Source organism: Bombyx mandarina, chromosome 07 (genome assembly GCF_030267445.1).
Source record: "Bombyx mandarina strain Sakado chromosome 07, ASM3026744v2".
Classification (NCBI taxonomy): Eukaryota; Metazoa; Arthropoda; class Insecta; order Lepidoptera; family Bombycidae; genus Bombyx; species Bombyx mandarina.
Genome location: NC_143214.1, coordinates 7,661,697 through 7,784,343, shown reverse-complemented (window position 1 = coordinate 7,784,343; position 122,647 = coordinate 7,661,697). Strand labels below are relative to the sequence as shown.

Below are 122,647 nucleotides of genomic sequence, written 5' to 3'. Positions count from 1 at the left end.
AACATTTATAAATCAATTAATTTTTTTAATTTATAAATTAATACAAAGACGGAGAGGTGTTGATTACTTTTTTAGCCATTGCATAGATTTTATCGCGGGCCTTGAGCGCGGCGACCGAATCATGAATTTCCGTAACGAAAAAAACCTTACACCCCTCACTCCGCCTACCATGTAGCTCGCGCTCAACACATTCACACGTTGCGCTTGTGTAGTGTTTGTGAATAAGCGCGTGGCGTGCCGTCACACTGCATGCGCATCATGAAAAGTCTGCCCATCTCTCTCTCGCGTGGTCTAGCTTATGAGTGTGAAGGGGACAGTTAAGGTTTTGCTTTTATTAATTTTTAATATAGCGTGGTCTTGTTTTATTATTGTTTTAATATTAAATTATCATTGTCTAATTATAATTGCATAAGTTGATAAAAAATACTATGCAATAGCTTTACCGCGGCAGTTCCCGAGTGCCACACGTTATTTTTTCTTTTTCTTTATCATGCAATCAGTCGCGTAGACCATAGGCAGATGAAATGTAGGTGAGATTTGAAATGGTTGTTATAGGGTGTTAGGAAACTCCCACTCACCACTCAGGAACCCACTCTTATTTTTATGTAGTGACCCAGCCAGGATGACTATTCTTATCAATCATTTACTTAATATAAATGTACATGAAAGATGATGCTTTATGTAGTGAATACTCGTAGTTCGAGATAAGATATATTGTTTGCGAACGAAGCGAAGGCATAAAAATTGTCTATATGTATATGCTATGGGTAATTATAATACGTTGGAACATAAGTGGCTTAAGCGAAACTATTTTAATAGTATACTCTTACTGCGGCTTTAACTTTGATTTTATCTTGGCTCTCTTCATTCATACAATATATTTATATGTACATACTAGGGTATGTGAGTTTAAAGGATGGGGCAGACGTGATAAAAACAGTTGAAGCTTCGACCTCATGCCTCAAGGTGGGTGGTACTCACGATGTGATATCCATGGGCTGCGTAGCCACTTAACAGCAAGCGGGCCGTGAGCTAGTTCACCCATCAATCGAATAAAATACTAGTAAATAAATGATAACTTTCACAAATGGAATGTGTTGGTCTGATGAGTTTAAAAAAAACAATTCTTCACTTATTCGTCCATTATAGGGGCAATAAAAATAGCGATGTGCCTCATTCGCGACTCGGCTACAGGTTTTTCTCTAAACCAGTATAGGCAGACTGATTTAGTGCGAATCCTGCACAAATCACTCGCGCGAACCAGGGCTGTCAAATCTTTATATATATACTAGTTGACCCGGCAGACTTCGTAGTGCCTCAATCGATAGATAAAAGACCTAAGCTTTTGAGGGACACATTAAAGGAAAAACAAAATTGTTATTTTTATTTAATTCCGAGAATTTTCATATTTTTTTACCTTTTAAACCTTCTCTGGACTTCCACAAATAATTCAAGATCAAAATTAGCCAAATCGGTCCAGCCGTTCTCGAGTTTTAGCGAGACTAACGAACAGCAATTCATTTTTATATATAGAGATTTCTTCTATGCGTGTGTTTGTCACTGAACTCTTTCTAAACGGCTGGACCGATTTTAATGAAATTTTCTGTGTATCTTCAGGTAGATTTGAGAACGGTTTAAATTTATAAATCAGATGGTACTGCAGTCGGTATCTAGGTTATTTATCTTTCCTAGAAATAATTTATATGGCGAAACAATGCTTGCCGGGCCAGCTAGTAATATTATAATACACTAGTGAAAAATGGGCACGTTCGCTGTGAGTTACAAAAAAAAAAAAAGAACTCAACAACTACTTACTCATCCACCTATTTGTACATTGATGGAACAATGAAAAAAAGATGTGTGGTGTCGTGGGACACCGGACAGGAACGAAGTTCCATATATAAAAAAAAAAAGAATTACGAGAAAAAATCGCGCGGTGAAATATCGCTGTGCGGAAAACAAGGCCTTATTCCACGGACTTTTTCTTACGGTTTTTACTATCACATTTTTTCAGTTCGGTCGCGCAGCAAAATCCCTATCTCCTCCAAGCCTGTCGTAAGGAACTTCATTCCAAAAAACTTTTCCTAAGCTCCCAAAAATAACTGTTAATAGTTCATAAATTAGCAAATTTATAAACCATTTACAGTTTTATTATTATATTAGTTATGTAGTATTATTAAATTAGTAAATGGTATTAACAATAATAAGAGATATGTAGTTTGTTTCTAGAAACCATAACATAATAGAAAATGTCAATTTGGGCTCTAGTCATGATTAAAATGACGCGTTTAAGAAATGCTTTGTTTTATTTAAAATATTTTACTTAAATACTGAGGATGGAGGAGGTGAATATGACTAATTTAAGAAATCAGAATTTTTTTATAATATAATTCAAATTTTTTTTTTTTATGATTGAGAGATTACTGGTGGCCCGAAGGCCTTTCCAGTTTCACCAGTACAGGTGGGCGAGCAAAGGCTCAGGGGCGGGATTTGCTAACAGCTGCCCGAGCGCCTCCAAAGGAGACCTAACATCTCAAGAGCAATTGCTTCGCGAATGAATCTACTACCGGATCGGAATCGTGACCTGCTGAGAAGATCCGGCGAAAAACTCAGCGGGCTGATGCATGGGTTAGGTTGCACGTCGACCTCTTTGTCGAGTTCGACGAGTACGGTTACCGGAATCCCTAAGCCTGCTCCTAGTGTTAGAGCTGAAGGCGTCTAATGCAAAGGTTATTGGATCGGATGGATCCGTAAGGACGTGGATTTTCTTCTCTTTCTGTTTGTTCGGTATCACTAAACGGAATTTCATGTATTTTGTTATGCCTTTTATAAACAGGACGAGAACACGACCCGAGTAGTTTTGAAGTCGTCGTGGCCTAAGGGATAAAGACGTCCGGTGCATTCGTGTTGAGCGATGCACCGGTGTTCGAATCCCGCAGGCGGGTACCAATTTTTCTAATGAATTACGTACTCAACAAATGTTCACGATTGAGTTCCACGGTGAAGGAATAGCATCGTGTAATACAAATGAAACCCGCAAAATTATAATTTGCGTAATTACTGGTGGTAGGACATCTTGTGAGTCCGCGCGGGTAGGTACCACCGCCTTGCCTATTTCTGCCGTGAAGCAGTAATGCGTTTCGGTTTGAAGGGTCGGGCAGCCGTTGTAAGTATACTGAGATCTTAGAACTTATATCTCAAGGTGGGTGGCGCATTTACGTTGTAGATGTCCATGGGCTCCAGTAACCAATAAACATCAGGTGAGCTGTGAGCTCTTCCGCCCATCTAAGAAAAAAAAAAGAAAAAACTACGTGATGGTCAATGGTTACCGTTCCCCATGGACGTCGGTAATGCCAGGGGCATAGTCAAATTGCTACCTATCGCTAAGTAATCTCCACAAGCCTCGTTTGAAGAAGGACATGTCATAGCGCTCGAGAAACACCGTGGAAGGAAGTTCATTAAATAGCCGATTTCTGCGTGGCAAAAAAGATCTCTGGAAACGCATTGTCGATGAACGCAGCGGTTCCAGGTAATATGTATGAACTCTGCTCTGATGGCAGGAGGTGCAATGATAGAAAAGAGATGCAGGTGTAATCTTAGTCACTTTTCGCCCTTTTTTATTTCACACGTAATTTGGCGTTGTTTCATTAAAATGGGAAATTGCGAAGGAAAAAGTTACGTAATTACGTGCTTTTTGTATAATAATTTTGTAATACTTTTGTAATACTTTTATATTAGTTCTTCGGACTTTTCAGGTCGTAGACATAATTAAAATTTTATACGTCACGGATAACTAATATATATAGCGGTAACGTGTTAAGAATATAATGTCAACAAATAACATCCTAAAAGTAGTTTTAATTACCATTACTGTTATATTGTTAAATGTTAGAATTTACATAAAAAAGTAATTCCATTTGTCTTTTACGTTTTCACGCCCACATGTGAATCGATTTCAACATTGAATTCAGTACAGAAATAGTTTGAACCCTGGAAAAGGTACATTCTATGCCGTCAGTGAGCATGGTTCTTCACCTACGCGATGTAAAGTGTACTACTTCGCATTGTCGAAACTGCGGGCGAAAAGTACTCGTACAGCAATATATGATACGTGAACCAGTCAAAGGCCACCCGATGTTAAGTGGTTACCGGTCAAGTCTCGAGTATGGCCGTTCCAATTATAGAAACGCATGGCTGACTGACAAACGTAAGCGATAGATAAGAAATCTGCAAGAGATTTAAATTTCTAAAAAATTGTTACCGTGAAGGGCCAGCCCTGAACAAGTATGTTTAATAGCAAAAACAATTACATAACCACATATACTTCACATTGACGGATGTCTGTTTGTTTTATTTCATTGTCGGCAGCAAGTTCTTTATACGAGTAACTTTCAATAAGTCGATTAATGGAACCTGTTTTAATTCATCAGAGAAATGTTTATGAATTTAAAATAGATTGTTTTTGTGGGGGTTTTGTCATTCGATCGATTCACGGCTCTGCTACGTTCGGGTTCGATAACCACTTTTGCTTTTTTTTTTTTTTTAAAGTTATAACTGCAATTGTCTAAATTATTGGAAATAATTGCGTTTTAATAGTAGCCATATTAGAAATCGCTTTTTAAAAGTAGCTGAATAAGTAAGTAAGAATAAGTAGTTTAAATTAATCTATCTTCTATCTATATACATATATAAAAATGAATTGCTGTTCGTTAGTCTCGCTAAAACTCAAGAACGGCTGGACCGATTTTTGGCTAATTTTGGTCTTGAATTATTTGTGGGAGTCCAGAGAATGTTTAAAAGGTAAATAAATATGAAAATGCTCGGATTTAAATAAAAATAACAATTTTGTTTTTCCTTTGATGTGCCTTTTGTTCGTTTTAAGTTTATTTTATACAAAAGTTTAGGTCTTTTATTTATCGATTGAGGCACTACGAAGTCTGCCGGGTCAGCTAGAAGTAGCTAAATAAATGAGTGTCCCTTAAACGTGATTTTAGTTTCGTGAGTAATTATGATGTGACTTATGATGATAACACTACATACTGTAGTAGGTATTTGATGGGGGTACGGTCTCCGTAACCACGTGATGTTAAGGTACACAATTGTATTCTAAAACGATTGTCTCGGTCTTCAAATTGCTTGCGTGATTTGCGTTTACGTCGTAGGTGTCTATGGGCTCAGGTAAGCACTTAGCACCAGGTGGGCCGTGAGTTCGACGACCAACAAAAGGAATACAAAAAAAAAAACGCAAGTAAATATTTTTGCTTGTGACCTTCATCGTAGATATCATTCGTGAACGTGAATACGTATTTCATTAGAAAAATTGGTACCTGTATCCGGAATTCGAATACTGGCCACCGGGCACAAGTTTACCAGGCATCTTCTCGACTTCAAAATGGTTTTGCTTGTTATTGAATTGATAGACTTTATTAAACTACTAGCGACCCGCCCTCGCTTCGCTTCGGAAACATTAAAACACACATGAAACCAAAAAAAAAAAAAAAAAAAGTAGCCTATGTTCATCAGGGACAATGTCGGCTTCTAATGGAAAAATAATTTTTCAAATCGGTCCAGTAGTTTCGGAGCCTATTCGAAACAAACAAACAAACAAATCTTTCCTCTTTATAATATTAGTATAGATATAGATATAGATATAGATTATGGAAACTTAAGTATTTATTCAACGATAATTTTACAGTTTAATTTTGTTTATACAGTACCGTATTCATTTTACTATGCGACTAATTGGATACTTGACAGATATCATAGCCTCCAAGTATAACAATACTACGAGTAATCACAACTATTTTTTATGTTTAAAACTCGCTATAACCTAATATCGCTGGCGTTTGAATATAATATTATAATGAATCAAGTTTCACGTTTGCCGGCTTCCTTTAACGCTTTCATAAGCAGACCGGTGCGCAAATCTTTTCGCAAAACAAGCTAATCGGATTTGACTTACGGTTTCCGGAAGGCTGGCTGGTTTCTAAGAAATCAAACGAGAGTTAAACAGTTCAATGACCTACTGTCCGGAGGTTAGGATATTTCTGAACAGCTTAAAATGTTTTTTTTTTTTATATATTATAAATACATTTTTTTTTGGACTATGCATGTTTCGGTTTGTAGGATACCCGTTTTTCTAATGCAATTCGGTCGTATAAATCTTTTAAAATAGTCGACATTGTTCTTTTATTATTCTCTATGGTTATGTGTTGCCGCTTAATTTGTCCGGCCATCTTGACTGCCATTTTTATTACGAGACATTTAAAACAAAAAGAAACTAATTTCTTATTTATGTTCCCTCGAATATTAAGCCGTATTCAGAGGATAAAATTTTAGTAGTAAATTAACATTAAATGTTTAAATATTAGTCGATTGTGCTCTTTAATTTTCTGAAGCTTGAACCAATAATCACGGGAGTGTTCGTATGATTTTATCGACAGTATAACAATATTTTGTACTGCTTAATTAAAATTTGTAGTAAAAAGTTTTGCTATTACATTAATAATTAAGCAAGTACGTTCAAAATTATTTTTTTGCAATTCTTTATAATCACCTAAGAGTGCCTCTCGTAAATCTAAGAGCCCGGTAGACATGTTAAGCATTGCGTCCGTTACTAGTTGTCCCTAATTAGAGAAATCTTTTTCTGAGTATACAGTTAGTCCGTCCAGGCTCTCTCCCATACATGGATACATGTCTCTTCGGGAATGCATCAATACGGTTCCGCCTTAGCTACGGTCAAAGAACGAGGAGTAAATGAACTAAGCTTGCTAAACAATTTTAAACTTTAATGGTACGTGTTAGGAAGAGTTAAAATGCCTTGTTGCAGAGAAATCGACCTGAAATCGTTTGTATTGAAAATTTTATCTTACATTGTGGAGTTATGGTGTTTATTTGTAAGATGGTTTTCGTATCTGTGTAGTACAAGTCACGCTCATTGATGCCAAACGTTTACCGGTTACCAGTTTTTGTTTGACAGTTCGTGAATTGGCGCACTAAATTTTATTATTACATTCTTTTTGGAAACGTAAAAAAAAAGAACGTATTCAATCTCCGCTACCGCTTTTTTTCTATTCAATGGATAGGTAGGTATATAATAAATGTGGTGACGGCTTCACAAAAAATATATATTGAAACACTAAATTGTACTTTTTTCTGGTTTCGATGGGCTGACGATCACACAGACTATCCGGCGAGAAAATATAGCCAATATATAAAAAAAAGGTAATGTTTTTACTATCAGGAACCCAGCTTGAGACATGAGGTCGTGTGGAATTGATGATGTCATTTCTACGAATGACTGTTTCGTGTTTAGTAGCAGAAATATGCAAGATAGTGGTACGTATTAATGCACACTCCGAATACGATTTATCCAGCGAAATTTAATATTTAGTTACAAATTAAATAAGAATAGCTTCCTAAAAAAAATGCGTCCGCATTCCAAGATTACTGCAGACTTTGCAGAACACTGTAGAGCAATTTTTCCACCATATAGCCTAGTTCTCATATATTTTCTAAGGTAGCTATTCCATATCGGATAACTGTAGTGAACCGCAAATCTGAGCGTTCAAGCCTCGCAGATCTCATGGTGAACTGTCTCTTTACCGGTAATGATGTGTAACTCGACTCGCGAGTCGTCACGTACACACCGACGTATGCCCTATAAGACAAGTTGTCCACGTGCGGACGATTTCGTTGCGGCCCAATAGCGATAATATCGTTAATTTTAATCTTTTTTATTGTACATCAATCGCCAAGGGTCCGTTGATGTTTAACGTGAGTCGATTAATGGAAAACATTATCAATATCTCCAGGTAGGTTTTCTATTACATATAATACACGTGTCACGATGTTAATAAAGATGTTTGTCCGGAATAAACTCCGAAACTAACCCTCCGATTTTAACGTGTTTTTTTTCAAAACGTGTGATTTGTTCTAACTTGAGAGATAGGATAGTTTTTATCTCTATTTATAGTCACAATAATTTTTATAGCAAGCTATTTGTTTAACATATGATTTCGACTGATGATACTTTTGTCGGGTCGGGTAAGTTTCTGATAGAATGGCGTGCAGGATATATCAGTCTTGACGGTCCGCAGATGATGAGAGCTGACCGCGGACCCATGGTTGTTTTGAGGACATAACTCTACTACTCTCCCTATTTTCACGTTCCGCCGTCTCCTTCTGCCAGATGCTGGACTGGGGCCACCCGAACCTAAGTGCTCGTCGTCCCTCGTAAATATTTATTAGTATTTAATTTTAGATTTCGGTCCAAATGTGTTTGACAGTTAGTTATATTGAAAGTTACTGTATATATTAATTGTCTATTTATGATATTACTAGCCGTACTCGTCCGCTTCGCTGGGCATTTAAAATTAACATTATTATTTATTGTCATTATTATTAGGGAGTCTAACACTCATATAAATATTAGTCTATCCTTTAAGTAGGTACATGTATTTTTTACATGGATACCAAGTTTCAAGTCAATGGGATGCATGGTTCAGTAGTTATAACGGAACAGCCGTACAGACCACTGTAGATTTATGTATGTATTAGTATAGATTAATCAATGTGCATGATATTAATCGGCGTTTTACAAAACGGTTTTGGTTATTTCGATAAGTCTATTCTAATTGATTTTTCTTTGATAATCTTAAGAAGTTTAGCATTTGATCGAATGTTCATTTAAAATAATACAAACAATACATTTTATAGCAACAGTATGACAGTAAAATTTCTTTGTAGTGCTCATTATTTCTTGTAAGTGGATCAATACAGATATGTTCAGAACGAAATCGTTTCTGTTCGCTCAAGAGGACAGGTGGCAATGCTGATGAAAGTAGACACGATATAATTGATGATTACAAAATTGTAATTGTAATTAACGAATGTTTTCAAACTAGATGCAATGGACATAATTTAGTCGGCGCGCTGTGTCAATGATCGGTCGCGAAGCGGATATATGATGTTTACCAGCTACCTTCACTTGAGATTGGGTGTCAACAAAAGATGCAGGTCGATTGCCACACTTGAAAATCCATTAAGCTATCTGATGTTTGAAAAGTCAACTCTAGCTTCGTGTATTCACGACAAATGTATGTGGAAATGATACTTTATAGTTTCATTGCAATAAAACGAGATTAGAGGCAGTCAGTTGGCCATTACGCGCACCGAGAAAATAATGTGCCATCATGAGAACCAGCGAATCGTCAGATTCAAGTAAATCTTTGTGCTTGTTGTTTTATATTGAATGTGATAATTATTGGGAACAAGACGAATATGTAAGAATCTAAATCTGATGCCAAAATATTTCCTTTACGGACTTATTCTTGATTCTGTTAAACTTCTAAAAGCTATCCTCAAAACCAATTTTTACGGTTTAATCTCGTGTTTGCGTGGTCACGAAAATTGTCAACTGTCTCAAACGTCGGGAATATATCACAATAAAAAATGCGAGATCTTAACCGATAACCCTAAAAGTAGATGTAATTGTGTCTACCACTCGAGAAAACCGAAGAATTTATTGAAAACTGTTTGTTACCTAACGATGTTAATTGTACATGTTCCAGTTGATTACAATAGGGTATCTAAAATTGACGTAAGATTTGAATTTGCCGCCATGCTTGCATTAAATTGTTGGTAGCTTTGAAAAAAGAACAATTTAAGAGCTCAGAGTTTAGGGTTAGTAAAAATCATAGATAACATTAAACGATTTAACAACGTGTTCTCATTACTGAACGATATTTCAAAAATAATAAAAGTTTCAGGCAAAATCTCTTAAGCAATGAACATGTTACCTCGAGGGCTTTGTTAATCGCCAAAATAGACGTGTTTGGTATTTGGAGAGCCCATATTACATTATTATTTAGAAGTGCTTTTGCGCGTTTGGATAATTAGAACAAAGCGCGTGATCGAAGAATTCGACTTTGTTGAGTAAGAAGCAAGTCCTGATGTTTAATTATAAAGTTTGCGTACTTACTAAGATTAGAGGCCACACTAAGTATATTTCTGTATATAAAAAAAAAACAATTATGTGAATAATTCAATCACGCCAAACAAATATATATAACCTCTTATGTCCACACATAAGTACAGACTAGTTTTTATTTTCTTCATTACTACAATTTCTATCTTGTAAACGAGGCGACAAGGCTCAGTTTTGGTTGCATTACTTGTTTCTTCATCATCATCTCATTAGTCTATATTGCTAATGAATTTGAAAACCGCTGCCGACACTACTTGATAAGCATGTCTTTCGTCTATTACATAATTATGTGATTTGACATTTCAATTGCTTCCCCTTCAAACTCGGTTATTACTTTGGGCATTACATTCGACAGCTTGGAAGGTGTCAATCAAATTTCTACTCTCTTTCCGTTTGGTGAAAGTCTAATAGCTATTTCTTTTATCATGTACCTAACTGATTATGCTAACAATAAAAAAAGACTAGTTATAAGTACTTACTCCCTCAATTGCCTTACTGTATTCATCGCAGTTTCGTAAAAATAGGGAAGCAATTTACTGATTTACATTCGTAATGTTGTACGTTAATTTTTACTTAATTTCGCCTATTTCCTATTAAAATCGGTTAAATAGGCCGGATAATAAGAAAAATGGTCGCACGGACAGTGTATGTCCTTTGATTAATTTTTTTTCCTACCTATGCTGATAGCCTTGAGAGGCTATTTCAGCTTCGCCCTAACGTGTAGGTGAGCTCACGGGGCTCAAACCGGAGTGTTGCTAATACTGGCCCTAGCAAGAGCAGTGCTTCGCAGAATCTACCTCCGGATCGGAAACGCGACCCACTGAAAATATTCGGCAAGAAACTCAGTGGGCTGTCTGTGGGTTAAAACTTTGATATGGACTTATGTTTTCCAAGGAATATGTTTTCTCGTTTATTTACGAATGATTATTATTGAAAAATAAATCATAATTTTTATATTGGTTTCATTGCATTCTCTTGACAATAACTTCTCTTACTTCAACAATAAATCAGGGCATCTAGTACCTACTGGTTGTGAGCCCGCACGGGTAGGTACCACCACCCCGCCTAATTCTCCCGCAAAGCAATAATGCGTTCTGGTTAGAACAATGAATCAGCAGTTACACCTTCTAATTCCCTCTGTTGAGAAAACACTTTCAACTTATTTTCTAAATTGACTTTGTCGCTGAACCGTCTCCTTTCACAGTATTTTCTGAGCGCTATAACGTGTCTAATTTCAAACGAAATTAGTGAATGTTTCTGAGCGATATTCAGCGACATTGCATTGGTATCCATGAGCGAGGTCACTCACCTTCAAGTCGGCCGTATGCTCGTTTGTGGTCGAAGGTAATAAAGGTAATAGATACGCTTGTTATTGCCAAAGAAGGTTGTCACCCGCTGGTTTTGATACTGTAAGTGAAACAAAGACATGGAAATATATTTTGACGATAGTGGAATGAGGAGAATAAAGGCTCAGAATTATTTGGGGTCTTAAAGGGTGTAAGGAGCCTGGTGTATCGCTTTAAGCAACGTGAGTGTCCGTAATGTACGACTGCAAGAGTTGACACCAACATTCTACATATTTCTGCAGTGGACTAGTCATACAGTACAATTAAAACTTTGACTTGAAGTATTAAGGTTTATGATTCCTTGCCGAAAAAGTCTCGAAGGCCAAGGGGTGTCTTGAAGGTTGAAGCTGCGTTACCAGCCCTCTGCCGTGGAGTGATCTTAAAGTTATCAAAAGAGCAATCGGTTGGCATTGTATCGCGTCCCGACACGGAAGGTAAGGCCCTAAATTCTATCTCTTGGGTCCGCGGTCCACTACCGACATCTGCAGTCCCACATACCCCGCGTGCTTCCTAGGCGCGAGGATGTTGTAGGAGATTCAGCCGCGGGCTGAAAAAAATGAAATTACTTTGTGATTACCGATGGCCACGTGATACCAAGTAACCCGTGATCTCGTCTGCATATTTTGTTCGAAGTCGACTAAGGCTTAAATATATCTGTACTAATATATAAATCTATAGTGTTTTTTACGGATGTTCCGTTATAACTACTGAACCGTGCATCCGATTGACTTGAAACTTGGTATCCATGTAGAAAATACATGTACTTAATAGATAGGCTAATATTTATATGAGTGTTGGAATCCCTACACCAGTTGGGGGGGCGTTGATTATGAGAATCTTTGTAGGGGTGAGAAATAATAATGTTAATTTTAAATGCCCAGCGAAGCGGACGGGTACAGCTAGTTAAACTATAATGTAATGCCATCGACAGGTCTAGTAATAAACGTATCCGGACTGAATAGAAACTGTCGGCGCTTTGTTATTTAAATTAAGTTCGAACGGAAAGCTTATGAAATTAGGGCGATAATAACTGTAAAACGTAATTTTAGAATTACGTTTGATAAGTTGATAGTTTATTTGCGTTTTGTTTAATGTCGTTATTCTTTTACTGAATGTAATTAAAGACATGACATGAATTGATGACATGTCCTTCTTCAAACGGCTTGTGGAGAGTATTAAACGGTAGGCAGCGGCTTGGCTCTGCCCCTGGCATTGCTGACGTCCCTGAGCGACGGAAACCACTCACCATCAGGTGGGCCGTATGCTCGTCTGATTGAAAAAAAAAAAGATTATTACCATTTGCGAGGTCAAAGACGACTGCCGTGATATTCGTCAACATTTGAATATCGTGATAACTACCGTCTAATTTTGTATAAAAAATAATTAATGTTTAAAAAAAACGTTATTAACATACTAATCTCGATTAGTTTTTTAAGCCCGAATAAAAGTCGATTAAGGTTATCGAGTCGGAAAATATTAGTAAGAGTAGTAGTTAACTCTTTTAACCATTGGTTAACGAGTGGTTAACCACTTCAAAACCATACTTGTTCGGTAGCCTTTAAAATGTACTTTTAGATATGTGGCTTAAAGAATTTGGGTTTAAGAATTGCGTGCTAAAACATACTACCTACCTTCATTGAAATTGTGCAACCCGTCGAATTGTCGACCGAAAACTATGATCAATTGCCCATTTTAGGGCAGTCAAATTTCAAAGTCTTTATCTAGTTAAAAGAACATTCAAACAATATGGGTGACCTAGTTTATTTAATAGACCCTACTGTCATTCAATCACCTCATTTTGTATTGTGTAATCAAACCTTAGTTTTGTCAAAAGTATATTTACTCGGACAGACGGCTCGATAGTAAAGTTATATCAAATAATTGTATTTTTTTCTCTTTAAACGTTGGGAGCTCTGGTAGAAAAAACGAAATAAATAATAATAATAATAAAATGCACCGGACGTCTTATCCTTTAGGCCAAGACGATTTCAAATATTCTTATAATACTTCAATATACTCTTGTGAGTCTGCATGAGTAGGCACCTTGCCTTTTTCTGCCGTGAAGCTGCAATGCGTTTCGGTTTGAAGGGTGGGGCAGCCGTCGTAACTATACTTGAGACCTTAGAACTTATATCTCAAGCATTTACGTCGTAGACGTCTATGGGCTCCAGTAACCACTTAACGCCAGGTGGGCTGTGAGCTTGTCCAACCATCTAAGCAAAAATTTTTTTTTTATGCAATATAATATATGTATGTATGTATTTTTTGCACCGACTTGGATTTGCCACTGATATTTTTAATGTCGACGAGCAAAATGATCATTCAGTCAGTCTGTGTGGACATAAAAGCAATAAAAACCTCTGCCATAAATTATTTAACAAAACACACTTAAAACTATTAAATAAGCTTCTTAATATTCAGGATACCAGTTCGTGTATTCTGAACATAATATGTGTGTTGTAAATTATAATTATCTCCGAATACGAGGCCTAACATCAATAACGTGTGATTAAAATTCTGCTCACGTATATGTTATTCTTACGGACGGTTTTTCTTGTTGTGTTTAATGAGTATCGTTGATTTTTAAGGCTAAATTGATTTTTATTGTTCTAAACAAGTGTGATGTTATTGTTGTGACAAGACTACCTCGCAACCAATACGGTTTTTATCGCCACCGGGGACCATAGACTTCGTAATGCCAACGTAATTATGTCGAAGTCTCAATTGTATTATAAGTATAACTCTGTTTGTCTGTCTGGTGTCTACCTCTTCAAACAGAAACGTATGATTACTTAGCGGCAGAAATAGGCAGCAGCATGGTGGAATTAGCTCAAGCGAGCTCACAATAATGCCCTAAATACTGTTTTCAAAATAATTATAAATCTGGAAATTGGATTTTGTTGTTTTGTTATTCCTTCGTCGTGAAAATCGTTGATGAATACGTGTTAAGTACGTATTTCTTTAGATGAATTAGTACTTGCTTGTGGTATTTGAATACGGCATATGGGCATGATATGAGTAGGTACATTGATATCTTATAGGGTCTATAGTGTCGGCCACGAAAATTTCTGAAATATTTATTAAGTGCTTGTGAGTATATTATTACGATTACATACGCAAATGTGGCAGTAAGCACAAAATGCACGTAAGCGTTCAAAGATATAGTTTTTTTGGTTACATCACATCTCGTTATTGACTGCTAAAAGGTATATTTTATGGACCTATAATGTGTTTAGTTATTCCGGCTACGTTTCAACAGCTAATTGATATGCTGTTGAAACCAAAAGCTGTTAAGTTCCGTCGGTATTTTTAACTATAGATTTTTGCTTTTGGCAAATTTTGCTTTGCCAAAATAATAAGCGGTTTATAGTTATGTGTTTATGCTTGCTTCTTATATTTTCGCAAATTGTCTTCACGGATATGTATTCGAAAATTCCCGTAGGTAAACTAAGAAAGGCTGTGCTGCCTTTTTTTTCCTACCTATGCTGATAGCCTTGAGAGGCTATATCAGCTTCTCCTTGAAGTGTAGCTCACGGTGCTCAAACCGGGTGTGTTGCTAACACTGGCTCTAGCAAGAGCAGTGCTTCGCAGAATCTACCACCGGATCGGAAACGCGACCAACTGAGAAGATCCGCCGAGAAACTCAGTGGGCTGTGTCTATGAGTTAATTCCCTCGTCGAGCCCTTCGTCGGAAGCGACGGGTTCGACGAGGACGGTGACCGGTGCTTGTAGTACCTAAAAGCACCGTTAATAGATCAGGAGGATACGTAATGACACCTTTAGGGTGACGTCGACTGTTTACCATTCTTTCTACAGGATCGGGTATGCTGTGCTGGCGATTTTCTTAACAAAACAGCACTAAAAATACTCTGCTACCGATCCGCGCGTTGCTGGAATAGCCCCTTTGATTACCAGCGAATAGGTAGGGAAAATATATTATACAATTGCTTATTGTATAGCACGCAATGGAGCACAAATAAAAATCAACGACGCGTGGTTTCAGTGGCCTGTAGTGAGCGCGGACGTCGGCTGACAACTATCTTCGCGTTACATTGCCTGTTCACGGCTTACGAATTTACTAAAATGACAATTCTAGTTTAGTAAACAAGGTACTTAAGTAGGATTTCTTTTTTTGTTAACTGGAAGAAGTTTGTATTAGAATAAACAGTGAATACGGAGATGAACCAACTATGACTTTGTGCATTCAGTTAATTAAAATACGTATAACAAATAAATGAACAAATCTTTGCGGTTTTCTTTTTATTAGTAATAATTAGTAAGCACGTTTTTGTTACAGCAATAACAGTTCTCTGTCTGAAAGTATTATTAATATCGTTTTTAAAACGGACTTTTTTGATGTTTAGAAATTATTTAAATTTCTATTAGTCTCTTATAGTTAACGGTCACAAACATTCTTCGACAATGATGTTGGATTTATTTAAAAGCGATCGGATCACACGTTAAACTATTCAATTTGCAGTTTAGGTTGTAAACCGTCACGAGGTCGTTAAAGAAATTGGATGTCCAGTAACAACCGGCTATCGTGGGCGTCATTCAGTATAGATGTGAGTCTTATAAGCCATCCTAAATCAAAAACTAAATCGTATCGGTAAGCCCCGACAGACGCAATCGAATATCTGACAAATCAAAAAACTTCTAAAGTTTATACTGTTATTATTAAATTGGATGTAAATTTTAAATTGGTAACATTCTTACGGGCTGTCAGAATTGTTACGTAATAGGCGCCGTTAGATGGCGCCACGCCGGACGCGGTGACGAATCTTTTAGATTAACAGTGTTAAGCAAATATTTATTAAAATTTTATAGCGAAAGTTTTGGTAGATCACGGTAATAGAATGCACATATTTTTATATTATTTATTTTATATCTATTATCTTTTAAATTATTATCGGCAGTGACTTGGCTGCGCACTAATATTTCTGATGCTCTTAGGCGAGGGTGACCCGTTACCATTAGTTGGGCTGTATGCCTGCCTGCCTTTGAATGAAATAAAATGTATCGCGCGGCCACTGGTGAGCTTGTTTCTGGTTTTTTTTTTACGGCAAACACATTCTGCGACATTACTACATAATTATATTTTAAATTGTTTAGTTTGGGGAGGATTAGACGACAAAGGGAAGATCTTCCACCGAGCGGATGATATTGCTCGGTAGACCGACGGTCCGAACGTTGTTGTTCGGAACTTGTATATATGCGCTTTATCTTGAAAATGTCGTAAGCGAGATTCAGGCATCTGTCAATTATCTTGCATTGTATGATGGCTACCCGCCACAGTTATGCAGTGACTTGGCTGTGCTCATGATATTGCTGACCCCCACGAGCGACGGTAAACACTTACCATCAGATGGGCCTTATGCTCGTTTGCCTCCGCAGGCAATAAAAGAAAATACTAAATATACTTCCTAATAATGAGTAAGCTTTGCACTTACAGATGTAAGCTAAAGATAATCAAATCTACAGTACAAAACATTAACATTTATATTTATTATACGAGTATTACATAATATAAATAGTATTTTTCCATAAATAATTATTTAAATCAAAACTACTATTACGGTTTAATCTTCCATCTTAAAAGGTCACAATTTTCATAGTCAAATCCGTTTAATGTATTATTTATTCGTCAACATTAGAATATTGTGCAGTTGACACATTATTTAGTACAAAAAGTAAATGATAATAATAAGCCTTAGCCCACTAAGTTTCCCGCCGGATCTACTCAGTGGGTCGCGTTTCCGATCCGGTGGTAGATTCCGCGAAGCACTGCTCTTGCTAGGGCCAGTGTTAGCAACACTCCCGGTTTGAGCCCCGTGAGCTCACCTACACGTCAAGGAGAAGCTGAAATACTTAGTGCCTACTTAGTGCCCTAAGTTCGCCAATGTAAATTTTACATGAAGTGTAATAAATGTATAACAGTTCAAACTGGTGGTAGGACCTCTTGTGGGTCCGCGCGGGTAGGTATCACCACCCTGCCTATTTCTGCCGTGAAGCAGTAATGCGTTTCGGTTTGAAGGGTAAGGCTGCCGTTGTAACTATACTTGAGAGCTTAGAGCTTATATCTCAAGGTGGGTGGCGCATTTACGTTTTAGATGTCTATGGGCTTCTTCCTAGTCGGTATTGTTCTTGACAGAGTGATCGTGGTCATCACTTCGGGGGTTGGTGGCAAGTTCCACAACACGTTACCACACCTCTTTGCCGCCCTCTTCGTGTGTAATGATGATGAGCAATTTACTGCCGCTTTTATCTAGTCAGTCCACTGTATTAAGTACTGTAAGGTATTAAGCGGTAGGCAGCGGCTTGGCTCTGCCCCTGGCATTGCTGACGTCCACGAGCGACGGTAACCACTTACCATCAGGTGGGCCGTACGCTCGTCTGCCTGCTCGGGCAATAAAAATGTTATGTCCACGAGTCGCGAAAACTGAAAGAATTGAAAATGTGGTTTATATATAGTTGTAGGTCTTAGTAGATAGAAAACTGCCGGAAATCATGGTATACACAAAAAGCTCGCAAGCACATTGAACAATGACGTTGATTATTTCAAAAGAAATAACTCGTGCGTATTATTCTAAGCTAACCTTGATTCTCGATAGAAGCTAAGAGTCTCAACTACGAACAATAAATGCTAAGAACACAATAATTTGTTTTTTTTTAATTTCATTCTTGGTTTTGTTTTTAAAACAACACTGTTGTTTACTAGTTTTGTAATAGAGTTCAACCTTAAACTCATGGTCGCTGTGTTCACTTCCCTTTGAAGTAAGAAATCAAGTAATTACAACACGATACAATCAAAACAAATCGTTGAAGCTATTATTTAATTGCAAAAGCACGAACGAACACCAACGTTTATTGTTTAAATTATATACACATATGTATGGTTAAAAAAATCTTAATATACCTATATAACTGACTTTAAAAAAAAATCTCCATTCTACTTTATTTTCATTATGTTGCCTTAGAAGTTTTTTCTAAATGTACCGAAATTAGTGGTTCTTTTGTATTCGGAAGCTGGTGCTTCTGATTTGGTCTCATTTAAATTTTATCAAGATCCTGGGCAGATCTTGGTGTAGTCTACGAGTTATCCTTAATAATGCATATTCATATTGACTTCGACCATTTGATGATAATCTCATATTATTTTGTTGAAGGCGGCTGTCATTTATTTTTCCTTTTTTTTAATAAAAATAAAAATAATTGGAAACAAATCACGCATGGTGATTCGGGCCCTAATTTAGGGTTCTAGAGACTGATATACATACTTATATACGTTTAAATATATACTATATTTAAAATATTGACAAAAAATGTTTTCTCGATGTGGGAAGTGAACCCACAGCCCTTGGCGCAAGAGTCAGGGGCGCTAACTATTGCACCACCGAGTCAGTGCATTCTAAAAACGAGTTTGAGTTTGTAATAAATATGTCAAATAAAAAATGTAATAAATTTGAATTAAAAATAGTTTAAGAAAAAATGATTTTATTGTAAAAAAGTACCATTTGAAAAAAGTTTCACTCTAAAATCTCAAACCATGAAGGTTCTATGTCGATTCGAAGTACCTATTACAATGAAACGACAATTTCATACGTTAATCTCTATTATTATAATGAAGACGTGAATAATCTTTAAAAAAAAAATATTAAAGTATTAATACAGAAAACGTTTGATGATTAAGATTATTGTCCGATTAGATCGTCAATATTAACATGTCAACACTCAGCAGGGCGACAACAATGCGGCGTGCGGAATGCGGCGTACACCTACGAAGGCTTCCAACAATAAAAATATGCCCCGGGCTTCAAGAAGCGAAGTGAAACTAAGCCAAAACCGGTATCATTTGAACTCTCGGCGAGGTGCTAGGTATTTTAAAAAGCTTGTTTTGCAACTCAACTACATGTTTGCCAACTGTATTTCCTGGGATTTTATGATAAATTTCTAAGCAAGGTCGAAATGTGTTTTTTATTTTTTATTTTTTTTATGACTTAGATGGGTGGACGAGCTCACAGCCCATCTGGTGTTCTCTACAACGTAAATGTGCCACCCACCTTGAGATATAAGTTCTAAGGTCTCAATATAGTTACAACGGCTGCCCCAGCCTTCAAACCGAAACGCATTACTGCTTCACGGCATAAAATAGGCAGGGCGGTGGTACCTACCCGTGCGAACTCACAAGAGGTCCTACCACCAGTAATTACGCAAATTATAATTTTGCGGGTTTGATTTTTATTACACGATTTTATTCCTTCACCGTGGAAGACAATCGTGAACATTTGTTAAGTACGTATGTCATTATATTGTGTTAACTAACTGAAAGCATTTTGTTGGGTCTCATTTCTGCATAGTAATTCAAATTGCGGCGCACTTTCTAGATCTCAGTACTCGTCCAACACGTTTTAATGTTAATATTGTAATTTATTAAACTGTATTATGTAAATGATTTATTTATTCAATAATTATAAACATAGCTTTGTGTAACTACAGGGAACTGACAATCAACGGGCAGAAACGAACGACATACGAAAAAAATAAATATAGCAAAAGAATATATAATTACTGACGAATTCCTTCCTTATTCCGTATTGTTTTAAAGCAAATATAGGAATACATTTTTACTGGCATTAATATAATTAATAAAATTAAAAAAAGAATTACCTTGAGACTAATTTAGAGTTGGATTTATATCCAACAGGTAGGTATATAATACAGGCGAAAATCACAGGGTACCTGATTTTGGGGTGGATTGTTTTAGACTAAAGTATTTCAAGCGTTGAAAACGTCTTTGAGATTGACAAACCATAGACAAAAGTAGACGAAAGGATTTAAACACAGGATATGAGTACACGTCATATGGGATTTTGTTCCATATTACTCTAGCTCTCGCAAATACTTTTTATTTGATTTTTTTATTTTATTGCTTAGATGGGCTGGACGAGCTCACAGCCCACCTGGTGTTAAGTGGTTACTGGAGCCCAGAGACATCTACAACGTAAATGCACCACCCACCTTGAGATATAAGTTCTAAGGTCTCAAGTATAGTTAAAGGAAATAGTGTAATGTTATAAGATATGATAAATCTGAATTTTAGCTTTTCAAGTGTGTGTTGGCTCAATCAATCAATGTAGTTCAACTTATACTGGTGCGGTTGGGTAGAAAGTGCAGAGCTTACCATATTCAGTAAGCTGTTGTCGATATAATATAGACTTTCTTAGAATAATCGCTCGCAAAGCTGTTTTCATTCATAAGTCATGTTCATTATCGACCTTTCTAAATTTAAATTTGAACTCGGCCATTTTGTCGTTCGTTTTGATGTCGAAATTTGAATACGGAATCTATATATTAATACGTGAAGCAAAAACTTTGTATCCCTTTTTACGAAAATTGCGCGAACGGAGGAGTATGAAGTTTTCCACACTTATAGAGTATATAGAGAAGAAGTGCACAATGCTAATATTTTTTTAAAAGAATGTATAAAAGAGACATTAAATCAATAAAGAAAACATTACACATTACCATGTATATTTGACACACACACGCATGCATACTACTACTACTACTACTACTACTTGTTTATTGTCAAACTTTTCTTTGCAATGTGTCAGTTATAGTCTGTCAAATTGAGAATATATTAAATATTGTTTTATCTTTATTAATATTTGTCTAAAGTGTAGACGTGACGAAATCTGTGATTAAAGAAGTATACTAGTCCTTGACAATAGAATCATAATAGTGTACAAACTTATAATTTCCATTAGTTATAGTCGAATTTCGACTACTGCGGGACCTCTAGTAGAAGTAAAGATGAAACCCAATACATAATACAGATGGTTTTTATCATAAACATTTAATTACGTTGTGAAAATTATGTTGACAAGTTATTGATTGTCGTCTAAATAATAAATTGTTTCAATTATTTTTTTAATATCTACGAGAACTAAACTTATTACTTAGTTTGTACCTTCTTCCTCCTTGCGTCAATAATCCTCAATCCTAATGTCGTGGCCTCCTTTAACAAGTTTCTCCTGAATTATCCTGCGCCAGCCCTGCCTATCCTCGGCTCTGCAGAAGGCACCGTGCACTGAAGTATTGAGAGTAGATTTGGTATATGTCGCTTGTTTAGCTTCAGTTCTAATATTCTAGTATAAGTGATAAGAAGTGTTTCATAACAGTGAATGATTCGATGAATGAGTTAGCCAATGCTATTTTTATTATATTTTTATAAAACATTTTTTTTTTATTGCAAATTGTTGCCCACCTGATGGTGAGTGGTTACCGTCGCCCATGGACTTCAGCAATGCCAGGGGCAGAGCCAAGCCGCTGCCTGCATAGATAATGTTATTTTATAAATGCAATGAGTACTAATGAAGAATGTGGTTCGGTAAGCACAGTATCGCGTTTCCTGTTTACTCTAATCGCCATTATGATATTCGTTGAATCGCCGTTTTTTCCATTGACATTCCTTTGATTATATTATTCAAACGTGTTGGATATCGTCTTTGTAATTATAAAGGGAAGAGAATATCTGTTTGCATCACATCACATTCCGTAAGTACTAGATTATCTTTAAGAGTAACCTCATTTTGCTGGCTTATGCTGATTACTGGTGGTAGGACCTCTTATGAGTCTGCACGGGTAGGTACCACCGCCCTTCCAATTCTGCCGTGAAGCAGTAATGCGTTTCGGTTTGAAGGGTAGGACAGTCGTTATGCAATACAACTGAGATTTCGGCCTCATATCGCAATGTATGTGGCCTCGACGTTGAGATGTCTATGGGCTCTAATAACTATTCAACAATGAAGGCTACAGCTATAATAGCTACTTATAAAAATTGTATATGAAACCAATTTAACTTACACTATAGTGTACACGTATTATAGTTTTAGTCTGATCGGCTCGTGGCCACTAATTACTCCTGCGGTAATAAGAAGCAAGTGTAATGTGCTCGACGATAAATATTGAACGTCGACTTTTAGAAAGAGACAATAGTCTAAATTCGGCTTCGATTAGTCCTATCTCTATTACGGTCTATCTGTTAGGACCGAACACTAAAGCACTTGAGCAGCATTGACAAAAGTCAGATGGGTAGTGTGCGACAGAGATAATGCTTTACGAAGCCGAAATAAGCCGATTGTCTCTTTCCAATAGTCGATGTGCAATATTTATCGCCGGGCACTGTAGAGCGTTGATATTATGTTTGTTTAAGAAATTTAAAGGGCCTGCTGGTTTTTTATTGCTTCCTGACTATTTGATGTTCAGTAACAATGTTTTATTTATAAATCTAGTAGTAATATACTAATATCTTAATTAATTTATTAAAACGGTAGTCGTTTTTGTTGTAGATTATTGAGATGGACCGCGATTTATGATGACTCATCTGTGACGTGTCCCTTTTGAGGACGAGTCTTATTTAATATTCTATGATCGAAGTTTGTTAATAGATAAAACTCTTGCGAATTATGCTTAGCAAAGCAGAAGTTAGCTGGTAAAGTTGTACTTCTATAAAGGAGAGTGCGATAAGTGTATACCGTTACCGTTTCTACACAGAAAATACTCAAAAATATATGGTAACAATTAAAATAGTGTAATTATTAAATTATAAAATAATAATAACAATACATGATTATATAGTAAGTTGTAAAATATAAAATAAAGTCTAAATATTACAATGAAAATGATGTGAGTATTTAATGACAACTGATTGTATATTAACAAGAATTTATACGTAATTGAGCAATAAAATATAGTGTATATTTTTGTAACTAACTAAAGCAAAATGGGGGGTATGTTGGTAATATATTATAGATATTATATAAAAAAAAAAAAAAAAAATTTTTATTTTTTATTGCCTATGTGTGTGGACGAGCTCACAGCCCACCTGGTGTTAAGTGGTTACTGGAACCCATAGACATCTACAATGTAAATACGCCACACACCTTGAGATATAAGTTCTAAGGTCTTAGTATAGTTACAACGGCTGCCCCAACCTTCAAACCGAAACGCATTACTGCTTCACGGCAGAAATAGGCGGGGCGGTGGTACTTACCCGTGCGGACTCACAAGAGGTCCTACCACCAGTATAAAGATTGCGTAAAATCATTGTAATTTGATTGTATAACATAATCCAATAATAATAAAATTCTACGTTTACCATCCCTAATAACACTGAATACATAATCAGAAACTATTTGAAGACTAACTGTCCTAAATCAATTTCTTGAAGTACATACTTACCGACTCGAAATATTTTCAAATGCCCAACATATATAATTATTACGGTCATTGGCGTTTGAGCGAATGAACGTCGTGGCGATTCTGACTAGCGCTTGTTTTCAACGGCTCCCGAGGTCCCAAGTTTCTTCTTTTTTTTATTGCTTAGATGGGTGGACGAGCTCACAGCCCACCTGGTGGTGTTAAGCGGTTACTGCAGCCCATAGATACCTACAACGTAAATGCGCCACCCACCTTGAGATATAAGTTCTAAGGTCTCAAGTATATTAACAACGGCTGCCCCACCCTTCAAACCGAAACGCATTACTGCTTCACGGCAGAAATAGGCAGGGTGGTGGAACCTACTCGCGCGGACTCACAAGACGTCCTACCACCAGAAAAGGCTCGAAATTAAATTTATTTTCAATTTTCATATCACATGGTAATATTTGTAATTGTAAATATTCACTTTGTTGACTTTTATATTATCTTGCCTCTGTTTGTATTGTAATAATTTATTTTCTCGTAGAGTAAACACATTTAATTACAATTTTAATCAAGTTCTTAGCATATAAATTAATTATTAACAATTTTGTAGAGCGTAATATTTTTATCGCCTGTGTTATTATATACTTACTCAGATTTAATTTGAAACATCTATACTAATATCATAAAGAGGAAAGATTTGTTTGTTTATATTGAATAGGCTCCGAAACTACTGAACCGATTTAAAAAATTCTTTCACTGTTGGAAAGCTACGCTATCTCCGGGTGACATAGGCTATGTTTATTATATTTTCAAAAAAATTAGGGATCGTCACTGAAACTCCAATAATGTAACCCAATGTGTAAAAAAATTACCTAAAATTCTTTACATCGCATGCGCTACTTCCCAGGCGAAGCCGGGGCGGGCCGCTAGTTGTCACATAAAGAAAACGCGACGTTTTTTAGCACTCTTGTCAAATGCTCCTAATAGATTAGGCATGCAAAGTGAAAGCAGTCATTACGTGTAGATTGAATTTATTCAAATAAAAATAGTAATTTGATTACACACAGTGCGTGTAATGAAAGTTCCGTGTAATGGGCCCTTCCCAGATAATTTTTGTTTTAATAGTTGCTTTGGGTAATAAAGTTGTATTAAATTTATATCATTTTTGGGTGTATTCGGAATGTTTTTGCGTGTCATTATATTTCCCGTTCAAAGTTAAAATAAATTATCGTTTTTATAAATATGTGTTTACATAAATTAATATTTTAAATTGGCGGGCTGGATTTTGGGAAATGTTTGAAAGAAGAACTGTGAGTTTATAGTTTACTAGCGACCCGTCCTCGCTTCGCTTCGGAAACTGTAATTTATTATTGATTTCTCCACTATTTAATGGATGTTATTATACATATAAACCTTCCTCTTCAATCACTCCATCTATTAAAAAAACCGCATCAAAATCCTTTGCGTAGTTTTAAAGATTTAAGCATACATAGGGACAGACAGATATAGGGACAGAGAAAGCGACTTTGTTTTATACTATGTTGTGAAGTTTATGGTACAACGGCTGCCAGACCCTTCAAATCGAAACGCATTACTGCTTCACCGCAGAAATAGACAGGGTGATGGTTTCTACTCGTGCGGGCTCACGAGAGACCCTAATAATAATGAGTGTGCCATACTTTAATTCAAAAATTTTTTATCACCTTAATATCGCTCTTTTATATAATTTAATAGTTTCTTCGGTTACCATATTCATTTATTTATTTATTCATTTGGAACAGTACGTACTATATCGATAGTGGTTAGACGAAGAGCTCTCGTTAGGATTGAACAAAATCCCGTCATGATACAACTGCGTATTCAATTTACTAATTTTATCAACAAAAATTAGGTTATGTTGATAATAATGACCCGTGACAGCGTCAAGTTTATCTAGTGATTTTTTTAAATTAACATATTTTTTCTTTAACGTAAATAGCTACAGTTTATGGCTCATCGGATCTGAAGGTGGTAGATCCCGAATGCTGTCACTCACTTAGAGATAGGTCGAAATCCCAGTTTCTATGGATTAACCCCCAGTTCAGATCGATAAACCTGATTGCTTCGCTGGTGAAACGGGTCGGTAGTACCAACTTGTACAAAATTTATAACCTACCATAGACTAAAAAAATATTTATACTCATTTTTTTTATGAATGTAACAATTTTAGCATTATATACATAATATGTATGTACCTATTCGCTTTTAGTTATTTCGACTTTGGATCTCCGTATTAATTTATTCATCGTTCGTATATACCTCATTACCATATATTTGTTTTAATAAATATATCTGGAACAAAATAGAACTAAAATATTTGTAAGTGAAAATAAGCCGGCAAGTACGTGCCCTTGTAGTATATTCTTAGGGCCACGCCCAGTAATGAAGTCCCAAAGTTGGGGCAAGCAATCACGGTTAAACTTTAAACTCAATATAAATTCAATAGTCGCTTTTATCGCTTAGCTTTTGACAGCATCGTCTCGAAAATATCCGATCTTAAAAACTAACTGTCTAATGTCTTTTTATCGTTGACAGTTCAGTGTCTTTAGTGCGAGTTTTTTAACGTTCTCGATGGCGTAAAAGTTAACTTAAATTTGTATGGAGTTGGAACAACGCCCCTACGTTTGCCGTTAGGGGCGCTGCTGCTGATACACAAAGCACACAGATTCTCAATACTGTGCGAATAAAGTTATATGTATAGCTTTTTTCTTTTTTTTTCGGGCTGGAACCGAATCTCCTACGAGGTCCCCGGGCCTAGGGGGCGTGTGGGGTATGTGGGACTTGACGATCTGCAGGTGTTGAGAGCAGATAGCGGGCCGCAGGAATTTTAGGGCCCTACCTCACTAAACGACTCCCCTGTCCTCTTATACCCGACGTCCGATCTCCGTCCGGGTACAGAACCCGGTCAGCGTAAGGTTATAAAGACTTGACTGAATTTGAATAATTTCAGAATATCACTCATTAATTTTACATATTGTTTTTGTATTTGGGAGATTAACTTTTACTATAATTATATAATCTATGATTGTTTGAATTTATATCTTAAATATTCTAAAGGTTATTTATGTCAAGGCGAGTGACTACGATCACGCATCGAAGCCACAAACCCATCTCGATAGTTACGAATATTATTTGCATGATTAACCATATTTATACAAACGTGTGCAATAATAATATTTATTGTTTTCCACGTTATTAAAAATACAAGGCTACTCGAATGTTTCTACAAGAAATTTTTGATTCATTTATTTCTTACACAAAGCTAAATTGTTGATTTTATTGAAGCTAAAATGTTAATAATTCTATTGAATATCAAGAAAAACAAAATGCTGTTTTTAATATTACGTAATGTTCATTTTATTAGCTTGTTATATCACCCTCGCAGTGTCGCGTTATATCTCTAATAAATAAAAAATACCGGACCCATCATCTATTTTGTAGAAATAAAGTCTCTTACATGTTTTAAATATTACAATAAAATTGTTTTTTTGTTCTGCTTTTTGTGTAGTGCTTTTTTTATTGCTTATATGGTTGGACGAGCTCACAGCTCACCTGGTGTTAAGTGGTTACCGGAGCATATAGACATCTAAAACGTAAATGCGCCACACACCTTGAGATATAAGTTCTAAGTTCTCAGTATAGTTACAACGGCTGCCCCAACCTTCAAACCGAAACGCATTACTGCTTCACGGCAGAAAATAGGCGGGGTGGTGGTACCTACCCGTGCGGACTCACAAGAGGTCCTACCACCAGTTGTGCTGTAGTTTTGTTGTGTGTAGTTGTAGTAACAACGTTACATTTAACATAACTAAAAAGCATCAGTTAAAATATTTTTGTAAACTCTCATTTTACACCAAAGATTTTACAGCTCACACAATAAATCGTCTATGAAGACAGTTTGATCCCATAGTCTACATTATTATTTTAAAACAAACCAACAACGTGCGTCAGCCTTAGATTATGATTATCAAAATGAGATCATTGTTTGTGAACTGTTTCTGCTGCTCACGATATCGTTAATGTTAAATGAATAAACAACATCAGCTATATGTCTACAAATCGGATTTTATATGTGTCTCAATGTCTCTTTATTCTTCATCTGGCTTTTGTCTGTCTTTAAACTTTCTATATTGTATTTCTTCTTCTTCTTCCGGTGCCTCTTCAATTCTGAAGGTTGGCCGTTAGCTTCCTATATTCATTTTTATCAGCAGCCAGCCGGAACAGCTGTTCGACGGAGGCAATACCGGTCCACTCCCGGATATTCCGGAGCCATGACTTCTTTCTTCGCCCAGCACGTCTCTTTCCGTCCACTTTGCCCATCATTATCAACTGCAGCATTTATTATTATATTGTATTTAGAGTAGTTTTTTTAATGCCATTGTAGGTAGGTAGGTGAGCATACGGCTAATCTGATAGTGAGTGATTAGCGTCGCCCATGGACGTCAGCAATGCCAGGGGTATAACCAAGCCGCTGCCTATCGCTGAATAATCTCCTGAGATTGTTCGTCTGAATAAAGAATCTTCTAGCGCCTATTAAACATTGTTCAATCCGAAGATTTCATACTGGCAACGTATTGTTTTAGCATGAGCGTCTGTAGCGGCAACCACAGAAAGGGGAACATAAGTCATATTATTTAGAATATGGTACTTCGTACTACGGAACGAAAAGTATCTTCGCATTTTTTAAGAAAATTCACAACATTTTTTAATATAGTTTATTTACATATTACATTTTATCCGTAATAGGGCGGCCAGAGCGACGTGCATTTTTGACATCAAAATTTCCGGATTGAAAACGCTTAAACCAAATTTGTGCTACTCTCATAGACACTGCACTAGGTCCATAAACATCGCAAATTTTTGTCGCGGCTTGCGTTGCATTTTTACCTTTTTTGTAGTAAAATTTTAAAATGTATCGAATTTCTTCATCAGATTCACATCATATTCATCTTGATAGTACGAAAAATAAATAAAAATCACACATTTTCCTATTTTGAATTTGGAATTATCTTCTTTAAAATTTAAACTTTTAATGATACCAAAACCAGCCAGATACAAATGTATAGCCAAAGAGATTTTAATACAAGTTCATACATACTATAATGCGAAAAGACTTTTTCCCCGATCTTAATTTTTTTCTTAATTAAAATTATTTATCCTGATTGACTGATTCTTCAAGGCAAAGCTTTAGCCGCTGGCGCTACAAACTTGACATGTTGGCAGTTGATGCCTCTTACGTGATAAACAGCCACTAAGTACTCAAGATTTTTTTGAAAATTATACTCTTAACGTTAAGATAAGAAACAAAAATTTGAATGAACGTCCATCAGTTTCAAAGTAAGAAGTAAATTTTATATACCTGGTCATATATCAGGTTACAAATAAAAGTACAGATATATCGGAGTTTAAAAATCATTCTCGTAAAGCATTTGATATAAAATTTAGGAAACATATTACCTACAAGCAGTACATGTATAATTATTATAATGTATTGAACTTTCAGCACAATGCTCTGATTCACCTCTGCTAAGCCGAAAGTTGGGAGTCCACACGCTTGGATAATAGCGGGCTTCTTATTTCTACTTCTTCTTCTATTATAGAGTAAATACGACAGCGACTGTACCAACGCTGTTGAGATTTCAATCTCAAAAACTTGCGATAATTTACTTATGGTAGAAAGTCTTATGAGCCCGCTCGAGTAAATACCTTGCCTATTTCATCCGTAAAGCAGTAATGCGTTTTAGTTTGAAAGGTGAAGCAGCCGTTGTACTGTAAAATTTTGATGTAAAACTCATGTCTCAAGATGGATGGTGGCTTTTACGTTGTTCGTAACTATTTGTTTCTGTAACCACTTAACACTAGATTGGTTAGCTTGTTCGATCTAAGACCTTAAAAAAATGCAGTTACTTTCATGCTGTGGTGTGCGGGCTATTTATTTATATCGTTTACTTCAGATATTACATTAAAAATAACACTTCACATAGAATACTAAAATAGTAATTTTTACAACAAAACTACCTTAGCCTATAGGCTGGTTTGGACCCAGAGTACTCAAAAAAAGAACAAAAATTGTTACAAAATGCATTACAAAATTAAATTAATTAAAAATGCTTACTTTTAAACATGTAGAGCAATTGTCAATGTAAACTGTATTTCACCTTACAGCTCACTCGTTTAAGCTCGCAGGTATTTAAGTCCGCTGAAAGACTTGAATGGTAATTGAATGAATAAACATTGTGGCAAAAAGTTATCTTCTGAATTGCCTATTTAGGTATTGGTGTTGCAACCGGCTTTGGGTATGTATGTCTCAATTTGTTAAAACGGGTCTCCTACACGATAGGACTATAGGGCTGCACGTGTACTCTCCAGTGACTTTAACGGAAATTTCTTCAGATACATCGCGTGATTTATCTAATTTATTTCTATTATCTTGATTTAGATCTATTTGGCGATCAAGTGTAAATTGAATAATAAACAATGATTGTAGTGATTGCGTTTGAGTAATGAATCATACTTACTGCACAATGACTATTCAATGATTGTGCCCAACTATCAATTTGCACATAGCTTTACGCAATGTATTAACGAGGACTTTATCTCAGTAGAATATATTTTAAGACGTGGTAATGAAATAATATTGTATTCGGAAAATTAATTTAACTTTTAACTTTTACATTAACTTTAAATTAGTTTTATTAACACGTAAATACTCGACATTTATTTTAAAAATTGAAAACTCTTCATGTTCATTAGCGCGTTTATGGACTAATCCATTGCGCGAGTGATTAAAATTGACGCAGTGGTTATTGAATTAGAGAGAAGTATTAATTAAAATAATTTTGAAAACAGATAATAAAATATGTTTTTAAATACACTACCGTTAACTATACCATATTTAAAAAAAATATATATATTGATTTTTATGATTTTAATGTGTTATGCCTTTTATTGTCATAAAATATAGACATCCAAATGTTGATACGGCCTATCTGGTGACCTTCAGCATCTTAGCTCTGATAACGGGTTAAAATAATCACATTTAATAAATTTAATTTTAGAGACTTCCTGTAATCTACCAAGCTCTTAATATTAGATAGACTACTTTTAATAGACTACTATTGTTTATGATCGTGTATCAGTGAGAAGATAATTTCAGAGAAGAATAGATAGAACGAGAAAAGAGCCAGAGCTATGCGCTATGATTACGATTATACCGCAGTGAGAAGAGAATTTCAGAGAAGAATAGATATAACGAGAAAAGAGCCAGAGCTATGCGCTATGATTATGATTATACCGCAGTGAGAAGAGAATTTCAGAGAAGAATAGATATAACGATAAAAGAGCCAGAGCTATGCGCTATGATTATGATTATACCGCAGTGAGAAGAGAATTTCAGAGAAGAATAGATAGAACGAGAAAAGAGCCAGAGCTATGCGCTATGATTATGATTATACCGCAGTGAGAAGAGAATTTCAGAGAAGAATAGATAGAACGAGAAAAGAGCCAGAGCTATGCGCTATGATTATGATTGTATCTCAGTGAGAAGAGAATTTCAGAGAAGAATAGATAGAACGAGAAAAGAGCCAGAGCCATGCGCTATGATTATGATTGTATCTCAGTGAGAAGAGAATTTCAGAGAAGAATAGATAGAACGAGAAAAGAGCCAGAGCCATGCGCTATGATTATGGTTATATCGCAGTGAGAAGAGAATTTCAGAGAAGAATAGATAGGACGAGAAAAGAGCCAGAGCCATGCGCTATGATTATGATTGTATCTCAGTGAGAAGAGAATTTCAGAGAAGAATAGATAGAACGAGAAAAGAGCCAGAGCCATGCGCTATGATTATGATTATGATTATACCGCAGTGAGAAGAGAATTTCAGAGAAGAATAGATAGGACGAGAAAAGAGCCAGAGCTATGCGCTATGACTATGATTATATCGCAGTGAGACGAGAATTTCAGAGAAGAATAGATAGAACGAGAAAAGAGCCAGAGCTATGCGCTATGATTATGATTATATCGCAGTGAGAAGAGAATTTCAGAGGAGAATAGATATAACGAGAAAAGAGCCAGAGCTATGCGCTATGATTATGATTATATCGCAGTGAGAAGAGAATTTCAGAGAAGAATAGATATAACGAGAAAAGAGCCAGAGCTATGCGCTATGATTATGATTATATCGCAGTGAGAAGAGAATTTCAGAGAAGAATAGATATAACGAGAAAAGAGCCAGAGCTATGGGCTATGATTATGATTATATCGCAGTGAGAAGAGAATTTCAGAGAAGAATAGATAGAACGAGAAAAGAGCCAGAGCTATGCGCTATGATTATGATTATATCGCAGTGAGAAGAGAATTTCAGAGAAGAATAGATAGAACGAGAAAAGAGCCAGAGCTATGCGCTAGATGCTAGTTCAGTCGTTAGTGAAAAGAAGAAATTCAGTTTGTTGGCAGCCCTAGAGATAAATCCAAGAAGTCGTAAAGATGCACAATCATTAACATACGGTATTCGACAGTTGGAACTCGTATTCGTTTTTGGGATGTTGAAAGTGGGTATTTTTCATTTTTATGAATTTACGTGTCGAAAATACGAATTCTATATATATATATATGTATACGTATTTTTGTTTTGTCAAAAATATTTTCGCTTTTATTAATCGTAGTCAGTGATAAAATGTAGTATTGTTTTTATTTTATTTTATTTGAAACCGTCATCTGCTGCTTTTTGTGGCAAAAGTGTTGTCGTACAAGCGCGTTCAAGCAGCTTGCACATCAAAGCTCGCAAGTTTGGTTAAGTTAAATTGAGCTAATGATAGCTTCATTTAATTAATTTATTATTTATTATTGAAGCTTTTAGAGTTTTGATCTAATTATTATGTACTATACAGGTTGTTTACCGTAGCAATACCTTTTTTATTTACCTATATAGCGTAAATTTATATGAATGCTACATTACAAAAATATTGCTCTAGAAGTTTGAGCCAGTAAACGGCCCATTTGATGGTAAGGGGTTAAAGAGAGATATCACAATGTGAATCCCGCCACCACTTCATATTATGTCACGTGATCAACACAAAACATAATTATAATTTTTTAATTAAATTCATTATGGAAATGACTCGTTTAAAATGATGATCATATTTTACAAGCACACGATTTTATTACGACTCTGACATAAAAAAAATTTAGTGTAGATTCGAAATTTTCAAATTGTCGTTGTGAAAGCAAAATCGATATAACCCGTGTGGGTTTTATAGGTCATCGTATCGAAATTTAATATGATATTGTTGATCAAGCAAACCTTAACGCGCAATCTTAAATGTTTATTTGATATTTTCATTGTGTCTTTAAATAATAAATAAATATAAATAAATATTTACTAACAATCACGCCACGTTAACTGGTCCCGTGATAAGTTCGTAAAGAACTTGTGTTACAGGTACCAGATAACGGATATAAATGTAAGATTTTTGTTATACACATACATATATTTTAATATACATCCATAACCCTGGAAAATATATTTATATTTATCATACAAATATCTTCCCTTGGCGGGATTCGAACCCGCGACCCCCTTGTGTAGTGACCATGTCACTTACCACTACACCAGACGGCCGTTAATTGAATGTGCATTATATTACCTTAAATTGTTTTACCAAACAAATTGAAGGATGGTGGTTTGTAAATTTGTTATGGCTTGGTCGTTAGACGAGCTCGCTGATGGTAAGCGGATAATGGAGTTCATCAACATCACATAATACCGTCACATATATTGAGACATGACTGGCTCAAAGACTCACTGAATGTCGGTCGTATTTTTCAAAATGCAAACTCGTTCATGGCAGAAATCTATCGCAAGTTTGTTTGACTTTGATTAAACAATGTTATTGGTTTTAACGAGGAAAGTCCTTCATCAACACGTGTTAGGTTAGGTTAGGTTAAACTGATTGAGGGATTTGAACACTGGTTTTTTTTTATTGCTTAGATGGGTGGACGAGCTCACAGCCCACCAGTGTTAAGAGATTACCAGAGCCCGTAGATATCTATAACGGCTGCCCCACCCCTCAAATCGAAACGCATTACTGCTTCACGACAGAAATAAGCAGGGTGGTTGGTTCCTACCCGTGCGGATTCACAAGAGGTTCTAGCACCAGTAAAACACCACCAGGTGTAATTGTATTGCTCGATATGTGTACGGTGTCTTATTTATTTGACTAGAAGGAATTAAAATAAAGTTATGCGCATAACTTGAAATTTGTTCAATATAGTAGGTACTAATGGTGGGCAGATGTTAGCATCGTATTTACGTGGTCAAGTGCATAGGTAGAGGATGCCTTTGAATCGGTAGCCCTGTCCTGGTGAAACTGGAAAGGCCAGTAATCCTTCAATCATAAAAAAAAGAATCGGTAGTCAGATTACGTCGATGAAAAACGACGCGGGAGAACAGTTCGCGAAATTTAATTACATAATGTTATTAGCAACAAAACGGTTTTGTGGTCCACAAATGCCATTTATGGGCATCGTTTGAATTCGCGTAGGTTGAAGAAGAATTTTATCTATTGTATTAACTTCCGGTTGCACACGTACCGTAGTATTATTGATGTAGCCTGGCATTATAATATTGGAGTTTTGTTCTTGTATTTATGTTTGTTCACGAGAGAGAACGTTTTGGTCGTCAACCCTTCGACGACTTCTTACAGCGCCCCTAGCGGTAAACTTATCTGGAGCCGCTGCGTTCATCGACAGTGCGTTTCCACAAGTCTTTTTTGCAACGTACCATCCGGCTATGAGCTTCCCTCCACGGTATTTCCTGAGTGCTATAGCATGTCCTTCTTCAAACGAGGCTTGTGGAGAGTATTAAGCAGTAGGCAGCGGCTTGGCTCTGCCTCTGGCATTGCTGAAGTCCATGGGCGACGGTAACCACTCACCATCAGGTGGGCCGTATGCTCGTCTGCCTACAAGGGCAAAAAAAAAATGTTTACTTTAAATTACTTATAAACTCACCAAGGAGTTTTAAGCTATTTGAGTTTTGTAAAATTTTGATGAACACAATATGGGAAGTATTGATTGGTGAAATTAAATTGAAGTTGATCTTCAATTGAAAGTTTCTAACAAAATAAATGTGTATCGTGCTGACTTCAATTCGCCATAAAATTAGAATTGGCGCCCCTAATCTGGTTTTTCTGGTTTGAGCTCACAATAGTTTGGGAGCTAAACAAAAAAAGCTCCAAAAGTGTTACCATACCTCATAAAATAACATAGCATATTACCTTTTTTTTTTTTTCCACAGGAGAAAATCGCCGGATCCCCACCCGCGCCGCAGGTGGGGTATGTGGGAGTTGAACCCACTAAAAACTCCTGCCGCTCACAACCGGCGCCCTACCTCGGACCGGGCCGGAGCCCAGTCGGGGCTATTGAAACGGCGGGACAGGGTTGACGCAGAGCACATTACATCCATCCCACCGTCCCACGGACGCCGGACCGGTGGCCGCCAGCGACACGACCACCGGTTCCCTCGTTCAGCGGGCCGAGAAGCATATTACCTAAGAATTTTTTGACATATTCTGTTCAAAAGGCAACGGTTTTTACAGGGACGATTTCTAAAGTTACTCATTTAAAGTAAAAACGTTTTAAAAACCCATTAAATAATAGGATTTATAAAATAAGTTCTTTAGATTAAAAAATAACAACCTGCTCATTTTTAAATTACGAAAAGTCTGCAATTTGAACGTGGAAACACGCGGATACTTTAGGCATTCCCCTCTTGGCTGAGCTCGTGCTCGCCCACCTGTCTTGATAAAATTGGAGAGGCCTCCAGACCAGCAGTAATACATCGCAGAAATATGCTGTGTCTTTAAGTTCTTTAAATTTTATTGCTATTTGGGAATTCTTGTAAGCTACTAATAGATCTAGAGCTATAATATTTTACGGTATTTGTTACGATTTAAATAGTCATATTGCAATTTGGGTTAAGTGATTTAAACACTACACTTTTTACATATAAGATTTATAACCTAGTAAAGAAACAAATGACAGCAATAAAACCTTTGCTTTTTCGAATATTTTTGAAGTCTGGCAATCCTATGTAAATGTAGAGAGCCGTCCATTAAATCACGACCACACGACCAAGGCCACAGACAACGATGCATTACGAATTTGTATCGAATTACTTACCTAGGTACCTACCTATCTTATCTGGCCAACTGATGCGGACGTTGTCACTAGTTTTTGTCTATGTTTCTATTTATAATATTGTAATATAAGACGAATGAAACGGATGTCCAATCTTGTGAAATAATAATTTTAATTTAAAACATTATACACATAAAAAGAGGCTGCTTAAAAATAAATAGTATTTCCGTTTATAATAGAAGGTCACTATATTTCAATGAGATGTACATGGATGTAATACTTTGTGGAGTTGTTTCTCTATTCTTTCGATTTTATGAATCGAACGAGATACTTATCTTTGAGGCATAGTCGTGGTTTGAAGAAAAACTTACGATAGATAAGTAGGTCAGGCCGTGTAATGTCGACCACATCGCATATAAGAATATTAAGGGAATCGATCACTGGAGAATGGGCAGCTTTGTTCTATGTGTTTTTGTTTTTTTTCTATCGATTCTGATAGCCTTGAGTGGATATTTCAGCTTCACCCTAACGCGTAGATGAGCTCACGGGGCTCAAGCCGGCAGTATTGCTAATACTACTAGCCTTAGAGCAGTGATTCTTAGAATCTACCAACCAATCGGAATCGCGATCCACTGAGAAGATCCGGCGAGGAACTCAGTGGGCTGTGTCTATGGGTTAGTTTCCTAGTCGATTACAACAGCATCGAGAGGGAATCCAGGGAATCCGACAAAACATGTTTCGGGCGATGGCGGCTTTGCTTTGCCCCATCGCGGTCGGATAAGACACGAATACATCTAAGGCTAAAGCCACGAAGATTTTTGAAAACATCAAATAAATCTATAATCTACCGCTAAGTATTTTAACATTCAAACTTGCTCGGACATACGGACATTTAAAGCGATTGACATTGCTCGTCCAAGGTCGCGCCACGTCCATCGACAATCGAATAAAAATCAACATCAATAATTAAGTATTCGTGTCCGTTTTATTTTATATTTCATACTAGCTGACCCGGCAGACTTCGTAGGCCCTCAATCGATAAATAAAAGACCTAAACTTTTGTATAAAATAAACTTAAAACAAACAAAAGGAATCCGTTCGACGGGGGACACATCAAAGGAAAAACAAAACTGTTTATTTTTATTTAATTCCGAGCGTTTTTATATTTATTTACCTTTTAAACCTTCTCTGGACTTCCACAAATAATTCAAGACCAAAATTAGCCAAGTCCGGTTCTCGAGTTTTAGCGAGACTAACGAACAGCAATTCATTTTTATATAGACTAGCTGACCCGGCAGACTTCGTAGTGCCTCAATCGATAAATAAAAGACCTAAACTTTTGTATAAAATAAACTTAAAACAAAAAAAAGGAATTTTCATATTTATCTACATTTTAAACCTTCTCTGGACTTTCACAAATAATTCAAGACCAAAATTAGCCAAGTCCGTCCAGCCGTTCTCGAGTACGAGACTAACGAATAGCAATTCATTTTTATATATATAGAAGAAGAAGAAGAAGATATGATATAGATAGATAATCACACGAACTTCGCAGAATGGAGTTAAATACAACGAAAAACGCTGCTCAATGTGTATTTTTATTCAGCCTTGCACTATAATCTAATCGGTTTAGATAAGAGATGAAAATCGACTTTTGCTATCTGCGGATTTGCGTAATTCACGCCAGACCTGTAGGCGTTTTATAAGTTTTTACACTCATAAATATGTTTATCAACATTATGGAAATCGATATGAATAAATAAGATACGAGTTGAACGCATTTGCATGTTGTTATATTGTCTTTATGTTGTCCATATAAACCAGTAAGTAAGGGTTAAAGATTTTTAGATGCAAATTTTAACATGATTTGCGTCATAAGATTGTACTTTAAATGTGTAGTAGTAATAGTAAATTAAGTACATATCGTATGTTTAAAATCGTAGGCAGAAAGAACATGAGTTTTCTGTTATAAGTATTGAATTTTGTTAAGGTTATGTCTTCATCGGAGTATAAATATATATGTAAATATAAATTATATAATCGAGTAAATGAATTTTAGGTTACTAATGTTGCCGTGTGTTAAGTGTTTGTTATACTGTTTAAGCAGGTATTATAAACATGTATTTATAGCTACTTCTGACAACTGCCTATTTAAAAATAACACCAATTTCATTTTTAAGCTTTTTTTATTGCCCTTCTAGGCAGATAAGCATACGGCCCACCTGATGGTGAGTGGTTACCGTCACACCCATGGACGTCAGCAATGCCAGGGGCAGAGTTAAACTGCTGCCAACCGTAAAGCAAGGTTTCAGTAAGTGGTGAAGGATTGGTAATTGTGTAAACAAATTTTCAAAAAAGAAAGTAATTTTCAAATCAGATAGAATGTTTTTTTTTTTTTTTCAACTTCGCATTATATTGAACCTGCGATGATAGTATAATTAGTTGTAGATAAGTAACTCAAGCGCTCAACAAAAGTGTTTACGGGCGTCGGCCACTAGATGGCTTCGTTTCGATTATTTTTTTATTGCTCCTGTAGATGGCAGTATCATATTACCGATCTTTTAATTTATTTTTAATGAAGGTTTTTGTAAATTTTCGCGAAACCACAATTTGTTAAAATTTAATCAATTTGTTTATAACAAATAAATACTTGGATGATTAATTTAATTTTTTTTATTTTTCGGTGTTATACAATAATTAAATGTCATATCTTTAACAACATATAAGCTTAGGGACATTCGCTACAAGATGTCGCTAGTTTGCATACAAAAAATATATTTGTCTTAAAGTATCGCAGTTTGAGGGCCCTGGTAATATGCACAGTAACTTTATTGTTTTGTAAACGACACAATAAAATTTGCTTGCACTCAAATAAACTAGATATATTATGATACCAATAAAAATGCAATTTAAGCAAGAGCGTATTTTCGATAACGTCGCCAGCTCTGCTTACTATGTCGTACTATGAAATAGTGAGATGTTTACTACCTCATTGGAAATTTAAGAATTATATTATATACATATGTTTATCACCTTATTGTTATGTGTGATTTTGTTTTTAGTAGGGCCAATTGAGAACTGTAGGCCCCTGGAGTTTATTTATTCTGTTGACGAGATCACGACTTCCGATTCATCAAGCCAATAAATAGAATTAAAGCTTTCTTTAAGAAAAGATCGTTGAAATTTTTGATTACGTCGTCAACAGAGCCTATCTTCTGCCACCAATTTCCAGATTTAAAGAACTATTTGTCTAATGTACCTATGTACAATTAATGTGAAGCTAAAATTAAAACGTCCAATAAAAATGGATTTGTTTTATTGTTTCAGATGAGTCGACCAGAATACGGCCCATTTAGTGTTAAGTGCTTATAAGCCCATAGACTAAATATTTTTAATTTTTTTTATTGCCCTTGTAGGCAGACGAGCACACTGCCCACCTGATGGTGAGTGGTTACCGTCGCCCAAGGACTTCAGCAATGCCGGGGGCAGAGCCAAGCCGCTGCCTACCGCAAAATAACGTAGATGCCGTTAACTACTATGAAACATAAATTCCAAGTCTCAGTATTACAAAACAAGGGTTGGTTAATAATAGAGGCAAAAATAAGTAGTAAGGTACTTTGTATTTCGGTAAATTCAAATCGATTTTGTGAACTACTTGCATAATTTATTTCCTTTTGACAGCAGCGATAGCTTGTCATTTCACGTTAATATGGTCAAAAGTTCAAATAGGTTGATGAATCAGAGGACATGATAATAGCGTGTTCGGATACTAATAAGAATAAGAAGATACGTATAAATACTGCTAGCTCATAATATGTCTATAGCCCTAAACACGTCATTACGGATCCTCCCGATCCATTAGCGGTGCTTTTAGGTACCTGCAGCACTGGTAACCGTCTTTGCCGAGCCCGTCGTCGCAAGCGACGAGTAAATTAACCCAGGGACAAAGCCCACTGAGTTTCTCGCCGGATCTTCTCAGTGGGTCGTGTTTCCGATGCGGTGGTAGATTCTGCGAAGCACTGCTCTTGCTAGGGACAGTATTAGCAACACTCACGGTTTTAACCCATGTGAGCTCACCTACTAGTTCGGTCAATCTAGAATAACCCTTCGAGGTAACTAGAATTGGTAGGAAAAAAAAAAATCGTCTATTGTAGACAGATATACGGCGTATAGAATATAGCCTAGAGAATACAATATTTATTTCAAAATAAAGCGTGGTAGGATTTCAAATAAAGTCTTCATGGTCAAGGTAAAGAATAAGGAGGTAGGGTTGCTCATATCGAGCGATACGACTAAGCCGCTGCTCAATCTCGTCAGCATATACCCCAATACTCCTAATGAAATACTTCCCTGACAAATGATTTTTTTATTGTTTATCTGGTGTTAAGTGGTAACACGACGGATCAAGCTTGCTTGATCAAGGTATAAGAACTGCCCCACTTTTCAGATACAAACAAAAATAGGCTGAGCGGTGATACCTACTCGAGCGAGTTCATAAAACACCCGACTGCCAGTAATTACGCATTTTATAATTTTTGCGGGTCCGACTTTTATTACACGATGATGTTCCCGCATGCCTTTTACGAACGAAGAATAATATCGTGTAATAAAAATTGTACTCGAAAGTCCTTTGTGTAATTAATTAGTTACGGTAGTAGGACGTTTATTACAGTAGTAGGGAGTATTGTAAACTGGTTTACACTGATGGTAGGACCTCTTGTGAGTCCGCACGGGTACCACCGCCCCGCCTATTTCTGCCGTGAAGCAGTAATGCGTTTCGGTTTGAAGGGTGGGGCAGCCGTTGTAACTATACTGAGACCTTAGAACTATATCTCAAGGTGTGTGGCGCATTTACATTGTGGATGTCTATGGGCTCCAGTAACCACTTAACACCAGGTGGGCTGTGAGCTCGTCCACACTCTAAGCAATAAAAAAAAATTAAAAAAAAAACTCAATGGGTTCATACTTGACTATTTGTAGAGCAGCTATGCGTCATAAAACAAAACTCAAGCTTTTATCGATGAAATAAATAATAATGCAAAGACAGCTTGTCTCCGCGACGGCGAGAATGCGGACTACGCGTAATTTAATTTCTAATTTACCTACATTGAGGGTAATGCAAAACCATTATGAACAGTAATGAAGGAATGATTTTTTTTTCTAGTAAATTCTATAGTTCTTGTAACGTTTTTGGGGACGATGCTTAAGTATCTTACATAGGAATAGCAGTACTGCAGTGGTGTTCCGAAGACTCCATTTTCAAGTGTATCATTAAAATTGGGACGGATGATCACTTTGCGGCAAAATTAGACCTAGTGTTTGACTTCCCAAATATTTATTTAATACTTTCGCAGCTTTCTACACTGTTATTCAAAGTGCGTTTTTTTTACTTTAAAATTTTTCCATCGAAAGAACTCGATGACTCGCCTTAAGTTATTCACAATTTTTCTATCACACTTTGAGAAGAAGTGGTTTTAAGTGGTGGTAACACCTAAAAATGATGTAGAAAGTGAGATTCATTTGATCCTAAGTTCCTACAAGCAGTCTTCAGTATATCCGTGACCATGATGCTTGAAAAGGCGCCGAAATATCGGGAGCTTATTAATTATTACTAACCTGATTTAGTAACTAGGCAGGGTTGAATGTTTCTGGGGACTGATAGTCGTTGAGGTAATTTCTGTACCAAAAATTCGTTAGAAAAATAATTTGTATTATAAAATATATTACATTTAAATTGACTATATAATTTAGAAACAAATGACGCGGTATCTTAAAAGATTCACAAGTTGAATTAGGTATCTTATGATGTTCGTCATTAAAATATGTAGGATTCCAGGTATCTTGGGCCCAATTTATCGCTCCCGAATTCTACAGATAAGACATGTATCCTGTTTAAGAGCTTTAGCATTATTATCAATACTCTGTTTTCGCTCACTTTTGTTGAAGCCAATGTTTTTAAAACTATGACAAGATAACGAGGCAAGCTTGCGTTTTCCTTAAATGAAGGTTTTTTGACATTTAAAAAAAAAAAATAGTTAGAATAGATAGTTAATACGTAAAAGAAAACACTAGTGTACAAAACATGTTTTAATAAAAAAAAAATTTGTAAAGGTTCATTTACTAATATCACCCGTTCCAATTCACGGGCTTAATGTAAATTACGCACAAAAGCTGCAATATTGTACAGTGTTTAAACTTTTTTTTATCTTACCTGTGCTGATAGCCTTGAGAGGTTATATCAGCGTTACCCTAGCGTGTAGGTGAGTTCTCGGGGCTCAAACCGGAGGTGAGTTCTAACATAATATTAGGCATTATAATAATTATCAGATAAAAATAGACACTCGTGAGGTCAAACATTAGTTTATTAGTTCTTTATATACCTACATATAGTTAATGATATTATGAGAATATGAGATTGTGTTTTTTTTTTTCATCGAAGGCAGACGCGATATGTGATCATAATTGCTCATGAACATCTTTATTTCTGGGAGTAAGAGAGAGCTGCTGCCCGCCAGAAAATAACTTTTTATTGTATTTTAAATATAAAAAAATAGATATATTGTTATAAACTTATTATTCAATCAATAAAAAATGTTAATAAAATCTGATGTTTTTAAATGAGCATCAAAAATTAAACTGTAGTTCTTACCAGATGTGCACAAGTTACAGATATGATATAATGGTAATAATACCATGGCCCATGGCAGGTAGTTGGATAACCGAAGTATAGAAAATAACTTTGTAAGTTAACCATCGTCGGTCGGTGGCCGGAGGCGATCGTCAACGACATCTCATCCAATCGTATCCGCGTGTTCGTGGTGTGCGTGCATTTTTGTGTCCGCACACGAAGTCTTGGCGGGCAAGACGACGGTAGTGTGGCCAACTTTTAAGTTTCTTTTTCGCTTCCGAAGCGGTTTGATTTTGTTTTTATTTATTTTTACATTGGGAGAATATTTAGTACGTTTTTTGAATTGGATAAAAAAATTACATATTTTGTAAAGGTTTGTTTTTCTATTTGCTGATGATTAGCTGTTTGATTTTTTTTCTAGATAAAAAATTCCATGTTTTACGATAAAATTAAAATTAAATTACAAAAGCTATAAAATTGTGTGCGAAATGTATTAAAGTTGTTGCGTCTATAGAATAGTTTTCTAACTTGAAACTTTTAAGCTTCTAATTCGCGCCCTGATAATATTTATTAGAAAGAGAGCGCACGCGTGCGTTGGTTCTTTCGCTCCATTCACTCACACTGTTGCGTTTCGTTGACAGAGCCGGTTGTGTGCGCTGTATCGGAGATTTGTTTTTTTAGTTTTCGTGCGTATTCAACCACTTGTTTCTTTACCGATCGGTGACTGCAAGTGTTTTACGTTTTGATAAATAAGCTGAAACTTGTATTTTACATTTAGAACTATAGTTTAGGATAGTTCATTAACAGATTGATATAGAATCGGGTGAAATTTATGCCAAGTGAAGTCCAGATGTTAGAGCGAGCGACAATAACCTCGTTTTATGTCAACAAATAATAATAAACAGTGATTGGGACAAGTTATAGTTGCCGATCCGGACAAAAGTGATGAATTAAACAATACTCAGAACTGGATGTATTGCTTGAGAATGGTTTCGTGTGCCTTCGGAACGTGAATATCGTGGAGGCTTCACCCACATAACGTTTATGGTAAGTAAAAAGTTTCATGTTTTGTTTCGTAACTCCTTCGAGGTTTTATAGTACCGGTTCGTGGTAACTTTAAGTTTTCCCTTTGCCTTTTATGTTTTTTTTTACTGTAATGATATTCGGTAGGCGCCTACCTATTTTGGATGTGCTTTCGAGGTTGTGAATAATTAATTGATTACGCCTTTACTAGAATAGGTAGGAAAAAAAGTGTTCGAGATTCTCGCCGGATCTTCTTTCTTGCCGGATCTTCTCAGTGGGACATCCGGTATTTGTTAAACGTCAGGCAGCCTATAAAACCCGTTTGCTCAATTTAGTTACTTTAAAAAAAATCGTGAATTCTAGCACTAACATAAATGTACCACCTGACACCCACCTATCCAAGAGAGCACTGACCTGGAAAAGTTTCTGGCACAAGGAAGAGAGGCCGTCCCAGAACAACTTGGCGTCGCTCGGCTTAGCAGGAGCTGGGCGTCTTGGGCATGACATTATATTATGAAACTTGCATAACTAAATTTATATACCCATAAATAAATGTTTTGAAACTGTTGTGACTTCCACGTTTTGAATGTTTTGTGACTTCCACGGTGAAGGAATAACATCGTGTAATAAAAATCAAACCCGCAAAATTATAATTTGCGTAATTACCGGTGCTAGGACCTTTTGTGAGTCCGCAAGGGTAGGTACCACCACCCAGCCTATTTCTGCCGCGAAGCAGCAATGCGTTTCGGTTGATTTGGGATGTGTACACGCAAGTACTAATAATACGTTTAATAATAATTTTTTTTCGTGCGATATTTTAACTGCGTGCCAAAAAGCACTAGCATATTATTTTGAATAAACATTAAAAAAAAAACAAAGATAAGTGGACGACATTACGCCGCGCGGGAAGCTGTACAGGTTCTATTATCTCTGACCTTTACCTTACGCTCGAGTCCGTAACACTACACGACAACATCGGCCTAGGCAGACTGCATGACGATCAACATGTTTTCATTACAAATATTACAATCCTTTGACTTAATTTACCCAAAAGCAGTCGACTAAATGTTAATTTATTCGATAGCATGATTTAACTTTTGCAGATGTAAGTTTTGTATGGGTAGCTGTTAGCTATAATAGAATAGAAGATATTTGACAAATCCTGAATCGCGCAACTTTTTTTTATTGTTTTTTTTGCTTAGATGGTTAGACGAGCTCACAGCCCACCTGGTGTTAAGTGGTCACTGGAGCCTATAGACATCTACAACGTAAATACGCCACCCACCTTGAGATATAAGTTCTAAGGTCTCGGTATAGTTACAACGGCTACCCCACCCTTCAAACAAAAACGTATTATTGCTTCACGGCAGAAATAGGCGGGGTGGTGGTACCTACCCGTGCGGACACACAAGAGGTCGTACTACCAGTAATTATGCGAAACATAATTTTGCGGGTTCGATTTTTATTACACGATCCATTTTCATCCATTATTATCCATTTCCATTTCTTTATTTTAAAATTACTGTCCTACCCTGTAAATACTGATGCAAGATTCTACGCGACAGAATTAAAAAGGACTGTGGTGCCGACTTCATACCAGTTCACCATACTATTTACTTTATTGGGACACTTTTTATAAGTTTTATCACGTATTCATTGATTCGATTTTAAAATTGTAGCATAAACGTAAAACAAGAATATCCCATATCTGCAATATCCATAATCTGTATCCCAGGTGTCCTGGTATATCTCTGTTTATTATTATTGTTTTAACGTTCGCTGCGGACGTTAAGTGATTAATTGAGTAAAATAGAGCTTTTAACCTATAATGTTCCTGTCGTAGAAAAAGCTTATAAAGAACCCTGTTACGTTTACTGTACTATTACATTTTATTATTTACTAGCTGACCTGGCGAACTTTGTTCCGCCTTAGAGGCAATAAATGAGCAGACTTTTGATTTTATCAAGGTCAATTTTTTACTTGGATAATTAATGTAAATTTAAAAAGCAAGTATTTTAATGATTCTTTATTGGCCATGTATTTTTGTTGTTATTATTATAGACGCGAATTGTTGGTCTCCGTATGGATGTGGATGAGTATGTACGGGTCGTCCGGACTTGTAGCGTAATTGAGGTAAAGATAAGTATGTACCTGAGTAGGCGCCGTCGGTGTTCGGATAGTAAATTAAAATCGACACCTTGCACACTAATGAAATGTTTATTACAACTAACACTTAGTCCACACGAAAATACAACACAGTCTATATTATTATTATAATGAAGAATAGAAGGTTACGAGCACAGAAGAGATACAGTTTATAGGTAGTACACAGAAGACACTTTACACTTTACGACAATACTATTACAATAAACACAAAGCCAGCGCGTTATCACAAGAGATGCAAAAGCTTCGAAAACAATAAACCGTATATAATTAGCAAAAGCGACGTGCGTTCAGTACGAGGTAAGTTTCGACTGGGGGGCGTGGCTAGCCGCGATCAGCTGCGCCAGAGTACATTTCCCAGCTACCCGCGATATTCCGTTCAAGCGCGTGTGTCCACGGCGTGAACGAACGGGCGACCAGCTGATTGACGCGGCACGATAAATTGTCGTGTGTGTATGTCTTTAATATATAACGTAGTAATAATATATTAATAGATATGTTATATGTGTGAATGTATATTCTGTTTGTATTAATAATTATATGAAATAAATATATTATATAAGTTTCATATTGTGAAGAGTAAATGTGTATGTGCATGGAATGTGGGATAAGCCCACATCACTCCCCCCCAGAGACCTGGTTAGGGGCGATAAAAATCCGGGAATCTGACATGTCGACCGGAACGTGTAGTTATAGGTGCAGTTCTGTCAGGTGGTGGAGCTACCGAAACATCGGGTTCAGATATGACAGGTGGAAGTGTATTATCTAACAGGCCTTCATGGACGGTAAGGTAATACGCAGGTTTTAAACGGTCTATGGAGACGGTGACAGACTTACCTTTAATTAAAAGTTTGAACGTCTTGTCACGTCGTTCTAATACTTTATGAGGACCTGTATATGCTGGCGTAAGAGGAGGGCGCGAAGCATCTTCACGTAGGAAGACGTACTCCGCGTTCTTGAGCTCTTTGAAAATAAAAATCTTTTCTTTGTTATGGCGAGAGGCGGGAACCGGTTTTAATTTCTCGGCAAATGAGCGTAGACGAGCCGTAAAATCTGATAGATCAGTAGTACAGGCTGTGCTCGGCTCGAAAAATTCGCCGGGAAGTCTTAACGGCTCGCCGTAAAGCAACTCAGCGGACGAAGTCTGTAAGTCCTCCTTGAACGCGCTACGGATACCAAGTAGTACAAAAGGTAGGACTTCTGACCAATTGTCGTTAGCGTGGCATACGATGGAAGCTTTTAGCTGCCTGTGGAAGCGTTCCACAAGACCGTTACACGCGGGATGGTAGGCAGTTGTGCGTTTGTGCTGGAATCCAGTAGTTTTTGCCAGATACTGAAACAGCGCGGACTCGAATTGACGGCCGCGGTCTGTAACAATATCTGTCGGGCAACCGAATCGGGATATCCAGCCTGAAATCAGTGCCTTAGCCACCGTTTCTGCGGTAATATCAGGTATGGGCATGACTTCCGGCCATCGAGTGAACCGGTCTATAGCCGTGAGACAATACCTGTATCCCTGTGATACCGGGAGTGGGCCTATCAGGTCTATGTGGACATATCTGAAACGTGCAGTTGGTGCGTCGAAAGTGCCCAATGGTGCAGACACGTGTCGACTAACCTTCGCGCGTTGGCATGATAAACATGACCTAGCCCAGTTTCGACAGTCTTTTCGGACCCCAGGCCAAACAAATCGATCGGCTACCAACTTGGCAGTCGCGGAAGCGCCGGGGTGACTTAGCGAGTGGAGACTTTGGAATACCTGTTTGCGGTAATCCTTTGTGATGAATGGCCTGGGTGTCGGTGTACTGATATCACAGTACAAGGGATTACGGCATCCAGGGTATTCCATCTTTTTGAGACGGAGAGATAAGCTGTCCGTTAAATATTGAGCCAGTTCGGGATCACAGTTTTGAGCGTTGGCAAGGTCGGCGAGACAAATTGGAGCCTCCAGTTCATCGACGCGAGATAAGGTGTCGGCCACAACGTTATTTTTGCCGGAGATGTGCCTTATATCCGTCGTGAACTGGGATATAAAGTCCAAGTGACGAAATTGCCTGGGCGAACAATTTTGCTTCCTTTCGTGGAAGGCAAAACTGATTGGCTTATGATCAGTATAAATCGTGAAGTGTCTCGCTTCAAGCATATGTCGGAAGTACTTGATCGCCTCGTAGATTGCAAGAAGTTCGCGATCATACGGGGAGTACTTGTTCTGTGACGGACTCAGCTTACGGGAGAAAAAACCTAGAGGCTCCCACGTGTCATTTTTCAGCTGTTGCAAAACAGCCCCTATAGCCAAATCAGATGCGTCTGTAACCAAAGACAGCTTAGCCTGACAATCTGGATGTGCCAGGAGTGCCGCGTTGGAGAGGCTTTCCTTGGTCTCTGCGAAAGCTTTCAGAGCAACGTCATTAAGGCTAATAGGAGTGGAGCCTTTGACTGAACCCATAAGTAGGGCGTTAAGGGGAGCTTGTATTTGGGCAGCATTAGGCAGAAACCGCCTATAAAAATTGGCCATACCTAAAAACCGTCTAAGCGTCCTAACGTCTTTGGGTGGGGGAAAGTTATTGATGGCTTGTACCTTCTCGTCCAGTGGTTTGGTTCCGCTCTCCGAGATACGGTAACCTAGAAAAGTTACCTCGGGAGCCCCAAAAACACACTTGGACAAGTTGATTACCATCCCGTAGTCCCTAAGTCTGGTAAATACTTGGCGCAGATGCTGCTCATGCTGAATGCTGTCCCTGCTAAATATGAGAAAATCGTCCAAATAACAGTACACGAAATCTAGCCCGCGCATCATCTCATCCACAAATCTTTGAAATGTTTGGCTAGCATTTCGTAGCCCAAATGTCATAAACGGGAATTCATACATTCCAAAGGGGGTGGTGATCGCGGTTTTTGGTATATCGTCGGCACAGACTGGTATTTGGTTGTAGGCTTTAACAAGGTCAATGGTGCTAAACTTACTACAACCAGCGATATTGTGCGCAAAGTCGTGTATATGACGTACTGGATACCTATCTGGGATAGTCCGGGCGTTGAGTTGCCTATAGTCACCACAAGGGCGCCAACCGTTGTCTTTTTTCGGTGCCAGGTGTAATGGTGATGACCATGGGCTATCAGACGGTCTAGCTGTACCATCAGCTAGCATGGACTCGAATTCCGCCTTCGCCACCTTCAGTTTCTCGGGTGCTAAACGCCTAGGTGCACAAGCTACTGGAGGCCCTGGTGTAGTCCTAATGTGGTGTTGTGTATTGTGGCTTACCGTACGTTGTGTACCAGCTGGTCGCGTAATTTCAGGAAAATCGCGCGAAAGCAAAGTGTGGTAGTGAGAATCACCAGTCGGAACCTTCACAGAAAGAATATCGTTAGTATTACAGGCCAGTGAAGCTGGAGCAGACAGGGTAGTGGTGTCGTCAATTAATTTTCGATTCTTACAATCTACAATCAAGTTATAGTGACACAAAAAATCTACACCTATAATGGGCTTCGTCACATCAGCCACTATAAATCTCCATGGGTAGTTGCGTCGGAGTCCAAGGTCCAGGTTGAGCTGCGAGTACCCATACGTGTCAATGGTTGATCCGTTGGCTGCTGTCAGTTTGTAGCTGGTTGGTGCACGACGCTCTCGTAGCTGGGTCCGTGGGAAAACACAGAGGTCGCTACCGGTGTCGACCAAAAACTGGGTTTTCGTGGTGCGGTCAGTTACGAAGAGGCGACCTGGAGAGTTAAGACAGTCGTTTGTCGCCATTATCGACTGCCTGTGACATTTCCCGACTCGTTGTAGTCGCACGGCTTCTGGCATTTGCTTGCCTTAGCCCCGAACTTCGCGTGGTACCAACAAACGGGGTACCGTCGATAGTTGGAAGCAGATCGTGTTCTGCTGCGGGATGTCGAACGCCATCGAGGTCGAGAACGGTTCGAACGGTTCTGGGAGCGGTTTGTGGCGCGAGTCTGGTCTTCGAGCTTTAATGCGAGGCGTTCCACCATTTTCCTCAGCTCTGCGATCTCACTGGACTGGTTGATACTACTCGTCCCGCATGTTGAAGTGGCTGTGACGTTGCATGGAGTCGTTATTTCCTGTATTCGGTCAGCAAGATCCGACAGCTGTTCTAGCGAATGGGTAGGCTGCGATGTTAGTACCGTCTGGATACTGTTCGGCAGGCGGTTACTCCAAATAGTTCGGATGAACTCGTGTGGAACGGACGGTCCGGCCAGGTCCATAAGATGTCTCAGAAACTGCGACGGTTTTTGGTCACCCAACTCTTCATGAGTTAGCAATTGCTTGACCTTCTTTTCATGGGAGGCGGAGAGACGTCTGATGAGCTCGCTCTTAATTTTATCATAGCGATTGCTGGTCGGAGGATACACGATAATATCCTTTACCGCCTTCGCGTGAGGAATATCTAAGTTAGTGATAACGTTGTTGAACTTGATGTGGTCTTCTGTAATGCCATAGTTATCGAATTGGCCTTCTAGAAGTGCAAACCAAATTTCTGGGTCCTCTGGAGAAAACGGAGGCACCTTCAAATTAAACTTCCGGATGTCGGACGGCAAAATGTCGTTATCGTGTACAGTGGAAACGCGCTTTTTTTTCGTTCGTCGGGGTTTTACGCTGCTACCTCCATGAGAACCAGCGGTCTCGACAGAATCACTGCTGCTCATTATGGTGTTCTTCAGGGGTCACCAGTATAGACGAGAATTGTTGGTCTCCGTATGGATGTGGATGAGTATGTACGGGTCGTCCGGACTTGTAGCGTAATTGAGGTAAAGATAAGTATGTACCTGAGTAGGCGCCGTCGGTGTTCGGATAGTAAATTAAAATCGACACCTTGCACACTAATGAAATGTTTATTACAACTAACACTTAGTCCACACGAAAATACAACACAGTCTATATTATTATTATAATGAAGAATAGAAGGTTACGAGCACAGAAGAGATACAGTTTATAGGTAGTACACAGAAGACACTTTACACTTTACGACAATACTATTACAATAAACACAAAGCCAGCGCGTTATCACAAGAGATGCAAAAGCTTCGAAAACAATAAACCGTATATAATTAGCAAAAGCGACGTGCGTTCAGTACGAGGTAAGTTTCGACTGGGGGGCGTGGCTAGCCGCGATCAGCTGCGCCAGAGTACATTTCCCAGCTACCCGCGATATTCCGTTCAAGCGCGTGTGTCCACGGCGTGAACGAACGGGCGACCAGCTGATTGACGCGGCACGATAAATTGTCGTGTGTGTATGTCTTTAATATATAACGTAGTAATAATATATTAATAGATATGTTATATGTGTGAATGTATATTCTGTTTGTATTAATAATTATATGAAATAAATATATTATATAAGTTTCATATTGTGAAGAGTAAATGTGTATGTGCATGGAATGTGGGATAAGCCCACATTATTATTATTATTCACTCGCAATGTTTCGAATCCTAGTTACATTTACGGCTTCGTCGGGAAAGATTTGATCGTGTTGGTCGCGGCATGGCTTTCTTAATGATTACCTATCTCGGCACAATAAGCTAATAGAAACTCGAAACAAATCATCAACCGGTCAACTTCGAAATTCTACTATAACTAACCATAGCACGTTTAGCTGTCAGTTGCGCTTTGTTATTCCATATCAGTTGCGTTTTGTTATACCACGTTTAAGTCATGTCTCACGGGAACGCGATAAAAAGTATCCTTTATCCTTCTCCTGGCTCTAAATCAAATCAAATCAACTACCTCCCCACCAACTTTCAGCCAAATCAGCTCAGCCGTTCTTGAGTTATAAATATTGTAACTAACACGACTTTCTTTTATATATATAGAAAAATATAGATATAGATTTTGCAAACCACGTAAGGTTAATTCATTTATTGACCAAATTACGGATATACGGATGCGTATAGCTTCAGCATAAAATTTCATTCCTCTTTGGAAAGCCAAAGCTAGCTAATAACTTTAATGTTAGAGCCGGCAGAAGGCTGGGATTTCCATCGTTCCATCGGGATCGTTCATCTTTTTCTTACATTCGCTTTAGAGAGAGATACAGAGAAGTGCGTTTGAGCTTCAGGACGAATTCGTCTAAATACCCAAATACCAAATATCCGATCGATGCGAATCGAATCAGATTCAAATTTCACACACATTCAATAGATTAATATCTTAAATTGCGTGTCCTATCAATCGACGACTCACATAATTGCACTGCAACAACTCATTGCTTTCGATGCGTGAACAATTTGCATTTATTGCTGCCATCTTCTTAAATTGGACGTCGTTAAACGAAAAGGATCCAATTAAGATACGGTTTCGAGAATTCAATTTTGATTTTGACACTCGTCGCAGATGTGTGTGATGGGCCAAGCTTGATCTTGTGTAAGGGGTTACCGAAAAACGGTCTGCTATTTCTGGTATGTATCAAACGCTTATATTATACCAGATTGTTTTTGCGGACTAAACATCCATACATAATATAAACGTGCCAATAATTTAAAGTGTTTTTACGGTTTAAACTCGTGTTAATCAATAAACAGTTTCAATTATGTTTACGAGTCACCAAAACTGAACAAAACACTCAAGTGTTTAAAATTGACACTATATTTATATAAACTATTGGTCGCCCGGTAGTCGAAATTCGACTATAATTAATTGAAATTATAAGTATGTATTATGACTCTATTGTCAAAGACTATTATTACGTTCCTTCACAGATTTCGCCAAGACTACACTTTAGACAAATATTAATAAAGACAAACAATAATTAATCTTTTTTTTTAAAGGGATTTTATGATCTGGTCTTATTTTAATTTATATTCATAGTTTTATGAAAAATGATATTATGGAGTGAAATGAAATGAAGATGATTAATTTGAGACATTAATCAACTGGGATGAAATTAAATGAAATGAAATGAGATGATATGGGATGAAATATAATCTCAGTAAAATGGTCATTTACTAAGATTTTTTCAGTGGACTTTTTGGAGGATCCCGAGAAGTTACGTCCTTGGTTTTGTTTCATTTTCCCACATTTGTGCACTTTCACAGATATTAAACAGTTAATAAACCACCATTATTACACATTTAAACCCGAGGAAACACTAAATAGATAAAATAAAACAAATCACACAACTTCACTCCTCGCGTTCCCTCCCGCCAAAAAGTCCAATAATTAATCTATTCTCAATTTGACCACAGACTATAAGTTAAGCAATAAAAAAAGTTTGACAATAAATAAAGAGTATGCATGCATGTGTGTGTCAAATACATGGTAGTGTGTGTAATGTTTTTTTATTGATTTCATGTATTTTTAATGCATAATATATAAAAAAAATATTAGCATTCTGTACTTCTTCTGTATATGAAATGTCATACTCCTCCGCCCGCGCATTTTTCCTAAAAGGGGGTATAACGTTTTTGCTTCACGTATTAATATATAGATATAAGCTTTCAGTTATTTTTTTAGCTTGCGTAGTGTATTTAAGTTGATGAACTCCAAATTATTATTGTATTTGAACGACCGACGAGATTAACCTGATCTGCTATAGACATAACAAAATGAACGGAGCTTAGATATCAGTTTCCATGACCACTTAATTCTGGGTGAACTTGGTGAGCTTTCGTCCGTCGATAGTTAAAGAATAATAAAACCTTTTTTTTGTTTTAAAATTTGTTGCGCGTGATCTCAAGAAGCCTCGTTCTCGAGTGCTTGTATGTATTATAAGTTCAATGGCTAACTAGGGTTGTTACTGATATCAATTAAAGTTTTTCATAAAATATTGTTACGCGCTGGGGTTCGGGATAAATAAAAATTCTAGCGAAGTACAAATTAACACTGTATTAACACTTAGAATACTTTTAAATTCTTGATTCACTTCTTCCGTTTTGCTTCAGGTGATCAGTTCGCTGTTTCGCTTCGAGTAGTTTCGATTACTAACTGACTACATGCCATCTCTGTATCACTTTTAAAGTCGATACGACATGCCTAGTTTTATCGAGAATATTCTGGGCAAGTCGAGTAGCTTCGATCTGTGTTTTCGCCATCTGTTGGCAGATGGCGTTGTACTTTTCAAGCGTTCTTAATGTTACTAGTTCCTTTGATATTAGTTTTTGCTATTCGGCAATAGATGGCGTTACTCTTACCGGCGTAACAATAATTATTATTATGTCTTGCAAAGGTTAAAGAATGAATATTTCTGCTTATGTATGGAAATATGTTGGAGTGAAATGGAAAAAATGCAAAGTGGGCTAAATGATAACACGCCCGGTGTACTAGTACCCAACAATGCCGACATCTAAGCCCCGCAAGCTGATGGCATTATTTCATAAAATTAAGACTGATCTCACATAAATCAATGAATTAAATACAGTAGCCAATAAAAACGTGTTAAAAAAAATACAAGAGCTTAATAAAATTTAATCTGCAGCTATTTAAAATAAATGTCTATAATAATATGTAGTGCTTAATAAATTTAATGTTACGGTGCCATCCTTGCGTTGAGAGGTAGGAGCACTATTCCAAGAAACAGTGGCTTTCTTGTTCTCTCAGCGCGCTACCCACACAGCAGACCATGTGCGACCATTGTTCGTTTACAGCTTCAAGATTCTTTATTTTCAGTTGAAGCTTAGGTAGAGACTCGTTCATAATGACATAAAACAATTCTACTTTTTACTGTCTCATCGAGTTTTCTGCCGAAGCAGACGTGCTTTCCAATGAGGCAGCCGTCTGAGTCCATTAATAAATGACCCCCTAATAATACATACTTTATTCATATAAGGTACTAAAATATTCCACGCTGCGGACAACACGACTCTGTGACTAGTGTGTTTTGAGCGATACAACTTTTAAGATTCAAATTCAAAATTCTGATTCTAACCGATCTAGCTATTTGGCAGAGTTACCTATGCAGATTTAATTTTGTATATAACAAAGTTATTCCATCATCTATTTACTAGTTTTATAGGCCGGGATCGCTATCTGCTTTAAAAAAACTCCAGGATAATTAATTTCTATGTGAACTATACTTAATATTTTTATTATTCTTTTTATTTGTTTCGGTTTGTTTATGTTACCTTGGCGTGCATGCCACAGCGCACGTAGTGCGTACGCGGGATTTATCGATAAGAGTTATTGTACTTGTAAATCGCTATACCTGTTTTACGGGGTGCTGTTTTAGTAAATGCTTTTTTATTTATTCATGAGTTCACTTCTGTTGTTTCCTACTTATCAGATGGCCATCGTTCTTTTTTATTTTTATTTATTGATTCGAGAGGTGAACGAGCTCACGGCCCACCCTGTGTTAAGTGGTTATAGGTGCCCATAGACATCTACAACGTAAGTACCGCCACCCACTTTGAGACACGAGTTCTAATTATCTGTTTTTAGAGTTTGTTTGTTTTTTATTGCCGCAATAAAGTTTTGCGTCAGGATTTATTCGGATCATGGATTGGTCTTTTGTTTCAAAGTTAATATAATTAATAGCTAATAGTTAGAACCGTACCGAGTAAAGTACCGAGACCTTTCCTTATTAAATTTCTATGTATTATTGACAACGAAAGTTGAGAAATTAGTCGAAATCGAAGTCTGTAGTCAAAAAAATGTACAAAACGGATGGTATTGGATAATTAAAAGAAATTTGAAAATGCCTATTTTTTGTTATCAGAAACAACCTTTGATCAATATGTTATAAATGTTTGTTTGTTTGTTTGTTTGCTTCTGCTCTATGGGTTCGTAAGTCGTTTATTTTTTTTAAAGTACAATTTAACTAAAGTAAGAAACAATTTAATAGCGATATTTAATACGAAATCCGATCGTGTTGTCTTGAATTATAGTATACATTTCCTCACAGCAGAATGATACTTTCACTGTCTTCAAATAAAAATGTGAACAAACAAACAAAACATCAAAGTTAATATACTCGTATTTATGATACGTAATACCTTCAAGTATTTTGTAACCGTTTATCATTCAGATAAAAAGTTTTTATCAGTTATGATTTTACTACTAGTAACGTTTGCCGTCATCATATCAATCCAGGTCAATTTATTTGGTAAACACGCATCATTTATCATTTTATCGATATTAAATTATTTACTCGTTCAGCAATATCAAATGCACCTGAGTTGTATTTATTATTGATAATAAAATCTGTTATCGTGAAATTAAATACTGATTTAGTAATTATGGGTTCGTTGACCCTGATTGAAGAAGAGCTTTTTACGTCTTCCTGCATATCGTTGAGAGCCGAACCCTGTGGAGTTGATATGGGCTCCAATAAAATCATATGCGATTTGAAATAACAAGACGATTAAATCGTCTGACGCTTTACTAAGACTTTACTAAGAGAGACTCATAGACGCTGTAAGCTATGCCATATGAGAGAAATTTATAATCGACGAAGGTGATGAAGACATTACAGATATATGTATATGTTTTTCATTTTTATTTATTAAGCTATTGCATAGCTTTTATCGCAGACTTTGAGCGCGGCGACCGAATCAAGAAATTCCGTAACGAAAATAAAATCTAACACCCCCCACTCCGCCTACCATGTAGCTCGCGTTCAGCACATTTACACGTTGCGCTTGTGTAGTGTTTGTGATTAGGCGCGCGGCGTGACGTCGCACTCATAGACACAACCCACTGACATAGACACAGCGACGAGCGAATTAAGCCATAGACACAGCCCACTGACTTTCTCGCCGGATATTCTCAGTGGGTCGCGTTTCCGATTCGGTGGTAGATTCTGCGAAGCACTGCTCTTGCTAAGGTCAGTGTTAGCATCACTCCGGCTTGAGCCCCGTGAGCACACCTACATGTTAGGGCGAAGCTGATATAGCCTCTCACACAAAAGACGGGTCAGCGAATCCGCCGTCCCCATCAGCCTCGGAACCAGCATTTTAAAATAGTGGTCAAATCCCCATTTGCTGTCCAGCACAAGGCCCAAATGCTTAAGCTTCGGTTGGACAGCAATGGTGACCCCCACCTACGAGATTCGCGCCTTGAGGCGGCCCCTCCCGAGCCGAGTGGAAAGATTTCTTTAAAATAATCGATAGTGCACTTAGCAGCATATATTCGTAAATTTTCGTTTGCTTTTTATTTTTAATCTGTTTTTCAATTTTCTATACGTCATAATCTGTATGTATGCTGTCACGATCTGTATGCAGCGTCTCCTCAAGTACTTCGGACACGTGGCCCGACAAAATCCTGAGAACTTGGAAAAATTAAGAGTTGTAGGCCACGTGGAAGGAAAGAGAAGTCGAGGAAGATTGCCAACCAGGTGGACGGACATTGTCAAGGAGGCCACAAACACCAGCGTCCCGGGCGCCATTTAGCAAGCCGATTGCAGGCAGCATTGGAGGAAGCTAGTGCAAAAGCTGGACCAAGGTGGTCACGACTCTCAGTAATGAGGAAGCGACAAAGAAGACGAAGACTACGTCATCAATTTATTATAGCTTGACAATAAATACTGAAATGAAGTTAGAATTAATCGGGATAGTTTTTGCATGTTGTAAATTGTTGATGCAACATAAAACCAAGTGTAATATGAAGGCGGCGGAATTTTCGATGATTCCTACATAAAGGATTAAATGTGATACAAATGTAATTAGTGAGAATTTGACGATATTATAGCGTTGAGTGATAGATTGTTTACAAAGCTACTACAGTAGTTTTGTCGGGAGTGTAGGTATGTTGACTGAATGAATGGAATTCGAAAAGTAAATACTCGTAAAAATTTAATTCGGCAAATCTTCGTTATTGCGCCTATGAGGTCATAGCTATGTACATTTTGTGCGGAGTTTATTTTAATACAAAATAATTTCTTAACAAAAAGTAATTTGTACAAAAAGAGCTCAAATTTATGGTATAATTTTATATTTATGGTATATCTATACTTCTATACTATAATATTATAAAGAGGAAAGATTTGTTTGTTTGTTTGTATTGAATAGGCTCGGAAACTACTGAACCGATTTGAAAAATTCTTTCACTGTTTGGAAGCTACACTATTCCCGAGTGACATAGGTTATAATTTTTATGAAAAAAATTAAGGATCCTTACTAAAACTCCAATAATGTAACTCAAGGTGAAAAAAAAAACCTAACATATTCTTTACATCGCGTGCCCTGCGAAAACTATTGTTGATAGAATAAAATAATGTACTACGATTTTGTAGAACACATTATTATTTACAAAAAGTGTCGCGACAGCATATGTCTAGCTATTGTAGTTATATCGCAATAAGTGTTCTTTTATTTAAAAAAATAAACAACGTCAAATATCGTTGTAATTTTTGTTCCGAGCGGAGGCGGAGCGGGCCGTTAGTATTTTATAAATATGGTACTGTAATTCGACAATTTTAATAATCTTTTTTTATTTTTATTGCCCCTGTAGGCAAACGAGCTTACGGCCCACCTGATGGTGAGTGGTTACCGTCGCTCATGGACTTCAGCAATTTCAGGGGCAGAGCCAAGCCGCTGCCTACCGCTTAATACTCTCCACAAGCCTCGTTCGAAGAAGGAAAGCCGGATGGTACGTGTCAAAAAAGACCTGGAAACGCACTGTGGATAACCGCAGTAGATCCAGGTAGTATGGATATTCCATTCAGTCTTGCAAAACGTCTTTCAAAATTCCGCGTCTCGACTTTAATAGAGCAACTTATTCGAAAGCCAAAAATTATCATTAGGAACGCGCTGTGCACGGACCCAGCTGGTACTGATAGAAGGCACTTTTAAATCTTCAGTGTACCCGAGTCGTTATACATATTTACACCATACGGTAAACGATCCGTGTGATTAGGATTCGACAGTAAAAACGGAATTTGTTTGAGCTAAATTGAGTTCTAGGGAGTAAGGGGAGGTCGGAATGCTACCTTCATCGGCCCTATTGTCAACCCCACCTGCACGCGCCGGATGGCGGCGGCGACCAACAGGTTGCCGTGGTGCTCCCTGCTAGAAAACCAACGGGGCAACGGCGACCAAGCAATGGCGGTATAACCATACACACCCGTCAGGGAAACCTGTACGGAAGAGGCGGCAGAAACCTTGGGGATCAAATATCCCCTAAAATGCTGGTGCAGAAGGTAACGGGAAACCACTGCACTAATTTCCCACGAGAGTCATGACCAGGTCGTATATTCGACTGATGCATGACCACGACCACTCTGTCAAGAGTGTACGAATAGGAAATTGAGTTCTATATTTCAAAGGACATATATTAGTTATGTTGAAAGCTAATTAGAAACTTCTTGATGGTTGCTCACAGACCGGAGCCTCCTCATAAACATCCGTCAGATCTAAGTGGTAATTGCAAAGGATTGACAGCTACCACATACCCTTCAAATCAGAATATATGGCTTACGGTACCGACTCGCACAGAGAAAACACATTAAAATACAGACATACCTACAATCTACATATAGGATGTTTCGTATAACGTATATTTGTTTTAGTTCGAAGTAGCTACAGATTATTATAATATTATGTAAGATACGTAAATGGCATGCTGACCTAAAGTAGTTTGAAATCGAATCAATGTGGGCTTTTTCATTAATATGCATAATTTGATAAACGATTTTTAAAGCTACTTAAAGTTATTATTAATTATTTATTACTAAGATGGTTGGACGAGCTCACGGCCCACTCTAGAATTAAATGGTTGCCATAGTCCAAGAACAACGTAAATGCCGCCATCCATCTGGAGGCCTAAAATCTCAGTTTTGATAGTACAACGGCTACCTCACTTCTTCAAACCGAAACGCTACTTCACGGCATCAGTGGTGGTAGCTACCGGTGCGAACTAACAATACTTTTTACCACCATTAATTTAATTAGTGATGGATGACAAGACTAATGAAAAAAACAATTAGGACAGTAATGCTTTGGAAATTAAACTATGATTAAAAATATAACGCATAGCTGTAACATAAGATTCTTTGATAAAACCATGAGATTTGTTTGAATCATGAAAAACACCATACATATTTACTCGGAGATATGGTATCAAAACCGTGAGCCGTGCTTATATCAAATATTTGTCGGGCATTCGTTTGTTTTGCCACTCCTTGAACTTACACACGGAAGCGTATCAAAATACGGCTATCTATAAGATATAACTAATGAGCCCTCGATATGTAGGTCAGAGTTATTGAAGCTACTCGAGATATTAAATGTAATACGCAAACGAATTTGGGTTCTTATCGATCTGCTGGGATTTATCTGGAGTGGTTTTTTTTGGAAGGCTTCAAGTCAATCATCTATGTGCAGATTAAATCATTTGGAGTTTAGAACATAACCGTTGTTAAATAGAAAACAAAAACACAAATTTTGTTAGACGATGTGTCCTTTGGGCCTTGAGGCAAAGGAATTTTTATCAGAAATCCTCAAACGCTTGAAGGAAGTTACACGTGATGCTAAGGCTGGCTGGTACTTTGCATAGAGAGTCTGTCTGGCTGTCAGTGTCTTGGGAATTGTGCCTCCTTCAAGCGCGTTAGAAGATTTGTTCTTCTGTATGAATTGATTTATGTTAAATTATTATTATTAATGTTTTAAATAAATAAAAAGTTTAAATCGGGCAAAACTAATAACAGCAATAGAGATGATAAACGTCTTGGTCTACGGGAATAAACTAGTTAGATTCATAAAAACAATATTGAATTCATAGAAAAGTTGAAGGAACAGCATTCGATTTTTTCCATATAAAGGCTCGAAAAAGCCTCAAAACTGATTTTCCATTCTTCTGTATTTCAACGTTTTCCGGAGTAGATGTTTATGACGTCATTGATACGAAACAGATGCTGTATTTCGGCGAATTTTATTGTAATATGAAAATTCTTTTAATCTAATTAATAAAAAATCGTTTCCCAATATTAAAGTGATTTTATTTATTTCATTTTCATCCGAATCGCTAAGCCGATTATGGCGAAATACGGTATGGAAATAGCTTGCAACCTGGGAAGGAATATAAAGGTAGTCCATGCGGGCGATGCGGTCACAAAGCTACATAATTAGTTATGTAAAAATGAAGAACGCTTTCAACATTGTGGTATTATGCACTTTGCAATACAGTTATGTTTTTTTTTTGTTGCCCTTGTAGGCAGACGAGCATACGGCCCACCTGATGGTGAGTGGTTACCATCGCCCATGGACTTCAGCAATGCCAGGGGCGGAACCAAGCCGCTGCCTACCGCTTGTTTTCTGTTAAAAACTCATTTCCTTTGCTACCCAACACCTATATAATTTCCGTTCTTCAATATTTTAGTCTACGCTATCACACGAATTTTATGTTGATTCAGGGAGTAGAAGTATCTTAAGGATTTGGGTCCCACGTTCGTCCATTCGATTACTTAAATACGTACCTTATACTTCAGAAATACAGATTGTTTTTGTAGTTACTCGGCACTAGTAGTGCTATTTTAAAACACATATATTGCGTTGAAGCGATTAGGTAATTATATAGCTTTATACGACGTTGTATCGGAATCAGAGCATTGAGCTTGTTGGTAATAAGATAAGGTTTAATTTTGCTTTCCGTTATAAATTACATTGTCTTTTTCAACAAAATCGCCTAATATTTGGTTATGACGTGTATCCTCAATTTTGCCATTTCTGTCGTAGGAATTAGGAGCACCTTGCACTTGCGACAGTGCTACGACATGTCGTTTTCAAATGAGATTTCCAGATCTCGTGAGCTGGCATGGCAATTTTTTTTTTATTGCTTAGTTGGGTAGGCGAGCTCACAGCCCACCTGGTGTTAAGTGGTTACTGGAGCCCATAGACATCTACAACGTAAATGAGCCACCCACCTTGGGATATTAGTTCTAAGGTCTCAGGTATAGTTACAACGGCTGCCCCACCCTTCAAACCGAAACGCATTACTGCTTCACGGCAGAAATAGGCAGGGTGGTGGTACCCACCCGCGCGGACTCATAAGAGGTCCTACCATCAGTAGATATGTGTCAGATGCCTTATTTGATCATACGATAAACCATATAAACGATATAACGACAATATTAAAATTATAGTATTTTCTTCGGTTTTCGCGAATCGTACACGTTAATAAAATTATCTTTTTACGGTATAATCTAGAATTTTTATTTTATTTTACTTAACGGAAGGAGCGGCTTGGAAATTCCCCTTGGCATTACTGAAGTCCCAGGGGCGATGTTAATCACTCACCATCAGGTGGGCCGTATGCTAGTCTGCCTACAAAGGCAATAAATACAATACAACAAACACAAGCTTGATGTGCCGATGAGTAGGCTACATAAGATACGAAATTCATTCGGGTGTTTGTCTGTGCGACTGTACAACAAAATCCAACAAGATGTTCAGAGCCTACATGTACATAGGTTTAAGAAAAATATTAAAGAACATCTACACAATAAAGCTTACTATAAAGTCAATGATTATCTAGAAGATTGCACAAAGTTGGAATGAGTTGCTTGCTCTGGGCATTTCAATATTAAAATAATTGTTACGTTATAATGCCCCTTGTAAAAATGAATATTTAAAAAACATCTAATATTTAAAAAAAAAAGACATGCCCGCTGAGTTTCTTGCCAACTCTTCTCAGGACGGAGGCTAGTTCTTGTGAATTGGCGGTAGTTCTTTTTGACGTTCAACAAGTATGTACTTTCATCTATGTTGAAATTTTTTTTTATTTGATTTCAATAAAATAATAATCATTATATATATCGTCACCTCCATATTTCCGATGTTTCATGTGGTCAGCACGGGAGACTATTCAAATACAATCTATTTCTTATGACACAGACTGGTTATATCTTCATATTGTTTCGTCGCCTCTGCCGATAATCCGTATCGTGATTTCGATACATTCATTACGTTGCATCAGTTGAATCTCCGATCTAAATTTGCATAATGATAACTTCGTTTACAAACAAGTTCTCGTGATTGGGAGTTGTTTTGTGCTTATGAAATTTGGAAGATCGAACCTCAATTATTATTAGTATTCACTGTGATTTGTTTGTTCTTTTGTGACATGGAAGTGTAAATATAAAATAACATACGGTTTTTCTGATTAATAATGAAATGCATCACGACCGGTCGTCGATTTTACCTTTGTCTCTGTAATGGTTTTTTGGATATTTACATTTGTAAGTTAGTGATATTTTTAAAAATTTTCAAGGCCAAGCTAAGGAAAGAATGTAAAGAGCATACCCTAATCTACTTGCGGTTAGTAGAGAATTGCGTTATTGTACTAAAATAGATAATGAAGAAGTGATAATACGGATGTATTCATTAATAGAATTAGCATGTGGATAAAATTGTTGATAGTATCGAAGGAGGTCACTGCGATGAGCAACTGTGTTTTATTCAGATAGTTCACTGGTGGTAGGGCGTTCACTGGTATATCAGAGGAAGTGTGAAAGTAGCTGAGGTGATCGACAAATTAAAGAGCGTGATAGAGACATGTGATGCATAGAGAGGAAATGCACGTGAGTAGGAGATGTAAGAAAATAGTAGTGCAAGGTAGAGGGGGAAGAGGTCGACCGAAGAAGGCATGGATAGAGTGTGTGAATGACGATATGAGAGAAAGGGGAGTGAGTGTTGAAATGACGACTGATAGAACAGAATGGAATAGAAAAATTCACTGTACTGACCCCACCTGGTGGAATAAGGTGGAGACAAAGAGATAGAGAGGGCGTCAACTGGTAACAGGGTGTCTTGTAAGACCGCATGGGTATGTACCACCACCATGCTTATTCCTGCCGTGAAAGAGGAATTCATTTCGGTTTCGGAGCAGTCGTTGTACTGCAAAAACTGAGACATAGAACTCATGTCTCAAGGTGGGTGGCGGCATTTACGTTGTTGATGTCTATGGGCTCCGGTTACCACTTAACACCAGGTGGGTTATAAATTCGTCCACCCATATAACCAAACAACTATTTTAATAGAATTTCCTTTGGCACTAAGTCCTTATGGCATTCAGTTACAAACAGAAGGGCTCTATCAAAATAAACCAAGATAAATGACAGTTCTAATGTATAGGTACTGAAAAATCCGATCCTAAGTGTAATTTCTAGTAATTTCTATAATGAGTTTTGAAATACAAAAGTTCTGTCATGATTTGTCTAATAAATTTTGCGTAATGCCGAAGCGCGTAGATTAACTAATAATAGACAAACATTCGGAGTCAGACACCTTGTTGTTACGTCAGACGTATGTCTGTTATAGTCCAGTATTGTTTTATTAATGAGATTTAATGTGATGTGTCTAATAGCCTTTCGAGACGATCATCGACAAAGCTTAATTTTACTATAAATACAAAAGAATTGGAACCGCTCATAAAAAGGCAATTCAGTAGTAATATGGTGATGTCATTTGAGGCTAGTCAATATTAGCGCTTAATCTATCGTCGCTTATGTTGGCAGTGAATGACGTCACTCGTTCAGTAGAGACTGAAAAGTGTATGCAGCTGTTTAAAAACAAAACTCGTCGTTAAACAAAATAACTTTGTAATAACGTTAGAAGCAAAACAAACAATAGCCCGTTCCCGCGTATCAGTACTCGTTAACAGCTATATTGAATGTGCTTAGGTACACCGAGCTTCACATGTAATGCAAGATACGGCACTGACAGACGGATAGACAAATGGACGTAGATTGACGGTAGGAACTGATAACGCATTTAAAAGAGTGTCTTTGCTATATACCGATCTGTGTAAGGTCTAACGGAATCAAATCAAACTATTAAACTTTTAGGCCGATTTTATTTAAGGTTGCGTGTTCAAATCAAGTCTGGGTCACCATTTTGGGACGCTTAAATAAAAGCGGCTCTAAATAAAATAATAAAATGTTTATTTTATGTAAAAATGTACAATCTTACTTTCTTATGGCGGGGATAATGGCCTCCTGGATTCTTTTTAGCAGCGCATGCGCGTGACGGAACCAAAGGTTTCGCAACAAACTGATTCTGAGCAGTACAAGTTTGAGTGATTACACTAAGCGGTCTTTTTATTGATACGTCGCTTTTTAAACTAGCGTGCTCAGTTGAGGAGTCCCATGAAGTTAATATTAGTTGGATTGGAAGTGCGTGCGTGCTATCGGTCATGTCATATGGCCCTTAAACGTGAACATTGACCTGAGGTCTGGTTCGTAAGTTCAAAGTCGCTTAACGCGCTATAGAAAGAGGTTTGTTGGGAGTTTCTTTGATGGATCGACTCATAAATGAGGAAATCCGTCGAAGAACCAAAGTAACTGATATAGCCCTAAAGGCTAGCAAGATGAAGTGGCAATGGGATGGACATACGTGTTGCAGAATCGATGGCTAATTGAACAAACGCATTCAGACGGGAAAAGATTGGATGCGTAGGTTGCGAACCGTTCATTGTGGCAGGCTATTGGAGAGGAGATGCCTACATCGAGCAGTGGAGAGATATAGGTTCATGATGAGATGGGAAGCAGTCTGTAGTATTTTCCTATGTGTAATGTTGACCAGCATTTTTGAACGTGAAATACTATATAAATAATAAATATTATACCCCAAAAGGGATCTTAACCAAACAATCTTTAATACTCAGATCTAAATATGTGTTGTAAATACAATTTTCTAATAAAGTGAAACTAGACTGTAGGAATAAATCAAACAGTAAAATAAAACGGGGTTATAAATCATATTGAGTCAAATCGACAGAGCTTCCGCACGCGACAGAATAGCAGAATGTAATGATAACGAACCTTTTCCGTACTGTCGTCTTATGACAGCAACTACTCGACAAAAAAGAGATTAAAAAAAGTAAAAAATTATACATTTGTAATTGGCAACAACTTTGTGAAGGTGTAGCACATGGTTCTCCTGGCGAAAAACGTTGACCAGGGTCCTTAAACGTGAATTATTGTATAACGGCCTTCCCACCCTTGAAACCGGAATTTACGACTGCTTCGGTGCAAAATTAGGCAAGATATTCGTACCTATCAGTAAGGGCCTATATTTCGCAAGACCGCTAGTAAATGCGGGTGATCTCAGTATGCTGTTGAAGAGAACACTGCTGCCCATTTTGCGGTAAATCCCTCTTAGACGCCTCTTAACGTACTCACGAGAAAAGAAGCGGAAGTACTTACTATTTTAGGCCGACACCATACAGTCAAAGGGCTTGGGTGAAAATGATATATTCCCAATTGTCTAGTTAGGTACCGACGCGAGCCGGATTGCACTCTGCCTACACATTTCTCACTACATCACGGAAACTGCCGGAAAAATTAGCGGCTGTGCATCCTATGCTAATTAATGCTCGAATCTGAAAAGTACGTTCGGGTTTAGCCGTGGTCCACGTCCAAATCTTCTCAAGCAATTCCAATATTCTAATTGTGACCGAGTAATCGAATCAAGAACCTGTTGTGTAGTTGTCAGGGTCATTAAACCAAACGTGGCCGTCCATAACGTAATAACCATTGACACATTAACGTGAATTGTTCCATTCCATTAAGTCCAAATCTGGAGCGAGTTAGTGGAGAGGTTGAGTGACTTACCTTTCCCCGGCCGCGTGTAGCTGGAATAGCCCTTTAGGCTACCAGTGAATAGGTAGGGAAAAATACCTTTCAAAGTGGGGCATATCGTTGAACAACTTTAATTGATTGAATACTTTTAAAACCATTTTTAGATGACCTTCTGTTTTGTTGCAGCTTCAAGTAATTCAAGATGGGACCCCTTATATACAAGGTAACGGCTCTGGTACTCCTCGGATCGGTGTGTAAAGGAGATTTGCCAGAAGATGACTTCAGGATAATCAATAGACAAGGTAAATAATCGTATTATTAACTGTATTAACACCTTTAGCGTTTGTGTAACTAATGTTAATTGAAATGTCTTGGCGCCACTGTTCAAAGCTGGTACTAGGACAGAGCTTTTTGTGGATCAACCAGTTGAATAAGCAAAAGGATTTTCTTGCTGTTAATGTGCAGATGAATTTTACATTCCATCTGTAATAGGTTCTTACTTTAGCTCAGAGATGTAATAACGTGATTGAGTGAACCTATCTTAAGACATGAGCTTCCACCGGTGAAATTGAAATGTGCTGTTTCGTAGCATAAGTAGGGAGGGTCTTGGTACATACATACCCATAGCATGGTCACCAGAAACCCAGACATTCTAATCAACGCGGAAAACTTCGTATTGCAACGGGCAAAATTATATTTTTATTATGCCTCAATGATATACTCAATAGCCACACTATATTCTGGCGCATATTTTTCGCATACGTATCATCTTGCCCTATATTAGCCTGAATATTTGTAATAATAGGTCTCCAACTCTTTTGGAGGTTTCATTCTAAGCTAAAACAATTTTGAAAATCTTTTGGAAGTATTTGATAGTATCGTAAAGCATAAAGAGAGAAATGAAATAAATATTATCACTATTATCATCCAATTTTATAAATTCAATCAAAATGCCTTAATTAAGGTCGAAACTACTATTTTCTCCATAACAAACAATAATATAGTGATATGTTTATGAAAGCGTTCATTCTTATATGACTTGTAAAATTAATGACCTTTAAAAGATTGTTACAATCAAAGTAATTTGCGCAATTTGCGTTATGTGTCATCGCGTGTTCTTTGAACAACGTAATTAATAACCGTCCAGGGGTATCGTATAATTTACGGTTTCAAGATAAGCATGTGTGAAAGCGAAAATTATTGTTTGGCAGTTTTATGACTACTTTGTGTTCTTGTCTAAGTCCGGTTTTTGTTGTATTAGAGAAATCGGTACACGCAGTTCGGACCCGATAAACTTTCTTAAGTAATTCACGAAACATTTGCATAAATTGTTGGTATCTTAGAAGAACTGCTGGGATGTCTGTTGCTTGATCTATTTAATAAATTTATTATAAAAAAAAAGAATAATATTCCTAACCTAAAAGTACATGTTATTATCCGCAACACGCTTCGTCAGATTACAGAAATAGAGTTATCAGCAACATGCTTCGTTGTTTGATTGTGTTGACAGGTAAGAAATAAAATATAAAACTATGTAGTACACCAAAATGGATTCCTACTTCTTCTGTGGCATATACGTAGAGAAAACGTTAAGTAGCTAGTTCTAGAAATTAATAATCTTAATTTGGTAAATGTGTACTAATATGATGCTTCTAAATACTCCAATTTTCTGAAGATAGAAGATAAAGAGATAAAAAAAAAACTTGATTTCAGAATAAGTATTCACAATGATTTTTACCTTCTTTTTACAGCTTCCATTAAAAGAAATAAGTAAAATAATACAAATGCTCTCCAAATAGTCCTCCTCCAATTTAAAAAGCATGATCACCTTGGTCTAAGATATAGAAATAAAATAAATCGACCAAAGTAGACTGACTATAATTGAAAGTTATCATTATAAATTTACAACTCATATAAACTTTAGTACCTCATATATAATTTATTAATTTACCTTCACCATAAAGGAAAGTTCTTGTTTAAATACAACATTGAAACTTTTAAGATCATAAAATCAATTATTGAATATATAAATATGAATAAAACAGCTATAAAAACGAGTACCTAGCCTGCTTGTTGTCTAATAGAAATCTTAATGGCAGCTCTTAATTGTTTAAACATGGTCATTGCTACAGTAAATATTATATCGTGGTAAACAGATGGGAATTTGCATCTCGAAGTTTAATTAACAATCATCTATGTAATGTAGTTTATATAACCTAATTCTAATTACGGTTTCCTGGTATTACGATAATGTCTTCTTTTCAATTAGTATTAAATTTTATTTACGAACTTAGTTAGCTTGGGATTCTTAGGCTGATTCTTGTCTTTTAACCATAGCGTGTGGGGTCGGTGTAGTATGTTCTCTTATCATGCTGTATAGGGATTTGGCATGGGCTTTACGACCGGCCACACATCTGACGTCAACACTCTTTGGGTTTTATCTCCATTGGACGCGTTGCAAGAGGTACATACCCTCTTGCAACGCGCCATACGCGCACTTTTTTTGTTTCTTCCTTTTGGTGTTTCTTTTAGTTTATCCGTTTTTGGATCTATGATTTGAATTATTATAAACATTTTCATTCAAATATTGATTTTCAAATACCATAAAATAAAAATATCATATTTTGTTCATTTTTATGTATTTTCATAAGAATTGTGCATTGTTAAAGATAAAGAAATCTCTGCTTAAAACAGTCAATGCCTACTAGTTAATTCTGCTAGATTGATCCATACTATTAATTGGAGATCATTCTAATATAAGGCAGAGATGTTATGGACGCTCGCATTGCAGTACCAATTTATTTACAACATTTAGGTCAATGCCAGATTTTATTAATTTTATTGCTTTACATGTATTGTCTGTTAGTGATAGATCATATATTGCCGCTCAAATAACTAAACACGTAATATTATTATTAACAAAGTAATGTACAGATAAATAATCATAATTATTGTAATATTATATTAAGATAGAGGTGTAGGAATAATAATCAAAATTATTATTCTGGATAGTTATATTTTCTTTAATGGAAGTTATAGCGTTATTTTACTGTGTTCTAAGATACATTGCATTGAGGAATGGTGATGAAATTTCTTTTACATCGGAACACTCTACGTATAAAGATGAATCTATTGTGGAGTTTGTAGAAAGAAGTATCAATGATGGATATGAACAGTACTGTGATCTTTTGAAGGTGATGACGCAATATCACCAATGGCTTACTAACGACAATTCGCAATAACAATACATGGTTTTAATGAATTGTTCCAAGGTGCAAGCGAAAGTAGATCTTGTGGTATTGTGCATACAGTTGTTAGCCACGGCCGCCCACGCAGGTTCATGACCCTTGGAATAGTTACACAGTCCGGGTCGATCCATAGAAAATGAAATAATGGGTAGGCTTGTCTGTTTGCTTGCGATCCACGTGAAACTGGTTCTATAGACACACATACATGTAGGTAAAGAGAGCGTGTTTCGTACAGAGACACTGAGCGCTTGCATTTACAAAAATTTTCGCGTTTTTTTCTCTTATGTCTTACATACATGACTATTCCGATTTCCGACGGACGTATTGGGACGCATCACGAAATAGCACAGTCTGAAAATTTTAAATTAGCGTTGCCCGTACCCAAAAATCTTCCAATTTTTAAAATGATAGGAAGTATAATAGCCGGCAAACTTCGTGAGCATTTGTTGACGTAGTGGGGGTAAGTTTGCGCATGGTACACTCACGTGCAAAAACATTATTTACTCTGCGTCATAATGCAATTAAATTATTAAAATCAACATGTATTTATTTATATATTTATGAGAACATCAATAAAAAATATAGGTTAATAATTGTAATAATTTAATCTTGGGGTAAAATATATATTCCTTCTATTAAATCAAAACTAGAGCTGTTGCCAGGTCTTGGTTCAGTTGAAGCGAAGCGGGTATTTGTAATTATTTTTTTCGTTATCATAATCTTGACCATCATCATCACTGTTTTTATCACCCGAGTTGCTATCATCGTGATGAGTCGACATAGGGATCATCGGTGTAGTTTACAACTCGGTCGGTTCGGTCTACTTTTTTGTCTATAATTAATTATTTTTTGAAGATATTCGATTCGTAGTAATCGCATGTAATTTTTTTCAATTACCAGCTTCCGATTATTTTCTGTTTTTTTCCAGCTGAAGCCTAGCTCTTTCTTAATTCGTCGTAAACTTCATACCGAGCCATTAAAATTTATATCTTCTTTAAATTTTTCGAAGCCTTTCTACGGTACGGAGTTTTTTTTTTTTTTTTTTTTTTTTATTGCTTAGATGGATGGACGAGCTCACAGCCCACCTGGTGTTAAGTGGTTACTGGAGCCCATAGACATCTACAACGTAAATGCGCCACCCACCTCGAGATATAACTTCTAAGGTCTCAGTATAGTTACAACGGCTACCCCACCCTTCGAACCGAAACGCATTACTGCTTCACGGCGGAAATAGGCGGGGTGGTGGTACCTACCCGTGCGGACTCACAAGAGGTCCTACCACCAGTTTCGCTGCTTGTTATGTAGTTATTATGATTACATCTTTTTATTACAGATTGAACGAAACTATCCATTCCGGTAACTTTCTTCTTCCCTTATCTTTTCTTACCCGGAGTCCGAAACACGGCGAGTAAGCCAGAGCCTTTAGCTTCGTTAATAATGCACCTAACAGTACTCACGGATGTTTTTGTTGCTTCCGAAGTCTGTTTTACTTTTTCCATATCATTCTTCCCCTGTTTTATAATGAAGCAATATACGTCGTACACAATTTTTCTACCCTTTCTTTTGAATACTACACCAGTTTGTCGCGGCATAGTGTATTTTTTATAAAAAATCAACAAACACTCAACAAATAGCAATGGCAACAAAGTCAACAAGCAATTATAACAAATAACTTAACGATTAATAACGATAGACTTTTCACTGTACGCAAGCGTACTTTTGGGAGCAAGCGGAACGAGGGCGCGGTGCGGGACGCAAGGTTCGACTGATCTACCAATAACGCGCTCGATACGATTTCCCCTGCCGTCGCGCCTCACCCTCACCACCAAAGTGATCTAAAATTCGGTTCTGCGCAGTCAAGGTCATTTGCTCAAGAAGTTTGCCGGTTACTATATCTAATATTTTCTTCGGTTTTTGTGAGTCAAAGATTATCTAATACATGGGATCCCAAAAAGCCCAAGTTAAACGAACCGCCAGACAACAAGATACTTACTGTTACCGAACGTAATTCTTAAGTAATAATTTTTATATGTATAAAATTTTGCGGTGATTAGTAAAAAAAATCAAATGTGTCCATCTAAGTTGTAAATTAAACTAAGTGTCGGAAATAATAAATCGAAAATACCTAAATAAAATAATATTTAACCGTAAAGTGGCTTGAAGTCGTCGTGGCCTAAAGGATAAGAAACCCGGTGCATTCGTATCGAGCGATGCGACAGTGCCGGTGTTCGAATCCCGCAGGCAGAATCCAATTTTTTAAATGAAACACGTACTTAACAAATGTTCACGATTGAGTCCCATGGTGACGGAATACACCATTGTGTAATAAAAAATCCCAACCAAAAAATCATAACCGCAAAAATTGAAAATTGCCTAACTATTTGTAGTAAGGTTTCTAGTGAGGCCGCACATGCAGGGACCATTGCCATGCCTATTTCTACCGTGAAGCAGTAATACGGTTGACTTCCACGGTGAAGGAATAACATCGTGTAATAAAAATCAAACCTGCAAAATTATAATTTGCGTAATCACTGGTGGTAGGACCTCTTGGAAGTCCGCACGGGTAGGTACCACCACCCCGCCTATTTCCGCCGTGAAGCAGTAATGCGTTTCGGTTCGAAGGGTGGGGTAGCGGTAGTTACAAAACTATACTGAGATCTTAGAACTTATATCTCGAGGTGGGTGGCGCATTTACGTTGTAGATGTATATGGGCTCCAGTAACCACTTAACACCAGGTGGGCTGTGAGATCGTCCATCCATCTAAGCTATTAATAAAAAAAAAGCGTGAAGGGTGCGGCAGCCGTCTGTAAAACTGAGATCTAGAACTGATGTCTGATGTCTCATGGCGGGTAGCGGTACTTAGGTTATTGATGTCTATGGACTTCGGTATTCACTTGACACCAAGTGGGCCCTGAGCTCATCCACCTATCTAAGCAATAAATAAATAAAATACCCCTATGATCTGTTTTGATAAAATTATCACATATATAAAGTTTTGTTTCTACCTTATTTAAAGACATAAATTTACCCAGTTTTGCCTACAGCACTGATTAATTTAATTAGAATTATTCGAATGCGTAATCGTTAATAAATCTAAATAGACCTGAGGCTGTGTTTTTGTTTTATATATAATCGATTTTTTTAATTCATTTCATATTACAGATTTGCTGGCGTTCGATTCCGATATATTCGAAGATAACAACACTAAATCATTTTCGCAACTGCTTTTCGATGTTGCAAGGGACCAGCTGATCGTGGGCGCAAGGTGAGTGTCCGGTGACATTAATGGAATTTTACTAAGCTTAGTGTATATGTAATAGAGAATTTTGATGGAAACTCATTTTATGTTAGGTTTTGGCTTTCACGTCGTACAGCGTACCGGGTTTCGAATGGTTTATGTGGACTAGGGTTTATACAAATAAGAGATATATAAGGCCAAAGCTTCATTTGTAGTGGGACGAATACTCACGAAGCCGAAGCGTTTCATTGCCCTCTCAGTGCCTCTATAACCCATAGAGTAGGTACGGTGTATCTATCCATATAAACAAAATTGGAGTGTCTGTTTGTAATATTGAAATAACCGCTCTTTACTACATGCATATGAATATAAGGTATATGCGGTACATACACCAAAATAATATTTTTTACAATTTTTGTCTGTCTGTCTGTCTGTTTGTTCCGGCTAATCTTTGGAACGGCTGAACCGATTTTGACAAGACTTTCACTGATGCTAAATTTTACCAACTGCTACCGTCGGAAAAACGATTTGACTATCGTTTCGATTATGTTTGAATGTAGCTATGCACGATAGGTATTAGGTACTATTATTTTGCCTATTTTTGACGTCAAGCAGAAAATCACACCCGCAAAAATTACATTTTGCGTAGTTCCGTGAGGTGTCTTGTGAGCACGTGTAGGTATCATCACCCAGCATTTTTTGGCCGTAAAGCAGTAATCCGTTGCAGTTTAAAGGATGAGACAGCCTATATACTAAACATTTGAGACATAGATATCATGTCTCAAGGCGAAGGGTAGTATTCCGGAGATCAATTAACATCAGGTTGACCGTGAGATAGTTCACGCGTCTATGCCATTAAAAAAATAAATAAAAAGCCACATATTATAATCTTACATCGATTGCTCACGATATCTGCTGCAACATTTTCAAATTAATTACAAATTTATGTACATCAATGTGTAGAATTACAAACCAATTCTGATTAAATTATGATTTAATTTCAAGCGCCGAGAAGTCTTATCGGTTTAGCGTGGTATGGAGATGTGATGCGTAGAGAGAAGATGCATGTGACTAGGAGATGTACGGAAATGGTAGTGCAAGGTAGAGGGGGAAGAGGTCGACCGAAGAAGGCATGGATGGTGTGAATGACGATATGAGAGAGAGAGAGAGGAGTGAGTGTTGAGATGACGGCTGATAGAAGAGAATAGAAGAGAAAAATTAGCTGTGCCGACCCCACCTAGTGGGAAAAGGTGGAGAAAAAGAAGAAGTCTATCGGTTTGGGCCTTGAAAATTAAAAAAAAAAAAATTGAGGAAGAGAACCACGCGAGTCAACTCGTCTGTTAAAATTAAATATGAACATCATTAATCTTGAGTCGTAAAAAATATTAATGATACCACAGAACTACGTTACTAAGATAACGATGTGTACACTGCCCCGTCCTAATAACTCGTACAAACAGCCTGAGTCATTCACCTGACACCAACTTATGATATAAGATAAGTCTTTATCAATGCAAAGAACAGGTTGTTAACGGAATGTCGGACTTAATTGTCCATGAATGTGGTTTTAATGGGGCGCAACGCCTTCATTCTAAAAGCCCGGTGTCTGGGGAAATTATATATAGCGGCAACAAGGATTTCGGGGCGCCTGTTTTGTTAAATTATGTCCATTATTGTTTTGATCGTAAAGCGCTATTTGTGTTTTTTGAACTAGTTTAAGTTTTTAAGGATTTGTCTATTTGAGTAGATCAAGCTTACGGTTCGTTTTAGGTTACAGGGTTCCAATAAGACATTATTATGCAATTGCTCTGCACTTTCTTAAATTGCATCCAAGTGTTTTAGGATGCTCCCTTCTCATATTACTTTCGTACCAAGATAAAAATTGGAAAGAAATAAAAAAAATCCTCGCACCTCCCGCCATCGGAGCAGAGTTCATCCATATTATCTGGAACCGCTGCGTTCATCGACAGTGCGTTTCCAAAGATCTTTTTTGCCACGTACCATCCGGCTTTGGAATGAGCTCCCCTCCACGGTGTTTTCCGAGCGCTATGACATGTCCTTCTTCAAACTAGGCTTGTGGAGAGTACTTAATGGAAGGCAGCGGCTTGGCTCTGCCCCTGGCATTGCTGACGTCCATGAGCGACGGTGACCACTTACCATCAGGTGGGCCGTATGCTCGCCTGCCAACAAAGGCAACAAAAACAAAAAAAATGTGAGCCGTCACGGGACGCCTGGCAGATGTGAAACATCAATATTATTTTTTAAAAGTAATATGCAGAAAAGAACAGATTGTGATAGGAACTAAATATTATGTCATAATGATAAAATAAAATATTACAAAAAAAATATTTGTTTTCAAGTAAAACACAGGTTATGTGTACTGTAGTAAGCAACACTGTATACACTACGGAGTATACACTATAGGTATCCGAGCTCAGTGCAGCGAGAGAGATGGCTTAATGCCGGATCGAGTGGGAGGGAATCGCACAGTCGGTTCCGCATGGCGACGCGTCGCCACACCGTACACACTACTGCATATACACTGTATATATACCATCATACAGCGTGGCGACGTGTCGTCGCGGCGTGCGTCGCCACGCCAGAAATCGGTTTTACGTGCGGCTATAGATGTTTCACATCAAAAAAAATCCTACAAAAACACAACAAGATAATTTAATAGATAAATAGTACATATTAAAATGTAGAACGCGATGATTATATCAAATGATAATTTAACGGGCCTAATTAAATTCGCTGTACTAAAAAACTATAAACGATAAAACTCCTTTGTTCTTTATTATTGCTATTTCATATTCTGAATATTTCTACGAAGAGAATGTTTGATCTAAACAAACATAAAGATCAAAGTGTATCATGGATGACTACCAAATATGTTTTAGTTTAGTTTGATAGTTGTAACAAAAACTATATTCGAAAGGTTAATAGCACAAATATAAAGTATACATAATGATAACCTCAGAGAGATTGGTAAATTACTCATATTTAAATTCATACTCAAGTTAAGGCTTCCAAGAATCTATATACACACTAAATCGTAATATAAATTTGATTGTTTGTATGTCGGTTATTGTATCATGCGAAATAGACTTAACCGATTTGGATTTAAGCTCGCGCGAAGATATAACAGCTTATAGCCTGGATTTAACATAAGCCGGGTAACGCTGGATATATCTACTAAGATAATCCACGGAGAAGGAATAACATCGTGCGATAAAAATGAAACCCGCAAAATTACAATTTGCGTAACTGGTGGTAGGACCTCTTGTGAGTCCGCGCGGGTGGGTACCACCGCCCTGCCTATTTCTGGCGTGAAGCAGTAATGCGTTTCGGTTTGAAGGGCGGGGCAGTCGTTGTACTGTAAAATTGTGACTAAGAATTCATGTCTCAAGGCGGGTGGCACATTTAAGTTGTAGATCTTTATGTCTTCGGTAACCACTTAATACTAGGTGGGCCGTGAGCCAACCCAACGAAGCAATAAAAATAAATAAATTAAACAACAATGACTATATAAACTAAGCCATATGGTTCGTTTTTGCTAGTTTACGAGATACACCGCAAAAACCCCTTGAAGTCCCTTTTTTCAAGATGGCGGCCGAGGGACTAGGGTGGCAACTCCACAAACTTGAACTTAAGCTATTATTAACCCCTCATGCACATCAAAAAAATTAAATTGCGTCTTCTGAAAAGCGTTACTCTAAATGTAACTTTTCAATGGACTAAAAGGAGTTCAATATTTTTCTTATAATCTATTTTTGTTGTGTCATTGTCACACACAAGTTTTAGTCCATTGATTTTTTATTTCTTTTTTATTTGAACAAATTTGATTCTTAAAGCGTCAGCAATTATGTTCGAAACTCGATTAGCGGACGAACATTAGTATATTACGTTTTATCGATCAAGGTTTCTCAGTAAATTCATTTTTAATCCCATCACTAATCATTTAAAAGCCTAAAACATGTGCCGTATATGTAATGACGGTCTTTTTTTGGAAGCACAGAATTATGTTCTCATAAATTAACTCCAAAAACTTACCTCATTAAATGGCGTTTGTTTGAAATATTCATCGCACATTATAAAACCGGTGCGCTAGAAGTTTATGTATTTAGATCGCATGTGACAACCGCAAGCGGCTCAGTTCAAAAAGACAGACTTCACAAGAAAGACTTCACATCGTCTGAATCAACAAGTTTGTGTAAAGGAAAATTCTATTTGAGTGTATTTGTAGGTATTTTTCCTCAAGGGGGATGAGGTATACAATGAAACTCATTTAGACATTAAGTAATCTATATACATATAAATAAAATTGGTGTGTCTGTTTATAATATTGAAATAGCTGCTTTTTACTACATGCATATGAATATATATACGACACATACACAAAAATAACATTTTTTACAATTTTTGTCTGTCTGTCTGATTGTTCCGGCTAATCTCTGGATCGACTGGACCGATTTTGACGGGACTTTCACTGATAGGTAGCTGATGATATAAGGAATAACTTAGGCTACTTTTTTTAGACTAGTTTCGCCTCGCGGCGACACCCGCGGTACGACAATAACCGCGGGTTTCATCGCGGGACTCAGCTTCAATAATAAAATTTAATGTTTCCGAAGCGAAGCGAGGGCGGGTCGCTAGTACTAAATACTTTAAAACGAATGAATGGCGTTATGCATTGAGTGTATAGTAATTAATTAATAATATCGAGGGGTAAAAGGCTATATGGTTTAAGCGACGTTTAGCTTAATACGCGACATTTATCTTTGTAATTAAAGTTCCGTTTTATTTGGTATTAGTATCAACAATTCGACGTTTTTAATTGAACTTCAATTAACTTCAATTATCTAATAGATGAAGAAGTTTTTTGTTACGTTTTTTATTCAAAATTATAAATTTTAAATGGCTCTCCTGTAATGTTAAAAAATGTCGCTTAAACCAAATTGACACACAGGCCTCGAATACTAAAAATAGATTTTTCACAAAGATACTATTTCCGATCAAAAATTTAAATATCATCTAAATGATATCGAAGCCACCAAGGGTTTACTAGCCCACAAGGAAGATATTATATCGTTTCATAAAATCATTTCGGCATTTTTTTAATATTCGTTATCACTAGTGGGATTAATTAAGTACTTACGCAATGTAAAAAAATTTCACTCGACACACAAATTTCTGCTCACTATTTACAAAGTCCCAAGCCTACACGTGCGAATTAAGCAATGTGCTCATCGCTGGATATAACAGTAACAAGAATTTGCGTGAGAAAAACACCTTTAAATTTTACAAAGCAACGATTATGCTATGAACATGGCCTTACGCGGCCAACCTTTGGTCAAACTATTAGAAATTATATTTGAACAAGTGATTCTCGACTTTGTTACATCACAGAAACTCTTTATCTATAGACATTCGAGTCAGAAAGTGTGGGCGTGTTATTTTACACCTTTAGACGGGCGCTTCAAATGCTTCATGTTTCTGGAGCTTACGGTAAAAATGTTTAGAGCCTCTGATTACGTTTGCTGAAGTTTCGACTTGCATTTCTAGGTGAAAAACAAACCAAATTGTTATGTTTGCGTTCGTTTAATAGTAACTATTAATGTGTTGTTCATATAGCAAGGAGCTTTTTATAATAGTGTACAAATGACATAGTACAGTAGAATAAATAGTGTGCAATTACATAAACAAATTAATATACACTAAAAACAATAATCATCGAAATCGGTTGGCGTGATATTGAGTTATTGAGCAATTCATCTATTTGTCGCGCACGTATTTAATGCAAATTTAAAACTTATATTGTTTTCTCATGGATACCATTATCAGAACTGGATTAAAATGAAATGGAATCACACGGAAAGCGTCAGCTTTCTAATAAAAAAAGAATCATCAAAATTGATTCACCCAGTCAAAAGTTATGAGGTAACTACTTAACAAATAAAAAAAACATACAGTCGAATTGAGAACCTTCTCCTTTTTTTTTGCTAAGATGGGTTGACGAGCTCACAGCCCACCTGGTGTTAAGTGGTTACTGGAGCCCATGGACATCTACAATGTAAATGCGCCACCCACCTTGAGATATAAGTTCTAAGATCTCAGTATAGTTACAACGACTGCCCCACCCTTCAAGCCGAAACGCATTACTGCTTCACGGCGGAAATAGGCGGGGTGGTGATACCTACCCGTGCGGACTCACAAGAGGTCCTACCACCAGTAATTACGCAAATTATAATTTTGCGGGTTTCATTTTTATTACATGACGTTATTCCTTCACCGTGGAAATTAATTGTGAACATTTGTTGAGTATGTATTTCATAAGAAAAATTGGTACCCGCCTGCGGGATTCGAACACCGGTGCATCGCTCAATACGAATGCACCGGACGTCTTATCCGTTAGGCCACGACGACTTCGACAAAACCTTGAGATATAAGTTCTAAGATCTCAGTATAGTTACAATGGCTGCCCCACCCTTCGAACCAAAACGCATTATTGCCTCACGGCAGAAATAGGCAGGGCTGTGGTACCTACCCGCGCGGATTCACAAGAGGTCCTACCACCAGTAATTACGCAAAATATAATTTTTGCGGGTTTGGTTTTTATTACACGATGTTATAAGCGTAACGAGGAACATTACACTAACCTAGTCAATACACACCGACTGATTGAAGGAGGTCTATTGATATCGAACGATACATTTCCGTGGAACAGTGCAACTGGATCGATCAATAAATCAATCCGATATTTCCTATCTGTTGCAACGTATTAAATTTGTATCGGTTACGGCAATAGTTTTGATATCCGACGCTTGAATTTCTGATCACGAATGATGTTTATAGCTTTATCATATAACGTATCTCGAGTGATTCGATGTTTTTATTCAAGGGCCATTATTCTGGCAGTTTGAATAGGGTTCTTTGTCTGTTAAGTGATTGACCCTAAAAATCATTTTGTGTAAATAAGTAGCACAAAGTATATCCCGCAAGCTGGTTTAATGTTTTAAAGGAAATAAGTAATTAATACGTGTTCAGGTATGTACGACTTTTACTGGTGGTAGGACCTCTTGTGAATCCGCGCGGGTAGGTACCACAGCCCTGCCTATTTCTGCCGTGAAGCAGTAATGCGTTTCGGATTGAAGGGTGGGGCAGCCGTTGTAACTATACTGAGATCTTAGAACTTATATCTCAAGGTGGGTGGCGCATTTACGTTGTAGATGTCTATGGGCTCCAGTAACCACTTAACATCAGGTGGGCCGTGAGGTCGTCCAACCATCTAAGAAAAAAAAAAACGAAGTCGCAAAATTAATAAGTATGTTTAATTATTAATGGCAAGACTTATTGGAAGCCTTACAGATATAGCCCACTGAGTTTCTCGCTGGATTTTCTTAGTGAGTCGCGATTCAAATTAGGTGGTAGATTCAGGGAAGCACTGCTCTTGCTAGGGCTAGTGTAAGCAAATTCTCCAGGCTCAACCTCACGGGCTCGCCTACTTGTCTGGTGAAGCTACTAGCATAACTTCTCGAGGTTACTAGCAAAAGGCGGGCAAAAAATAATAATTCGAATAATGTACCTTTTTTTTATTGCTTAGATGGGTGGACAAGCTCACAGCCCCCCTGGTGTTAAGTGGTTACTAGAACCCATAGACATCTACAACGTAAAAGCGCCACCCACCTTGAGATATAAGTTCTAAGGTCTCAGTATGGTTATAACGGATGACCCTTCAAACCGAAATGCATTACTGCTTCACGGCAGAAATAGACAGGGTGGTGGTGCCTACACGTGCGGACTCACAAGTGTTCCTACCACCAGTAATAATCTATAATCTAGCCATACGTTTCAAACTTAAAGGTTCGTTTTCGTTATGATATCTATGGGCTCCGGTAAGCACGCACCACCATGTATATATATTATAAGTAAAAAAAACCTTTAATCTGGAACATACAAATGCTTCTCCCCATACATAGTTTGGATGATAGCGATTTTACAATATACTTCCTATCGTCAATAAAATCAGGTGTAAATTAGGAGCCGACCGGATTAAGGAGTTGTATTACCAGTAACTGAGGTAACGCCGGTCTTAACGTATAAGGAATGTTTCTCGAACACGTAATTCAATCAAACTCCAATTATTCTCGGATTATACGAATGTTGAAAAACATAATATCTTATGCATTCACGGCACGACATGTCGTGGGATATTGCGTATTGTAACGAGTTAGTCAAATCACGCGTTTTCAAATAGATGCATCTAGGAAATAGGACGAGGTTCCTAGTAGACTTGTGACATTGAACTTGTTTTGTTTTTATCCACACAGTGATTAGGTGTGTATTTATTTTTGTTATAAAAATTTTAGTGTTTTTTTTTTACGTAAATGACTTGAAATAGGTATTTAACATTGTTGAAACACACAAAAAAGTATTATTGCTTCTCTAACCTGAGACAAGCTAAAATATTATTTGAAATATCAAAACATCATCATTTCCTACATGACGTAGTAATATTAAAAATTCTTTATTCTTTATTGTACACACAGTTAATATTACAGTAATTGCGATAAGATATAAAAATGGCGAGCTTAACTAAACAATTGAGTTTTCTACCAGCTAACCGTTCTTAACGAAGGAAAGCTTTAAATGAGTGGGTATAAGAATACAATCTAATCAATTTACAATTTACAATCTAAACAATAACAAAAAAAAAACACTCATACATAATATATCAGACTACATATAAACATACACACATAAATAATGTAAACATATACATACAATAATAATAAAAATGATTTTTCTTCATGTATGAGTGCGGTATAATCAATGAACATCATTAGCACCTTAAAATCGTCATAACTCTGTTATTTATTCGCTTAGTCTCAGAAGCAGATTGTCAAAGAGATTATTGAATATTAAAACTTAAACAGAGATACAGACAGCGAGACTTGAATCATGACTCCGTAGTGCAGTAATCGGAATCACTAAGCACAGGACTAACAAAATTATTAAAAACAATTTTTTTTTGCTATAGCCATTATCTTATTATATTTTATATGAATGCAACGCCAAATTCGCTGCGTCTGTTTGCGAAACAATGAAACCATCAGTGATGATTTATGATGATTATTAATTTTAATCAAAAAAAAAATCCTGTCTTTTAATCGTTCGCAATATTATACTCGTATTAACGACAGTGACAAGGCTGGGCACATTGACTCGCATGATATTCCAATGGACTTTTGGGCGGGAACGCGAGGAGTGAAGTTGTGTGATTTGCTTTATTTTGTCTATTTAGGGTTTCTTCAGGTTTAAATGTGTAATAACGGTGTTTTATTAGCTGTTTAATATCTGTGAAAGTCCACTGATGTGGGAAAATGAAACAATGCTGCTGGACGTAACTTCTCGGGATCCTCCAAAAAGTCCACTGAAAAAATCTCAGTAAATGACCACCATTTTACTGAGATTATATTTCGTTCCATATCATTTCATTTAATTTCATCCCAGTTGATTAATGTCTCAAATTAATCATCTTCATTTCATTTCACTCCATATTATTTTTATAATTTTTTCATAAAATTAAGAATATAAATTAAAATAAGACATAACTTAAAGGTCTTAGTTACCAGGTTATAAAATCCCTTAAAAAAATGATAATATTCCAACGTCGATCTTCCACAAGCAATGACTACTAACTGATCTTCTGAGTCGATCGACTCATTTACTCGATCAGTCTCTTCGAGTTTGTTAGCCAGCGTCTTACGGATAATTTTTAAACGGCATCAGAAATCAATATTTCTGGTATTTATCAACGTCAGATCAAAGTAACTCTAGATTAAAAACGGGATGCTAATAAATTTACATTCGGCACACTAAAATAATAAATACCGTCTTCATTTTCAGATCCGGACATTTAATAGCCTTAATTATAATCTGTGGTAGTAAGGTTTATGGTTGAAAAGTAGGTGCTGACAAATTAAGGACGTTCTCGTTTTGAGAGCTGTTTTAAAACGATTAAGCGTCGTTTTTAAATTATCGATAATCGTTTTTGTGGCTTTACAATCGGCTCTTTTGTTAACAGGGATGCCCTCTATCGATTATCGTTACGAGGTTTACGTGAACTGGAGCGTGCTGATTGGCCAGCTCCTGTCGAGAAGACGAGGCTCTGTCAAATGAAGGGTCAAACGGAAGATGATTGCCACAATTACATTAAAGTTCTGCTGTCGTACGGACACAAGTTGTTTGCGTGTGGGACAAATGCGTTCAGCCCTAGCTGCAGTTGGCGTGAGGTAAATTTTATCTTTCTTGATCCGAATATTCATTGAGTGATTTTCAGAGCTCATAGCTAACAGCATTACGCGGTTGGAGCGGCATCCACTTTTGCAGATTTCACGTCAAACATTTACACAATTATGTGGGTTGATGACGATGATCATAGTACAAGTTATCTTGAATATCTAGTTCGAACTTATATTAAGATCGAAGTCGTCATTGTGTAAAATGCTACAGAAATAGTCAGGATGTTGGTATCTCACGTAGGCGACGTTATATAATTAAATTAAATAATATATTATAATAAGAAAAATGAAGGTACGATAAGATTATCAACTTATCGTAAGACATCTTTGTCAAATATAGGACTCCTTTGAATTATTATTTCGGAAATCTTACTTTTTGTTTTTATAATTTCTAGATTGAGTCTTTGAATACGATATCGGAGCAAACGTCAGGGGTGGCCCATTGCCCTTATAATCCTCATTCAAATGTGACCGCAATACTTGCTGCAAACGGAGAATATTATGCCGGCACACCAACTGACTTCAGCAGTTCCGATCCGGCTATTTGCAGGTAAATAAATCCCTAGTTTTTATACGGCAAGCGCAGTATTAGACGACCACCTACTAGATGGACCAACCAGTGAAAATCGCTTGGTCACGTTCGATGGCAACGAATCGGCCGCACTCAACATTTTTTAATTTTTTTTTATTGCTTATGTGGGTGAACGAGCTCACAGATCCCCTGGTGTTAAGTGGTTACTGGAGCCCATGGACATCCACAACGTAAATGTGCCACACACCTTGAGATATAGTTCTAAGGTCTCAGTATAGTTCCAACGGCTGCCCCACCCTTCAAACCGAAACGGATTACTGCTTCACGGCAGAAATAGGCAGGGTGGTGGTACTCACCCGCGCGGACTCACAAGCGGTCCTACCACCAGTAATTATAATTTTGCAGGGTTTGATTTTTATTACACGATGTCATTCCTTCACCGTGGAAGTCAATCGTGAACATTTTGTTAAGTACGTATTTCACTAGAAAAATTGGTACCCGCCTGCGGGATTCGAACATCGGTGCATCGCTAGATACGAATGCAACGGGCGTCTTATCCTTTAGGCCGCGACGACTTAAACGACTTCTCAGTCGTATGCAGTTTTGGCAGAGTGATCGTGGTCATAATTTCGGGTGGTGGTGCGTTTCGCAATATGTCGTCATTCCTCACGTACCGCGGCTTTTCTTGTGCACTCGTTGACGGGACTGTTTAGAGCTAACTGCCTTTATTTGGTCGGTCCATCGTAACAAATGGACATCAATTGGAGAGGCGTATTGTCAGCAGTGGACAGTGGACAGGCTGAGATGAACTAGTTTTATCACTGTTGGTAGAGCGTCTTGTGAGTCTGCACGGGTAGGTACCACCAGCTTGCCGTGAAGCAGTAATGCGTTTCGGCTTAGAGGGCGGTACAGTCGTTGTGCTATAAAAAATTGAGATTCGGGACTCATGTCTCAAGGGCTCTAGTAACCATTAAATAATAGGAGGGGATAGGGGAGTCCGTCCATTCATTATTCATTGTTTATTTTATACAAAAGTTTAGGTCTTTTATTTATCGATTGAGGCACTACAAAGTCTGCCGGGTCAGGTAGTCGACAATATTTAAGAAATGTAATTTATTTATTCGTTGCAAATAAAATTATTTTTTGTGATATCCAGGAGTCGCGGCGCCTCTCCTACGAATTCGGTGACACTTCGCACGACGCAGTATGATTACAACTGGCTAAACGAACCCCAGTTCGTCGGGAGCTTCGAAGACGATAATTTCGTGTACTTTGTATACAGGGAGGTGGCCGTTGAATATATGAATTGTGGGAAGGTAAGAGAAACTCTATTTAAATACGCTTTAAACGTGACCCAGCTTAAACATAATACAAACTGAATGATGATAAGCTGATCTAAATAAGTTATTGACGCATTCAAGATAAAAAAAAGAACTTTTTTCCCGCCAAGTAAATGTTTTCAGTGATAAATTTTCGTGTCAAGCAGCTTAATGGTTTCTTAATTATCATTTCGCTCGTTTAATGAAACAATGGATGTTTTGGTTATTATTTATCTATACAACATTATTTTAATTTTATCTTTTAAAATGACTAAAATTGATTTTATAATAAAACATTTCATACGTAATACTCGTAATATACATCTTAGTTGTCTGGCTGTGTAAGTAATACTAGATGATGATAGCTTTGCTCGGTTTTTTTTTTATAACGCCATCTTGTTGTGCCTTTAAAGCGGTTAGTTGCCCTCAATTAAGAAAAATAGTATTATTATTCGCCAATAGATGTCGGAAAGAGTTGATTATTGAAAACACGAATAAAACAACATTTTCTGAAAATAAGTCGTAGCTAGATCGATTTATCGCCCCCGAAATCGCCTGTATACTAAATTTGATGAAAATCGTTGGAGCCGTTTCCGAGATTCAGATTATATAGGTATATATTAATGTACAAGAATTGCTCGTTTAAAGGTATAAGATGATGGTTGATTTTTTATACTAAATTTCAAAACCATTCATGTTCTCGTAGAAGTTAGTTAGGATCTATCTATATAGTTAGGAGGATATAGATCTATTAATGTGGGTAGTTTGTAAATAATATTATAATAAAAACAACACAATCGTTTAAGACGCTGCTAAAAAGTTTCAACTGCTCTTAAAATATATTCTTAAATTTGTTGATGTTGTCTCATTCTAATTTCTTAAAAAAAACAAAGAACAAAATAAACGGACTTAAAGAGAAAACTGATCTGATTGCGATTGCTATAATAATAATTGATTTTTTTTCAATTCTCAGATTATATACTCCCGTATTGCACGCATCTGCAAGAACGATGCCGGCGGCTTTCTGATGATGAAAGACAAATGGAGTACGTTTCTGAGGGCTCGTCTGAAGTGTCCGGTGTCCGGTGAAGTGCCCTTCTACTACGATGAAGTTCAGAGCGTTGAATACCTGGCCCAGGAAAAGATCCTTGTGGCAACTTTCACTACTCCTAGGTGAGATACAGAAATAAAAAAAGATAAAAAAATAAATATGTAATAGTTTAAAAAAAACTAACAAAATACGCTTTTATAGAAAATCCAAAAAAAAATTAAAATAAATTTTAATAAATTAAAATAAAAAATAGTGTAAAAAAAGATTTTATTGTAATAAAAATATTTATTTTTCATATTTTAGTTGAATTTAATTTTTTTTAATTTTTTTGTTTTAATATTGAATTGTCATCGGTCTTTAATAAATATACCAAATTTCGAGTTAATCCGACGTTTTGAAGGGGGTCAAAATGATGTTCAAAGATTCCGTTACAAACATACATACGGCTGAAGCTAATAAAAGCGTATTAAAAACTAATAAATACGTATTATTTCGATTTTTTTGAAGATTCATAAGGCTATTTGGTTGAGTATATTCCCATTTCGAATGTTTATCTCTCTCTTTTTTTAATTTAAGCGTTAGATGAGGACGAAAGTATCTCTAAAGTTTTCGGTTGAATGTAAGCTGACCTTTTACAAAATATGTTGTATCCCCAGAGCGCTCCCATAGACACAGCCAATTGTGTCCCCTACTCTTATAGTAGATTCTGCGAAGCCCTGCTCTTGCTAGCAAACGCTCTCAGGAAGAGCCCGCGAGCTAACCTACCCGTCCCGGCGTGGCTGGAATAGCCAAAAAAATCAGAGTGACTTAATTCGTCTGACGGAGAATATGTAATCGAAATTAAACCTTAATAGGTCTCTCTAGAAAACTCATATTGTTTGGGTCCATTCGACAATTAAATAAACGGGCTCTTGTAGTTTTCTAAAAACTGTTTTTCTACTTTTTCACAGCAACAGCATAATAGGTAGCGCCGTCTGTGTGTACAACATGTCTGACGTTCACGCAGCTTTCGACGGTCCTTACAAAGTGCAGGCCACATCGACTTCGCTTTGGGAGCAACGGTCACCGTCGAAGCAGGCAAAGGACCACTTCAAATGTGTGCCCGATTCTAGGTAAAATGATATAATTTAAAATACGAATGAGTGACCATGTATTGCATGTGCATTAATCTATACTAATATATAATTCGCCTATTTCTGCCGTGAAGCAGTAATGCGTTCCGGTTTGAAGGGTGGGGCAGCCGTTGTAACTATACTGAGACCTTAGAACTTATATCGCAAGATGTGTGGCGCATTTACGTTGTAGATGTATATGGGCTCCAGTAACCACTTAACACCACCATTTAAGCAATAAAAAAACATGAGAAATAAATATAATTAATTAAGCCTTTATTGCTGTTCTACTTAACTATATATTTTAACTTAAAGTTAAATCTTAAAACTTATAATTCAGTACTCGATTCGATTTCCGGTGACTTTAGTTTTCGAAACAGCTTGACTCTCGACAAAGGCCTCCGCTAAAGATTTCCAATAATCTCCATTTTTGGCTGTTCGACGTATTTCATTAGAACAATTGGTAGCCGCTTGCGGGATTCGAGCACCGTCGCATCGCTATATACGAATGCACCGGACATCTTATCCTTTAGGCCACGACGACTTCAGATTCTTCTGTTCGAATCTTCGATTAATAATTTATTTTGTTTCAGTGCTCGCCAAGCAATAGAATACCATCGTTACAATTTAATGTACGAATCAGTACTGCCTGTATCCGGCGAGCCCATCTACAGAATGACTTCGGAACGATTCACTCACGTCACAGTCGACGTGACAGCCGCCAAGAACGTTCAACGGCAATTAGTAGTTTTTGTGGCAACACTGAGCGGTTTCGTTTTGAAGTTGGCGGTGTTGCCGAGGCTGGATGGCTCGTGTTTGGTAGAAAAATGGAATTTGAAGGACGAAAAAGGAGGTTTTGATGTTAAAACTATGCAGTTCGTTAAGGACACGGTAAGCTGAATACGTTTAATTGAAACCTAGCTCTAGGATTTATTTAATCATAATACTTTTACGGTATAGTCTGAAGTTTTTTATTGTAGTTACATTATTTCCTACGTCAGCATTGTAGTATTTTGCTAACAATCGTCTATTTTTCTATAACAAATATTTATATACTTTTACATAACATTTTATTACATGACGTACAAATAGTATCTTGAAGTCCGTCAGGTAGTTTAACTCGGGTTTTCATCTTTAATAATTTAAGAGAAAAATATAATAAATAAATAAAAAATCAGTCATCCGATCCAGACGAGACAAAACTAGTTTAATAGTCGACAATCTTCAACTTATTGAAATAAATATTAAGTACGCACCTATGATGTCACTGCAACGATGTTCCAAAATATAGTTATCGCGTACTAATCCATCAGTTTTTGTGCCACAGATGTCAGTGTACATCGGAAGCGACACGGGCGTGGTGCGTATCAGCAGCGAGCGCTGTTCCCGGTACAAGAGTCGATCCGGCTGTATATCCGCAACTGACCCGCATTGCGGCTGGGACGATGCCAGGGAGCGTTGCGTACGAGCCGTTGACCATTTACACGACCATAGCTTCGTGCAATCCACCGCTACTTGTCCCACGTCTAATTCACCAGGTATATTTTGTTTTCTACGATTAGATAATTACCATAGACATTTTTTTTTGGTACAATTTTTCCTTGTTAGGAAAGGCAAGGGGATCTAAGCCCATACAGCCTTGTCTGCTCTATATATTCTCTGAAATAATTTTTAAAAAAAGCCGAAGCCAGGTCTTATATGATATATATTCCTATATATAACCTGAAATAAAAATGTCATTATGGCCGAAGCCAAGTCCTTTATAATTTCTTCCTTTACCATAGACATAACAACTTAATTTCTGATGTTTACTTTGAGGCAAAAATAGCTGTCTACCCTTCAAACTGTTTTTTTAAAATAATACTTGACATATATAAATAGTACGGTAGGATTCGCTTTTATACATTTGGAAAGAAGATAATTTAGATGAGGTTACTGCTATTTAAAATATTAGAAGTGGTAAGCGGTTAATCTAGTTTAGCGGTATTGAAGTCGTCGTGGCCAAAAGGATAAATAACGACGTCCGGTGCATTCGTGTTGAGCGAATCCTAGACGGGTACCAAAGTTTCTAATGAAATACGTACTCTACAAATGTTCACGATTGACTTCTACGGCGAAGGAATAACTTCTTCAGGCTGTAGGGCTGTTCTGTAGACCTTCAAGTGCTGTTCAGATGATGTAGGACATAAGTGTCTCCAGTCTCACGTCTCAAAATGGTATACACGTTGCGTTCTGTGTTCGGACTCACAAATCTTACAATGCAAAACTCTTCTGTTAAAAACAAACGAACGTACAAATAAAAACCTCGATGGTTATTAGAAGATATGCTTCGCAGTGGACGGTGGCTGGTCGTCGTGGTCCGAATGGGAGCAGTGCATGCAAGACGGAACCACGCACGCGCTGTACGAGGATGAAAAGCCGGATATGTGCATGTGCAGGACGAGGCGGTGCAACAACCCGAAGCCAGCACACGGCGGCCAGGATTGTAAAGGTATTTGTTTTTTTTTTTATATATATACAGGTAAAACAGGAGGGAAAATCCATCATGGAGTAAAGTTCATCCGTATTATCTGGAACTATCTGCGTTCATCCACAGTGCGTTTCCAGAGGTCTTTTTTGTACCATCCGGATATGGAATGAGCTTCCCTCCACGGTGTTTCCCGAGCGCTATGACATATCATTCTTCAAACGAGGCCTGTGGAGAGTATTAAGCAGTAGGCAGCGGCTTGGCTCTTCCCCTGGCAATGCTGACGTCCATGAGCGACCGTAACCACGCTTTTTTTTAAATTGCTTAGGTGGGTGGACCGGAGAACAATACCGACTAGAAGCCCATAGACATCTACAACGTAAATGCGCCACCCATCTTGTGATATAAGTTCTAAGGTCTCAAGTATAGTTACAACGGCTACCCTACCCTTGAAATCGAAACGCATTACTGCTTCACGGCAGAAATAGGCAGGGCGGTGGTACCCGTGCGGACTCACACGAGGTCATACCACCAGTAAGTACGCAAATTATAATTTGTGGAAGTCAATCGTGAACATTTGTTGAGTACGTATTTCATTAGAACAATTGGTACCCGCCTGCGGGACTCGAACACCGTTGCATCTCTAGATACGAATGTACCGGACGTGCTTATTATTATTGTCCGGAACGTCACTGGTATTATTATTATTGTCCAGGAGCCAGCATATCTGTGACGAACTGCACGGTGCACGGCGGCTGGTCGGGCTGGTCCTCGTGGTCCGAGTGCTCGGCGTCGTGCGGCATCGCGGTCAAGTCGCGGCGGCGCACGTGCTCATCTCCGGAGCCCAAGTTCGGAGGCCGCGTGTGCGTCGGACTCGATGTCGACGATATATTCTGTTCGAATCTGCCTCCTTGCCCAGGTGATAATTGTTGAATTATAATGTACCTAATATAAGTATATATTTTTTTATTGACATCTGTGGCACAAAAACCGAAGGATTATTACGTGATAAGTATATTTTGGAACATCGTTGCAGTGACGTCATAGGTGCGTACTTAATATTTGTTAAAACAAAATTGAAGATTGTCTACTACTACTACTACACTACTAAACTAGTTTTATGTCACGTCTGGATCGGAGGACTGATTTTTTATTTATTTTGTACATTTTTCTCTTAAATTATTAAAGATGAAAACCCGAGTTAAACTACCTGCCGGACTTCATAATGTTATTAGTACGTTCTGTGATAAAATGTTATGTTTTTTTTTTGCTTAGATGGGTGGACGAGCTCACAGCCCACCTGGTGTTAAGTGGTTACTGGAGCCCATAGACATCTATAACGTAAATGCGCCACCCAACTTGAGATATAAGTTCTAAGGTCTCAGTATAGTTACAACGGCTGCCCCACCCTTCAAACCGAAACGCATTACTGCTTCACGGCAGAAATAGGCCTTAGTTAGTTTTAGTGCCTTAATAGGCAGACGTGCGTACGGCCCACCTGGTGGTGAGTGGTTACCGTCGTACATGGACTTCAGCAATGCCAGGGGCATAGGCAAACTGCTGCGTACCGTAGGTTCGCGGGGATTCGCTGGGTGCAATCAGCCCAGGGCCGATCTTTGTGGCGAGGCTTGGGGGAGGTCTATGTCCAGCAGTGGGTGTTTTTGGGCTGACAGAATAAAATATAATCGCTGTGTCATTCAAACATTGAAACGCTTTTCGCTTTTCTCGTATTCATAATGGTAGAATTTTTGTACTAATATCGTCTTTGGTTGAGATTTAATCCATTCTTACAATCAGAACAATTTTTTAAAAACTTCGTTTTTCGATTGTCCTTATTTTATCTTGTAAACAGAAACAGATCAGCATTTTAGTGATCACAAGGATTTAATTATTTTTAATTGTTGGATTGAAATGCCACGACTGGGACTTATGGCAGGATTTGGGGGAGGCCTATGCGAAAGCAAAACAATCTTAGCCGATGTCAAACGCAAAGAAAAAAAAAATGAATAGTATGTACCTAAATATGAATTAAGGTTGTTAATAAAGGCTTCTTTATCTTTATCTTAATTGTTGGATACTTTGCTATTCAGATCCAAATCTAGTACCGGTCGATGGTGGCTGGTCAGCTTGGAGCCAATGGTCGCAGTGTACCAGTGCTGGGGGTCCCGGCTGCGGTCCGGCGGCCGGTTGGAGAGAACGGAAGCGAACGTGCACCAACCCCGCGCCTAAGCATGGCGGCATCGACTGTGAAGGTTTCAAGGTTGAGAAGCAAGTCTGCGATATGAAACCATGCGAGGTCAGGAAGGCCACAGCTTGGACCCCTTGGGTGCAGATACCCGGTAAGCTGATAACTGATAACTTTAGCTTAAAGTCGACAAATTTTTCAACACACACACACACATCTTTACACACACATACTTACACACACATACTTACACACACATACTTACACACACATACTTACACACACATACTTACACACACATATATACACACAAATTGGAATTTTTTTTTTTTTTTATTGCCTTTGTAGGCAGACGGGCATACGGCCCACCTGATGGTGAGTGGTTACCGTCGCCCATGGACTTCAGCAATGCCAGGGGCAGAGCCAAGCCGCTGCCTACAACCAAGCCGCTGCCTACATTTATTACTGCCTGCCTTTATTTAAAAAGCTATTTGTTTACCATATACATGTATTTATAGCCCAATGTTTCAAAAATGTTTAAACGTCTCTTACAAGGCAAGATATTCCGTGCCTGAACGAACAAAAAACCACGGGTTGTCGATCACCATAGACATCTACAACGTAAATGCGCCACCCACCTTGAGATAGCTCTAAGTATGGTTAGAATGTCTGCCCCACCCTTCAAACCGAAACGCATTACTACTTCACGACAGAAATAGGCGGGGTGGTGGCACCCACCCGTGCGGACTTACAAGAAGTCCTACCACCAGTAAAAAATATTCAGATATTGATTTTTATACATATAGATATCCTCAAATTGGGATTAATTAGAGCTTCGCCATAGAATTAGGTAGTGCAATGGTACCTAGTACCTAATGTTACTTAGGGTTTGGCGTTTTGTGAGTTTGCACGCGTACCGGTTTTTCAATGACTGGCAATATTGGGCCACGACTTAGGTGGTCTCACAAATTTTTCAGTGAATCAGGGTTGTCACTTACTTATGAAAAGAGTGAGATATGTTTGACGAGCGCTATGTGTGTGACGTCACATGTGGTCACTTTTAAATTCACAGCACAAGAATATACAGCAAATAACTTTGTGAGGAAAAAAGTGTTTGAAAGCAAAAAATCATGTAACATATAAATTTAAAAAAATCTGTCAATTGGATTTCGAAGATTTCGTCTTTTTCTTTTCTTTAATATTGTTATTATTATGTAATAATTATTTGTTATCAGGTAATTTATCAGACGGCAGTTATACAGAGAAACGATTCAAATTTTTGTGTAAGGCGCCGTCACCCGACCAAATAAAAGTGAGTACATACTACACGAATCTGTCAGCCTAACCCGTATCTAATGTTGGAGCATTTGAATTAAATTATCACTATTTTTCGTTACTTTATATATGTGGAACATCACAATTATGTACTGGCAATGTTCGACGGTACAATTGATCGAATTGAACCCGTGAAGCGAAACAGGCTTATATACGTGAGACTGGTAATGCCTAAGGCAGGCTTAAGTACCTACATAACAAGTGCGTCACTACATAAACAAATTTTAAGTATATAAGGCTGAGCGGTGTCGGCCTAGAATAAGATTCACTGGAGAATAGGCAGTAATTTCATGACTATTACCGATCGCCAATCGATATTTTATTATGGCTCATTCCCCGCACTGGCGGGACTATGTTCATAAACCAGCCAGCTTATTCCTGCGGATTAATAGCGGGAGAGCTACTATATTAATGAATGGATATATTCACCTCATGTTGGATGTCGGAAACCATTTCAGTCAGCCGTGAGAGATTTCACCCATATAAACAATTAAAAAAAAACTACCCTCCTTTAAAAAAATTTAACATAGCTGTTTGTTTCCAGCTGTCGATAGCTCGTGAAGAAGAAAGGTATTGCAATGCTCGCGGTATATGCAGTAACAATCCTCCAGAAGAAGAATCAGGGTGGGAAGAGTGGGGGCCCTGGGAAGCTTGTTCGGCGAACTGTGGTGGTGGACAACAGACCCGGACTAGGAAATGTCGACGGCCGCCCTGCGTCGGTTCTGCTGAAATGTTAAGGGCTTGCAATACTCATGCTTGCTCAGGTGCGTTGTCATGTTCCCTTTTGTTTTTTTATTGGATAGATGGGTGGACGAGCTCACAGCCCACCTGGAGATAAGTGGTTACTGGAGCCCATAGACATCTACAACGTAAATGCGCCACCCACCTCAAGATATAAGTTCTAAGGTCTCAAGTACAGTTACAACGGCTGCTCCACCCTTCAAACCGAAACGCGTTACTGCTTCACGGCAGAAATAAGCAGGGTGATGGTACCAACTCGCGCGGACTCACAAGAGGTCCTACCACCAGTAATTACGCAAATTATAATTTTGCGGGTTTTGATTTTTGCTATTCCTTCACCGTGGAAGTCAATCGTGAACATTAGCTAGATACGTATTTTATTAGAAAAATTGGTACCCGCCTGCGGGATTCGAACACCGGCGCGTCGCTAGATAGTGCGCTCGTTGGTTCGCGATGTCACATACCATCGAATCTATAAATCAACTAGGAGTTTATGAACCGCAGACTCATTATATCTTTTTTTTATTGCCCTTGTAGGCAGACGAACATACGGCTCATCTAATCGTGAGTGGTTACCGTCGCCCATGGACTTCAGCAATGCCAGGGGCAGAACCAAGCTGCTGCATACCGCTAAAAATCTATAGAGGGTTATAACTTATAACAACGTTTTCCTTCTTAGGCGAATGGTCTTGTTGGAGTGAATGGAGCGATTGCAGTGGGAAATGTTCAGACAGCGCTCCCGGACATCGAACCCGGACCCGGATGTGTCTCTCGCCGGACGGCTGTGCCGACGCCGGTGCCGCACTCGAACGAAGGCTATGCGTCTCCAACTGTGCTGGTGAGTTATCTATATAACGACGCTTGAAAGGCAAACGTGACTAAGCGACAATAACTGCTTTGTACATAAATGATAGGCAATAACCATATTCGATGCGCAAAAAATATATATTTCTAAGTCCTACCCATGCGGACTCACAAGAGGTCCTACCACCAGTAAAAGTGATAGGTCTCGTTTGAAATTACGGCTATACGATTCTACATTCCCAATGTAAATATAAATACGTATCGTACGTAGGTCTGTGTATGTATGGTATTAATGTTAGTTTATCTTTGTAACAGACACGGAGGCGGGGTGGGGCGAGTGGGGAGCGTGGGGCGGGTGCGCGGGGGGAGAGCGCGTGCGGCGGCGGGAGTGTGCGCGGGGCGCGTGCGCCGGACCGCAGCTACAGGCCGCGCGCTGTGCCGACAACAATGACGACATGGATAACGGTCAGTTATTAGTAAGACATATTAGTTTTATCCAGGATTCATTGAGGATTACGGGCATACGGAGCCGGTCATTTCCAGGTAACTACTGCAATACACGTGCAGTGAAATCCTATCTATTTAGATCGCGAAGCTTTAACAATTGTTTGTCTAAAATATTTTTTTATTGCTTAGGTAGGCGGACGAGCTCACAGCCCATCTGTTGTTAAGTGGTTACTGGAGCCCACAGACATCTACAAAGTAAATGTACCCACCTTGAGATATAAGTTCTAAGGTCTCAGTATAGTTACAACGGCTGCCCCCACCCTTCAAACCGAAACGCATTACTGCTTCACGGCAGAAATAGGCGGGGTGGTGGTACCTACCCGTGCGGACTCACAAGAGGTCCTACTGCTAGTAATCAGTGAACAAATGAAAAAGTAAAGGATTATTTTGTGCAGAATTGTACGCGATGCCGGCGTACAGCCAGTTCGATGAGGTGGCCTCGTTCGTATCAATGCCAAACGAGACCCTCAGCGTTGGGAGCATCGTCGGCTGTGTTATCGCTGCCTTTGTTATGGGTAAGTACATTAAATATTGTTTGAAGAAGAAAAAAATATGGTTGTCTGTAAAGTCGGCTTACGGACGATAGTTTTACGTGATAATCTCATAAAGAAACATTCATGAAAAATTGCATACTTTTACGAATTAAATTGAATTATTATCATTATTTTGTACATACAATATAAAGAAGGAGTTAATTGAAAATATAAAAAAAATCGATAAATTAACGCTTGAGCCGATCGTACTTCTCTATCGTTTGTTCTGCGCTCTCTCTTGCACGCTAAGGCTCAGGCAGAACGTGATACTTTTTCGTGCGTGTAGCCGATGTTCGTCGATTTATAAGACGTTTCTAAGTCGGTATTTCTGTCGTCTCGATGTAATGACATACCTTCAGTTCACAGACAGTAGGAACCTTCAAAAGTATATCTGTGGCATTTCTATAGCTATGTCTGTCCTTTTTCATTAATTTAAAGTTTCCCAAACGTGCTAAAGAAAAGTTTTCTTTATGTCATATCAGGCTGTCTACTCTGCTTGTCCCTTGTCATATTCTGTCAGCGCCGCGGCACGAGGATGCCATGGAAGAAACAGCATAGGGTCCCGTCAAGTCCTCACTACATCACAGCTAAACAGAACAGCTATGTGACCGTACCTTTAAAGGAAGTGGTGAGTCCAGAATATACTCGTAATTAATTAATTTCATCTGTAATGTTGATTGTTCTATACATTTGTTCAAATCATTCGACAGACAAGGAATAAGATTGTTAATGCAATTGAATGTATAATATAGGGTTTTAAATCAAATAGATCTGTTGTCAAATCACAAAGTCGCTTTTACATTTACGAGCAATCTGAAACAAGAACTATTAATACGCTTTTATTAGCTTCAGACGTATGTATGTTTTTTTGTATTTATGTAACGGAATCTTTGACCCTCTTCAAAACGTCGGATTAACTCGAAATTTGGTATACATATTAAGGACCGATGACAATTCAATATTTAAAAAAAATTGAAAAAATTGAAATTCAAACAAAAAAATTAAAAATTAATAATAGTTTAAAAAAACTAACGAAATACGCTTTTATAAAAAATCCAACTAGGAAATAGAAAATAAATTTTAATAAATTTGAATTAAAAATAGTGTAAGAAAAAATGATTTTATTGTAAAAAAAAAAAACGTGGGATGCATGGTATCAGTAGTTATAAATATTTTATGAACAGATATGAGTAGAAGGGTTATTTTGATAATATCCTGAAAAGCACTTCACGCTTATTTACAATAAAAAAAATTTTTCTTACATTATTTTTAATGCAAATTTCTATTTTTCAGTTGGATTTTCTATAAAAGCGTATTTTGTTAGTTTTTTTAAACTATTATTTATTTACGTCTGTTTTGCTTTTGTTTCATGACTTTAATATTAGTGTAAAGATGTAAACATTCTTTCGCAGCCTCGTAAAGCAAAACGCCAGCCATCTTTTACTGGTATCGGAGGAGGCAGTGGGATTGTACTATCAAAGAGCAACAACATATCGAATGCTAATAACCACAATAATTCAGTTGCGACGCCCAAGCTTTACCCTAAGGCTATAGCAAATGAATACGACTCCATGGGAACGATAAGGAGGCACTCAAATCAACCGAACAACAAAAATAATTTGGATGTCGAAGAGGATAGATTTTATTAAAAATGTGTTTTGTATGTGTGAAATAAATTTAAAAGTACCCTCATTCAAGAAATTTGTGTTATAATAAATATTCCGCAATATTCACTAGATAGTGAATATTGTCGTGAAGACAGCACAGATCAATTAAATGTGTTAAAAGGGTTTAATTGGATCCAATGACAACTTTTTGACATTTTGATTGTTTTGACATTGACAAGTTCAATCAGTGCATGAACATTTTAAAATGAGAAAGAAATGTGTGTCAATTATCTTTCAATTGACCAAATCATAAATTAATTTGAATTCTATTTTAGATTTGATATGGCGCTGGTAGAATGTATGAAATTGTATGGATTCGGGGTGAAATATATTTATTAATTGCTGTTTTGTGTGGACGGAATATATGTGAAGTAAACGTGCAGTTTGTAGTGAATGTTTTAATCTAGTTTTAAGGGACGGGGATTCAATACAACAAGAATACATAGAATAATATTTTTTTATGAAATAAGAGATATGATAATCAAAATAATTGAGATCTCTTAAACTATTCCTATTATGTGGGAATTCTTTTTAAGGGGTGTGTTGGATGCAATGAGTAAATATAAATCGGGGTGACCAACTCATACTTTGACAAAGAAACATGATAGTGAAATCCCCATTAAAATCTTGTTGACAAGAACTAATTTATGTATTAAAAACAAATGATACGTGGTTATGAAATAATTAAGAATTTGTGATCTTTACGCAGTGAATTTGTAAATATGTTATATCGTAATAAAGAAATCGTTTAAATACGAAGTTAAGTGCCATTAATTTATGTAAAGAATAACTATTTTAAGAGAATATTTTTTTATTAAAATTTAGATTTATGTATTTTAAAGTTAATACGTCAAAGCTACATGTGCCATGTGAATAAATGAATTACGTATTATTTAATGTTGTATATTAGATTAATTTACGAGAATTCTATAATATGACTTTGTTGATTTAAAAAACTTTCATAATTTAGGACACATCATGAGATGCAAAAGGTCAGATATCTCTTTTTGTATTGACGGCTGATGATTTGGGATCGCCTGGCTATTTCGTTGGGGGGGTTCCCGATATTTTTTTTTATTTTGGATCAATTAGTCGCTAACGTTACTATAATATAGTAACACCAAATCCAGTTTTAAACTCGAAACCTTATGCATCTGTTATCGATAATTAGGTTATGTGTGGTTTGAGATATGTTTGTGATTAAGTGACATTTAAAATAGACCTCATTCTAGTTCGTGAATGTAAGAAATTTCTTATTGACATAGACAATGTGACAGCTTTTAAAGCGCTTAAAATTTCGTTTAAATTTTAACATATAAATTTGTAGTGTAACTCAAGTGCCTTTTTATATGAAATCAATAAACAATCTTTCTCATATAAATATATTATTATGTTTATTATAATACTATATTTTTTCAAATTTGAATACGATTTCAACTTAGAGTTGGCGGCTCATGTTGACACTTAAGTCAAATATGAAAGCTGCGAATTTTTATGAAATATATTTCTTAAGAAATAGGTCGGCCGTAATGTTTACGTTCAGGGTGTGGAAATTGTGTTCGGAAAGAAATGAATGTTGAAATAGATTGTTAAATTTAATAACTGTTCTTATTTCTTGTGACTGATGAATTTTGTTTGGCCACTGAACATAAATGACCAGTGGAATAAATTGTGATCGAAATGTTTATGATGACCTCCTTTATATTAATTGTCGCAATTATAATTGTATGTAAAACGTTATGGATCAAAAGTTTATAATTATAGTTAGATATAGTTTGTGTAAAACAACGAATATGATCGGTTAAATAGAGTGTAATTAAAAATATATGGTCATTGTCAAGTAATTTCTAAAGTTTTTTTAGAAATTTTTAAAAATAGTAAAGTTTCAAATATATTAAAATATATTTTTCATCTCCCTGTATATAAATTTTAAAACGATTTTAATGACGTCATAAGATGGCTATACATTTTTATTCCTTACAAAGATTCTTATTCAAAGTTTCATAGTGTTTTAATGGAATGCTACGTCACTGAAATGTATCAAAGGATACATTTTGACTGGGTTTTTTTAACAGGTTCGCTGCCGGTGTGAGCTCAGCTTTCCTTTCTAAAATATATATTCTGCGCTTTAGGCATCAAAAGCCGCTCTTTGAAAATCTCTTAGGAAAGTAATCCAGTGTACACTTTGACGATAACTTTTGAAGGAATCTCAGGGTCTGCTTTTGAATTCTGTCAATTAAATAAATATTTACAAAGATACCGCGAGCCATAAATGAACAGCAGTGAGCACTGAATTATTTCGATATCACAGTTGCGCGTTGAAGGCTACTGTTTAATCTCGAACATTCTCTCGGAATGTCTCTGATTCAATTGTGTTCAGCCTAACAAAGCTTGTCGGTTCGTAAACTGTTTAGTGTTAGTCGCTGTGTAGTCGGTCCTTTTTGTTTCAAAGTACTCCTCATGACTGGCTTTCGTGAGGGATTACAGTTCAGCGAACGCTAACGACTCTGAAAGTAATTAGAATTTACTTTTGCTTTACCAATTGCGTTGTTCATGGACAACTTCATACGAGGACATGTGATTCATTAGTAAAAAAAAAAGAATCTTCAAATATTTTAATTTTAATGTTGAATAATGAAAGAATGAAACATATTATCGAAAATGTTTAAATTAGTTAAACATAGTGCGTAAATTAGACAAATATAGTATGAAACAGATTATTTGGATGCGTTTATTGATAATAATAGACTAATATTTTCGATACGTGCATTAAGAAATTGAGACATGTGTTTTTAAGAAGAAATTTTGTTTTACATTAAATGAAATTACATAAATTAAAATATTGATCAATTTATTCTTGAATTTTACACAAAAACAAATAGTTTTATCATATAAATCGTCGATGGTAGATCCCACCGAAGTAATATAATGCAACAGGTATTCGGTATATATATACGTATGTATAGACACTTGATGCGTCAATTATATGTAATTTACAATAATCTTTTTATTCTATATCTACGGCATATCATTAGAGCATTCTCTTAGAGGCTTTTGAAGTAATACTTCTGTTTATCTCAGTAACTCACCGGTCCAGTTCATAGTTTTAAGATTTTTATATGTTTTTTTTTACAAATAGACCTATTTAATTGATAAAAGATTCTAATTATAGTTGTGAATCGATTAATTTTAATCGTTTCTATTCCTAAAATATTTTATGTTTACAAATGTTATTTTTTAGATGCTGTATATTGTTTATGTGCTACTTAATAACAATAAAGACTGTCTTATATTACTGAGTAGTTTTTGTATGCTGTTTTAATTATCTCAAATCTAGACTCTTTCGAAGTCGTCGTGGCCTAAAGGATAAGACGTCCGGTGCATTCGTATCTAGCGATACAACGGTGTTCGAATCCTGCAGGTGGGTACCAATTTTTTTAATGAAATACGTATCTAACAAATGTTCACGATTGATTTCCACGGTGAAGGAATATTAACGTGTAATAAAAATCAAACCCACAAAATTATAATTTGCTTAATTACTGATGGTAGGACCTCTTGTGAGTCCGCACGGGTTGGCACCACCGCTCTGCCTATTTCTGAAGCAGTAATGCGTTTCAGCTTACTCTTTGAGAGTTTCGTGAATAAATTTTACGGTACAAATTAGTTAGTCTGGCTGGAGCTTTTATGCGTCGATTTTATATAAATATTAAAACATTTTTTTTGGAATCAGCAGTGTTTGACTATGACATCATTATAAAATGACAATCTTTTTATTTTTATCATAAATCTTCCTTCTTTCTTAAGACCCTTCTTTTTTTATGACCCTTCGTTCGTCTAGTAATCGTAACATAATTCGAAATTTTCACGAACGTAGGGGAAATGAATCTGTAATACTTGATTTTTTAAGTAGGTACTAAAACTTGTCGATAATTATTATACATAATAATATACGAATAAACATAAAATCTAATTGGATATTATAAACGGCAATAAAAAAATTAGGACCCATACTTTTTCACAAACTAGCTAATCTAATATATCTTGCACCTTAGTAAAATGCACAGATAATAAATACACTTGTAAAATGACATTCTTACACATTTGAAGTTTGTCATAATTATAATTTTCGCTCCGAAATGAGAGAGCGAATCTATAGATGACTTTTTGGCGGGAACGCAAGGATTGAACTTATGTGATTTGTTTTATTTTGTCTGTTTAGTGTTTCTTCGGGTTTAAATGTGTAATAACGGTTGTTTATTAACTGTTTAGTATCTGTGAAAATATACAAATTGTGGGAAAATGAAACAAAGCTGCTGAACATAAATTCTCGGGATCCTCCAAAAAGTCAACTGAAAAAGTCTCAGTAAATGACGACCATTTATTTTAATGAGATTATATTTCATCCCATATCATCTCATTTAATTTCATTTCATTTCATGCTAATTGATAAAGTTTCCTTCGTTTTTTCATAAACTGTAAATAATTAAAACGGCGAATTACAAAAAGCTTATTACTTGACGCTGGCTAATGCACAAGCCGTGCCGGAGCCAAAAACTAAAGACGAAGAATATATAGATAAGGCTTATTAAAACTCATTAGGCGTTTCATGTGTTGGTACGTTTATCTCATAGGAGTCGCGACGTTGAGGTCTTATTCGCAATAACACGCGTATTGGTGCCCCACTCACGTCCTCGGTACGACGGGTTCGCGTTCCGAACGATCCCAGCTAACTGTCTGGCAGGTTTGAATTCAATTAGGCTGTTATTATTAGAGCAATATGTCAACAAAATTATTACTGGTGGTAGGACACGCTTGCGAGTCCGCACGGGTTTTCATATTCATTTAAGCCGTGAAGCCGTAATGCGTTTCGGTTTAAAGGGCGAGGCAGCCGTTGTAACTATACTGAGACCTTAGAACTCATATCTCGAGGTAGGTGGCGGCATTTACTTTATTGATGAGATGTCTATGGGCTCCGGTAATCACTTAACAACAGGTGCGCTGTGAGCTCGTCCACCCCTCAATACAATAATAAGAAAACTTAGTCGTAAAAATCTTAAAACAGCGAAATACGACTACATTTAATAAAGAAAGAAATTAATGTTGCGAGTAACTAAATTATAGCATTTTAATTTTACAGCATTATATTACGTAGAGTATTATTAGTGGTGTAGATTGGAAGAGGCCTATGTCCAGCAGTGGACGACTGTGGGCTGTTGATGATGATGATGATGATGATGATGATATTACGTAATACATAATAATATTTAAGTTTTAGCTAAAAGACGCACGCACACACACGCACGCACGATGCAATCGCGAAACCTTGAGTTAAAATGCTTCGTCAAACAGAACGCGTACTTAGCAACTTAGCGCTGCGTTTTAACGTCGCGCTCTTTTCATGTCATACAAATTGACTAGATGAGCCTAACGCTCCTTGACGCAACGTAACATCCGCCAAATCATAGTGCCTTTCGATAGCAGTGTGAAAATTTTAAAGTACTAAGATGTCGAGTGATTCATATGTGGCATTGTATAATATAAGCATGGGTACTTTCTAACTAATTCTATCAATTTTTCGGGCATTATCCAGTATTTTAATACATATTCACTCGGACGCTAAAATAAAATTTGCGTCAAAGCGTCCTAACGCCGCGACGCGACAGAACGTTGCGTACTTATGGCCTTATGGCGCTGGCGCTCTGTTTGACAGTTTTTTAGGTAGCATAGTAGTACAACACATCTCGGCGTCATAGCGCGCTGTCAGTTTAGCGTTCTGACGCGCGCTTAGTATGCGTTCTGTTTGACGAAGCCTCAAGGGCCCCTTCGGAGGCGCTCGGGGAGTTGTTAGCTAATTCCATCTCTGCTTTTTTCCTCCTGCCTATTCGTTGGTAGTCTAAGGGGCGATTCCGTCAGTAGGTTAGCTCGCGGGGCTCAGTCTGAGAGAATGTGCTAACACTGGGCCTAGCAAGAACAGTGCTTCGCAGAATCTACCACCGGCATTGCTATAAGCTGAGTAAGCTGTGTCTATGGAGACATCTCTCCAGGTTGAGCCCATATTCCCACCTGTTCTGATAAAACTGGAGAAGCCTGTGGGTTACACAGTAAAAAACATTTTTTTATGTAGTGATGCTGTAAGATACATTATCTATCTATGAAATGGTGGTTTACCATCCCGCCTATTTCTGTCGTGAAGCAGTAATGTGTTTCGGTTTTAAGGGTGGGGCAGCCGATGTAACTATATTGAGACCTTAAAACTTATATCTCATGGTAGGTGGCGCATTTACGTTGTAGATGTCTATGGGCTCCAGTAACCACTTTAAATCAGGTGGGCCCTGAGCTCGTGGACCACCAAAGCAATAAAAAAATAATTAAAAAATTGTAAAGCATTTCGTAGATGTCAACCGCCTGATCACGAACGATTTCCATAATGAAGAAATAATATGGCGCAAGATTTTATAAATTTGTGTAATTACTAGTAACCTATAGAAGCTGATGGTAGTTGGTCAGCTTGATGGGAGAAGAGCACGCGGTCGCTTACTTACCCGTTGATCAGTGTGCTTAGTGCGAGTTTTTTAACGTTCTCGATATCGTAAAAGTTAACCCAATTTTGTATGCAGTTTGAACAACGTCCCTAGCGGCAAACGTAGGCAAACAATCCCACTCCATACAAATATGAGCAAACTTTTACGCTATCGAGAACGTTAAAAAACTCGCACTAAGCACACAGATCTGCTAAAGACGCTCACCGGCCTGAAAATAAATGAGGCTATAAATACCAGCTATAAATACCATATTTTCGGTAGGCAGCGGCTTGGCTCTGCCCCTTGCATTGCTGAAGTCCATGGGCGACGGTAACCACTCACCATCAGGTGGGCCGTATGCCCGTCTGCCTACAAAGGCAATAAAAAAAAAAAAAAAAAAAAAAAAAAAAAAAAAAAAAAAAAAAAAAAAAAAAACCACCGAGAACAGAAAGACGCGAAGAAGAATAATGTATCGAGTGATCAGCATCTCAAGCGAGACATGAGCTTCAAGAGACTGACTAAGAAGAAGAAGATGATGATGATTACTTGCAGCGCGGTCTTTTCTATTATCCCTAAGTCTGTATGTGTAAATAAAAGTTTTCACGCGGTCTGTGGTTTTACGTTTCAAGCATACTCATTGTCCTTTATTGCGTGAGGTGACATGAAAACTATGGAAGCCAATTGGCAGTTTCTCTCGTATAAGAAAAAAATGCATGGGTTATACGCAGAGTCATTAACTTAATTAATCTAGTGATTGTTATGATTTCAATTATATTACCGTTCCCGATAGCGCTAGTTGTTTTGATATCCGTATCTGCTATTTGATGACAGATGGCGTTACTCCTACCGACATAACGCTATGTATTTTCCGTGCTCAAAGACGTGGCTGAGCGAAGAACATTCTAGAACCGAATATCTATTTTAAAACAGATAACCTTTGCGATAAATCTATGAATCCGGGGTGGATAGAGTTAGAATGGCGTTTTTATATTATTTTTATTTGCGAATTTATAGAATTCATTGATCCTAAGAGACCTCATATTTGAGTATAGGCTCTGAAAATTTTAAAGGTCTTCCTTGACAAGTAACAGCGATATTAGATGCCTTGCATTGTAAATTATCTTCGGATCGAGCAGTTTGTTTACATTTTGAAGTCCGCAATTTTATAATATCTTAAATTTATTGCCTAGATAATTTGGTTTTTATATGCGAGTCATCTAGGAAAATGTTTCACTAAAGAAAAGTTATTTGTAGAGAAACTGAATACAAAAGCACGATATTTACCATTTTCTCGTACATTTAATTATATATATATATATATCCCTAGTATACAATGTGTTATAAAATACCCCGTAAAAATATAATTAATTATCAAAGGCAAAATTTTTGTCAACCCTAGTAAGCTGTCATATCAGGGAACAAGGTTATTTAACAGAAAGACCTACGTACCTATTTTACTTAATAATTGTCTACTTAATTACTTACTTAATACTTAAACTACTTACTTGATATTATAATTTCTACTTTCCATTCATAAATGTTTGCTACCTTAATACAAAGATGTCATTGTACTGGCATCAAGAAATGTCAAGTTGAAAAAAAAAATTTATGTTGTCAATTTCAAATCTTTTAACTTATATTCTACGACTGTTTCGAGCTGGTTTTCAAATGTAGGTACATTCTCTTTAATTTAACTGAAATAGGGCTTGCACATCAGTGAAATAATAATATATTTTTAATTTTTTTGGGATATCTTATACAGCGTTACTACGGTTCTTAAATATTGTAGAATGCCTCATTTAACCTCCTTTCGGCTTTACGGCTAGTTTTGTAACACCCTGTATACACATATATATTATACAGAAGTACCAAAAAATATTGACGGTTGAAAACTCTTTAATCCAGAGTATACATAATTTCGAAAATGTCGTTTCAAGGAGACCATTTAAAAAAAATGGCAGGACAAAAACAAGTGAAATTTTAAGCCAGTAAAGAATCAATTTAAAAAACCTTCAAAATCAATTATTCTTCTAGTAGTTTCCATAAACTCTGAAAAGCAATAAAAGAACATCTGTCAATGTTCGTTCGTTTCTAAAAAGCATTTCAGCTAGTACACAAACGATGACCAACTTGAACGCGCCGTATATAACATGCGACGCATTCCTACTATTTGACCAGGGACTATGAATTTCCATTTGAAATATTAGGAGTGTACTTTTGAATAAATTTCAAATTATTTGCGATAAACAAAAAAGAAAATTAAAACCTCTTAGCCTATCTTTCCCTAAACATAATACCGGGATGAATCATCGGTTTCGAGAACGAATCTTTCATCGAAACTGGGTCGCGAATCGAACTTTTTATCTCCCAAAAAAAGAAAGGCCGTCTACATTTCACTTTGGATGATCTCGTCAAGATCTATATTCGAATTGATAAAAAAAGAAATCGAATTTCAAGTGCCCGCGGCCTAATTGGGTAAGATGTTCAATGCTGCAAATACGCATAGGATTTCTTCCACCTTGCTTATGTAAGTCATCAAGTGTCTTCGTAACCGCTTTCACTGCTGTGTAGTTCAAAACGTGCTTATGAACGAATCTGCCGCGAAGTCGTGAAAAGTTCTGGATTTCAGAGCACAACTACCGCAATAAATCCAATCGAAAATTTAACTTTACATGTCAGATGGGTCGCCATTTGATGTTCCATCAGTCACGTTTTTTTTCTAGTTTCTATTATCTAATCTTATCTTATCTTAAACCTTTAAACGAGCAACGATTTTCATAAAATTTTGTATACAGGGGATTTCGGGGGCGATAAATCGATCTAGCTACGATTTATTTTCAGAAAATGTTGTTTTATTCGTGTTTTCAATAATCAACTTTATCGATAATCAACTTTATGACTCTTCCCGACATTTATTAGCGAATAATAATACTATTTTTCTTAATTGCGCAACTAACTGCTTTAAAGACACAATATTTCATCATTTTATCAATATGTAATTCGTATTTAAATATAATTTATAAAAAACAGAATTTATCAAAAAATAAAATCGTCTAGTAATGCCTAAATGATGAAGGAGTTCAATTTTGGAAATAAACAAAAGAATAACCTTAATATAACGCTTCTCTGAAATATCCGACAACGGCGTGTCTGCACTTTAGTGCATTATAATACGATAATGTTATAAAAGGATGTCGCCAGTCCGGTTAGACAAACGTCGTTAGCAAATTTTCACTGGCCCGGTTATTGCACTTTCCGCCGTACTTTTGAACACAGCTACCCCAAAAGGAAATCGTCGTTTCTCGAGTGTATTATAATTACATAGATAGAAGACAAATATAATACATTACTTGGTGCTTCTCGCAAACGAAGACTTGATAATATATTAAGACGTGAACATTAACATCATATTATATAATTTTAATATTATATACTCGTAATATTAAGACTATTCCAAACCACTACTAGTGTTTTTCTGGTGCTTAATTAGTCGCTCCTTTCATATTTTTTTTAATTTTTATTGCTTAGATGGGTGGACGAGCGCACAGCCCACCTGATGTTAAGTGGTTACTGGAACCCATAGACATCTACAACGTAAATGCGCCACCCACCTTCAGACATGAGTTCTAAGGCCTCACTTTTTACAGAACAAAGGGTGCCCCAACCTTCAAACTGAAAATCTTTAATGCTTCAAGGCAGAAACTGGAAGGGTAGCAGTAGCTACTCGTGGTGACTCACAAGACTCCTACCACCAGTATTTAACTCATCAGTATTTGGCATAGTTTTTTTAAGCTCAAATTCGAATTTTTATAGTAAACTAGTAATAAAAATCATCCAACTAATCCTGAAAATGAGAACGAACTAATCACGCATTTCCCGGATATTTGAGCTAAAATCATATCGAACAAGACTGCTGGTTTGGGACTGGACACGTGCTAACTAATCTTACGATAATTCGGCAAGGGATTACTGGTATCATCCATGAACCAAGAAAGCAATCAACTTTCTTTTTCCTTGTGTGGCAATCGCCTTCGTATAACCTTCATGTGTTATTTAAAGCGCACGTGATATTAATTGACCATTAATGGCCTGACAAGTTTGTACACTAACTGATTGTAAGCAACCGCTATGGTGTTTATTAACTTCGCTAATTTTCGCGAGACAGTAGATCTTTACCTGGATTCGATTATATTAATAACATCAAACGACAACAGGGGATTTAATTTTTAATTAAAATGAAAATCAAAGTTATGGAACACGATATTAAAGTCATAGATTTGACCAAATGTACGCGAACCTACTTCACTAAAAGTAAATAGTACAGAAATAGGGTAGCCCGAGGATTTCAAGCCAATTAGATTAATTGAATGAGTAAATTAACTCACTAAAACGTGTGGCTAAATTATTGACCGAGTTCATAATTGAATTTAGTGTTTATTTATTATGCATGCAATAATTATGAAGATAGCTGTTTTAAATTTTCACGTTGGAAAGAAATATTTCTTTTTTTTTATCGCTTAGGTGGGTGGACGAGCTCACAGCCCACCTGGTTCTAAGTGGTTACTGGAGCCCATAAACATCTACAACGTAAATGCGCCACTCACCTTGAGCTAAACGCTTATACATATTACATAATAAATCCTATCGGCTTTTGCTAGTCGTAGATATAAATAAAAAAATATATATATACCTACATTTCGTTTATTATTTTCATTTTATTATGACATTTTGATAGTCGACGGTAAAAATAACAAAAATAAAAAATTATCACATTCCTTTCAGTTTCAATGAAACGCTCGGTTTTAGGTCATTCACGCGTTTAGTTTCCATGTTTATATACAATGTTATCTACGTTTTAGTTAAATATAATAGTAAGAGAACTTTCCTTTTCCGTATGCAGTTTGATAGTGTAATAAATACGTATTTATTAATAAAAGAACTCAGTTAGCTAACTTAATATCAGAAAGGACTTTTAAAGGCCACATAGATAGCATCAGAAATGACACTACTCTTCTTGGAGTAGAAGACTGGAAGTCTTAATCACATTGGTTGGATTCTACTTTTATTGTACTCTTCAAATTCCAATGTATGTATTTTATTTTTATTTTTTTATTGCCCTTTTAGGGCCATACGGCCCACCTGATGGTGAGTGGCTACCGTCGCCCATGGACTTCAGCAATGCCAGGGGTAGAGCCAAGCCGCTGCCTACCGCTTAATACTCTCCACAGGCTTCTTTTAAAGAAGGACATGTCATAGCGCTCAGAAAACACCGTGGAGGGGAGCTCATTCCGTAGTCGGATGGTCGGATCTAATGGTAAGTGAATAGCTTAGGTTATAGGGTATACTTAAGTTGCCGTATATAGAAGAAACTTTTGCCCTACCAATAATGCAATATTAGGTATCGTAAGGTTAGATATCAAAATAGATTCTGCTGACAGTAGAATGTCAAGTCCTAGATACTCCGCGTGTCCCCTAAGCGCTTACACCTCGTGCGACCCCCTGCCGAAGAAAAAGGTAGAAAAAAAGGTGATTCTATTGGCATTAGATGTCTGGATGATAGTGTGCAGTTAATAGCTCGATCAGATCGCGATCATACCCTGGTTAATAGTTGATTATATATACATAGAATAACTAAAACGAATTGGCACTTTGAGGTGAAGTTTGAGTAGTTTTTCAGAGATAAGACCTTCGCATGCGGAATATTTTTGATGAAAAAACCGCCACAAAACGGATAATATATGTAAAAATCTGGTCCGTAACTGAGGTCTTAAATCATTAAATGCTATATGTAAATGGCCATAAACTGTGAATGTGTATTTTTTTGGTACGGAGCCTGGTCTCTCATACAATATTCAAATGCCGCTCAACCTTCGCTTGCGAATCCATTTAGGTTTTAACACCGTTCGGGTTTTTTCGTATGGAACGGAACATTTTGAAATGTTATTTTTATTGGTATTACAGAAAGACGTCATATTTACAACAAGTAATTTTGTTATTAAAGCTTAGATGGGTGGACGTGCTCACGGGCCACCTGGTGTTAAGTGGTTACTGGAGCCCATAGATATCTATAACGTAAATCCCGCCACCCACTTTGAGATATGAGTTCTAAGGTCTCGAGTATAGTTACAACGGCTGCCCCACCCTTCAAACCGAAACGCATTACCGCTTCACGGCAGAAATAGGCAGGGTGGTGGTACCCTTGCGGACTCACAAGAGGTCCTACCACCAGTATTTACGCAAATTAAAATTTTGCGGGTTTGATTTTTATTACACGATGTTATTCCTTCACCGTGGAGGTCAATCGTGAACATTTGTTAAGTACGTACGTATTTCATTAGAAAAATTGGTACCCGCCTGCGGGATTCGAACACCGTTGCATCGTTAGATACGAATGCACCAAACGTCATAATCCTTTAGGCCACGAAAACTTTTTTAATTTAGTGATAGTGGCACCAAAACGCGAGCCCCACGGACTGTGTGGTTTATACTGTTTATTTTTTCCAGTCCATATTATTTTGGTACGATTACTGTTGTGGTGACTTACACATATGATTGCATAATTTGCAAGTGTGAGTGTGCATAGCGCGAGGTGCGCTGCAGCAGCTTCCCACGCCAGTCTTCCGCAGACTTCTGACCACGAAGAATCAGTCACATTGACACAACATACCTATCTCGATTGCTTATGTTCTTATTAAAGTTTAATGTACACAGTATTGCCTGGACTCTCTCTTACCTTTTGCTTTGAACTATCTTCCTGTGCTTGTGTTTGTTGTTCTTCTCCATCTGATCGTTTAATTTGTATAATAAATTGTTGTGCGTAAAATTGGACATAGTCATTCCGGTAATGGACCTAAAGCCCTTATTACCTAAACCAAGCAGAAGACCCCATACTGTAATATAATGCAAGCTTCGAATTTATTTCTCAAAATAGACGGTAGCAGCATGGTTTCCACGTGGCCTGTCGCTAATAAAGCTTTTAAATAGTTCAAACCATAACTACTAAAAGGAATATCCAATGTTGTATGAACGCAAGTAAAACTGTTTTCACAAATCCATAATAAACTTAATCTATACTAATATATTATAAATCTACAGTGGTTTTTACGGATGTTCCGTTATTACTACTGAACCATGCATCGGATTGACTTGAAACTTGGTATACATGTAGAAAATACATGTACTTAATGGATAGACTAATATTTATATGAGTGTTGGACTCCTTATTAGTAATGACAATAAATAATAATGTTAATTTTAAATCCCCAGCGAAGCGGGCGAGTACGGCTTGTAAATTTATATAATCAAACGAAGCTTACCATTGACCGTTCGTTTATACGCTTGTTTTGTAGGAGCACTGTATAACAAAGGGTATAACAACAAAGACTTTGCTTCGGGGCTGTTACAACACAATGGGGCACTCGGTAAGTGAAGAACTTTGTAAGTGGACTGCCGGAGTCGTTTCAGCGACGTGGGTGAGAAAAAATAGTCGGTTAACTGCGCGCCTGAAGTGGTCTCACGAGAGAACCGAACAATATAACACATAATTGTTAAATAAAGGCCTTTATGTAATTAAATTTCATAAAATAATATGTTATTTATTTAGGGTTTGCCCAAATTCAGGTAGTTGCTACTAAAATTTGCATTTCAATCGTTCATACTTTACTGGTGGTAGGACCTCTTGTGAGTCCGCGCGGGTAGGTACCACCGCCCTGCCTATTTCTGCAGTAAAGCAGTAATGCGTTTCGGTCTGAAGGGTAGAGCAGCCGTTGTAACTATACTGAGAATTTTAGAACTTATATCTCAAGGTGGGTGGCGCATTTACTTTGTAGATGTCTATGGGCTCCAGTAACCATTTAACACCAGGTGGGCTGTGAGTTCGTCCACCAATCTAAGCAATAAAAAAATATATCATAGATTAACCAGGGATGTGATGTTGTTTAATAAAAGTCTTTCTTGAGCTGCTCAGAAAATAATGGTATGCCTATTGCGATGCCTATTCTTCTTCTTAGTCGCATACTTCGTTGTTGAAGGTCGTGTCCCTGAAAGACTTTCGTGGCTCTTTGTACGATCAGCTTCCATTTTGTTCGGTTTTCGGCTTCTCTCAGGGCGGTAGCAACAGAGAGTCCGGTGAGCGCGGTTATCTGATCTTACCGCTGAACGGCTTGGCGGCCGGTCGGCGGATCTTTTCCTTTCTACGTTGTCCACCACAGCCAATTTTTCAAGGTTGTCTGGTGGCCGCCGAGCAATGTTACCAAAGTAACCAAGAACACTTTGGTAACAAATCGTTGACAGTCTCGTTTCTACGCAAAGTTGCTCGAGGACAGATTGGTTTGTGCTCTTGGGGGTCCACGGTATGATGAGCATTCTTCGCCAACACCACATCTCGAACGCTACTATTTTTTTTCTGCTCTGTTACTCGAATCGTCCACGACTCTATCAACCCTCAGACACAGCCGACTGAGTTTCTCGCCGGATCTTCTCAGTGGGTCGCGTTTCCGATCCGGCGGTAGATTCTGCGAAGCACGACTCTTGCTAGGGTTCATGTTAGCAGCATCATCAGGTTTGAGCCTCGTAAGCTCACCTACTAGTTAAGGTTACGCTGAAATAGCCTCTCAAGGCTCTCAGCTTAGGTAGGAAAAAAAAAACACGACTCTGCACCATAGAGAAAAATCGAGAAAACCAACGTCCGGACTAGTTTCATCTTGGTAGCATTGGAGACTTTTCTGTCCTGCCAAATACACATAAGCTTGCTTACCGCAGTTTCGGTCATTTGAGTCCTTCTCTTGATCTCCCGTTCGTTTTCTCCCTGGCAAGTAAATTTCCGAGGTAAATAAACTCGCCAACGAAATGTCCGAGAGTTATGGAGATGTCTATTACGAAGAGAGTACTGTTTGAATGAACGAAATAAAATAATAATTTTAAGAGTCTTGCACATCTAAAATTTTCAACAACAACACAAATTCTGTTGGTACACTGAACAATAATACCCGCTCGGTGGGAGACTTTCCCTTTGTTATTTCCTGTAAATTGTTGACCTCGATAAGACGTCCTACTCATGATGCTAATACAACTTTGAGGTCATCAACCTGGATATCTTATTTACATTTTAATTCTTCTCAAAAATTCGTACTTTGACTAATAGTGGTAAACTATGTTTGGTAGTTTGGTTCTACGTCTGTTTCCTTCGGTGAATGATGACATAGGTAGGCCGTGATCTCGCTAGTTAGTCTACAATGGTACAAATAAGAACATTCCGATAGAGGCACCCGTCACGTGCGGACGTGCTCATCGTCCACTCGATCGCCCGGTCTTTGTTCGCCCGGCTTTTGTTAGCCCGGCCATTGTTCGCGCGGCCTGTGTTCGTGATACATCTGCCGACCAAGTGTGTTTCCTGGAAGCTTTTATTTGTTTTGTTTTAGTTATTTTTGTGTTCGTGGAACATTTGCCGACAAAGTGTTTTCCTGCAAGTATTTATTTGTTTTGTTTCTTTTTGTAATTTCAGGTTTGTTGTGCTTTTTCTTTGTCCTGTAGTAATCGCGCCGTATTGCCACCTGTGTTCAATAGAACCGCTCAGGTCCGAGAAGTTGGGGCCTCGCCGCAAGGCGAGTGTTTTCAAGACCCGGGGCCGCCCCACCTGGGTACTCAGCGATCATGGACGCTGTATTCGCGGAATTCCTCCGACTTCGCCACCCACAGCTCGCCTCAGAGTTTCTGGCCTTCAAGGCCAATCACACTGCGAGCCCTCTCGAGGACTCCGCCGCGCTCGCTGCTCCTGCGTCGCCTGTACCTGCGTGCAGAGCTTCTGCATTGAGCACCGCAGCCTCTGTCGTGCCTGCCGCTCCCGTGTCGCCTATACTGGCGAGAAAAGCTGCTGCGTCGTCCGCCGTGACCATCGTTTCAGCTGAGCGATCATCCGCGGCCTCCGTCGCGCCCTCTAAAGCACCTACACTTGCTCGTAGGTCGCCTGCACCCGCCTCCTCGTGCTCCGACTCTGACTCGGACATGGAGGTCGACCTCGCCCCCGCCTCATCGACGGATGGATTCACCCTGGTACAGAAGGGTAAGAAGCGTGCCGCGGAGTCTCGAGCTCCCGCGGCCGCTAAAATTAGCAAAGCCGTGAACGCGTCGCGCCCCCGCCCTCAGACTCCCGTTGCGCCCCCAGCCCGTGCCACTCCGTCGCCGCGTCCGGTGGCACAAAATAAAACCCAGACCCCTCCCCCGGTTATCCTTCAGGAGAAGGCAGCTTGGGATCGAGTTTGCCTGGCCCTTAAGGCCAAAAATATAAATTTCACGAATGCCCGTAACCTCGCGAACGGCATTCAAATTAAGGTTCAAACACCCGACGACCATAGGGCCCTCTCTTCTTACCTCCGTAAGGAACGTATAAGTTTCCATACTTATACGCTCCAGGAGGAGCGCGAACTCCGCGTTGTAATACGCGGAATCCCTAAAGAGTTAGATGTAGAGCTCGTCAAGGCCGATCTGTTAGAACAGGGCTTTCCAGTGAATTCTGTGCACCGTATGCACACCGGTCGCGGTAGGGAGCCATATAATATGGTTCTAGTCACCCTCCAGCCTACCCCCGAGGGTAAGAAAATCTTCAACACACAGACCGTCTGTAGGCTCTCCGGTATCGCCATCGAAGCCCCCCATAAAAAAGGCACTCCTAGCCAGTGCCATAACTGTCAATTGTACGGGCACTCTTCCCGTAACTGTCACGCGCGCCCCCGATGTGTTAAGTGTTTGGGCGATCACGCCACGGCCCTCTGCGCTCGCGACCAAAAAACCGCGACGGAACCGCCTAGCTGCGTCCTGTGTCGAACACAGGGTCACCCCGCGAATTACCGTGGTTGCCCCCGAGCCCCTAAAATAAATCGCCGCGTCGCCCGCCAAAACCGCCTCCGAGCTTCCGGCCCAGACATCAAAGCCTCGGCACCCTCTGCGTCGCAGGCTAAGCCAGCGTTCGTTCCGGCGGCGGTGCCCAGTGTCTCGGCCTGGGCAAAACCGCTGCCGTACACGAACACGGCTACAACTCCCTCCTCCGCGATTCGTCCCGCCCCCGTGACTCGTCCCTCTCCCGCGACTTGCCCTACGACCGCGTCCGAAAATCTCGCTTTAGCGATCGACTTCTTTCAGGCGATCAACTTTGAGCGCGTTAACGCTTTGGGCGACGCCATTCGCGCTGCCTCCACTGCACAACACTTTATCGCCGTTGTGCAGCAATACGCCGACGTATACGCGTCATTAAATACGTACGTCCTCCCCTCACTCCGCCGGTAATCAATGGCGTATATAAGTAGAATAAAGCCCCTATCCGTAACGATAGGATTTTTTAACGCTTACGGTCTCGCAAATCAACGTGATCAGGTTTCTGACTTTTTGCGTGACCATCAAATTGATATCTTTTTAGTGCAGGAGACCCTACTTAAGCCCGCGCGCCGTGACCCTAAAATCGCGAACTATAACATGGTCAGGAACGACAGGCTCTCTGCCCGTGGTGGTGGTACCGTCATTTACTATAGAAGAGCCCTGCATTGCGTCCCGCTCGATCCTCCCGCGCTCGCTAATATCGAAGCATTAGTGTGCCGAATCTCACTGACGGGACACGCGCCGATCGTTATCGCGTCCGTTTATCTTCCACCGGATAAGATCGTTCTAAGCAGTGATATCGAGGCGCTGCTCGGTATGGGGAGCTCTGTCATTCTGGCGGGCGACCTAAATTGTAAACACATCAGGTGGAACTCACACACCACAACCCCGAATGGCAGGCGGCTTGACGCGTTAGTCGATGATCTCGCCTTCGATATCGTCGCTCCGCTAACCCCGACTCACTACCCGCTAAATATCGCGCATCGCCCGGATATACTCGACATAGCGTTATTAAAAAACGTAACTCTGCGCTTACACTCGATCGAAGTAGTTTCAGAGTTAGATTCAGACCACCGTCCCGTCGTTATGAAGCTCGGTCGCGCTCCCGATTCCGTTCCCGTCACGAGGACTGTGGTGGATTGGCACACGCTGGGCATCAGCCTGGCTGAATCTGATCCACCATCGCTCCCGTTTAACCCGGACTCTATCCCGTCTCCTCAGGATACCGCTGAAGCCATAGACATCTTAACGTCACACATCACCTCGACATTAGATAGGTCATCGAAACAAGTTGTAGCGGAGGACTTCCTTCACCGCTTCAAATTGTCCGACGATATTAGGGAACTCCTTAGAGCTAAGAACGCCTCGATACGCGCCTACGACAGGTATCCTACCGCGGAAAATCGTATTCGAATGCGTGCCCTACAACGCGACGTAAAGTCTCGCATCGCCGAAGTCCGAGATGCCAGATGGTCTGATTTCTTAGAAGGACTCGCGCCCTCCCAAAGGTCTTACTACCGCTTAGCTCGTACTCTCAAATCGGATACGGTAGTAACTATGCTCCCCCTCGTAGGCCCCTCAGGCCGACTCGCGGCGTTCGATGATGACGAAAAAGCAGAGCTGCTGGCCGATACATTGCAAACCCAGTGCACGCCCAGCACTCAATCCGTGGACCCTGTTCATGTAGAATTAGTAGACAGTGAGGTAGAACGCAGAGCCTCCTTGCCACCATCGGATGCGTTACCACCCGTCACCCCGATAGAAGTTAAAGACTTGATCAAAGACCTACGTCCTCGCAAGGCTCCCGGTTCCGACGGTATATCTAACCGCGTTATTAAACTTCTACCCGTCCAACTCATCGTGATGTTGGCATCTATTTTCAATGCCGCTATGGCGAACTGTATCTTTCCCGCGGTGTGGAAAGAAGCGGACGTTATCGGCATACATAAACCCGGTAAACCAAAAAATCATCCGACGAGCTACCGCCCGATTAGCCTCCTCATGTCTCTAGGCAAACTGTATGAGCGTCTGCTCTACAAACGCCTCAGAGACTTCGTCTCATCCAAGGGCATTCTTATCGATGAACAATTCGGATTCCGTACAAATCACTCATGCGTTCAACAGGTGCACCGCCTCACGGAGCACATTCTTGTGGGGCTTAATCGACCAAAACCGTTATACACGGGAGCTCTCTTCTTCGACGTCGCAAAAGCGTTCGACAAAGTCTGGCACAATGGTTTGATTTTCAAACTATTCAACATGGGCGTGCCGGATAGTCTCGTGCTCATCATACGGGACTTCTTGTCGAACCGCTCTTTTCGATATCGAGTCGAGGGAACCCGCTCCTCCCCACGACCTCTCACAGCTGGAGTCCCGCAAGGCTCTGTCCTCTCACCCCTCCTATTTAGCTTATTCGTCAACGATATTCCCCGGTCGCCGCCGACCCATTTAGCTTTATTCGCCGACGACACGACTGTTTACTATTCTAGTAGAAATAAGTCCCTAATCGCGAAGAAGCTTCAGAGCGCAGCCCTAGCCCTAGGACAGTGGTTCCGAAAATGGCGCATAGACATCAACCCAGCGAAAAGTACTGCGGTGCTATTTCAGAGGGGAAGCTCCACACGGATTTCCTCCCGTATTAGGAGGAGGAATCTCACACCCCCGATTACTCTCTTTAGTCAATCCATACCCTGGGCCAGGAAGGTCAAGTACCTGGGCGTTACCCTGGATGCATCGATGACATTCCGCCCGCATATAAAATCAGTCCGTGACCGTGCCGCGTTTATTCTCGGTAGACTCTACCCCATGATCTGTAAGCGGAGTAAAATGTCCCTTCGGAACAAGGTGACACTTTACAAAACTTGCATAAGGCCCGTCATGACTTACGCGAGTGTGGTGTTCGCTCACGCGGCCCGCACACACATAGATACCCTCCAATCCCTACAATCCCGCTTTTGCAGGTTAGCTGTCGGGGCTCCGTGGTTCGTGAGGAACGTTGACCTACACGACGACCTGGGCCTCGAATCAATTCGGAAATACATGAAATCAGCGTCGGAACGATACTTCGATAAGGCTATGCGTCATGATAATCGCCTTATCGTTGCCGCCGCTGACTACTCCCCGAATCCTGATCATGCAGGAGCCAGTCACCGTCGACGCCCTAGACACGTCCTTACGGATCCATCAGATCCAATAACCTTTGCATTAGATGCCTTCAGCTCTAATACTAGGGGCAGGCTTAGGGACCCCGGTAACCGTACTCGTCGAACTCGACAAAGAGGTCGACGTGCAACCTAACCCATGCATCAGCCCGCTGAGTTTCTCGCCGGATCTTCTCAGCGGGTCGCGCTTCCGATCCGGTAGTAGATTCATTCGCGAAACAATTGCTCTTGAGTTGTTAGGTCTCCTTCGGAGGCGCTCGGGCAGTTGTTAGCAAATCCCACCCCTCTTGGCTGAGCCTTTGCTCGTCCACCTGTCCTGGTGAAACTGGAAAGGCCTTCGGGCCACCAGTAAACTTTCAATCATAAAAAAAAAAAAAAAAAAAAAAAAAAAAAAAAAAAAAAAAACAAATAAGAATCATGTTTGACTCAAACTCGTTAAGCATCGAGATATAAAGAATACTTTTTCAAACAAATTTTTAATGTAAATTTTAATCCCTTGCTAATCTTAGAATCTTGAAAATCCGAAACGGCTCGACCGATTTCGATTTCGATTCAAGAATAAATTTGTGAATTAATTTGCGGGTGTGTTTTTAATAGTGATTAAAATATCAAACTCTAAATGGTAGAGTATTTTACTATTTTCGTTTAATAGGTTAAAATTGTTGAATAAGATGATTTTCTTTGCGGACGTCGTGCAAAATTTTGCGTTTCTTTCATTCCAATTCAGACTTCAAGCTCGGCTCTCGGCGTGGTTGGCAGTATTCACGTATTTTTTCTATAGGGCCCTGATAGCCAATTAAAACCAGGAGGGCCGAGATTCAATTAGCCATCTACTGGAAAAAGAAAAATATTATATAGATTTAAAAAAAATTGATGTGAAAATGTTTACATCACACAGAGTTTCAAATTTAGTATTTCAAATACTTTCGTTCGCGTTCCGATATCGGTTTTATGTTCCAAGAGAATTCAGATCGCTCTGCACACGATGCAAAATTGTTCTCGAGAATGGAAATAGTCTTTCCTTCAGTTCCACTAGAGTCTAGTTACATTTCCTTAGCTCAGTAAAGCGAAATGGTATTGTGACGTTATCCTCGTTATCAAAACATATACATAGATTCCAAAAATGTAGTCAAGTGTTTGGATAATTTAAATACATACATAATAAATGACTCAACAAAGCAGACAAAGAAATGCAATGCCGACGGCAAATAAGTGATTTCTTCGCCAACAGATTTTAGATTTTATTTTATTATTGTACATGGTCTGACCGCGCGGCAGATTACTGTTACGATGGACCGACCAAATAAAGGCAGCTTAAGCGCGGACCGAGCTTCAACGAGTGTACATGAAACGCCACGATGGAATGGCGACGTAAGTATTGTGAAGCGCATCACCACGCAAACTGATGACCACGACCACTCCGCCGAGAGTGCAAACGGCTAAGATAAAGAAATATATAAAGGTGTACAAATAAGTTTCCGCCGTTTTGAGAAAGATGGCGTGGCACGAGGCTTACGTTCGAATTCACAGATAATAATCGGCTTGAAAATTAAGTTGATTATTTAAGAACAACTTAACCCTATCATATTATTAACTCCGTATTAGCATGATATATATTTTTTTTATCCAAAAATGTTAAAATTTGAACCAAATAAGCGTCATTTGCGGGAACTTTTAATTTAATTTTTTAATTTAAAGAGGTGCAACGATTTTTTTTTGTTAGTCTCACAATACACATCACAAGCTAAAAAGATACATAAAAAACACAAGTAAAAAGAAACAAAATCTGGCTTGCAACATAAGTTATGTGCGCACGACAAAACAAAACATATAGTGCTGAAAACAAGGTAATTGGGTTCCATACGAATTAAAGCCGAGAGATGTTGAACGCCGATTATGCATGAGTGAAATGCTGCTAGCTAGGCACCAAAAAAAAGTTTTTTACATCGAATCGTCACTGTTGATGAAAAGTGGATACATTATGATAATCCAAAAAGAAGAAAATCATGGGGACTACCTGGCCACGCGTCAACATCCACAGCAAAACCGAATATTCATGGATAAAAATTCATGCTGTCTATTAGGTGGGATCAGCTGAGTGTGGTGTATTACGAGTTGCTTAATCCAGGGGAAACAATCACTGGAGCCCTACCGAACGTAATTGATGAGATTGAGTCGATCTCTGAAGGAAAAACGCCCTCAATACTACTCCAGACATGACAAAATTATTCTGCTCCATGATAATGCTCGTCCGCATGTAGCGGTACCAGTGAAAAATTATTTAAAAACACTTAATTGGGAAGTACTACCTCACCCGCCGTATTCACCAGACATTGCCCCGTCTGATTATCATCTGTTCCGGTCAATGGCACATGCTCTGTCGGAGCAGCGGCTTACATCATATGAAGATACCAAAAATTGGGTTGATTCATGGATAGCCTCAAAATACGAGGAGCTCTTCAGACGTGGAATCCGAACTCTGCCTGAGAGATAGGAAAAAGTAGCTGCTAGTGATGGACAATACTTCAATTAAATTTAAATTACCGTTCTTTCATAATCAATATTAATTTTTCGACAAAAAACGGCGGAAACTTATTTGTACTCCAATAAATAGCTTATTGAAACATCTAGAAGTTCAAAAGACTACGGTATTTTGTGCGTATGGACGCTCAAAATCTAAAAAATAAATAGGAATATGTATCGATATCTAATCCGTGCTTATACGTCACAGCACAGAACAGCTTTCGAATAAAGTGTGCATTTTTAAAATCACTAGATTCATTTTCATTGAGTTCCTACTAAATTATTTTTCAATTAATTTGCATGAATTAATTGATAGTTATTTTTTTTTGCAAATATTCTTAGTGTTCATAAAATGTTAAGTAGTAACAAGAGCCCAGAGACATTAAGACGCGAATACCGACATCCATTTCAAAACAAGGCCTTAATTGTATAACATGACATGTCACTCTTCTAATTATAGAAATTGGATACGATAGGAAAACTATTTTCACTTTGATTATATCTCTACTTATGTATTCACTGTGAAAATGCGCTAACAACCCACATTTACTAGTGGTAGGACATCTTGTGAGTCCGCACGGGTAGGTACCACCACCCCACCTATTTTCTGCCGCGAAGCAGTAATTCGTTTCGGTTTGAAAGGTGGTGTAGCCGTTGTACTATTAAAACTGAGACCCCACAACTCACTACACATGTTGTAGATGTCTATGGGCTCCGGTAACCACTTAACACCAGGTGGGCCATGAGCTCGCCCAACCATCTAAGCAATAAAAATAAATAATAGCTTAAAAAAACTAACAAAATACGCTTTTATAGAAGATCCAACTAAAAAATAGAAATTTTTTTTTTTTTTTTTAATGTACACACAGAAAACAAGACACAGTACAGAGTAATAGGAAAATTATGTACAAAGGCACTGCTTATTTCTTTGAGAAATCTCTTCCAGCAGACCTGCGAGAGGATAATGAGAATAATAATAAAAAGTGATAAGTGTGTGTAGAACAAATAACACATAACTAAAATAACAAATACAACATGAGAATTATAGTAATGCACATACACATAGCAAATATTATAAGTAATATAGTAACACTCGTATATGCGAAGAGTATAGAACCATGATCATTCGGTTGATGAGAGATAAAATTGTTTGAATTTGTATTTAAAAACAGAAACAGACTTGCAAACTCGGATGTCAGCCGGCAACGAATTCCACAGTCTGACCGCGTGCACAGTAAAGGAGTGAGAATAGAAACTGGTTTTGTGGGAAGGGAATAACAAAACAGAACGTTGGTTGGACCTGCAGGGAGCATCAGGAGAACGAATGAAAGAGAATCGCTCACGTAAATATAAGGGAGAAGTGGGCTTATGTAGGATATTGAATAGGAGACATAATATTCGAGTATTCCTACGAAGGCGTATAGGGAGCCATTTAAGTTCTTTGCGAAAATGAGAAACATGTTCGAATTTTCTGAGATTGTATATAAAACGGATACATAGATTTTGCATCCTCTCAAGCTTGTTTGAGAGCTCCTCAGTGGCATCCAAGTAGCAGGCATCGGCGTAATCAATTATGGGTAGAATGAGAGCTTGGACGAGAGATATTTTTGTATGCTGAGGTAAGAAGCCCTGCAGACATCTCAACGAGTGCAAGGCAAAGTGCACCTTCCTACTAATCTCAGCAACGTGAGAACTCCACGAAAGATGTCGATCTACAATAACACCCAGGTTTTTAACTGAATCGGTTAGAGTTATTTGAGTCCCATCCAAATAAATTGGGGGGAGTATACGATCGCTGAGTCTACTGCGCAATTGTTTACCCCCTATAATGATAGCCTGTGATTTTCCCGGATTAATGTGCAGACCGTAGGTTTTTGCCCATTCACTGATAGACTTCAGATCACTGTTCATCGCAGCAATAGCCGATTCAACTTCAGGCTCCGAGAAGTGGCGATATAGCTGGAGATCGTCTGCGTAGAGGTGGAATTTAGAAGATTTTAATAAATTTTAATTAAAAATTGTGTAAGAAAAAATGATTTTATTGTAAAAAAAGCGTGGGGTGCATGATATCAGTAGTTATAAATATTTTATGAACATATATGAGTAAAAGGGTTATTTTGAAAATATCCTGAAAATCACCCCACGCTTTCAGGCGGTAGAAATAGGCAAAATGGTGATACCTACCCGTCTGAGCTTTACAATATGTCTCGCCACCAGTAAATAAGTCATAATGAAAATATACGTTCAAAACGTTAGCGTAATGCTGTAAAAGACTAGCGCCACTGTGCTCCAAATTTCACATTCAATATTGCAACCTAAAAATATTATGGATTAAGTTATGTTACTGTAGCTTAAAACTTGTGATATTGCAGATTGTAGTCTAGAGTCTAGACGAAGGTAGCGAAGAGACGTTACATTCAAAGGTTATGGATCCGAAACACTCATAACAGACGCTTCAATGCATCTTAAGTATATACTTAGATCCCTCACTAAACTTTTACTCTAAGAACAATAAAACGTAGTGTTTTTATTTTCGC

The 122,647-nt window shown here is 37.9% G+C and overlaps 2 protein-coding genes across 2 annotated transcripts; one reads left to right on the top strand and one right to left on the bottom strand.

Annotated features, from left to right (window-relative positions):
• The first annotated feature begins 42,955 nt into the window (after window positions 1-42,955).
• Sema5c (Semaphorin 5c) lies at window positions 42,956-100,328 on the top strand. The gene is made up of 20 exons (XM_028183128.2): window positions 42,956-43,390; window positions 66,176-66,291; window positions 72,401-72,503; window positions 82,564-82,771; window positions 83,176-83,330; window positions 84,469-84,628; window positions 85,605-85,804; window positions 86,633-86,794; window positions 87,388-87,685; window positions 88,122-88,332; window positions 89,130-89,285; window positions 89,977-90,180; window positions 91,352-91,600; window positions 92,682-92,758; window positions 93,326-93,545; window positions 94,202-94,360; window positions 94,642-94,791; window positions 95,229-95,348; window positions 95,849-95,994; window positions 96,779-100,328. Exons 2-20 carry the CDS (start codon window positions 66,192-66,194, stop codon window positions 97,013-97,015), a joined length of 3,315 nt encoding a protein of 1,104 aa, XP_028038929.2. The 5' UTR covers window positions 42,956-43,390; window positions 66,176-66,191; the 3' UTR covers window positions 97,016-100,328.
• On the bottom strand, window positions 49,277-50,191 carry LOC149502650 (uncharacterized). The gene has a single exon (XM_089728928.1). The coding sequence runs from the start codon at window positions 50,189-50,191 to the stop codon at window positions 49,277-49,279; it is 915 nt and encodes a 304-aa protein (XP_089585054.1).
• Window positions 100,329-122,647: the final 22,319 nt, after the last annotated feature.

Excerpts from the sequence above, each read along its gene's own strand:
- LOC149502650 (XM_089728928.1), bottom strand. The coding sequence starts at position 50,191 with ATGAGCAGCAGTGATTCTGTCGAGACCGCTGGTTCTCATGGAGGTAGC.
- Sema5c (XM_028183128.2), top strand. The coding sequence starts at position 66,192 with ATGGGACCCCTTATATACAAGGTAACGGCTCTGGTACTCCTCGGATCG. Across the intron at positions 85,805-86,632 it reads GCAACTTTCACTACTCCTAG|CAACAGCATAATAGGTAGCG; the intron begins GTGAGATACAGA and ends ACTTTTTCACAG. Across the intron at positions 93,546-94,201 it reads CAATACTCATGCTTGCTCAG|GCGAATGGTCTTGTTGGAGT; the intron begins GTGCGTTGTCAT and ends TTTCCTTCTTAG.